Below are 144,179 nucleotides of genomic sequence, written 5' to 3'. Positions count from 1 at the left end.
CCATGCCCCGGAAATGGCAACTGCCCCTCTTCAACCAGCCTCCCACTAACTTGCTGAGGTCCCATGTGACCGGATGCATCCCACCATGTGTGTGTGTTGTATAGTAAAGTAAAGAAAAATGGAGTTTAGCCTGGTCTTTGAGACTCCATGCTGGTCCATGAAAGATTTATTTGAAATAAGATTTCTTTGCCTTGATGTAAACTCCTTTATGGGAAACTGTCCAAAACTGTTACCAACATATTATTGAAAAGATACTCAGCTAGGGTTTGGCTCTTTCCTTGCCTTGTTGACTTGCAATTGGCAACCATAATGGTGTAATTACATATTCACACTTGACTCCTCCTCCTCCTCCTTCCTCTTCTTCTTCTCTTCCTTCCTCCTTCTTCCTTCTTCCTTCTTCCTTCTTCCTTCTCCCCCTCCTTCATAAAACATCACAATCAAATTTCAACTCTGCAATGAACCTGGCTAAAGCCATCTTGCTCATTTTCGATTGCCACAAGATTGGGGGGGGGGAGGAATGGGACGTTCTGTGCAAGCCTAAAAATTCTCTGTCCCGTGGGAACCAAGGTCGTTTCTGTTTCCTTTGGCTGAGGGTTGTGCTAAATGTTAGAAAGCCCATCAAACTATTTAATTAGGAAACGTAGTTGATTGCATAGGTTATCAGGTGGGAAGTTTAACTTAGTAATACTGTTACTTTCTGGATGGAATTTTAGTTTCAGTTTCACTTTTGACTATGCTGATACTTTGTAATCAATAAACATGTTTTTAGAGGAAAACTCAAGCCTTGGAGTTCTGCTTTAATTGGTCTCATCTATTGGAACCATGACATTAAACCAAGACTAAAGTTCCCTCCAGAATAATTGGTCTCATTTATTGGAACCATGACACAAACCCTATGAAAGCACTGGGAGTAGTTTAAACAGGATGTCTGTGTGAATATGTGAGTATGTGCAACACAAGTCAAAAGGGGGCAGGAAGTCAATCATTCCAACACAGCTGCCATCTTGACTTTTGTGACTGCATATCCTTCCTGCAGATTTTCTGCCTCATGGGGCATATACAGGCCATTCTAAATGGTTTGATCCTTAGGCCAAAATATGGTTCCTTCTTGCTTAGCCTCTTTTATCATCACACTTTGGTTTTTCTTCCAAATCTCATATGAGATTTTGCAATGTTATAATATTGTCAATCAAAATAACTAAGCTCTCTTGATGTTTCTTCTTACTGAAAAAGTAAGGAATCATTTGTAAAGAATTTCTTTTCAAAAAACATAGAATACTTTACCCCCAGAAACAAGAATGGATATGGACTCTATGTACCTTCACTTAATTTTTCCAACCATTATTACTATGGGAAGAGGAAGAAACAAATCAAACCAACTAGATCCTACACCTTCAAACAAGGTGCAGGTGCTTTGCTGTATTGCAATTATTAAACATCGCGCCCTTTTTGCCGCCTTGCCTGGCTGTTGGTTAGGTGTATACACACAATTCTTCGGGACTCTGAACAGGTGCCGTTTGCCCTTTCTTTTGAAAGCTTGTTCCTTAGTAATTCCGTTAACAAAGCCTCTAGAGTTGGTTGCTATTTATTTATTTTTACCTTGGCCTGCTTTGTTAATGCTGATCAAATGGGCAGGTGGCTTGTTCTTCTGATCATTTGTCAAAGGAGACGTTAGTTGTTTGCCTACCACATTTCAGATTGGTCTCATTGCATAATCAGGAGTCAAATGGAGCGTGCAAACTAATTTTTTCCTCTGTAGAATTTATTCCAATCTTATGATCTTAATGTCTTTAGTATGCTTGTCGTTAGCTTTAGTTTTACTACTTTTCTAATTTAATTTCTAAATTTCCTTGGCTTAATTCCAACAAAAGCAGAATTATTTTGTGATTTTTATGGAATCGCTTTTTGGGTGATCAAATTTAGTGATTTAATTTTTAACGCAACTTGTCAGAATTGAGCATTTCGGAAGATTGGTCATCACTATTCAGAATATGCCATCCAGTTTATACTATTCATTCCAAAGATCAATCAATTTACACAGGCAGATATTTTGGTTTTTGGTTTTTCTTTCCTTGATGGATCATTAGAATGAATTTGTATGATGTTCTTAAGATGGAATAATAAATCTTTAAGTGTAATATAAGTAGTCCTTTAGTTAATACTGTAATGAAGTCTGCCCACAATGTTCTTAATGATCATAAAACAATTTGGTCACATAACCAAAGTGATTTTACAGGGTATGTCTTTGGGTATGTCTAATTTAATGAAGAGAAGGATGAGGGGTGACATGATAGTAGTGTTCCAATATCTCAGGGGCTGCCACAAGGAAGAGGGAGTTAAGCTATTCTCCAAAGCACCTGAAGGCAGGACAAGAAGCAACGGATGGAAACTAATCAAGGAGAGAAGCAATCTGGAAATAAGGAGGAATTTCCTTACAGTTAGAACAATTAATCAGTGGAAAACATGCCTCCACAAGTGGGTGCTCCATCATTGCAGGTTTTTAATAAGAGATTGGACAACCTTTTGTCCAGAATAGGGACTCCTGCCTGATCAGGGGGTTGGACTAGAAGACCTCCATGGTTGCTTTCAACTCTGCTATTCTGTTAATTCTGTTGATTTTTTCCCTCTTTCCCTTTCTATGACTATATCTGAAGAATCCCCTTCTGTGATTTTTGCATCCTATGCTAACTTCAACTCATTTTGAACTTTTTCTGAGCTCGGAGCAATTCATACTGATAAGCTTCAAAATGTTTGAAGTGAGCTATAGATCAGGGTCCCCAACTCCCAGTCTATGTACCGGCACCAGACCACAGCATGGCAGAAACCGGGCCATGCAGAAAAGCGAAGCACCATCCATAGGATGCAGGCAACACATGCAACCACACCGCCTTCAGTCCATAGAAAAAACTCTCTCCAGGGAACCAGCTGGAGGCCTCTGCTATAGATAGTTTAGGACAGACATGTCAAACACAAGACCTGGGGGCTGGATGCAGCCCGCGAAGTGATTTCATGTGGCCCACAAAGCCATCCTGGAAACAGTGAGGGAACGACCCCCGCTGCCTTGGCCCTGGCAAAGACCAGCCGGGAGCCAATGTACAATTTTGTGGTGGGCGTCTTGGCACTTGCCCCGGTGGACCATGCCTTGGCACTTGCCCCGGTCCCACCCCCTTCTGCCAGAGACTCTCAGATCTGTCCCACTCCTGCTCAGGCCCCCACAGGCACCCTTGACGCGAATGATGTAGAACTGGCTACACCCACCCAGTAGGCCACACCCACTCTATCCATGCCCACCCAGTAGGCTGCACCCACTCTGACCACACCCACCTGGCCCCCAAGGGCAACCGCAATGCTGAATCGGCCCTCAGTGAAATCGAGTTTGACATCCCTGGTTTAGGAGACTCAGTTTTCTGAACTTTTAAATATGTTTTAGAGCAGGGGTGTCCTTCCTAAATTCCCTATGGCTGGCTGGGAATTCTGGAAAGTGAAATTCATAGGACTTAAAGTTGCCAAGGTTGGACAGCCCTGTTTTAGAACTTATTCTACAGTTGTGTGTGTTGCCTACCTTTGAATAATGGGATACAATGGCCTTGATATTTAGGAAACATATTAAGAAGGGATTGCATAGACCCGCACAGAAGGAATTCAAGGTCCACACAAGACTGTGGGACTGCACATCCCCTCTGCCATAGCAGAAAGTTGGGAATCAGCCTATCATCAAACCCCAAAGCAGTAGCAAGATTGTCAAGTTTTGCTTTCACTTCCTTGGGAAGCCTTGTAATCATAGATTTTTACTTTTACCTTCCTTGTAATATGGGGAAAAACCTGTCTGTACCCCATATTACAGGGCTGTGGGAATGATATAAGGCAGTTAGATCATGGCTAGCACTCCCAGTAATGGTATGGATAAGTATTCATGAAGATGAAGATTATACCTGAGCACATAGCAAGTGGTTTTTTAAGCATAATCAGTTGCACAAACACTAGGGCTTTAAAGGTGAAGGGTGTGTTCTTCAGCTCAGTTGCACCTGCCACTTCAGAACATTAAACCAGGATGAACTGTCTTGGCCTGCAGCCTATGAATTGCACCAAATCCTCTGGACACCCAATGATGGGCAGGAAGCCAATGCAAAACCACCTTGGTGCACAAACAGCCGAGAGGTCATGCATGTGGCTGAGAAAGAGGAAAGTTAAAGAAATGCCCTTTAGGAAAAGGATCATTTGGAGGGGGGGTCTCCAAAAAGAAAGAATCCCAGGACTGCCTGAGCAGGGTGTGGTGGAAGTGGGAAATTCCTTGACTGAAAGGAAATTGGAAAAGGCACTTAAACCACAGAAGCTTTAACTTTGCTTTGTTTTTTTGCCACTCCTTCAAGCTCCACTAATGCAGCTGTTTGTCTAGCAAATAGGCCTTTTCTCTGCCTCTCTGCTCACAAAGGCCAAGGCCATTCAGGCTATAACTTTCCTCGGCTGTTCTTTTGTCACCATGTGGCTGAGGCTTTAATTCATTATTGGACTGTTCCAATTGTGAGCTATGCTTCTCCTAGCAATTTGAGTTGTATCAGTGCATGTGTTGCAATCGAATACCATGTCCACTGGAAGAGAGTTGTGTGATGTGTATGATAGTTAGGTTGCTACACATTCTGCTGAGAGCCTGTGCTCAGCCGGCCGGGTGACTGTCTCCCCAACAAAGGGAATCCCCTGCCTTTTGACTATATATGGTCTGCAAGCAACTAACTCTACGGCTACCATGGAGTGTTTGCTATCCTTCATTCAGCATTGTTTAAAGAGGGTGTTTGGCATTGGGCATTGTGTGAGATTCTTGTTAAAAACCTGGCACCAGGCATTGTTTGACAGAGTTCGACATACCAAAGTCTTTACAAGAAGCACAGGGGTGGGATGATGGAGAGAAGAAGAGAAGGGATGGTGTGTGCGTTTTATGTCTGCTGCTTGCGTCGTCCCATTTGCTCGGGGAGACTGCGCAACATTTAAAAGGATAGGCGTCTTATTATGTAATCAGAAGATACTGTACTGAGCTGCAGCTTCAAATAATAGGGCAATTAAGCTGAAATGGACATGACAATTTCCTCCCTGTTAACCCTTGCCTTCATTTCCTGCTCCTATTTCAATTGCTTTTGTGGTGAGCAATTTTCTACTATAAAGCCCTAGGGGAATATTTGCTTTTTAGAAAATGTTGTATGCTCTTAGCAGAAGATGTATGAGAACCACCATAATAACAACAGTAATAGCAACAATAATTCCGGGACTGTATGTTTTGAGAATTCCAACCAAAATGGGAATGCTGGATAATGGATCCAGGAGGTGTCTTGATTGCTGGATGATGTGTTCTCCTAAAATTTCTGGCTAATATTTTCAAGGAAAGAGACCCATGATAAACATGCACTCTTTATTTTAGCTGTCTGCACCCAAATTTAATCTGATTATGAAGCAAGCCATTTTTCTTCATTTGCAGAATACACTGAACCATAATCTAACCAACTCAGCTGAAATCTCATAACAGAATAACCAAGCTTAGAATGTTGGGCAAATACAGACACTGCAACAGCCAGATTAAATGTATTGTGTGAACACAGCCACTGAGTCACCCTGTTTGTTTTTTTAACTTGGCACTGATCTGCTTCTGGGGAAAAACAATTATTTACTATTGTTCCTCACTTCTTTGCTTATAAAGAACTAAATATGGCTCTGCATCCATCACAAATCATATTTAGTATTTAGAATACCTCCCTATGAATTGCTTTTAAATACAGAATAGAGAACAGAATACAGAATAACAGAGTTGGAAGGGATCTTACAAGGAAAGAGTGGGTGGCAGAAGATCATTGAACCTGATAGGGCAGTGCTCCAATTTCCCAGGACAACCAGCCTCCAAATTTTCCAGGATCCTTCTCAGGACTGCAGTTGGTCCCTGCCTCCCTCTTTTCTTCAGCACCTTTGTGTCTCCCCATCCAAAGATCCATTTAAGTCTTCCCACTATTTTGCACACGTGCAAATATACATATCAGATCTCCAGCCCTCATCTTTCCAAACATCTGCTGATCTTCCCATCGGTCCACCCATCCTTTATCTTCCTGCCATTGCCTGATTCATCTTCTTAGGTCACTTCCTCTCTCCCATTAACCTGCCCACCCTTACCTATCTTCCCAGTTTTTCTTAATGCTATTTTTTCCTAAAGTTTTACCATTATATATTCTTCACATCCCCTTGAGGGATGTTTGCTCCCCATTTTGGGAAACCCTGCTCTGGGAGCTGCCAAAAAAAGGTCAGTCTCTCCCTACTCCCCATTCTCCTAGTTTCAACATATAATTGAATAAAAAAGGTGAGAAACCTTTTTTTTTTTTTAACAAAGTCATATGCATTTTGCTTAAGGAATGCAGAAATCTGCTTTATGACGGTTTGGACAGATGAAAATCTGTTTGAATCTTATCGAGTAGGACTTTTTAAGCTTCAGATAGCCATCTTTGAAAGCTGTACGCAGTGATGTCCATGTTCTCCTGGGATAAGGGATGTGATACTAATGCAATTTTGCTTTGTCTTCAGAAAACGATTCTTGATTTTTCTAAATCCCATGGATCATCTCGGTCTTTGGGTTATAAACAAAATGCAATTAGATTAATAGGGCCCAGGACAAAGAACTTCAGAGCAAACCCTCAAGAGTAATAGATCATTTCAAATTATGTAGCACTCACTTGTAAATCTTTCTACTGCAGAATTCTGCATCCCACTGCCCACTTCAAATCTACATTGCTGATGAACTTCAGCAATCAGTGATGTTCTTTATGGCACATTAGAAAGAATATATTATGTGGGCAAAGACCATCCAGGACTCTCAGATTTACTGTCTGCTTCTTCTCTTTCAGGCAAAAGGGCAACATCTTATCCTGAGAGAGGCAACTATAAAGGGTTCAACATTTCATTCTGATGTATTTCAAACCAGAGACCTGGCTTCCCATGAAGAGGTAGCCACTAGATCAAATCAAATAAGTTCAGTCTATCACTTAATCACTCTCCTTAAGATCCTAAGTAGTGATGTCAAAGGATAGTTTTTGAGTGCCAACTTACCTAATTCTGCATTTTCAAACCAATGCAAACTAAAACTTTGTTATCCATCAACATTTTTAGTTCTCTGGATCTTGCAATGCAACTTGCTAACAGCTTAAAAAAATATTAGCAAAACTGACTGCAGCTGGAATCCTTCTGGGAATTGAAGTCCATGAGTCATAAAAGAGCCAAGGTTGCCTACCCCTGAACTATACCATGTTATCAAATCCTTCCCTGTTCTTTCCTAAATGCTGCTTGTTCTCAAATTACTTTCAGGACTATAAGCAAGTTTGTCAACTTTTTTCTTTTTTTTTTAAATGTAACTTTTATTCAGATTATCATAGTATAAAGTACAAATAAAAATAAAGATAGATAGCAGGAAAATGTGGAAAGAAAAGAAAAGGGAAAGAGAGGTGTGGGATAAAGGGGAAGGGAGGAAAAAAGCATTGACTTCCATCACTTTTTCCATCCATTCTTCCATTGTGTGGATTAACATATCTTTCCTTTTCTGCACATGAAGGATTCTATCTGCAATCGATTGAAGTCCATGAGTCATAAAAGAGCCAGAGTTGCCTACCCCTGGTATAGTTTGTGTCCTAGTAAATAAATGACTGTGACTACCAGTAGCTATGCTCACTATGGTTTTCCTTTTGAGATGGACAACTGTTTTGTGAGAATAGGAAGCAGATGTTCTCTAAATAAAAATTTTGAAGCTTTTGTTAATACACCTTTGCTCTTAGTCACAACTATTTGACCACTAATGTCTCTAGTCAGCAGATCATTGACAGGTGTTTTCCCTGGTCTTACTCAGAGACCTCAAGAATTAAAGCTGGGACCTTTAGCATGTAACCATTGTGCTACTACACATCTGTAGATAACTTTGATACTATTGAAGGATTAGACGGTTCCTCCACATATGCACTGAGGAATACAACTATCTCTACCCATTGCCATTATACTTCATTCTTTAAAAAAAGAACCTGAATTTCAAAACTGCCTGGAAAACCCTCCAAATCTATTTAGATATTTTATAGCAACTAAAGTGGTTGTTTGAATATAGATTACATTTCTTTGGAAGCAAGACCTCATACATTAATTTACTAAAAAATCTACAGTTTTCTAATATATACAGCTCAAAGGCATTAAAATAAAATAACTCAAAAACCACTCTCGAATTTTAAGCTATGGTCAGATTCAAAAGCCATGTATTGGATGCAATCCAGAGCTTAGTTCCAGAAACTAATCCCAGGATATGGTGCATATTAATTATAAAGCAGCTTGGTGCTAAAAATACATCCTTGCTGAAGAAAAGACTTTGATTTGCTAATTACTACTGCTTGGGAAATATACAGGGTAATTTATTATTATACATATGATGGAAAAATCTTCAGCACCTGTTATTTTATCAATGCAAGACCAGGAGAATTTCAAACATATTGCAGAGTTCCATGGTGCTATTAAAGTTGACTTATAGCAAACTGAAGATGTTACTTCGTGCATCAAATACTGCAAAGATTGGCTCCAATCTCTGTGTACAAGTGTATCCAACACATGTTGATGAAACCTCTGAGCAGATCAACTAAAACAGGAATGCCATCAAGTAGGTGGATCTTTGCAAATGGCGCTAGAATTTGAGACCAGAAAGGGCCTGAAGAAATAAATGGTGAGAAATTATATTCCAACCTTCATACTTTGGTGTTCTACAGATATGCTGGACTTCAACTTCAGAATATGAGGCTAGCTGAGAGGGCTGAGGGCTGAAGTCCAACATCTCTGATGACTGTGGCTTTAGCTAAAACCTATATACCCCATTGCCAGCCTGAAGCCAAGTTAATTCAGATTTTAATCAAACCTGTCTATATGGAGATGGGGAAGGAGAGCCAGTTTAGACTAGTGCAGGGGCAGGCAACCTTGGCTCTTTTAAGACTCGTGGACTTCAACTCCCAGAATTCCTGTGCCAGCATAGCTATGCTGGCTCAGGAATTCTGGGAGTTGAAGTCCACGAGTCATAAAAGAGCCAAGGTTGCTTACCCCTGGTCTAGTGGTTAAGTATCCAGGCTAAAAACCAGTAGACAGTGAGTGCTGTCCAGCCCTAGGCATGAAAAATTGGCTGGGTGACCTTGAGCCAGTCACTCTCCCTCAGCCCAACTCACCTTGCAGGATTGTTGTTGAGGGAAAATAGGAGGAATGAGCATTAGATAATGTTCACCACCTTGAGTTATTTATAAAAATAAAAATGGTGGGATAAAAAAAATAATAAAAGCTCTGAAAAAAACTACTGGAAGGATACTGGTTTGTAGCTCTTGGGTTCTCCTTAGAATCTTAAAAAATAGGTTATTAAGAATTTCTACAGACATTATACATCCATACTACTAACAACTAGATAGAATCATCTATTTTTTTTTCTCGTGGAACAATGTGCTGGGTACAGCGTTGATCTCAACTGTAATCTGATTTACTCTGCCTTTCTATGGCTTTGAGTCTCTTTTTCTGCTCAGCCAAATAAAAGTTTTCAAACACATTGGATTAATTTGAGCTGACTCCTGATGTCTTCATACAAATGTCCCGATTGTTTTATTGTCAGCTACATCAATATGTGCGCCAGTGTTTTTTCCCAGGGAGTTTTTCCCCACAACCTTCCAGTCTCCTATATTCTCTGGAGAGCTTCCATCCAAATATCCGCTGGGTCCAGCTACTAAACAAATCTAACCCAGTTAAGCATTTGACAATCAAGCTCATACTAGGTCAACTACTGATACTGTATATGAATAATATACTGCAAGTTATTTATTCTCAATTCAATATCTGGAATATGCTAATTATTAGGTTGCCTTACAAAGTTGTAGCAAAGATTACTGTTAACATTTATGAAGAATTAGGACAGGATCACTGCTTACCCAATGCTTTTAAAATGTTGCCATTAATGCACATAACATTTATATCTGCTAATTTCTATCAGGCATGTTCAGAAATAAATTGCTATAATTATAACAGAAAGTCAGTGTATTCTGTCAAATGGGCAAGTTGGTGGATATTTGCTCCCTTTGCTGTTGATGGGCATTTTCAGACTTTTGGGATACTGGCTGTTTGCCCAGCTTGAAGTATAGAGAATGGGGCTCCCCTTTTTGTGATGTTTTTGTCTGCTTGGTTGTTGTGTTGCCATCCTGTAATTATTTTGTAGCTATTTTTTTTTTTTGCACTAGTTCTGGTTTTTTGTTTGTTTTTTGGAGAGGGGCCTTTTTAATGTTATGATATGGTTTTGAGCCTCCCAGATCTGTTTGGAGTAGGAAAGCATCCAACCTGAATCAAATAAAAAAAGTTCCTTATCTTTAAAATGAAATGCATTAATAGGCAGGCCTTTAAAGAAAAGACATCTGTGAAGGGGAATGAATCACCCCTATGGGCGGACATGAAGAACTACAGTACATAAATCCTGCATTTATTCTCTACTAATGATATTTTCAGGCCATTATTGTTATGGTTAGTTGCACAATCAGCCGTATTAAGACTAGATGTGGCATTTTTATCCAGCTATCAAGGTATCATTGCAGGATGTTATCCAGTTCCAAGTAAAGCTGCAATTTACAATTGATTAATGGCTATTTTATCAGTGATGATAGTGTTCAAGTGGTGCTCCAGATGTTTTGGGCTTGCACCCAAGGCACCTATTACGATTGGTACTACCTTCTATTATTATTGATACTACATCAATAGTTTTCGATACCATGGTTTAAAAATCCTGAAGCATTTTACAAGCCGAATAAAAATATGCAACAGAAACAAAATAGAAACAAGACAAAAACAATCAAAAAACAACAGCAGCCACACACGGTTATATATGATTTTCCCTTATTCCTATGCTTTATGAACTGAAACAGGCTCTGTGCTAAATTGAGAAGCTTGAGTTATTTGTTGGCCTTTTAAAAGAACCTAACAATACAATTTTATCCCAAGTCCTTGGGAAACACTCAATAGCTTTAATGGTTGATCTTGATTGTTTTTAGTATACATTTTAATGCCCTTTGAGTTTATGGGAATATAAATCACTTAGAAGCTTTGATATTTGGTGTCAAGCAAGTTGGATGGATAAATAAATAAATAAATAAATAAATGTATTTTAATGTTTATGTTTCTTTTTGTTACTGAAAATCATTAAAATACTAAAAAAAACCTTAGCTAATAAAGGGACAAATGAAAGAGGCTGAAATGCAAACTATTATTTCTAAAGGATACAATCAATTCTAATTCTTTTTGAAGCAATCATAGATTAAACCCAAATCAGGGACTGTAATTCAATCCAAATGCAAAAACATTCATCTCTCTCCCTGATAGATATATAAATACGAATAGATATATCCATTTGCAAAAGTTGTAAACACAAAGATGACAGCAGAATCAGATGAGTTCCATTGCACCATTTTTAAATTCTGGCACAAGCAATGTTCTTTTAATGCATGCTGGCTCTTAGAAGGAGTAGAAAATAAAGAACTTTCATTCCAGCATGACAAGTTTCGGTCTGAAACAAACCTTGCCTGCCATCTGACATTTTCTGACCTTTTTGCAGTGTTTCTCGGAACAACCTTCACTAATATAACCTGAATGTGAAGAACTCTTTAGTTTAAAGTAATAACAAAACAGGGAAACAGAGGTGGGAGGGCAAGAATTAAGAATGAAAGGGGCCTTTGAAATGGGGAAAAAAAGAAAAAGTAATTTTGGGGGAGAATGGATCTCTTACAGATTGTTGTTCCTAATGATGACATACACGGCAAGCCCCTGGAGGAAAAGAAAATTGTGAGAATGTGCAGATCCCTGAACAGAAGCTTCACAATTTTGATAAAGGAAGTAGTAGTAGTAGTAGTGAGTGGGCTTTTGTTGCTGCTGTCTGTTAATTGACCTCTTTCAACAAAATTGATAAAACAATCTCTTCATCTAGAATGGGGGGTATCCAAACTTGGCCACTTTAAGATCTGTGGACATACAACAGGGTGAAGAATGTAAAAATTTTTCCTAGGACATTGTCCGATCATAGTCCAGTTTGGATGGAACTGTTTGTAGAGAAGGAAGATAGGAGATCCTGGAGGGTGAATGAGAATTTATTTAAACAAGAAAAAAATGTTCATAAATTAAAGGAATGTTTAAAGGAATATTTTACTTTAAATATGAACAAGGGAACATCAATGTCAATGGTCTGGGATGCAAGTAAAGCTTTTATGCGTGGTATTTTGATAAAAATGAATAATTTGCATAGACAGAAACAGATTCAGAAACGGAAAGACTTGGAAGAGGAGATTAAATTAAAAGAGAAACTTTTAATTTCAAATCCCTTAGATGAAAAGATTAAAGGAGCTTTAAAATTGTTAAAAACACAATTTAACATGCTGATGGCTGATCAAGCTGCAACTAATTTGCTATTTATGAAACAAAATACATTTTGTAATGCTAATAAACCAGGGAGATGGTTGGCTTATCAGTTAAGAAAAAAACAGAAACAGAGGAATATAGATAAAATAAATTATAATGGTAAATTGGTTTATCAGAAAGAATTGATTAAGAAATCTTTTTTAGAATACTATCAAAAATTATATAAGGGTACCAATATTCAAATTACAGATATAAATAATTATTTAGGCAAAGTCAACTTTCCTAAATTAACAGAAGATCAGGAAAAAAAGATTAACGGTTTAATTACTAAGGAAGAAATTGTTACAGCTATTAAACAATTGAAATTGGGCAAAGCGCCGGGTACGGATGGGTTGACATCTATTTATTATAAAGCTTTAGTAGAAGAGATGATCCAACCGTTGTGTGAACTGTTTAATAATTTATTACAGGGGTTAGAGATCCCTCCATCCTGGCGTAATGCATTTATATCATTGATTCCAAAAGATAGTCAAGATCTTACTTTGCCTAAAAATTATAGGCCTATATCTCTTTTAAATGTGGATTATAAAATTTTTGCAAAAATTTTAGCTAACAGGCTTATGGGGATCTTGCAGCAGTTTATACATAGGGATCAATCGGGTTTTATAACTGGAAGGTATATGAAGAATAACGTTAGACAAATTATTAATTTATTAGAGTATTTAGAAAAGAATAACCAAGTCTCTGCAGGCTTGATATTTTTGGATGCTGAAAAAGCCTTTGATCAAGTGAATTGGCAGTTTATGCTGTGTTTAATCAAGGAGATGAATTTTGGACAAAATATATTACAAGTATTATCCAATATATATCAAAAACAGACTGCTCAAATTATTGTAAATGGGGGTTTGTCAGAGGCTTTTGTAATAGAAAAAGGAACAAGACAGGGATGCCCGTTGTCTCCGTTATTGTTTGTTTTAACACTGGAAATTTTGTTGATTAAAATTCGGGAGTCTCAAGAAATAAAAGGAATAGAAATTAATAAAAAAGAATATAAATTAAGAGCCTTTGCAGATGACTTGGTTGTTACTTTGTCTCAACCTGTTTCTTCGGTGGTGAAATTATTACAATTGATTCAACAATATGGACGTGTTTCTGGCTTTAAAATTAATAATAATAAGACCAAAATATTAGCTAAAAACATGACTAATGGTGATAAACAGGCTCTAGTTAACTTAACAGACTTTGAAATTGTTGATAAGGTAAAATATTTGGGGGTTACATTATCTGCTTCTAATGTAAAATTGTATAAAAATAATTATGAAAAGCTGTGGATGGAGGTACAGAAGGATTTAAAAAACTGGAATAATTTACAGTTATCCCTTATGGGCAGAATTGCAGTTATTAAAATGAATGTCCTGCCAAAGTTTATTTTTTTGTTCCAAATGTTACCTATCTTAAAGAACGAACGTAATTTAGATGAATGGCAAAAAGGTATTAATAAATTTGTTTGGGCAGGGAAAAAACCAAGGGTGAAACTTAAAATAATGCAAGATTTTCGTGAGAGAGGTGGACTCAAGGTACCAAATATGAAATTGTATTATGATGCTGTAGTATTGACATTGATTAGCGATTGGGTGAATTTAACAAATACAGAAATACTTCATTTGGAAGGCTGGGACCTATTTTTTGGATGGCATGCCTATTTAATATTTAATAAAAAAGTGGATTGGGTTTTTAAGTCTCATATTATAAGAAACTCTTTGCTAAGAGTGTGGAGAAAGTATTATAAAAGTGACTTCAAAATACCATTATGGGCTATACCTCGGCATGCCATAGAAGGTATAAGGAAAGGGGTAAATATGGACAAGGTCTCTTACGTACAGTTATTAAGATGGGATGGCCAAGACTGGCAGTTAAAATCTTTGGAAGAATTAACACATGAAAACTTAACTTATTCATGGTTCCAATATAGACAAATAGTGGATAGATGGAAGATGGATTGTAAAATGGGCTGGCTTAGAGAAGATGGAATTTTTTTAAAACAAGTAAGAGATCAAAGGCCAACCCATATTAAGAGAGTTTATGGGGTTTTAGTGGAATTAGATTCAGAACTTGAACTAGTTAAAGATTGTATGATTAAATGGGCACAGAATATTGGTGAAACGATTTCAATGGATACTTGGGAACTTATTTGGATAAGAAATGTTAAATTCACACAAGCGCAAAATTTAAGAGAGAATTTTTATAAGATGTTTTATAGATGGCACCTTGACCCAAAGAAAATGTCCATTATGTACCCTAATCTACAGCCGAAATGCTGGAGATGTGGATATTTGGATGCTACCTATTACCATATTTGGTGGACGTGTAAGCATATAAAAGCTTTTTGGATTAAGATATGGTGGAATATTCAAAGAATTTTTAAAAGGAGGGTAAAATTTACTCCGCAATTATTTTTACTAGGTATTGTTATTGACTGTGATGCTAAGGAGGTTATATTGATGTTAAATTTGATTACAGCCGCTAGGTTGTTAATAGGACAATATTGGAAGAAGGAATCTTTGCCTACTTTACAAGAATGGTTTCATAAAGTTTCGTATTTGGCAGAAATGGCAAAGATTTCGGCTTTCTTAAAGGAGCAATCTCAAGAAAAATTTTTTGCGGTATGGGAAAAATGGATAAATTTTATACAACATAATTTGGATATGGAAAAATATTATTTAGCCTTTTTATAATTTGTAATGATTGTTTTTTCTTTCTTTCTTTCTTCTTTTTCTTTTTTATATATATACATTTTTAATGTATTATTATTCATATATTTTTTTTTTTTTTATATATATATATGCTTTATTTTTCGTATACTTTCTTCTTTCTTCTTTCTCTCTCTCTCTTCTCTTTTTATTTTTTATTTTTTTTCTTTTTTAGTATATATTATTCATTTTAAAGTTTATGTTATGTATATTATTTCTATATATATTATTACTGTGATTTTTATTATTATTATTAATTATTTTATAAATTGCAAATGTTATTTTTAAAATATTTGTTAAATAATCCTATATTCAGTTCTGGGAAGTCGGGGGGGGGGGTGGGGTGGTTGGGGAGGGGGGGGTGGATTTTTATTTGTAAAACTTTTGAAAAATTTAAATAAAAAAAAAAAAAAAAAAAAGATCTGTGGACTTCAACTCCCAGAATTCCCCAGCTAGCCATGCTAACTATCATGCTGGCTGGGAGAATTCTGGGAGTTGAAGTCCACAAATCTTAAAGTGGCCAAGGTTGGAGAACTCTGATCTAAACCCTTTCAAAAGTGTTAACCTATGAATGCACAGTATTTCCAACTGCAGACAAACAGCTAAAGGAGGATGAAGGGATTGCTAACCCAACTGCATGGAACTGGACATGTAGACATCAAGAAGGCAGTGTCACCAGGAGGTTACTCTCAGGAATGTAGAAAGAAAAATCTTCATTATGGTCTGGTCCAAGCTGGGAATAATCAAAATGGAGACTGCTTTAGAAAGAAGGTTATAGTTTATTGAAGAGGATAGCCAGACAGAAAGATGGCTCTGGGAAAAACTGACCACATGTAGTAGGGAGTGGGTTTTTATACCTTCTTGGGCTTTTGTTTGGAGTTGTTCCTGTGGCATGAACTTTGACCTGAGTCTGAGTGTGCCTTTCTGGTATTTTGATGGTGGTGGGTTAATTCTATTATGTCCCAAAGGTCAGATCCTGCTTCCCTGTGGCTGTGGCTGATGAGTGTTGGATTTTTTTGGTGTGAGGGATTGTTGATTCTAGGGATCTTTCTTCCTAATCCCAGCTTCCTGGCTCCAATCTTTCTTACAAAATTATCACATCTGCATTTCTGCAGACCTGGTTTCTGTTTGGGGCAGAGAGACTTGGGGAGGGGGGTTTTCTGCCTTTAAGATCCTTTGGAGGAAATATAATATTCTACCTTTTAATATTCCCAAAAATATTTCTTTCTTGGTGGGGGGGCTGACTTCCCACAGGAATGAGACTAATAGTCTATTGCCAATACTGTTCTAGTTATGAATTATTTAGCAGAAAGTGGCAAAAGGCTTCCATCAGAAGTCCAATTGAGCAAGCTACAAATTTCTTCACCCCCACTCCTAGCCTTCTTCCTGATTCAGCCATCCTGTTTACCTCTGAGTGCAACAGTATGCAAATGCATATCCCTCCACAAGTTTGTACAAAAACATGTGGGGCTCTTGGGCCCTTAAGTCCGGGGAGTATAAAGATGTTGCTTACCCGTTTTAGCAGTTGTACTCAGAACATCCTTTTGAAACAGCCTGCTTTTGCATTCACTGTAGAATTGCAAAGCTGAGGAAGGAGAAACCAGCGATGTTCTCAGGTCAATTCAAAAACAGCACAGCTTAATGGTCTGGTTCCTCCACCTGCACAACTGTGCTCAATTCACAACAGTATTAGGTGACTGGATAAGCAACTGTGCAAAGCATTGTAGTGATGCAGTTGGGGGCTAGAGTGGAAGATTGTACAGGGAAATCTTGGTGCAAAACAGAACAATTAAGCTGAGCAGAATTCATCTGGAGATACCTTTTCCTGTCCCTTTATAGCTCTTCACTGGCCAGCAGTGAAATTTGTACAGTTCTTCAGAATGCATCCATAACTTATTACTTAAGTTTACTTCAGCTAAATTGCCATATAGGGTATCTCCAGACCAGCAATTCCTGAGGGCTATCAACCACAAGACATTGGTGGTCAATCTTTCCATTTGCTTGTCTTTCAGAGATTTTTATCCATCTATGGAAATCAAACAATAGCTGCAATTGGAAGATCAAGGGTTGTTTTTCTGGATTCTCCTGTTTATCCATAACTCCTGCTTTTCCACAATAGACTTCTATGGAAGCATCTTCACATGAACATTTTTGGATTTTGTGATATTTCATCCTGATTTTTCCTCTTTTCCTGCCCACTAAATCCATGCTTGTTTGCTCCAGTTATTATAATTATTATGGTTGATCAGATTGATGGAAGTTGGATCAATTGAGCAATGTCTCCCAACCAGGAAAACAATCCATGCATCAGGTGGCATGACAGATATGTATGCAAGCTTAGCCCAGAATTTAGAGAACTACTAATCAAACCTAACTTTGGTTTGCCTTTGTATAATATGTGCAAAGTAGAATATTTTAGGTAGAGTGCTGGAGGTCTCAATCTCAAAAATAGGAGAGCCTAATTTTAATTAAAATTGTGCAGTGATTATGACTGTTGCTTGTTGATCCATAATTTTCCCATAAATTTAGAAGTTGGTAGTATATACTTTAGCACAGAGGTCCCCAACCTTTTGGGCATCAGGGACCGGTTCCGTGGAGAAAGGTTTTTCCACGGACCGTAGACTATGTGGTTTTGTGTGCTGCCTGCATCCCACAGATGGGGCTTTGCTTGTTTGTGCGGACCGGTTGCTGGCATGCCACAGCCCGGTACTGGTCCACGGACCGGAGGTTGGGGACCCCCTCTTTAGCAGATCTTGAGCTGACCCATGTCTTTTGGAAGTCACATGTGGCTCTGGGAACTTCAATTGTGCACCTTTGGCTTGAGCATGCTACATATCATAGGAATCTGATTAATTTGCTGCCTATTTGGGGTCAGGAAGAAGATACCAAATCATTAAGGGAGTTTTGTAATATCTGGCTTACAATGGTGTATTTCCTACAACTTTATTCCTCAAGCAGTTGTGCTTGTCAAAAACCTAACTCTTGATTATAAGCTCTGGTTTACCTTTGTATTAATATGTACAAAGTGTGCTCATCAAAACCAGATAAATGGAGAGATGTCCTTCAACTTTAGGCAATTCTGAGCAAAAGATTAATTATCTCAATATGTCCTTTAAGTATTTTCCTTTCAGAATTGGGCCCACTACCAGCACTGAGGTCATATGTATACTGATCCACTGTTCTTTCAGTCTTGCTCAGGGCATGCTGCTGACTTGGGTAACAATTTGCAGTAATGAGGCACAGATAATAAACCCCAAAGCTAAGCTAATAAAATTAGCTTTGATGTTGCCTTCAAGGTAAATCTCTCTTCTGCTTTACAGATTGAGGAGGTTCTACTAAAAAGACATTGCCCTCATCAGGTGGCATTTGGAAGTTCAAGGATCCACTGTGAATAATTTTGTCTGTTCAAAGGTAGCCTTCCTGAGTTGAATAGAATTACATAGATGTGAATGGCTTGAAGTCTGCAGCCAGGCCAGTGAAATTGGTCTGATATTCTACAATTCATACATTTCAATATTAACAAAGTGAAGATGCTTATTACTTTGTTTACCCAACAAGATGATTAAGATCAAGGGATGAAATTTTGTAGCATATGTTTTATTGGCTGCTTTATATTGCATTACAAAAAATAGTGGTTTTTTTTTCTTTTCTTTTATTGGCAGGGAAAAAAAATATGCTCCCTTTCCTTATAAAAAAATTAAAACTTTAATGTGATTAAAATGTATTGAACCAATAAATCAAATTTATTGGAAATAAGAACCCTCATCGTAAAAGCAAATAGAAATAAGTTTGATAGCACGCAGACAAAAACATCAGCCATGGAACTTTGCCCATATCTTCTCAAAATTAAGTTCCTGTTAGTTCAGAGAAGGTTATTCTACCAGATTTGAGTTTCAAGAATCTAAATAAGGTAGCAGAGATGGGGGGGGGGAAATCTATTTTTTCCTGTCATGTATCTTGATTTTTACAGTCCAAATATATAATAGTCCTATTGTACTTCTACCATCCCAGCCAGTGGCAACCAACTGCATAACCTCCATATTCAGACAGCTTACCTCTGAGTCTATTCATGTGGATTCACCATTGGTTGATTAATTACCACACCAAGGAGAGTTTCTACTTACATATGGAAACTATGCACAGCACAGTGTTCCTTGGATTCCCCCAATGTTTACTGATATCAACTGATATCCTTCTGGACCTGCCTCCCTACCTGCCTCAGGTGGGAATAAAGCCACTGCAGGATGGTTTATCCAACTCTCAGTTATTGCATGGAACATACTATGGTTGAAGATACCAAATGCTGCTGAGAGGTATGATATGACACATGGTAGAATTCTTCAAATAGCTAAAGGAATCAGCAAGACCTGTTCTCTGAAGGCAGATTCATTCCAACTGACTATTAGGTAAAAGATTTCCTAAATACTGACCCAGAAAAGCAAGGGATGTGTTGAGGTAGAGACTAATTTAGGAATCTCTTGGAAAATTTGAATTCTTGCTCTGAGCAAAGGATTGGATCTGAGGGACTACTTGGTACCTTCCAATTCTAAAGGTCCTGCAGTGGACACTGGTGGGAATTCCAGTCCAAAATATCACCAAGCCTGAGGTAGTGATTGAAATAATGCTGGTAGGTAAAAGCCATTGAGAATTTTAAAGAAAGAAGATTTGATGCTAATTGGTCAATTTCATTTTATTGGCCAATTCCCCTCATGCAACTTTGCACATTAAAACAAGATGAACAGGAAATGCAGATGTATTCCAAATACAAAATGGCTCAAAGACAATGGAAACACAGGGCAGACTTGGGATGGGAGACAAAAAGGGCCTCAATAAAGATTATGGAAATAGTGGAGATACACAAAGGTAGACAGGGAGAACTTTTTTTATCCATCTTATGACACCTGACCATGACAGCATTCAAGGCAATGGAACAGACAGTCAGATGTTTTATGGGAAATACAGGTTTTTACATGTTCACTATAAAAGTATGTGCCTGAACAAATTCAGTTTCTGTAGTGCAGAAACTTTTTCTTTAGGCAGACTTTACTATAGTCTTATTAATTTTAGTTTAGTTTAGTCCAGTGGTTCGCAACCTGTGGGTCGGGACCCCATTTGGGGTCAAACGACCATTTCACGGGAGTCACCAAACAACGCAGTCCGCCATTTTTTTCCCCTTTTCTTTAGCTGTGCTACTCCCTTTTATTCTATTGGCTTTTGAAAGCCAATAGAATAGACTCTCTTGAATAGAGTCTAATTCTATTGGCTTTCAAAAGCCAATAGGAATTGTCCAGGCTGTCTCTGCCCTGCTGAGCCCGCCAAAAGTCCCATTCTGCAAATGGTACTGTACCAGTTGAGTAGTCCTCGACTTACGACCGGTTGAGTAGTTCTTGACTTATGACCGGTTGGGGGTCGCGGCATTAAAAAGGTTGAGAACCACTGGTTTAGTCTTATGATTTTAGTTATGACGAACTGCCCTGAACGATGTGAAAATACTATGAGAGAACAATCTGCCTAAATGCATATAGATAAATACATAAAGTTAGCTGTGTTAGCTATCAGCTTGGACAGCTTTGGGGCTAGAAAGGGAAACTAAGGGAAAAATCCCTGGGCTGCAGATTAAATTGGGGAATTAAAGATAGAAAACAAAAGCCATATTCTGTGCAATGAAACAATGTGGATTATATCCATGAAGTCACCAGAGTTGAATTCGATTCAGTGAAGACTATTCAGAAAATTCAAGTCTATTTGTGACTAATAGCTATAATGTTCTATGGAGTTCCAACACAGAATTGCAAAGGATGGACAACAGGAAGTGAATACCTTTGGAAGGCGTCTATCTTGGTGCCCATCAGTTGGCTACTGAGGAAAACAGAAAACCTTGTATAGGAAGTCTGGACTATGAGAACAGTTTGATGGCATTACTATTCTGGTGGTCTTACAAATTTAACAAAATTAATCTATAAAAATGCATTGAAAAGTAGATAGCACCCTAGTGGCACAGTGGTTAGGATGCAGTATTGCAGGCAAACTCTTCCTACAGCCCGGAGTTCAATTCTGAAGGGCTCAAGGTTGACCCATCCTTCCGTCCTTCTGAGACTGATAAAATGAGGACATATTGTTGGAAGCAATATTCAAATAATGCTTCAACACTGTAAACTGCCCAGAGAGTGTTGTAAAGCATTATGGGGTGGTATACAAGCTTAAATGCTATTGCTATTGCTAAAAATGGCTGAAACACACCATCTTCCTTCATCGTTAAGGAACCAAGGAATAAATCAATAAAATAAGTTCTAATCTTAATTTCGATATGAGTTAAAAACAAAAACCTGTAAAATATCTTTTACTTTACTAGGGCAAAATATTTTGATTTACTATACAGTATACTATAGGCCACTCTGGCCATTTCATATATTTTATAAGATGACCTCATATAAACTGAATTGCTCTTCTATTATTTTAGCCCCCCCCCCCAAAAAAGGAGTGGGGGGGGAGATACACAGACTTTGGACAAGTTGTACTGAAGTGGCATATTCTGCACTTTGAAACAATACACAAACTGTTGCCCCTTCAGCTCTGCCCAGTTCATGACAAAAAGACTTGCTGTTTATAACCCACTAACCCTGTGCACATATATAAGACATGTCCAAACATACCTGCAAATTAATAAAAAAACTATTGAAAGTTGCCACTTAATGCATATACAGGCAGTGTGTTGCCTTTGCGATATAGAGCAGAGCTATTCTCAGATTTCTTGGTTAGGATCCTTAACAATTCTGAACCTGCAGATTTTTATATTGGCCATCAAAGCAAGCAAGCAGGCAAGAGATTAGCGTGCAACCAATTTCTTAAAGGCAGTGTGTGATGCATATCCCAAAGAGAACCTTACAGTAATTTCCTGCAATTTGAAAGTTTTTATTTTTAAAACATCAGCTGCCAATCCCCCAGTCCCTCCCCCCCCATTTCATTTGACTTTCATACCGAATTTCAGCATCCCAATGCAGTAATTTATTAGGGATCATCCAACTCAACCGCTTATTAAAATGTCTTGGCGTTAAATACTACTCAGCTACTCGGGAGCTTTACTGTATCCTCCAGGTTCTCTCTCTATAATTAATGCTGCTTCTAGGGATATCATGCAGATTGCTTAAGCATGGACCATTTAACCCTTTGGGGACTGGGTGAGGGGTGCCATCTGGCTAGCAAAAGATAACATTTTGAATGAGTTTTTTGGTTGAAACTTCAAAAAGCTACAGGTAGTCCTCAACTTGTGTCCTCAGTTGAGCCAAACATTTCTGTTTGTAAGCAAAACATTTGTTCAGTGAATTTTGACCCAATTTATGACCTTTCTTGCCACAGTCGTTAAGTAAACCACTGCAGTTGTTAACTTAATAAAACAGCTGTTAAGTGAATCTGACTTCAGAAGGTCACAAAAGGTGATCACATGACCATGGGACACTGCCAACATCATAACTATGAGTCAGTTGCCAAGCAACTGAATTTTGATCATGTGACCATAGGGATACTGCAATGGTTGTGTGAAAAATGGTCTCCAAAGCACCTGAAGGCAGGACAAGAAGCAATGGATGGAAACTAACCAAAGAGAGAAGCAACCTGGAACTAAGAAGAAACTTCCTGACAGTTAGAATAATTAACCAGTGGAACAACCTGCCTTCAGAAGCAGTGAATGCTCCAACACTGGAAGTCTTTAACAAGAGACTGGACAGCCATTTGTCTGAAATGGTGTAGGGTTTCCTGCCTAAGCAGGGGGTTGGACTAGATGACCTCCAAGGTCCCTTACAACATTATTGATCATCGCACAGTCAGCCAGATGTTCAGACTGGATTTGGCATTTTGTCTACCTATCGAGTCCTTACCCAGGACCTGGGATAGGCAGATGTGGATGTTTGATGGTATTATAGGTATCGTCGCAGGATGGAAGCAGTTCCTAATAAGGCCGCATTTTGCAATTGACTAATAGCAAATTTGTCAATGCCAATGGTGTTCAAGTGGTGCTCCAGTTGTTTTGGGATTGCGCCCAAGGAGCCTATGACTATTGGTACTACCCTTGCTTGCTTTTGCCACAGTCTTTCTATTTATATTTGTAGGTCTTTGTATTTTGTTATCTTCTCCAGTTCTTTCTCTTCTATTCTGCTGTCTCCAGGCATTGCCACATCCACTATCCAGACTTTTTTGTCTTCTTATCGACAATTGTTAAGTCTGGGGTGTTATGTTGCAGGTGCTTGTCTGTTTGAATTCTGAAGTCCCAGAGCAGTTTAATTTTATCATTTTCTATGACTTTCTCTATTTTATAATCCCACCAGTTTTTGCTTACAGGCAAATGATATTTTTTGCAGATCTTCCAATGCACCATTGTTGCTACTTCGTCATGCCGCTGCTTGTAGTCAGTCTGTGCAATCTTCTTGCAACAGCTTACCAGGTGGTCCAAGATGGCTGTTGTTGTTGTTGTTGTTATTGTTGTTGTTATTATGCCCCTTTATTGTGCCATTATAACTTTGAACAGTCACTTCACAAACTGTTGTAAGTCAAAAACTAGCTTTATTTCCTCCAGTTGACAAGAATTTAAACATTAGTGATTGGACATACAAAGGACCCTTTCCAAAAACCCAGACTGATATGCCGATATGTCATGCTGTAACACACATTTGAATTAGCATTGGAAGATCCTTTCTTACTTCTCTAGATTGCCAGAAAAATCCATTTGTGGATGTTGTTGGAATATCACAGAAGGCTTTCATTGAATAGCAACTGCTGGAACATTCACTTACCCAGAGGCCTGGATTAACTATTATGAAAAAATATTAAAATTAGACTGAGTCTGTCTATGGAGATTCTCAGTCATCCAGGTCATGGTTGACCCAAAGGTGCTTTTTTTTCAGGCGGCAACTGGACTTTCTTTTTTTTCTTTGAAGACGTTTCGCTTCTCATCCAAGAAGCTTCTTCAGTGATGACTGGATGGTAAGGAATGGAAGGTCTGCAAGATGTATAAATCCTTCCATTCCCCACCATCCAGTCATCGCTGAAGAAGCTTCTTGGATGAGAAGCGAAACGTCTTCAAAGAAAAACAAGAAAGTCCAGTTGTCTCCTGAAAAAAGGATCTTTGGGATAGACTGAGTCTGCTTTCCTCAGCAGAAAATAAGACCAGACCTTTCCTAATGGGTACAGTATCATCTTGAAGGTTCTTGTCCCGCCAGCCAATCCTTGCTTCCTTTGCTATCTTTCAGACCAGGGCCCACCCTCCCCATTTATGCCTGATTGGGGAGGGACAATGTCCTATTTCCTTCTGAGTTCTAATCTATACATTGTGAGCAGAACTGCTCAGTTTATAGTTAAGGCATTTGATCCTGTTACATCAAACATACTGGGATAAGCTGTAAAGATTATGTATTTATCTGTTGATTCATATTTTCCACATTTGTATTTTATTGCTGTATTTTGTGGCAGTTAATCAGTCTTGGGAATGAAGTATGTTATTCAGTAGGAGCCCTACCTACTACTTCAAAATTGTTCGCATGGGTCCTTTTGAATATGGATTTTGCGCTCTTTAAAACAAAACAAAACCAAATCCTGAGTCCATTTAAATCTCTGCTAGTTAACAGACAGGCAGAGAACACTTTGGCTAAGCTATCTGTGAAGTGAACTTGGGACAATCTACAGGAAAAAAAAAATATCTGTGCTCTTTTTCAAAGCTACCGGTCTCTTTAGAAAACTGATTTCTGTGTTTAACAAACACATTGGTTGCCTAGTCACTCAAGTGTGTTTGCATTAGGAACGGTGAAAAAGTGGTTTTCTTAACCTTCGTGTCCTCAGCTGTCCCACCCTGCTTGTAAATCTTTCTGTATTGCTTTATCTGGAACTGCTTTGGTGCCCTAGTAGAAGTGCCAAATGCTCCCCACTGTCAATTGGGAAAGTTCTACTGCAATTGAAGGAAACTAAGCAAAGTGTCCAGTTGTGAACACCACGATACAAAAAAGATGTTGAGACTCTAGAAAGAGTGCAGAGAAGACCAACAAAAATGATCAGGGGACTGGGGACTAAATCATACAAAGGTTGCGGGAACTGGGTATGTCTACTCCAGGGGTAGGCAACCTCGGCTTTTTTATGACTCATGGACTTCAACTCCCAGAATTCCTGAGTCAGCTGACTCAGGAATTCTGGGAGTTGAAGTCCACGCGTCATAAAAGAGCCAAGGTTGCCTACCCCTGGTCTAGTCTAACAAAGAGAAGGACTAGGGGGTGACATGATAGCTGTCTTCTAATATTTGAGTGGCTGTCACAAAGAGGAGAGGTTAACCTATTCTCCAAAGCACTTGTGGGCAGAACAAGAAGTAATGGGGGAAACTTATCAAGGAGAGAGCCAATCTAGAATTTTCGTGTCAGTGAAAACAATTAATCATTGGAATAGCTTGCCTCCAGAAGTTATGGATGTTCCATCATTGGAGGTTTTTAAGAAGAGATTGGACGGACATTTGTCCTGCCTGGTATAGGGTCTCCTGCTTGAGCAGAGGGTTAGACTAAAAGACCCCTAAGGTCCCTTCCCATACTTGTGGTTCTGTAAAAAAATATTTATGCAATCTTTTGGAATTCCTAATATATTTGAGGTTATTTTTATGGAAAGGTAGTTTTCTTATGCTCCCGATGAAACTTCTCTGCAGTTTTCTTGACACTGGACAGAACTGTTGGTCAATGCCTTCTTCCACGATTTCCCCAATTTTAGCTATGGCCTTGGGATGTCCAAGCAATGTCCCACCCAAAAATTAAACAAACGTGACTCTGCTTGGCTTCTGGGCCTTACCAAGGTCATCCAACTCCTGAAATTATTTTTGAATGTAGTTGGCTTAGGTGTATCTTTTGCAGTATAAATTTGACCCTCAATCCCATAATAATGACCATCTAACAGGAAGAAAGCAAGAACCATGAAAAGCTATCCTGGGTGAATATTATTATCTGAAAAGATCTGGGAAGCCTCTGAGTTGGTAAAGGCTAAGATCTTTTGAGTTGTTATCTAATCCTTAAGAGCATGCTGGTGTTCCACTTCAAGGATGATCTCTGCTTTTATCTCCTGGATTTTTTGGACTCTTTCTAGTACAAGAAAACTAAATCCATGGTTGCTTATTACCTTAATTCTTGTTATCCTGTCTTCAAATTGCTCACAATCACAAGCCCCAAATTATATCATATAATCGACATAAACCAACCTTTAGCTGGAACCTAGATCCCATGCATTCAGTTTCGCTCGCCTGCTGCTCACCTCCAGCTGAGTGGCCCGGTTCCTAAGAGGTCACGGACCAGTACCAGTCTGTGGCCCATAGGTTGGGGACCCCTGGCCTAAAGTATGACTATTACTTGCATTGTGCCTTATCACAATCTGAATTCATATATTTTACTTGGGACAATAAATCCTAAAATAAAATAAATCCATACCAAGAAAAAGAAGAAAAACAAGACATTCACAGGGAATATTTGGGAAAGATTGCCTTATCACAATCTGAATTCATATTATCTTATTTGAGAAAATAAATCCTAAAATAAAATAAATCTGTACCAAGAATCAGAAGAAAAACAAGACATTCACAGGGAAGATTTGAGAAGAGAAAAATGCATCTTTTCAGCAATGTATTAATAAAAATGGCAAAGACAGAGAGGATTTTAAAGGGGATATAATTCAGCTGAGATTAGGATATGCCCCGTGTTTTTTCCATGCTGAAGCCAGATAAAATGAAATCAAACCATAGGAAGGGCCCAATTTCCATGAGCTCATGTAGAAATTGTGCAGCTGATCCAAACTGGAACCGGTAAGTAATAAAGGCTGGAAATAAATAAATAAAACAACTTTCAAAAGCATTGGTGGACTTGTAGAGATATTAAAGCTTTTTGAATTAAGATTTGGTGGAATATTCAAAAGATTTTTAAGAGAAAGATAAAGTTTACTCCGCAATTATTTTTGTTGGGTATTATTGTAGATTTTGATGTTAAAGAAACTAATTTGACGTTGAACAGCTGCAAGACTATTGGTGGGGCAATATTGGAAGAAAAACTTATTGCCTACTTTGGAAGAATGGATACTTAAAAGTTTCTAATTTAGCAGTTTTGGCAAAAATCTCCGCCTATTTGAAGGATCATTCACAAGAAAGATATATTATGGTTTGGAGAAGATGGATTGATTACATTCAGAAGAAATATGAGATTGAAAAGTATTATCTTGCTTTTGAGTAGATTTTAGATAATTATTAATAGTTTTAATTATCTTATTATTTTTGATTTGTTAATATTTGTTTGGAGAAGGAGTTAAAGTGTGTTATGGTTTTGATAGATAGTATAGTTAGTTTATGTTAGCTAGATTATGTTTGTTTATTTTATTTTTTATCCTCTAATCAGCTCTGGGACGTGGGGGAAGGGGTGGGGTGGGTTATATTGTAATAAATTTATAAAACTTTTAAATAAATAAAAAAAGCATTGCTACAAAGGACGGCACAGAGATGGGAAGAGGAAAGGAACATCCTAAAATGGTTCCCACCTTGCTTTAGATTTTCTCCAGGGGGGGGGAAGGAGGGGCTTGAAAGCATTTCTTCCTTGTATTCTGTGTGGCAGGTCACATCCGATCTTAGGCATGCAGCCATTGAAATCCAGTAGGATTTCCTGCTTTTGAGGAAAAGATGAGGCAGCTTATCTAAGTACACAAACGGAATTCTGCAAATCTCTCACTTGGCTTTGCACGGGAGAGGCAATTTTGAAAGGCAGGGGTGGAAGCCCGCTGCCAGAGCCGCTGCATTCATTGTCAGTGGGCTACAGCACAAGCCCATTGGAGATGGGTGCAGAATTCGCAGGATATAATTAGAGCAATTATCTGGACGGCTCTTCTCGTCAGTAATCTTGTCTTGCCCATCTACGCGCCTGTCATCTCTCATCATCTGGGCCTCTGAGCAGCCCATTGTTCCCAGGTGTTTGCCTGCTGTTCAGGGGAGGAAGTGCCAGTGGCAGGGCAGGCTGCCTGCAGACGGGGCCTCCCGGAGTGAGCAACCATCTGCCAGATGGGCTGGCTGGGGGCCCCAAGCATGGAGCAGTTCCTTGAAGCTGCTAGCTTGGGGGAGCCCAGCTGCACTTCTCCAAAGGGCAGTGCCAGGAACATGGAGGAGTTCAAAGCAGTTTCTGACTAAAAGCAGACTGCCTCTCTCCTCATGGTAAACAGATGTTCCTCTTTAGTGATAAAATGAGGGCTTGCATAAACAGAAAGGCAGAGTATAAATGTGATAGTAAGTAATAATAAAAAAAAACATTTTAAGCAACGGAGATAAAGACCAAGGAACCAGATAGGTTCAAAGGTTAACTTAGACACAAACTACCAAAAGTCATTTTGGGTGAATCGATTACTTGCAGGTAATTCTGGACCTGAATTTATGTTGCTCAGTAATGCGGTTGCTAATGTTAGATTTGCATTCTGAACAATGCAAAAATATTTATTGGTGAATCAACCAAGGTACATCTTCTCATTTTAAACAGCCTTTGATTTTTACACTTTCATGCTTAGAATGCAATAGAACGGAATCTCTCCAGGCCAAATGCCAAACCCAGAAAACCAGTTAATCAAGCTGGATGTAAAATCTGGATTGTATTGCAACTTTTACATCTTCTAAAGAAGGGATCTACAACTTTTTCTAGGCTGAAGACACAATTGATCTTTGATTGAAGTAAAACAAAAACTTCATTGTTTTATCCTTAATCTGCATATTTAACTTAAATCAAAATTTAATGTAGTAGCTATTCTCCTGTCAGGTATTTAATAGCTATGCCCTTTTGCCATATTAAAAATAGCCCTAACATCTTCTGGAAGACTCTTGAGAGCTGATCTTAAGAGGGTTGTATATAACTCTGGTGGTTTAACAGTCCCTCCTTAGCTTTGGAAAAGATATTCTTCACTGACAAGAATTACAAAGGAAAGTTTTCTCCCTTCTGTATACATTCCTAATCAGATTGAAATATGTTAAGCACTTGACTTGAATCAAATAAAACAAAGAAAAAATGCTTAAATATGGGGGAGGGGTTTCAAACTGGATTCCGGGAACTCTTGAATTCCATGTGAACTGGACAGGTTCCATGAAGGCTTAAGGATAGGGTGGGGGTCTCCAATGCATGCTGAACCCTCCTGGATCCCACCCCAGTATGGGATTCATTGTATCACACCAGCATTTCCTGTCACCAGTTTTGCAAACGGTCTGTGAATGATGCAGATGTACAAAAACCCAACTTTGCAGATGTACAAAAACCCAACTTTTGGCCTGACCCTAAACAATTCCAACAAACATTTCCCCAGGCACTCAAGTTTATTAATGGTGATTGAAAGCAGGAAGACATAGAAATCTAGCAGGTGTTGCTTAGCAGCACAACGGTCACTTCTCTTTCCAAGTAGCAGACTATAGTTGGGTGTATGCGTGAGTGTCCCAAAGAGGTCTGCTTAATCAATCCAAGTGCAATTCTGTGCACACCTAGTTAAGAAGTCCCAAGTCCCATTGACCTGTGCAGCAATAAAGACATTTAGAATTGTGTTATCCGATTGCCTCTAGAAATTGTAGGTGTCCCAACACTGGAGGATTTTAAGGAGATTGGACAACCATTTGTCTGAAATGTGTATAGGGTTTCCTGCTTGATCAGGAGGTCTGATAGAAAATCTCCAAAGTCCTTCCAACTCTGTTCTTCAGTTATTCTGCAGTGGAGAGCCAGTTTGGTCTAGACTAGAGCAGGGGTCCTCAACCTTGGCAAATTTAAGACTTGTGGACTCCAACTTTCAGAATTCCTCAGCCAGTTGAAATCCACAAGTCTTAAAGTTGCCAAGGTTGAGGACCTCTGCTCTAGAGATTTCCATCTCTGCTAAGTATATTGTGGCTTGATAATGGCTCAACATGTTGAATGAAGGCAATATTTATGGTTTATGCAATAAACCACAATTAAAGCAAACTTAGCTTAATGTGAAACTAGTCTCTGTGCTAACCTCAGTATGGCCATCCTTGAATAAAAGAATTACACATAAAATGCAGCAGAATACGAATCATAATTCATGAAGGAGAAAAACTGTCCCTTTAAGTTTATTAAGGCAAATAGCAGTCCCTGAATCATCTTTAATACTTGTCATTTTTTTTTTTACCTCAGTGTTTGCGGTCGCCACCCCTCCTTGACCATCCAGTGAGACTTTTATCAACTCCACCCCAACTCAGCTAACAAAAGCTGAATAACAAACGGTTATTCCATTTGTTCACTTTTGGATGGCCACAAGATCCTGCAAAACATTATACTCCTTCCTGAAAAGAGCAAAATCCTTAAAGCTTGTTATCTAATACTATAAACATGAAATTCTATCGCCACCTTGAGGAAAGTATTCATAGTGGACATCAAATTCAGATGGAGTAATAGTTACTTTTATGGAAGTTCTTGCTTCCATAACTGATTGCCTTTCAGAGGAAGATTATTTTCTTCCAGACGATTAACATATGGGATTTATGTGTAATAAATATAGCATAATTGAATGCATATAGTTTATGATTCAAACTGTTCCTGAGGATGGTTATCCTAACAAAATTTAAACTCCCCCTCATGTCCAAGGACTCTCTTTAGAATTCTGGGGTCATCAATACAACACCCATTAATGTTTTTTTTTCCCTTGAGAACAGTACAGAATTGACTTCCTAATGCCTTCTTCCCAGATTTGATTTCTCAGCCTAATCTATAGCATTGTAATGTCCTTGTAATCAAATGATTAGGAGGCTGGAAGTTAAAAGAACGGTTGCAGAAATTGGGGATGTCTAGTTTAGTGGCATGATAGCAGTGTTTCAATATTTGAGAAGCTGCCACAAAGAAGAAGGGATCAACTATTGTTGAAAGCACCAGAAGGCAAGAGAAGAAGCAATGGATGGAAACTAACCAAGGAGAGTTCCAACCTAGAACTAAGGAGAAATTTCCTGACAGTGAGAACAATAAATCCAGGGAATGGCTTGCCTTCAGAAGCTGTGGGTGCTCCAACACTGGAGGTTTTTAAGAAGAGACTGGACGGCCATTTGTCCAGAATGGTATAGGGTCTCCTGCTTGACTAAAAGACTTCCAAGATCTCTTCCAACTCTGTTATTCTGTCTCCCCCTGAAGGAGTAATTAAGCCTAGTAACTTCCTAGTCCAAAGGCCAGCCAGATGTATTCCTTCAAATGATAGCTTGTTCTGATTTCTCACTTTTCCCCCTAAGTTTCTCACCTGGCCCATAATTTTTATTCTCCTAGGCCAAGGTTTCTTAAACTTTTTTCTCCCAGGACCCCTTCCCATTTTTAAAAGGCTTTAGATAGAATTAGATTCCCAAGACAACAGGTAGAAACATCACCTTGAGCTGGAAAAGGCACAAAGAAGATCCTGAAATAATGAAGGAACTAAGAAATCCTAAGAGGGAAAGACTACAAGTTCTAGGGCTTTTGAGGGTGAAGTGAAAGTAGAAATTGAAAATATGAATAGAGTGTTTTCTGTCCCTCTCTCCCAGTACTTGAACATGTTTGGGAGCAATGGCAGGAAAGGATTGCTGTTTACTCTTGGTAGATGCCTGATTGGACCCTTACTACATGCATATGATGTTGTGATGCAAGTGCAAATGCAAGCTTGTATCATGCTCTCATATTTTATGTCTGTCTGATGTTGATGCGGTTAGGAACAGATATCTAAGTTTGCAATACATCATTGCAATACATCATTACAGATTTTATACATGGGCTTCCAAGTCCTAACCTTAAATGTCTGAATGTTCACACAGCAGAGTTCTTTAATTCTGGTTTTACCCAGGATAGTCAGACATCCAATGGTTTTAGAAAACAGCTGAATTAAACCAAACTGTACACAAAACTTTTATTAAACAAGAACCAAATATACTTTACTTTTCTGTGCCTAAATAACAAGAGCTCAGCAATTTTTCCCAGTTAGCCTTGAAACAGTCTGAAGGAAATAAAAGTTATTCTTTTATAAAATGTAACAATTATTATTTTTATGTTTTTCTCCAAAAACTTTGTTTTGTTAACCAGACTTATCTTCGTATTGTGAGTATAAAATTTTGGTTTTTTTAAATCTCACAAGTCCTAATGCTCTAATGAAATACAGGCAATGCATCAGTTAGTTTTAACAGTACTGCTGCTTTTTCTTGTCAAATAAGTAAACAATAAAAGACTACTGCACCATTACCATAAACAAATCTCAATTAGTCTGATCTCTATGAGATACCTACAACATATTTAAAAGAAAAAAGAAATAAGTGGGAGCATTTTGGTACAAGACTCTTTCTATAAACTTTCCTATTTAACTGATGGTTGGAGTACTTGAATGGCTCAGACTCAATTCTTATGATAACCCACTTTCATGAATTTGGATCACACATTGATAAAACCAAGATTTCCATTCAGTTCAATGGGATCTGTTTTGCAATATGAATTGAAGAAGCTTCGGGATGCCACTGGGAGCAAAAACGTAAAGACCCCTGGCCCTACACTAACATCTAAATCTGACCTGAAGATGCATTTGCCAGGGAAAAAAAACAGCGGAACATCCCCATCAAAGAATAAACTGGTATCACAGCTTAAGTCTAACTCTGGTTAATTAAAACTCTAGGGCTACAAACAATGGAAAGGATCATCACCACTGGAAAGGATTCCAAATATTTAACTTCGTGTAAAGAGTCCCCTCTCTACATAGTATTATCAGAATAAGACCAAAAGACAACGTGGCAAGCAAGATTTAACCCATGAATAATTATATGTAATTTTACAAAAAAAAATATAGGAGATCACCATCTGGGTTTTTATGCTCTTCTAGAATGGAAGCCATTGCTTTGTAAACAGGAAAAAAAGAAGGAAAATAACACTTTGTTATTTGTCCATCAAATTGAAGAGTATCTCACAAGTAATTCCTGCTTTACTGTCGTCCAGAGCAGTTTCTTTCTTCTCCCATGCTTCAAGAGAAACACTTTTCGGGGTGCATAAAGGAGTGTTTACACAAACAGATGCTTGAAGAGAAAAAAATAATCAAGGTGAAGATGAACATTGGCTAAGAGGGCTGTAGAGTGCTGTAATCAATGGACTGCCAAAAAATTAGTACTTCTCTTGCTTGGATTTTGGCATCCCTCTTTTTGTTCCTCCCAACAACCCCTTGCTATAAACTTTTCTTTTTTACAAGCCTATAATCTCTTAATTTGGGGTAGAGTTGGGGTGACTGGATATAGCTGAGTGTTTACTGGCCGGATGCCCTTCCTGATACCTATAGGGAGTTTGCAGCAGATATTTTTTCTTTGTGCCCTGAGAGAGAAACATTTGTTGCTATATAGAATTGAACTCTCAACCTTCTGAGTGGGAGGAGAATGTCTTCATCAGTAGACCATCAAGCTGCTTAAAACAAACCCCTTTCTATGTCCTGTTATTCAGGACCCCCATTCTCCCAACTACAAAAAGTCCTTGAATTGTGAACAGTTGCTTACAAACCACTTGAAATTAAAATGGATCCCAAAAGCTACTTAGGATCAGATTCTGGCAGCTGTGCCCCCTGCCCACAGTCACATGACTATACTGGGAGTGCTCAGCAACAGGCCCACATTGATGGCTGTTTGAAGTAGCCATGTCACTGCAATTTATGATGTTTTTGCTGGAAACTGGCATTTACTTCTGGTTTCCAGCAAAATCTGGCCCATAATCAAGAATGGGTTCACTTAATAACCAGGGGGCTTGCTTTACAACTGCTGCAAAAAAGGGGGTCAGTCACATGATGATCCACTTTACAACTGTCACAATGCATATTGTAATTCTCAAGCTCAGTTATGGTAATAAGCTGAAGACTCCCTGTAAGTTTTGTGGAGGGCTGTAGATGAAAGGATGTGGCAGGGAGCCCAGAATGTATGAAAAAAAAAATTGCAATGTGATGATAAGGGTCTCTAGGCTCATTATGTAGGCAGACAGAATACTTTTATACATGACTTCTGAAACTGAAAATACTCTGCATGTTTCAAACTGATTAATGATTATATTTTCCTTATCAACCCTGGCCCTAATTATACCAATAAAACTGTCATTGGGGAGGGTGGCAATGAATAATTCTGAATATTATGGGGAAGCAGAGAAGGCAAGTTCACCTGTCTCTGTAATGTCTGAAAGGAAGAAGATAAAAAGGGTGCTTCTAATGGGTAGCAGCTTATTGTGTGTGCAAGCAAAATTAGTATGTGCTAAAACATGGCTATTTGGCAAGGAAAAAAAGTTTAGAAGTATGTCCATCATACATAACAACAACGACAAATGTTGATTAAGAAAGACAAAGTCTGCATAATAGACATTGCAGTATCTAGAGATGCAGAAGAAAAGAGGAAAAAAACAGAGAAAAACACAAAATACAAGAACTGAGAGTGAAAGCAAAGACAGTCATTACTAAACAAAGTCAAACAAAGTCATTACTAAAAGCCAACATGGGTTTGTCAAAAATAGATCATGCCAGACAAATCTTATTGCATTCTTTGACCAAGTGACAAAATTAGTGGATCAGAGGAATGCTATGGACATAATTTACTTGGACTTCAGTAAGGCATTTGATAAAGTAGATCACAACATACTACTTGACAAGATAGAAAAATGTGGGGTAGACAGAACCACCACCAGATGGATCCGTAGCTGGCTGACCGGCCGTACTCAGCGAGTGGTCCTCAATGGAACTGCATCTATATGGAGGGAAGTGTATAGTGGGGTGCCCCAGGGCTCTGTTCTGGGCCCAGTACTCTTCAACATCTTCATCAACGATTTGGATGAAGGGATAGATGGGGAACTCATCAAATTTGCAGAGGACACCAAGCTGGCAGGAATAGCCAACACTCCAGAAGACAGGCTTCAGATACAGAAGGATCTGGACAGACTTGAACACTGGGCACTAAATAACAAAATGAAATTCAATGGTGAAAAAAGCAAGGTTCTACATTTAGGCAAGAAAAACCAAATGCACAAGTACAGCATAGGTGGCACCATGCTCAATAGTAGTAACTGTGAGAGGGACCTCGGAGTCCTAGTAGACAATCAGTTAAATATGAGCCAGCAGTGTGCGGCAGCTGCCCAAAAGGCCAACACAGTACTAGGCTGCATTAACAGAGGGATAGAATCAAGATCACGTGAAGTACTAATACCACTCTTCAATGCCTTGGTAAGGCCACACTTGGAATACTGCATCCAGTTTTGGTCACCACGATGTAAAAAAGATGTTGAGACTCTAGAAAGAGTACAGAGAAGAGCAACAAAGATGATTAGGGGACTGGAGGCTCAAACATATAAGGAACGGTTGCTAGAATTGGGTATGTCTAGTTTAACGAAGAGAAGGACAAGGGGGGACATGATAGCAGTATTCCAACATCTCAGGGGCTGCCATAAAGAAGAGGGAATTAAGCTATTTTCCAAAGCACCTGAAGGCAGGACAAGAAGCAACGGGTGGAAACTAATCAAGGAGAGAAGCAACCTAGAACTAAGGAGAAACTTCCTGACAGTGAGAACAATTAATCAGTGGAACAGCTTGCCTCCAGAAGCAGTAAATGCTCCAACACTGGAAGTTTTTAGGAAGAGACTGGACAGCCATTTGTCCGAAATGGTGTAGGGTTTCCTGCCCGAGCAGGGGGTTGGACTAGATGACCTCCAAGGTCCCTTCCAACTTTACTATTATTATTATTATCATAGTACCAAGTAATAACAGGCCCCTTGGATGCAATCCCAAAACATATGGAGCGCCACTTAAGCATCATTGGCATTGACAAAATTACCATCAGTCAATTGAAAAAGGCAACTCTACTTGGAACAGCTTACATCCTATGTGTTGACATCTGTAACACCATCAAGCAACATTTGCCTGTTCCAGATCCTTGGGAAGGGCTCGATAGGTGGATAAAAAAGCCAAATCCAGTCCAAACATCTGGCTGATTATGCATCCAGTAACAGTAATAGAGCCAGTGACAAGAAACTGTGATTTCTTGTCCCCCTTACACATGAATGCCAGTTGGGTGACTTTGGGCCAATCTCTCTCTCTCTCTCTCTCTCAGTCCAACCGTTTACCAGGTTGTTGTAGTGGAGGAAATAGGAGGAGGAAGGAGTATTAAGTATATCTGCTATCTTGAGTTACTTATAAAGTAATAAAGGTAGGATAAAAATCTAATAAATAAAATAATAATAAATGAACCAGTGGAAACAGCTAATGGACAGCTCATTATCAGCATGGGAAGCCAAAATGCATGCAGGAAGAGGCCAAAATGTCCGTCTGCAAAGGAACAGACTCTAATTTCCAATGAAACAGACTTTAATTTCCATAACTCTCCATTTAGCATGGCCAATGTTGAGAGTTCAAGTCTGTGTCTTGGGAGGAAAACCAGACCTGGACAAATCTGTATTAGCAGGGATGAGTTTTCTCAGTGCAGGGTCAAGTGATGAACTCAGTATTCGGGGACAATATTTTAGTAGAAAACTGGAGTGTCTTTTTTTTCCTTCACTTTTACTGAAACACATTTTAACATGCAGATGTATTGATGGCTTTTCTATTTTTGCAATTTTCAAAATGTAATTATATCTGTGCTGGAATTGTCAATGCTGCTAACATTGGATGTTCTTGCTTTGACAACATATGGAGATGCAGCCTTTTTCTTTCTTATGCTTTACTCTTAGAATTAGATGATACTGGGGGAGGAGCAGGAATGTGATGGGAGTTAGTTAGACATAATAATATTGTAATAGTGTGTGAATTCAGGACTTTTGAAATAAGAGATGATAAGAAATGGCTGGTTGGAGTAAAGGAGGGAAAGCCTGCATTTCAAACTAATTGGAGAATGTGATTTATAACTGTTAATTAGAGGAGGGAATTGTGTTTGATACTATGTGCTAAGGGGAGAGGAGTCCAGATTTTGGCTTCTGACTGTGTACGTGCTGAAGCTATGCCATTCAAATAAAGATTCTTTAAGGTAAACAATGCCTCGAAGTTCTTTGAAGAGTTTCATCTGTCGGAACCATGACACCTATTATAAAAAGGTAAATTAACTAATGCCTTATTTTTTTTTTTTAATGTGCAGATTGTAAACCTGGCCAGGAAAAAAACCATCCCTTCCTTGCCCTCCCCCTCACCCAAAGCTCTTCTTCTTGCTGCATTTTATTGTGATCATCGTATTTGTTACCTTCTTGTTTGGCCACAGGATGATGTCTTTCTTTTTTCTTCCTCTTGCTTGCTCTGCAGGATGGAGAGCTTTCAACAGCTCTGGCCTCCTTGCATTTTTCAGCGTGCTTACGCATGTTATTCTATGCAGAAAGAAAAGGCCAAAAGAGAATTTACCCAACCAGTTAAAAGCATGAATGAACAGGGTTTTAGGGAAGGGAGAAATCATGAAGTGCCCTTCCTTAGCCAGCATAACCAAGTCAGCAAAGCAGGATGGAATCAAGAGTTTCAGGCAGCAGGATTAGGAAGTTTGATATAGCAATGTTACTCCACTTATGACTAGTTGCTTAGCATTGGAGGTTAAGATGAACCCACAAAAAAGGTACTTATGACCCAATTTTGAAATCACGGCTGCTGCAGTCCCCCCACAGTCATGTGAACAAAACTTGGGTGCTTGGCAATCTTTCCAGCTTTCTGACTGACTGAAGGGACACTGCAATGTCATCCTTCCCGCCGGTTCCTACAGACCTTCCTTGTGAACACTTTCAAAATGTTGCTGCTTCTAGGCCAAAGTCACATGGCCTGCAGGGAGGCCAAGGGGCAGAGCAGACTGCTCCCCTTTTGCAACAGGATCTCTGGAAGCTTCCAGAAGATCTACAGCAGGTAGTGATCCACTGGTGATGGGAGATGGAGAGTATGGGACCCCACTTGGGTAGGAAGCAGGCCTAAGGCTTGCAGGGCCCTGTGGGCGTCTTGCTTAAGAAACATCATGGCTTGCAACCGTAATGGGCCGGCTCCATTATGTTTATAAGTCGAGGTCTACCTATGCAACTTCAAAATAATCTCTTGCCCACCTCTCCCCATCCCTGCCAGGGACAGCAGCCCAGAATCCTTGCTGCAAAGAACAGAACAGAACAGAATAGAGGTTTTTAAAGAAGAGACTCAGCAGAGTTCGCCAGAGTAGCAAGCATGTGGCATTTGGAAGTGACGGGGCAGGAGGTGAGCAAGCAAGCAGCGTTGGCCCCCTGGGGATGCCCCGGAGATGGTGAGGAACTGGTCCCCGCCCCCTGGTCCTGGCCCACCCACCCAGTCTGCCGTGACCACTGCAGCTATGACCACCACAGCTATGCCCACTCAGTGGCCATGCCCACCCAGTGGGCCACACACCCAGCTCCCCGAGAGCACCACAATGCTGATGCGGCCCTGGCACTTTGCAATAAATAAGTGGGTCTTGGGTTGCAGTTTGGGTACTTGGTCTCTAAAAGGTTCGCCATCACTGGAATAGAAGCTGGAAGGGATCTTGGAGGTCTTCTAGTCCAGCCCTCCTGCTCAAGCAGGAAAATCTACACCATCTCAGACAAGTGACTGTCTAGCCTCTTTTTAAAAATCTCCAGTGATGGAGAGCCCACGATTTCTATTCCACTGGTTAATTGTCCTCACTCTCAGGAAGTTTTTCCTTCATTCCAGGTTGCTTCTCTCTTTGATCAATTTCCAACCATTGTTTCTTGTCCTGCCCTCTGCTGCTTTGGTGAATAATTTGACCCCCTCTTTCTGGCAGCTCCTCAAATACTGGAATACTGCTATCATGTCTCCCCTATTTCTTTTTTTCTTTAGACTACTCAAACCCAAGTCCTGCAGCTGTTCTTTGTATGTTTCAGTCTTCAGGCCTTTGATTATCTTCTTTGCTCTTCTCTGAATTTTTTCCAAACTCTCAAATCTTTTTTGTGATATGGTGACCAAAATTTGCTGCAGTATTCCAGGTATGGTCTTACTAGGGTTTTATAAAGCGGTACTAATACCTCGCGTGATCTCTGTTTATACAATCCAAGATTGTATTAGCTTTTTTGGCTGCTGCTGCACACTGCTGGCTCATGGTTAAGTGACTGTCCTCTAGGACTCCAAGGTCCCTCTCACAGTTACTGTTTTTAAGCCAAGTCTTGCCCAATCTGTACTTGTACCTTTGATTTTTCCTGCCTAAATGTAAAACTTTGCTTTTCTCCACATTTAAACTCATTTTGTTGGATAGGGCCCATTGTTCAAGTTTGTCAAGATCTTTTTGGATCCTGAGTTTGTCTTCTGGGGTGTTGGCTACTCCTGCCAGTTTGGTGTCATCTGCAAATTTGATGAGTTCCCCTGCAATTCCATCATCTAAATCATTGATGAAGATATTGAAGAGTACTGGGCCTAAGATGGAACCTTGTGGAATTCCACTGCTTACTTCTCTCCATGTGGATGTAGTGCAATTGAGGACTACTCATTGAGTATGGTTTGCCAGACAGTTACAGATCCATCTGGTGGTGATGTTGTCTATTCCACCTTTTTCTAGCTTACCAAGGAATAGGTTATGGTCTACTTTATCAAATGAAGTCTAAGTATACTACGTCCACAGTATTTCGCTGGTCTATTAGTTTAGCTACTTTAAGAATGAAATAAGATTGGTTTTACATGATCTGTTTTTTAACAAACCTGTGCTGGCTACTGATTATAACTTTGTTTGCTTCTAGTTGTTCGCAGATCTGTTTTTTGATTATCTTTTCTAGGATCTTCCCAGGTATTGATGTTAAACTGATGTGGTCTGTAGTTTCCTGGGTCCATTTTTTCCCCTTTCTTGAAGATGGGAACCACATCAACCTTTTTCCAATCCTCAGGTTCTTCCCCGGTGCTCCAGGATTTATGAAAGATGTGGTGCAGTGGTTCTGAGATAACATCTGCCAGCTCCTTCAGAACTCTGGGATGTAATCTGTCAGGCCCCGGTGATTTATATTCATCAAGCTCGGATAGGTGTTCTCTTATTATTTTCTTGCTTATTTTAATTTTTGTTTCTGGTTTGTCTTTGGCAATGTTTTTTTTGGTATGTTGTGTGAAGACTGATGCAAAGTATAAGTTAAGCAGCTCTGCTTTCTTCCTGTTGCCTGTTATTTCCTTGCCATCTTCTCTCTTTAGTGGACCTACAATTTCCTTGATTTTGTTTTTGTTGTTAATATGTTGGAAGAAACTTTTTTTATTATCCATGACTTCTGTTCAAAGTCTTTGTTTGTTCTGTGCCTTTGCTTTCCTGACTTCATCTTTGCATGTTCTGGCTGTCTGCTGATAATCGGCCTTAGTTATGTGCCCCTCCAAATATCACAGTGGTTATCCCTTTTTTTATTTTTATTAGTACAAGACAAAAGGCCTCTCAACATTTTCCATCAGCTTCATGAGCAAAGAAATGGAGTGGAAGTTTTCTCTGGATTTCTCCAGGCTAAGGAGAAATTCTCCAATAAGTTCTAGACTTGGCTGCAGAAACATTCTACAATCAAAAGAGGAGATTTCTACAGACACCATCACTTGTCCATTTTGTCCTAGACAAACTCAAGTCTCTCATATTCCTTCCATAAAAGAATTCTCTAATTTTTCCTTCATTGAAAGGTGGTTCATCAAATGGCAAGAGAATGGGGGAGGGAGAACTACAGGAAAATTTAGCACTTTTCCTGTTCTTTTTGAGCGCTTGTGCAATCCATTCCTACACTCCTGGCCTCTTCCCATGTCCCAATTATATGCTTGTCCATGTCACTGGCATATGATGTTTTTGTCAGCCTTATTAGATAGACCAGGCAGGAAAAAAGCCAGATAAACTAATTCTACTTTATTGTAAAGCTACATTAATAGACTTGCAAGTCTGAAAATACAGTTCTCCTGCTGTTAATGTTACAGCCTGAAAACCTAGGAAGGTTTCTTTCTGCTCACAATTCACCTGTAGGCTCTGCTGTCTCTTATCTGACCATTCCTTACGAGGCATCTTTTCCCCCGTCTATCAAAGTCATTCCCACATACCATTAATTCATTTGCAGAAAATCAGGGTTGTAACAACTGCAGCTATCCATGGTTTCACTGGGAATGACCCAGGTGCATCCTCAGCAATTATGAGCCAATGGAAAATTTGATTTCCACAGTGGCTGAAAATTAAGTCCTGCCACCTATGTCACAGCAACTGATTTGGCACCTTCCAAGTACAATTATACTTCTTGTCACCCTGGACCAGTGGTTCTCAACCTTTTTAATGCCGCGCCCCCCCCACGGTCGTAAGTCGAGGACTACTCAACCGGTCGTAAGTCGAGGACTACTCAACTGGTGCAGCACCGTTTGCAGAATGGGACTTTTGGCGGGCTCAGCAGGGCAGAGACAGCCTGGACAATTCCTATTGGCTTTTGAAAGCCAATAGAATTAGACTCTATTCAAGAGAGTCTATTCTATGGCTTTCAAAAGCCAATAGAATAAAAGGGAGTAGCACAGCTAAGGAAAAGGGGGGAAAAAATGGCGGACTGCGTTGTTTGGCGACCCCCGTGAAATGGTCGTTCGACCCCAAATGGGGTCCCGACCCACAGGTTGAGAACCACTGCCCTGGACAATAAAGATCTTGCTTCCTGAACACCTTTGGGTGTATTTTATAGATTTTTGGCTGCTAATCACAAACATATCTATAACGCAATGTTTTGTAGAAATCTCTTTTTACAAAATGGCAGTGTATGTCATTCAATACCTGCTGGCTGAGTTGCAGATATGAAAGAAACATACGAAAATAAGGAATTGTTGTTGAAGCACATCCAATACACCAAGTACAACTGGGATATCTGTGGAGATCTAAAAGTAGTGGTTTTGTTGTTTGGCATGCAGCTTGGATATACCAAGTACTGTTGTTACACATGTGATTGGGACAGCCATGTAAGAGAGTTGTAACTGGTATCCATTAATGCTGGCAGACTACTGGACACTTCAGCAAATTGTATTGAATACTAAGTACAAACAAAGATCAGCAATAAAACACTTTGGGCTCTGTTTAATTCATGCAGCCTGCCAGCAACCTTATGCGATTAAATACATTATGGTCATTAAACATTAATTTCATATATCTCACAATTCCTACGTAATCTAGGGTTTCTGAAATTATATTTGGGTTCAGTTTGAAGGGATCTATCCTAATCACCAAAAGTTTTTCAAGAAGCAAAACTTTTGAAAATTTTTTTTTGCTGTCCAGTGATCATTAAGCAGCATGGGAATCAGAATTGAACACATCTAGATGGCAGGCTAAATCTGGGAGAGTGAAAACCTGTATTTTCACAGAACCCACTGAGTACAACTATTATTCTCCAGCTGTTGTATATGGTTACAGACCTCCCCAAAAAGGCAAACAAGTCATCTTACCCAACGTGAATAGGCCTTGCCACACTTGGGACATGCATAGACCTTTGGCTCAAAGCTGGAGTCATGGTATTTCTTGAAGTGAACGGTTAAGAGCTGTTTCTGCCGGAAGCCCTTGTTGCAGGAGAGGCAAACAAAGGGCTTCTCACCAGTGTGCGTCCGCTTGTGCACAATCATGTGGCGTTCCTGGGAGAAAGAAGACTTCATCAAAACAAAGCCAAGGATTTTGCTCCTTGGTTCCTAGGTTGGATCTTCCTTTGACAAGCTTCCACCCATTGCTTCTTGTTGTACCCGCAGGTGCTGTGATGCCCTCTTCCTAGTGACAGCCCTTCAAGTATTGGAAGATGTCTATCGTGTCACCCCTAAATCTTCTCTTTATTAGGCTAGACCAGGGGTAGGCAACCTCGGCTCTTTTATGACTCATGGACTTCAACTCCCAGAATTCCTGAGTCAGCATAGCATAGAAGTCTATGAGTCATAAAAGAGCCAAGGTTGCCTACCCCTGAGCTAGACTTACCTAGTTCCCTTAGCCATTTATCATATGGTTTATCCTCAAGACCTCTTATCATTTTTTAAATTTAATGCACTTCTACATAAGCTCCAAATGAGATATTCAGTTTATTTCAGTAACATCAAATATTCAGGCAAATGACAAACCATGATTGGGATAACTTAAGGGGCAAAGAAGAATCAAATTACATGCAACATTATTTCTCCATCCCATACCCCATTTACCTGCTAGAATGGCCATTTTTTTTTCTATCAGTTCTGAAGTTGGTATTTAAATAACCAGGATATGTGAGGGCAACCTGACTTTGAAATAAGACCATTTTCAGCAGAAAGAAAATTCAATTCCTTCTGAGGCAAACCATCTCAGAAAATAGTTCTGTCTTTTCTTGAAACCCAGAATTAATGGATAATGATCCAATCTCACCCAATACAATTTTGTTCATCTTCACTCTGGCCTTTCAAATGTTAATTGTGACATACTGTACAGATCAGTCAAGTGGCCTGGAAGAGAGCATATTGCTCTAAAGAGGAGGTCACAGACCCTATACCAGGGGTCTTCAAACTTGGCCCTTTTATGACTTGTGGACTTCAACTCCCAGAATTCCTCAGCCAGGCACACTAGCTGAGGAATTCTGGGAGTTGAAGTCCACAAGTCATAAAAGGGCCAAGTTTGAAGACCCCTGCCCTATAGCTTAGCAATAACTCCTCCCTTCTGCAACAATAAAGGCTGATATTCTAAAGGACAGGGGTGTCAAACTGGCGGCCCATGGACCGGATGCGTCACACACAGGCCATGCCTACCCCGGTTCTGCAAAGGCAAAAAACGTTGCGATAGTCACGTGACTAGTTTGATACCCGTGCTGTAGGAGTTTGTTATCAGGAAATAGTTACATGAAACGAAAGCCCATATATAACAGACTAACAGAGTTGAAAGAGATCTTGGAGGTCTTCTAACCCAACCTGTCTCCCTGCTCTATAAAACTGGACAGCTAGTCATGGAGATCCAAATTTAAGTCCATGCTCAGCCACGGAATCTCCCTGGGTGATTTTAGGATAGTCATTCTCCCTGCGCGGCCTACCTAACAGAGTGGCTGTTGTCAGAAAAAACTGGAGGAAGGGAACGCTGAGCTCCTACATAAAAGGAAGTCTATAAATCTGATAAACAGCAGCCAGAGCTGGGCCATTTCATAAATACCTGTTTGCACGTGTAGCTGCATTGATCACACTTGAATTTCTTTTCATCTCTGTGTATCTTCTTATGTTGTTGCAGAGCGTAACGCTCATGGAAGGCACTATCACAATAATTGCACTTGACCGGTATCTCAATGTAAGAATGCAGGTTTCGCAAGTGGATACCTGTAACAGGAGAAGTATGATTTTACATTTTTTTCCCCAAATACTTTTGAGCATTCATATGGATTTGCCCTAATAGGTCACAGTTGTTGAGTCTCAAGCAGGTGTTTTGAACAGACAAAAAAGACATTGGAACAAATTTTAAGGCTCACATAAATCCCATGTAGTGACTATTATATCCATAGGGGAAAAAAAAGTCCTGGTGGCACAGTAGTTAGAATGCAATACTGTAGTCTAACTCTGCCCACAGTCCAGAGTTTGATCCTGACCGGCTCAAGGTTGACTCAGTCTTCCATCTTTCCAAGATCGGTAAAATGAGGATCCAGATTTTTGGGGGAAATAGGCTGGTTCTCTAAAGCACTATGGGGCAGTATATAGGTCTAAGTGCTATTGCCACTGCTAAAAGGCAAAATCTTTCTGATTCACATTACTGTACATCAGATGACCCACACTACAGGTAATCTTCAACTCACAACCATTCCTTTAGTGACATAACAATGAGAAAATCTAGAAAAAAAATGGACGTGCCCAAGCCCCCATGAAAAAAGCAAAATAGTGCAATATTTAAGCAATCATGCAACCTAAATTGTACCTAAGGGGCTCGTGAATTGCAAATATTAGTTAAAAAGGTAATATGAAACAGACTAAATGACTTCAAGGGAGATGTACCAACTGAACTCTGATTAGGATTCAAATTTAGAGACTTCACAAGAAGAAGAATGAAAGGAGGGAGGGAGGGAGATAATTAAGAGGAACAACAATTCCTGCCCCCTTTTAAATGTACAAAAAGCAAAGGATTGGTTTACGGAGCATATTCAGTTCCCTCCAAGTAACCAAAAGGTGGTGCTATTTCGCTTTCTTACAAAATTAAGTCCTTGAATAGTCTCACTAAGACCTGAAAAAATGAAAATAATAAAAACTTGATTTTTGCAAAAGCATCTTCCCAAAAATGTACATACATACCACTGAAAGAGAAAACCCTAAAAATTACACATTTAGTAGTCTTCTTAGTACCCAATGTGATCCCTTAGCTAGGATTATATATAATGCCTTTTGGTCAAACTGGTTGGGAATTTGGTAAACTGTAATCTCAAAACAGCATGAAGTTGGAAAGGCTGTATTAGCCCTCAATTTCTTGCCATCAACTTTTTTTTATTCATCTGCAGTCTCCCTTTCAAGATTCCATGTTTTGGTTTGTTTACCTACAATTAAGAACCATTTACTTTTGTGTTCTAAAAATCTGGGCCTAAGGCAGAGGCATACAAAAAGAGTATTTAAAAAGTCACAACGGTGGCTGAAACCACGTGACTAAAGCTATATCTGTTTTTACATGTGTTTTACACATATAAAAAGGGGGTAGGCTTTTGATCTCACGATTGCATAGCTGTCTTGGTTTTATTTATTTTTTTGTCTCTACTGTGGATGTCCCTGACCTACTGCGTGCTCATCATTCACACAAAGACTTCTTCTTGCAGCTATTTCTGAATTCATGGAAGTCAACTAAGCAAATATCTTGTCATCTTCTTCTAACAATCTCCAGGATAAGGACGCCTCAAGTGCAGGTTTTTAATTGCTTCGCATACATCAATGGGGTAGATCACAAAATGAAGCAATTCTGAAATGAAACCTATTCACCTCAAACTCTGGGAATAAACCCGTCAAAGATGGCATTGGTGTACTGAGTGTTTTTCTCTCCAAGTTTTCAAAGCCACACTGCCTTCTCCTATTTCATGCAGGTTAAAGACCAACTTAAACAAAGATGATCAGGGGACTGAAGGCTAAAACATATAAAGAACGGTTGCTGGAATTGGGTATGTCTAGTTTAATGAAGAGACAAGGGGAGACATGATAGCAGTGTTCCAATATCTCAGGGGCTGCCACAAAGAGGAGGGAGTCACGCTATTCTCCAAAGCGCCTGAAGGCAAGACAACAGTGGATGGGAACTAATCAAATAGAGAAGCAACCTAAAACTAAGGAGAAACTTCCTGACAGTTAGAACAATTATCAGTGGAACAACCTGCCTCCAGAAGTTGTGAATGCTCCAACACTGGAAGCGTTTAAGAAGAGACTGGATAACCATTTGTCTAAAATGGTATAGGGCAGAGGTCACCAACTTTTGTCAGTTGGCGGACCGGAGGAAAAGGGAGGGGGAAGCATTTTACATGCTGCAAATGGGGTGGAGCTAGCGCCCATGTGATACTCACTAGCTCAGCCCCATTCTTGCGTGGCACAGTGCCTTGTTTCTAAGTTCCATGGCACGGCAGTGTCCATTTTTGCACCCTGCAGCATGGCAGTGGCGTTTTTGCACCCCGTGGTGTGGCTATGCCCATTTTCGCACCCCGCAGTGCGGCGGTGTCCCACTTTTGCATCCTGAGGTGCAGTGGCAGCCCATTTTTGTGCCCTGTGGCACAGCGTTGTTTTTGCACCCCGTGGGCTAGTACAAGTGAGGGGTGTGCGCACAAATTGGCCAGCTTGTCCCACGGCCCGGTGACCAGTAGGCCATGGCCCACTACCAGGCCACGGCCCCCAGATTAGAGACCCCTGATATAGCATTTCCTGCCTGAGCAGGGAGTTGAACTAGATGACCTCCAAGGTCCCTTCCAACTTTTATTATTATTGATCATCGCAGTCAGCCAGATGTTCAGACGGGATTTGGCATTTTGTCTACCTATCGAGTCCTTGCCCAGGACCTGGGATAGGCAGATGTGGATGTTTGATGGTATTACAGATATCGTTGCAGGATGGAAGCAGTTCTTTGTAAGGCCGCCTTTTGCAATTGACTAATGGCGAATTTGTCAATGCCAATGGTGTTCAAGTGGTGCTCCAGTTGTTTTGGGATTGCACCCAAGGCGCTTATTACTATTGGTACTACCCTTGCTTACCTTTGCCACAGTCTTTCTATTTCTATTTGTAGGTCTTTGTATTTTGTTATCTTCTCCAATTCTTTCTCGTCTATTCTGTGTCTCCAGGCACTGCCACGTCCACTATCCAAACTTTTTTGTCTTTCTTATTGACAATTACTATTACTACTACTACTACTACTACTACTACTACTACTACTACTATATCTTAGATTTTCCTAATACTTTTTCTCAGGAGATATACCTTGTCTACCTTGCAGTTTGATCAGAAGACTTTATAAAATTAATACATGGCTTCTTTTGATGGTCTCACCTGCTTTTTCCCTGTACGATTTTAAAATGTATATTCATACTCATGCTCAGAACTTAAATCAAATGATACACTACAGATACAATGGCACTTTTTTGCGCTGTACTTATATTTGTACTTATATCTGTGTGCAAGTATAGTAGGGCACACTTGCAATGGGCCAAGAAGGACTGGAAAACATAATGAGAAGAATTCAGGGCAATCTAAGAAAAAAAAAATAACTGAAAATTAAAAAAAAAAAAGAACAGAGTGCTAAGACATTGGTGACTTTCCCAATTAAAACACAGGAACTTAGAACCTAAAAAACTCAGGAAAAACTGTGTGTGAAAATGTAGGAACATGCTAAGTCCAAATGATTGATATTAGATATAGAAACAATGTTCACTGGTCATATCTTTGAGTGAGAAATCAGAGTTTATTTACTGCAAAAAGACAAGAGCTTGCTTTGGAAATTAACGATCCAGAGCACGATACTTTGCGGATAGATTTATGAAGTCAAGCTGGATACTGACAGTGACCTTCATTCTTTATGTGTTTTTATAGAAAGGTTTTGGGGGGGGGGAAGTTATGAAACTTACTTAAATCGCCTTTCCGGGCAACGGATCTGGCACATTGCGGACACTGGTATTTTGGTACATTTTCCCCATGTTTATGCAAAACATGGAACTTCAAAGTCCCAGCCTGTGTGAATCTGGCTTTACAAATCACACATTCAAAGGGTTTTTCTCCTAGAGGGAAACACATACTTTTTTTTTTTTTATTAAAAAGTTTTATAAGTTTTACAAAAAAACAAAACAATACAAAAACAAAAAACAACATATACAAAGAAAAAACTAAACATTACACAACAAAACCCCCCTTCCCCAACCCCCACCCAAAGACCCCCCCTCCCCCCCTGAGCTTTCCAGAGCAGAATATAGGCTTAATTAAAAAACAATTAAAAATTATGTTTATAAAAAAAGAAAAATATAACATTAAGATATATATGTATATATATAAAAATAAAGATTATGAAAAGGCTATATGATATTTTTTTATATCCAGTTTAAATTGTATAAATTTTATCCACTTATCCCAAACAGCAAGAAATTTCTCTTGCGTTTGTTCCTTTAAAAAAGCCGAAATCTTTGCCATTTCCGCCAAATAAGACACTTTAAGAAACCACTCTTGCAAGTAGGCAAAGATTCCTTCTTCCAATATTGCCCTACTAACAGCCTTGCGGCTGTAATCAAATTTAACATCAATATAACCTCCTTTGTATCACAATCAGTAACTATACCCAACAAAAATAATTGCGGAGTAAATTTTACCCTCCTTCTAAAAATTCTCTGGATATTCCACCATATCTTAATCCAAAATGCTTTTATCTCTCTGCACGACCACCAAATATGATAATAAGTAGCGTCCATACAACCACATCTCCAACATTTAGGTTGTAAGTCAGGGTACATAAGAGACATTTTTTGTGGATCAAGGTGCCATCTATAAAACATTTTATAAAAATTCTCCCTTAAGTTCTGTGCTTGTGTAAATTTGACATTTCTCACGCAGATAGTTTCCCAGGTATCCAATGGAACTGGCTCACCAAAATTCTGCGCCCATCTGATCATACAATCTTTAATTAGTTCCGTTTCTGAATCAACACATACTTGTAATAACTGGTAAACTAGAGAGCAAAATGCCACAGCTGAAAACGGTAGCATATTTTCCAGATCCTACTTTTTCCATCCTCACCCTGAACTGGAACGGATGCTGCATCCAGGCCCCCATGGGAACTCTTGCCCATCTGCCCTCCTAGAGATCTATCTTGGTTCTCCCACTTCCTTGCCACCATTTCATTGATCTCCATTTAAGCAGATTTACAGTGCAATTCCTCCCCATTTCATCAGGCTTAGCTTGGAAAGAGAGTTGGCTTAGTTAAAGCATTAATTCTTTAATTATAATTTATTTTTTAATTTATTAGTTGAATGGAGCATTGGTCAACTGCTGGAGAATTTTGTATGTTGTAAAAATGGCAAGAGCAAAGCCAAACACAGGGCGATACAAAAGTGTCCTTGAGTTTGTGAGATGAAGTTGGTGACCACAGAGACCTGTCTCCATCTCTTCCTCCTTGTCTCCCTCCCTTCATTCCCTCCATCTTCTACTCATGGATTTACTGCTAAGAGCACATCAGTTTCGTTCATCTTTCCTGGCAGACAATTATATTGAGATTTATTTTGGCCAGCATGCAAAAAATATATTCCTTAACCCTGTTCAAAATAGTGTCTTTATCCCGTCTTTGCCATTTCAATAGACCAAGGAGGAAGCAGGCTGATAATATAACAGCGCAGTGAAAGCTCAATGTTGCCATATGTCCTTGTTTCTTCATAGCATGTCTCCTAGCTTGATTTCCTATTCTCCCAACCACTGAATCATAGAATTATGAACCTGAAAGGAACCACAGGGATCATTTAATACCATTCCCTACAATGTGCAAATAAACCAAGCAAACTGTTTAAGACAGGTAGCTGCCCAGCCTTTTTTCTTTCCAAAAATGGAGAACCTGCAATCTCAATAGATACAATGTCCTACCTTTATAGCAACAGCACTTAGACTTATATATCGCTTCATAGAGCTTTACAGCACTCTCTAAATGGTTTACAGAGTCAGCATATTGACCCCAACAATCTAGGTCCTCATTTTACCAACCTTGGAAGGAAGGAAGGCTGAGTCAACCTTGAGCCCCATCAGGATTAAACTGCTGGCAGTTGGCAGAATTAGCCTGTGCAATACAGAATGCTAATCACTGTGCCATCACGGCTCTTCAGGTATTAGCATCAGGACATTTCCCCTTCTATTTAAATAAAATCTTGCTAGTTACAGTTTATATCCCTCATTCTGGTTCTAGTTTTTGTGGCCAAGGGAAGCAGTTCTTGGAGGTCATTCTTCTTATGACTTTCCTTTACATACCTGAACATATCTACCAGCTCTTCCTTGAGTCTTCTTTACTTCAGATCTAACATGCCCTCAAGTCTTTAGAAGCCAACTCTTCTTCCAAATAATTTTCTCTTGTTTTGTCTCCAAATCCACTGACTTTGCTATTCTATAGTACCATTTGCTTCCAACTGTTCTGCTTTGCTTTTGCTCACTTGCCTATCTTTCTTCCTTTAGTGGCTCAGCATCTCATAGCCCCACAGGACCAAGCATTAGCATTACTCTGCTTTAATGGCAGCCATTATAGTTTTAATACATACCTGAGTGAGTTACCATATGTCTTTTCAATTTGTAAGTGTCCCTACTAGCATAGGAGCACACCGTACAACTGTAAGGGCGCTCTCCTGTATGTGAGCGAATGTGACGCTTCAATTTGCTGGCCTACAATTATGAAAGAAGATTCTGAATTACAAATGCATCGAGAGTGCTGCTGAAACAATTCACCATTAAAAAGAAGTTGACTTTTTAGAAATGCTATTAAGTGGCACTGCTTGTCGCTAGTGGTGGGATTCGGCCGGTTTGCACCAGTTCACCATAACTGGTAGCTAATTTTTTGTTGTCCAGGCCCAGAATGAACATCCGGAAGCGGCATCCACACAGAGAACCGGTTGTTCACATATTTGAATTCCACCACCAGATAGGCTGTTGCATTTCTAAAGCAGGGGTTTCCAAATTTCACAACTTTTAAGACTTGTGGGCTTCAACTCCCAGAATTCTAGGAGTTGAAATCCATAAATCTTCAAGTTGCCAAGTTTGGAGAGCTCTATTCTAAAGTGCTGCCTTCCAAACTGCTGTATTTTCCGGCGTATAAGACGACTTTCTAAAGCGCGGAAATCGGCGCCGAAGTCGGGGGTCGTCTTATACGCCGGAAATTACGGTAGTTTCCGGCGGAGAAGATGACTTTTTAGGCATGGAAATCGGCGCCGAAGTCAGGGGTCGTCTTATACGCCGGGTCGCCTTATACGCCGGAAAATACGATAGGTCTCCTGTTTCTCTGTGTTAATCCTAACCATGAAAGGAAAAATATTAAAGGTCCAATTCTGCAAAATTGTTTTTTTTTTTACAAGACTACATTTAGTCCTTGACTTAAAAACATTTATTTTAGCAACCATTTGAAGTTCGACAGCACTGAAAAAAGTGTTGTATGATCAATACTCACACTTATAATCGTCTCCATAGTTACATGATCAAAATTCAGGCATGCAAGTTGTCATTTGCAGTCTTCCCATCCAGCTTCCAATAAGCAAAGTCAATGAGGGAAGCTAGGTTTGCTTAACGACTGTCTAATTCACTTAACAACTGCAGTGTTTGCTTAATAACAGGCCAAAAATGTCATAAATAATTTGCATAGCAAACCTGAGCAACTGGCGTTTTTATGAGTATATGCAGCAATGATAAACAAGAGATACACACAGATCCTCACATCCTTTGTATTACTCTCCTTTTATTTAATATTGTTTCTCCAAGTTTATATGTTGTTTCCAACCAGAAAAATGAAAAAAAGAAAGAAAATATTGTTTAAAGAAGTCTGTAATCTGCTCTCCCTTGGCTGACATTTTATTAGTTTCTAAAAATCAATGCTAAAGGCTGCTACTTTATCCATGGAACATTCATAAGAATATTTTAATGCTGATTAGAAACAAACCACTATTTTCAGAAGAATTGAAAGGGGTTTAAGCTTCTTGTCTTTCTTTCATCCGGCAAGGCAAACAGATTTCTGAACATGATAAAAAAATCTATTTACTAGAAGCAGGAATGAAGTGCAGGTATTAAGACAAGCCTCAAAAGCTATTCTCAAATCTTCCTGCGGTGGAGGATGACCTCAAATAGAGATTCCTTGCAGCCATTTTAGTTTTCATTCAGCATTAGATTAAACCTCTTATTTGCTTAGTATTTCTAGAATTCTCAGCACTGTATTTTGCTGGGATTTTGTTGTTCTTGCTTCAAAAAGTATCTCACAGAGGCTTTCCCCCCTCCATGTAAGGCATATTCCTTATAAAGAATTAGCGCCACTGTTTTAAAAAAGGACAATTTTTTAGCAAGTGTGAAAGGGATAAAGGTAAAGGGTCTATAAACCAAGTCCTATAGCTTAAAGATCTGAATATATTTAGCTTATAGAAAAGACAATTATAAGTAGCTGTTTAGCAAACACAACTTGGTTGTTAAACGAAAGGGATCACTCAGTGAACAGCAAATGTTCTTATGTTCTTACTTCATCTTTCTTTTGCTTTAGACTTGCAAAGATCGTAAATGGAAGGATTGGTAGTAAAGTTACTTTTTCATCATTGTCGCAACTATAAATGGTTATTAAACAAGACTATCTGTAAGGGAAGATATTAATAGCAGTCTTCAAGCAAATACAGGGTTTAATCTAACACTGAATGAAAACAAAGATGGCTGTAAACAATTCTGGTCAGAGGTCACCCTCCATATTTCAGGTGACTGAAAAACTTTGAGGGATGTCTCAGTACGGTTTCCCACAAGGAAAGATATTCAGGCTAGATATCAGGAGAAACTTTCTGACTAAGCAACGTGTCAGCCAGTGGAACAGGGCCTCACAACACATGGCTAGGTCGCCTTTGCTTAGGGCAGGGGTAGGCAACCTTGGCTCTTTTATGACTGGTGGACTTCAACTCCCAGAATTCCTCAGGATTTCTGGGAGTTGAAGTCCACGTGTCATAAAAGAGCCAAGGTTGCCTGCCCCTGGCTTAGAGTCTTTAAGCAGAGGCTGGATCAGACCTGGGCATTTTACAGCCTCCAGGTCACATCTGGCCCTTTCAACGTGAGGTCAATTGGAAATTAGAAATCAAATGTAGTAAGTGTATGCCATGCACACAACACAATTGCATTGCTTTTATTTTGAAGGTACCTATTCCCCACCCCCAATTTATGTAATATATGCATGTGTGCTTACACACCTTCACAGCCCCATCAGTTCAGTCCTCCACAACTGTCCTAGTTTCTCATGTGGCCTTTTGGGAAAATTAACTGCCCACTGGGCAATGGTCATCTGACAGAGATACTTTAGTACAGCAGTCCCCAACCTTTCTGGCTTTGCGGACCAGCAGTGGCCCAGGATAGTTCTGCATGCACGCGCAGCTCCATTTGCGTGAGCGTCAGGTTCACATCCCACTCATGCAAGTGGAGATGTGCACTCGCCCGCCACTTGTGTGGCCCAGTTCAAAATGGGCCACAGCCTGATACTAGTTGGGGACCCGTGCTTTAGATCTTACACTCAGGTTTGGTTAAGGAACTTAGGAACATAGAAAAATATGGTTGGAAGAGACTTTGAAGGTCTTCTAGTCCAGAGGTCCCCAACCTTTTGGACATCAGGGACCGGTTCCATGGAGAGAGGTTTTTCTGTGGACCGAAGGGGGCGTAGTTTTGTATGCTGCCTGCACCCATGGATGAGGCTTTGCTTGTTTGTGCGGACTGATTGCTGACATGCCGTGGCCCGGTAGTGCTCCACGGACAGGGGGTTGGGAACCCCTGTTCTAGTCCAATCCCCTGCTCAAGCAGGAGACCCTACACCATTCCAGACAAATGGCTGTCCAATCTCTTCTTGAAAACCTCCAGTGATGGAGCACCCACAACTTTTGGAGGCAGATCGTTCCACTGTTTAATTGTTCCCAGTGTCAGGAAGTTTCTTAGTTCTAGGTTGCATCTTGACCGTACTCTAGCATCATGCTAGCCTAAAAGTCCCATCCACCCATCTCTACTAATTGCAACGTGCGCTGTTAAATGTCTGTGTGTGGGGAGGAATTTTACTTGCTTTTACTTCTAAATTCCCTACCAACTACGATTCTAACTAAAATGCACATACCGTGAATGGCTGTGCCTCTTTCAAAGGAAACCTCATCTTTCCCTACTCAGTCAAGGGAGGACTTTGCAAAAGGATTCTGCAGAGAATAATCCTTCTTACCTCCACACTGCAGTAGTTACAGATGGAGCATTTAAAGGGCTTCTCCAGAGTATGTTTATATCGCTTGTGGCGGGAAAGTTCCCCCACTGTCACAAAGGCCATATCACATTCATTACACTTGTGTGGCTTGGTCCCTGCAAAAGAGAAGCAGACTTTCAAAATGTATTCAACTGAAACATTTAAATCCAAATCTACCTGGAATACTGAGAAATTTGTTGTGATACAGGGCTGTTAGTTTTACATCTACCTAGGCATGGAATCCAATAAGGAGGAAAATGACTCATTAAACACTTCAAAGCAACCTAGAAATGCTGTTAATTTTGTGCATAGGATTAGCATTTTTTTAAAAAGGTAAAATAGCAAGTGGCAGAGATGAGAAAAAGCAGCATCAGGTGTACAGGGAGAAACAGTAGTCCTGACGAAGCAGCAATGATTTTCTGTACTTTTTAAATTCTTTTTATTGTTTATTTTTATCCCTCCTTTATTATTTTTAAAAACAACTCAAGGCAGAGAACATATCTAATAATCCTTCCTCTTGCTGTTTTCCTCAGAACAACAAACCTGTGAGGTGAACTCGCCTGAGAAAGAGTGGCTGGCCCAAAGTTACCAGCTGGGTTTCATGGTTAAGGTGGGACTATATTTCACAGTCTCCTGGTTTCTACACTGGTGCCTTAACCACTTGCCAAACTAGCTCGCTATACTCCATATCTAATACTGATCTGGCTGCCAAAGATAGCTATCTAAAGAAAAGGAAGAGGAATTATTTGAAAAAAAATGGGGTTTTTTTTCTAAACAGCATGAGAAAAAATATCGCAACTTTTTTTTTTTCAAAATGACTTCTGAAAAAAAAATGCAATAGATCTGATCCAACTCAGTAGGAAGCAATTAATAAACAACTTGATCTGCTTTTTGCCATAATAGTAAACTTAATTAAACAAACTAATTAAAGAAGTGAAACTACAATGAGAAAAGGGCTGCAGGAAAGAAAATGCAAGTCTTGTATTAAAAGAGAATGAACTGAGAAAAATGTGTTGGATATGTTCATCGCTTTGAGTTATTGGCAAAAATAATAAAATGTGGCATATAAATAAATAATAAATAAAATGTATCTGAGAATAAACTGGAAATGAACGGAAGAAGGGAAACCTACTTGGAACGAAATGTTTGGAATGAAAAATAAAATTAATGAAATGGTCTTGGATAAAACTGAAGAAAGAGAACAATGAAAAGCATGTTTAGGGGTCTGTATGGGAAGGTCAGAAATTAGCCAAGAGTGGAGCCAATATGAATGTAATAAAACATTAAATGTCCAAGAGAAAAAGGGGACGAAAATTAAAACCATGAGATTGTTGGAAATCTCATGCAAATGTAAAATGATGTTAACTGAGAGCTAGCTTGGTGTAATGGTTAAGGTACTAGGTTAGAAAGAGACCCTGAGTTCAAGTCCCACCTTAGCCATGAAAGCTAGCTGGGTGACCTTGGGCCAGTCACTCTCTCTTAGCCCAACCTTTCACTGCCTTGAATTATTTTTTTAAAATAATAAAGGAATAAAATATAATTAATAAATAAAATAATTAAGTTGAGAAATATTAATGAATGGATGTGATTTACTTATTGAATGTGATTTGTTTCGAAGTATGAGGATGGCATTCATGCCTGGCAACTGAAAGAACACAAAGGGAAAAAAAGAAAGACTGAATGAAAAACTATAAGGAATTGGTCTGTTAAATATGTCTGGGAAGGAATTTGATTCAAAGGGAATGAGAGGGTACAATGAACAAAACTGTGTAGAAATCTGATAAATAATAAACAAAGATAAAAGTGTAGAAGTATGATAATTAAATAATAGATAAAGGTAAATAAATAAAAGTGTAGACATTTGATAAATAAATTAATGAATTAAATAGAATCTGGAATAACACTATGGCTTTATGCCAGACAGGTTATGTAAACTGGAGTTTTGCTCTTAACAGATAACTGAGAAATTTATGAATATGAGGAGAAAAGGTTATGATTTTCTTTTTGATTTAGAGAAAGCACATATCATAAATAAGCTTGAATTACAGAATGTTTTGAGAGCTGCAAGTTGGTTGCAACTGAAGCAATGAAAGCAAAGCATATATAACAAAGAATGGAATGCTAAGTAAATTGAGGAAGGACTAATAGTGAGACTTTTGATAAATCCTTGCTTGTTTATTGTACTTAAGGGTAAATGTATACAGCATATATTTATTTAAGAAAATCTATATGGCTGCCCAGCTCACTCTCATTGACTCCTGGGATTTACAAAGATAAGAATTTTTGCAGTGATGTTGTTAGGGATGGGAACGTGCACTTTAATATGCAAATATGTCATGCTGTTGGTGGGGAACCTGAATGAATTGCAACAATTCATAGACAGGAATATAATCAAAAATTCACATTTCAAAGTTCAGGGTAGAGTAAAATTTCAATTTAGCAGACAGATGTATTATTCAGATTGTATTTATGTGTATGGACTGCAACTACCAGAATTCTCCAGCCAGCCATGTTGGCTGGGGGATTCTAGAAATTAAAATCCATACATCTTAAAGTTGCCAAGATTGAGAAATACTGTGTTATACCAAATATATGTGAAATCAATGTACATTATTTGGATGAATTTATGGTGAAATGTGCATCACTTGCATCGATTTATATAATAACACAAATTAGATTTAATAACATAAATTGATGAAAATAATGGTCACTTATATGAACTGTCCAGATTACAATGGGAGATTGCACTCTGACCATTATTCTGTGGTGACATTGGGATAACAAGTTGTCCTTTATTAGACAACCTGTTGGCTCATCATTTCAGAGATGTTTCCTTACCAGATTCCTCTATGTCTTCAACAAGGGCAGAACTTCTAAAGTACTTAAAAAAATTTTAAAAAATCAAGGAGATATTCAGAGTTGTATCTGCCCTGCAAGTAGCCTAGGTTGAACTGTATAGCATAGTCAAAAATCAGAAATTTTATAGCAAAGTCAAAAGTCACAAACTGATCCCAGGAAATGCTTGTGTTATATGGCATAAATTGCCTTATGATACATTTTATGTCACAAAATGTTTTTTAAAAATTTGCCAAATTTCAGTTCCACAGGAGTTACGGGGTCCCAGATTTTGGACACATTCTGCAAATTGGCTCATTTGAGCTACTTGGTTGAAACAGTTTTGCCCTATGTCAAAAGTTAATTAGTAGACTTCAGATTATATTACTAAAATTCTCATATCTTTAATTGGGCAAAATGATGCCCGATGATGCATTATTTTCCCCAGTTAAAGATATGAGAATTTTAGTAATATAATCTGAAGTCTATTAAACTGCAGCTTGTTAAACGAAAGGTTCATTCTAGTGGCAACAGCTGCAATGGACTGAAATATTACAAATGATACATAAATGGTGAAAAAGTGGAGAAAGCAGATGAAATTGTATACCTCAAGAACGTTTCTTAAAGATGTAGAACATGCATTAAGACTGTTAAGTGCCTATAGAAAGAGATGAGTGGCTTGTGGCCTACTAGAAATGAATGTTGAAAAAAACAAATACGGTTGTGTTTTGGCCTAATCTATGATATATAATTGACAGCTGAGTATACCAGGAGAAACATAAAAGCAAGCTGAATGCGGTAGAAATGGAATATGTAAGAAGTGTGCATAGTAAAACAAGAAAAAAATAGGGTAAAAATGAATGGATGCCGAATGAATCTCGACTTGAATGTTCAGTATTGTAATATGTTGAAGGAGTTTGCTCTATAGAAAGAATGAATGAGATTCAAACTGCAGATCAAATATATCTGTATCAAGAATATATGAGTCAAGAGGATCTAAGAAAGTTACAGACGAATGAATCTGAAAATATCCTCAAACAGAAAGGGGTGAAATCCTTAAAGAATAGGAAGCAATGTCTGAAGTAACATACAGGTAGTCCTCAGCTTACACCTACAATTGAGCCCAAAATTTTTTTGTTGCTAAAATAGACATCTGTTAATTGAATTTTGCCTCATTTTATGACTTTCCTTGTCACAGTTGCTAAGTGAATCACTGCAGTAGTTAATTACACAGTTGTTAAGTGAATCTGGCTTCCCCATTGACTTTGCTTATCAGAAGGTTGCAAAAGATGATCACATGACTCCAGGACACTGAATCGTCATAAATATGAGTCAAGCATTTAAATTTTGATCTGTGACCATGGGGATGCTGCAATGGTCATGCCGTTGTAACTTTGAATGGTCACTAAATGAACTGTTATAAGCTGAGGACTACCCGTACAATTGCAAGAAAGCAACGCTAGCCTGCAATGACAAAAAGATATGGTGAAGCATACTAAATGGTGTTGATATGAAATAGATTTAGGCAGTGCTTTTTTTGTAAAAAAAAAAAAAAGGTGCCAGGACTCACACATGTCATACAACCCGCCTTGCCTACCCTACAAGGTTCCATCCCAAAAAGGTGCTGGAACTCTGTTCTGGGCATTCTATGAGAAAAAAAAGCCCTGGTTTTAGGTATATTTCTTTTCCTTTTTTATCTTTCCTCTTTATTTTTTTTGCTTATCACTTTGTAACTCTTTTTCTTTTACTGCACTTTGCGTTATGCTATTTACCCTGAAAGGGAATAAGAGTACATGGGTATGTACATATATAAATTGTTTTTAAATGAATCCACCCTGTTCACTCTGCCCAATGGCAGGGCCGGCTCTGAAATGGCAAAACATACCAGTGCTCCAGTCTCTGCAAATCCCGTACCAAGAAAGTTGGTGGAGAACTTTGTCTGGACAAACTAGTTCAGTGGTTCTCAACCTTTTTAATGCCGCGACCCCCAACCGGTCGTAAGTCAAGGACTACTCAACCGGTCGTAAGTCGAGGACTACTCAACTGGTGCAGCACCGTTTGCAGAATGGGACTTTTGGCGGGCTCAGCAAGGCAGAGACAGCCTGGACAATTCCTATTGGCTTTTGAAAGCCAATAGAATTAGACTCTATTCAAGAGAGTCTATTCTATTGGCTTTCAAAAGCCAATAGAATAAAAGGGAGTAGCACAGCTAAGGAAAAGGGGAAAAAATGGCGGACTGCGTTGTTTGGCGACCCCCGTGAAATGGTCGTTTGACCCCAAATGGGGTCCCGACCCACAGGTTGAGAACCAGTGAACTAGTTCTTTAGAGACCATAATTTTGGGCTTGGCTAATCAGGTTAAGCAAACACTGTAGCTTTCCATAATCATCAATTGATTAAAAATAAACAAAAAACAGCCGTTGCAAATATTCCCAAACAGAAAGCTAAGAGATGACTATTTTATGTGAGATGTATATTCCTATGTTTAGTCATTAAAAACAGTGGAACAAACTGTAGAGACAGTTTGAGGAGTTCAATTTACATGGGAGGCAGACATACCTGTATGGGTGTTCACGTGGTTACGCAACAGAGAAAGCGTACGGAAAGCTTTAAGACAGATGTGGCACTGATGTGGCTTTTCATGGGAATGTTTCTTCATATGGTGTTTAAAGTCAGACAGACTGAATGTGGCAAACAGACACAGATTGCAGTGTTGTTGAATGCTTCCTGAAAAAAAATTGCTGCTAGGTTAAATAAGTTATCAAAAGCCACCTCTCCTTTAATTAAAACACTAGTGTTCATTTCTTGCCTGTCACACCCAAATGGTAACATTTATTTACGTATTTGGTAAATTTACATAGCTGCCTATTTCACTATGACTCTGAATTATGTATGCAGTTAAAAACATAAGACAATAAAATAAAATAACAAAAATCAATATGAAAACAAAACAAAAAATGAAAAAAAAACCCTAATCTGGGAGAGAACATTCTCAATTTTTCTAGCAAGACAGCTTCTTTGCAGGTTCCATATCCATGTTAACAAACTAAAAATTGTAAATTCCCAGATCCAGGTGGCCTCAACCCAGATAGATGATATAGTCATGTCTTCAGACTCTTCCAGAAGAACAATGGGTTTGGAGCTGATCTGACTTTAGGGTAAATGATGTTCTAGAGCAGGGATGTCCAACCTTGGCAACTTTGACCTCTGGACTTCAATTCCCAGAATTCCCCAGCCAGCCATGCCTCACCTAGCAGAGTGGAGAAAGTACCGAATCCTGTGGCCATCCACAACTTAGGGGCCAAGAGAGAGACTTCCCATTCCTGATCAACACCAACTGGAACTGGCCATGAAGAAAGAACCAGTATAAAATAACGTCGCCACCCTCAACCCTTGCAGCTGGTCCCCACCTGCTATCTTCCACAGATATTTTGGGACTGCCCTCCCAGATTCACCAAACCCTGACTAAATGGTGATTCCACAAACGCAGTCCCATGCCATCTGGAAAACACCATGTTAGAAGGATTGAGATATTCTATAGCTCAGCCATGCGATGTGGTTATTGTTATCTTTTTAGACAGTTTTTTTTTAAAAAGACTAGATGGTTTTAAAAGAAGACTAGACATATTCTTTGAGAAATCACCTTAAATCCCAGCTATTATCATCAATCAGCCTGCAACACTAGCTTTGGCTTGGTGACTTGTGACAAACTGCTGGACCAGAAGGATTCGAACTCTTATTTCATGCAATTTAAGATGGAAAGAAGGCAATTAGTGGCCTTCAAATGCACCACTGGCCATTTCCTGCTTATCTACATTGCAAGAATCTTGGACCAGAATCAAATTTTACAGATCTTTTTTCTGACTTTGGTGTAGGCAATCTATGTAACACACTACAGTGACAAGTCTGGTTGCTGGAGCTCTTCTGAGTAGTTTTTAAAAGCTTAAAAAGTTTGGGTTGGGCAAATTAAACGACTGCCTCTGCTTATAGCTACCTGACAGAATTTTACATGTTTCAGGAGAAGCGCTATTACCTATCTGTTTTTGAGCAATTGATATGAACTCTAGCAAATCAATGGCACAGAAATTCAAAAAATATTAATTATATCTTCTAATGATCTTAAGGTGAGATTAATCCAATAAAAGCATCTTTTGTATGTCTACTGAAATCAGAGATTGCACAAGGGATGATTATCAACACAGTTAATATGGGGTGGGGAAATACTAGTCCTCATGATTATAATGAAGCTAGCCCATTATGGTAATAAGTTGTGACAGTTGTAAAGTGAATCTATTGTTTAAGAAGGCTTGGGAGAAGTGTGACAATTTTGTATCCAGAAAGTTGATCTAAACAGATTTCTCATAAGTAAATAATTCCATAAATATAATCCCTGCCTTCTTATATTACGTATATTTGTGAGCAGTTTGCATTACTCAAAATTGTAAGATGGATGGCTATATAAATTGTTATGACAAGTCAAAGGCAGATGGATTATGTTTTAGATGGATTTTCATCTTATTAAGACAAGCACCATCTTGATTTTCTGAATCCCCCACAGATGTTCCTGGATTTAGTGATGTTGTGTGTTGTATCTGAAATATAAACCATTTCACAGCTGCATTCTTTAACAGCCCTTTGTTAAATGTCCTCCTAAGTGACACTAGATTTTTTATTTGTAAAACTGAATCACTTATACCTTTTACTTATGCACGTTGAAGTACTTTAAAAGGAGTACTTCAAAATAACAATTCAGGTATGAGTTTGGTAAAGACTTCTGACATGTTTTAGGCTGATGCGGTAAGTAATCACCAAAAATTTCTCCACAATTTTATTTCTTCAGTATTTTTTCATTCATTTTCCAATAAACTATTTCTGCAGCATGCCTTTTCTTTAAGCCTGTATACTTAAAAACAATTCTGAATGTATTTTCTCCTTTGTCTGTACAAAACTCATCAAGTGAGTTCACTCATTTTTCATACTTATCTGCTACACCTTTGGCCTGTTTTAACACAATCTAAACAATCTCCTCTTTCTGCACAGATCTGAATACCAGGCTTGGAGCTGGGGAGATCCAAGTTCATATTTATATTTAGCATCTTATTTTGAGATAAATGCATCTAAAAATTTTCCCCTACTGTCTAGCTGTGCTGCCCACCAAACCTTGAATTGGCAAGATACTATTTTGGCAAGAAAAATGCTGTCTCATCACTGAGCCTTATCTTGCCTCTCCTGCCTGTCCCAAGTTACTCTGGGGCAGCGTTTCTCAACCTTGGCAAGGTTAAAATGTGTTGACTTCAACTCCCAGAATTCCTCTCAGCTGAGAGTTGAAATCTGTACAACTAAAAGTTGCTGCAGTTGAGAAACACCGCTCTAGGACTCGGGCTACCTTTGCAAGTGAATGGGTGACAAAGTAAAGGTATTTTATAAAACTTGAGGCTCCCTCGTACAGAACTGGAAGCAGAGGATAAATTAAAAGCAGCATTGTGGGAACATGACAGAGAAAAGACGTTGGCAGGCTATGTTTGTAATACTGTAATGAAGAAAGATTCACAGTTTTAACTACATCATAAAGTAATTACAACAAGAGAGGAAGAGAACTAGTTTCGGCTAAGGCATCAGACTGAAAATCAGGAGACTGGGAGTTCTAGTTTTGTCTTAGGCATGAAAGCCAATTGGGTAACTTTGGGCCAATCATTAGAAGACTGTGAATTCTAGTCCCGTCTTAGGCACAAAAGCTGGTGATTTGGGGCCCATAATTGGGAGACGTTGAGATCTAGTCCCAGTTCAGGCCTGGCTGGGTGATTTTGGAATAATGGCTGGGTGATTTTGGAATAATCACCAGGATATGGTGAGTTCTAGTCTTGTTAGGTATGAAGGCCAGCTGGATGACTTTTTTCAGCCCATTTTACCTCACAGGATTGTGGTTGTGGGAAAAATAGGAGAAGGAAGGAGCATTAGGTATGTTCCACCACCCTGAAGTTATTTATAAAAAATAATAAAGGCAAGCTAAAAAAAATCTAAAATAAAAACAAAAGAAAGAAATGAACCATACGTATAGTCTTTTGCTTTTTAGAGGAAGAGTGGCACCCATACATAACAAATTAAAAAATATCAAGGCTTGGGGAAAAATAACGAGAACTGCCCTAGAAGAGAGCCCTACCTTAAGTAGATGGATCAAGATTTCTATTCAAGGCAATAAACTAAATAATTAACCTAATATAATCCCGAAAGGTTGTTCATTGTTTGAGTTTCTTATGCCTTCAGTAAGAAACAAATGAAACATTCTATAGTGTGGATTCTCCTACACATCTGCTCAAATAATTCATATTTCTATAGTTTTATTGAGTAGTCAATTGACCGTATTATGAACACTCTTAACAGTAAAAACATGAGTTCAGGCTGAGTTACCTACACAGAGATAATTATAGGTAAATGAATTAAAAGGCAACAAGTCAAGAAAAAGGAAGAGGAGGAGGAGCAAACATTGTTAAGAGCTTTTCTGCTGATTGGAGTGAAAGTCCACCCACTTTCCCAATAACAGCTCAGAGCCTGCTGCTGATGTCAATGTTCCTCAAGGAACTGGAAGTCCTTCCCTTTACAACCATAGGTATCTAAAAATAAAACTATGCAAGTGATTTTATACCTTTCCCTTGCTGAACTATGTCCTCCTGGATTTCTAAAGAAACGTCACGGCTTATTGCAACAGGAGGTTGGGATATACTGTCCTTGCTTTGGGCTTTACTTTCAGAATTGTGCAACAGCGTGGCTTTATTTCCTCCATTTGCAATATCTGTTGCTTCAGAGTCAGGCTGAGAAGCAATTCTTCCCTCTTCGGCTACAAGGAGCTGCCAGTCCCTGCCTCCATCTCCAGCTCTATTTTCTTCTCTATCAACCTGTGTTTAAAGGAGAAATATATACAATATACATGAAGCCAATCCGATTTCAATGGGGACAGCATCCACAGCCAGAAAGATAATTCCTTACACCAGGGGTCTTCAAACTTGGCAACTTTAAGACTGTGGACTTCAACTCTCAGAATTGAAGACCCCTATCTTACACCATATCATTTAGAAGTCATTACAGATAGTCCTTGACTTATGACCACAACTGAGCCCAGAATTTATGTTGCTAAGTGAGATATTTGTTAAGTGAGCTTTGACCCATTTTACGGCTTTCCTTGCCACATTTGTTAAGTGAATCACTGCAGTTGCTAATTTAGGACAACAGGCTGGCTTCCCCATTAACTTTGCTTGTCAGAAGGTTGCAAAAGATGATCACATGACCCGAGGACACTGAACCGTCATAAATATGAGTCAAGCGTCTAAATTTTGATCACTTGACTGTGGAGATGCTGCAACGATCATGTGAAAAATGGTCATAAGTAATTTTTTTTCAGTGCCGCTGTAACTTCGAATGGCCAATAAATGAACTATTGTAAGTTGAGGACTAACTGTACAATATTTTTTGCTATATTTGTTTAATATAACACAACAAAGGGAAGAAAAACAGAGAAAATAATAAAAAAAAGAAAAAAGGAAGAAAAAAAGCTACACAACAAATTATGTAAATGAAAGACTCATATCCCTCTCTCTTAGTATACTTATGACTTAATTTATGACTGTTTACTTAGCCACTATTTAAAGTTACAACAGACCCCCGAAAAAGGACTTTATCATCTGGTTTTGAAATTCTGACATCTCCCCCCCCCCACAATCATGATATTTTAGGTTCTTGGCAATAGGGCCATAATTATGACTGTTTGAGGCACCTTGAGGTCACATGACCAAATTTACTAGCATGTTTTTGCCTGCAGATTGTTGTAAAAATCTTTGTATGGTATATTTCCAATGAGCAAAGACTGATCTTAAAGTATGCCTTGCATTCCAAAACAGTAGCAGGGTGTTCCCCCCACCCAATAACGTTTCTCCCCAAATATCCCATTGGTCATCCACCCCTCCTTTGAAGTTTTCAGAGGAATTAGTTCTGTTTTGGTGATGTATTTTAAAATTTATACACTTGGTTCAGTTGTTTGACCCATGGAAATTTTTAGCAGATATGGATTTCAGATCTTTTGATGAAAACCTGGTGACTGTATAGTATAAACAGAAACTTATTTAGAATATATATCTGCTGAATTTTTTTACTGCTGAGACGTTTATTCCTGGATGCAATCAGGAGACAAAGCTTTTGCAATAATTCTTCGACCTTATGTGTTCCATCAGTAATGCAGAAAAGGAGTGTCTGTTTGCTGGTGGGTGGCATCACTTTCAGAAACATTTCACATCTGTTCCACTGCTTGCAAGACATCGGCCTTGGATTTATAGACTCCATGCTCTTTTAGGAAAATGTCAGAGCAATTTGTATTAAGAATCCTCATGCTGGGTTCACTGGACATCTATGTCAAGGGCTGTGCAGTGATCTGATTCAGAAGGGAAAGTGGTATTTGGAGAACCCAAGAGGGCTCACATTACGCTTGCTGGCATCTCCTCTTTAAACCAAATCTGTCTTTTGTTGGGACAGAATCCCAAGATTTCAGGAGCAGCTTCTGTAATGACTTGCTGATGGATGTCATGTGAATATCCTTGTGTGTACTGAATTTCCTTTCCCCCTTCAAATCTGTATTGTTGCTCCTCTTGCGGTTTCTTTATGCAAGTTGTTTTATTTGTATCACCCTACTGCATAGCAAAACCAATCAGAGTATCCCATTCTTCGCACCTTAAGGACGAAGCTCAGATATTCAGATCTGTAATTTTCCAGAATGGCCGTCATAGGGTTTTTTTTCAGAATACATTAAAGTTTAATGCATTTGTGAACTTCAGCTCACTTCATCAGATGCGTAGTGTCTACTATCATACTAATACAGTTTTTTCTCTCTAACTTCAATATGACAAAAAAAAATCAGTATAAATCCCTGCACTTCCTTGCTCAACAATGGAAATTCTGGTCCCTATTATGGACTTTGGTGCTCTCTGAGCTTGGTTGTTTTCTTGCAGACGTTTCATTACCCAAACTACGTAACATCATCAGTGCTAGTAAGGAGTGGCGTTTGCTCTCAGTTTATGTTCTAATGGTTTACCCTGTAAATGTTGGTGGTCTCAGAGGTTCTTTAGTTGGGCTGTTTACTGTTGGTTTGTCTGGCAGTCCCTTGATTGGAGTATTGTTTACTTGATTGTTGGTCTGATGATAATCGAGTTAATCTATGCTCATCTGGATGCTGACTGCTGGTAGGGAGGTGTTTTGGTCTTTTTGGCTTGTTGATTGTCTCTTTTGTATAGTACAGGGGTAGGCAACCTTGGCTCTTTTATGACTCGTGGACTTCAACTCCCAGAATTCCTGAGCCAGCTGTGTCATAAAAAAGCCAAGGTTGCCTATCCCTGGTATAGTACGTAGATATTGTTTATGTCTATGTGTCTATTGTCAGAGTGCCAGGCTTCCCTAGCATTTTTAGATTTGGCTTGGTCTAGGATGGTCAGTTTCCTAATTGAAATTATGCTTAAATCTATCCATATGTTATGAAGCTATAAACTGAGAGCACACCCCACTCCTTACTAGCACTGATAATGCTACCTAGTCTGGGTAATGAAATGTCTGCAAGAAAACAACCAAGTTTAGAAAGCACCAAGGACCCCTCATTACAACCCTGAGCTACAAACTTTCTCCTTTGTTGGTACCAATTGTGGTCATAAATTGAGGTCTACTTGTAATGAATAATCAAGAACAAAAGTTACCTGAGGAATATATGGATCCTTCTCAATTGACCATCTCTCTTCCTGAAATCCTGGTTTGCCTTTTGAACCACTGATCACTTCCATCTCATGAAGTGCATAAATGCTTTCTGCCAAACTTATTGTCTGGACTTTCCCTGGGTTCTCCTGAATCTCTATGCTATCGGGCATTCCCTCCAACGAGCGGATGAAATCTGTCTCTCTTTGCAACATAGTATGCAGCTCCACTGGGTGATCAATTAAACAAGGCCCCTGGATATTATCTTTCTCTGTTTTCAAATGCACGGTCTTCAACAAAATGAAGTTCTTCTCTCCTTCTGAAGATGATGGGGGCAGCTTATCAACTTCTTCCAGCACTTTCTTGAACAAGATGGAATGGACATCTTCAATCTTTTCTGGATAGTTACAGCTACCCTCTTGCGTTTTGTCCTGGACACGTTCCTCAGTTTTGATTTTAGTGAAATGCTCATCAGGTTCTGTGTCCTCCTGGTGATCCATTGTGATCTTAATGTACTGAAAAAAAGAACTGGAAGAACCACAAAGGAAAGTGTTAGGGGGAGGTAATATTTTCCTAGAAGTACAGTACCACCTTTCCTGCCCCACTTAGTTTTAGTTTTCTTTTAAGAATAAAAATAACAAATAAATGGGAAGCTGGAGCCTCTAACATTCTCCTTATTTGCATGGATGGATCTGAGTCCCATATACACTGAAAAGAAATTATTAGAAAATAAAATTAAGTGGCTGTAGCACAATGCTTTGCTCACAAATCAATCCTGAGAAGATGGGCAAAAGTAAGCTAAAATAGTCAAGAACACAGCAAGAGTTGAGAGAGTAAAGGAGCAGGTAACCTTCCGATAAATGAGCTGCTGATTATCATGCTGATTACACTAATTATCATAGCCGTGTTATGAACCAACATGCCATCCATATGACCACCATTACATATCTGCCAGATCTGAATTGCAACTTTCCAGTCAAACCAGGCAAAGAATTATAGTTTTCTATCTTTACTTCTATCTTTATTTCAATTCTGTCCCCAGAGTTGGTAAACTTTAGAGCAGTGATTCTCAACCTGTGGGTCGGGACCCCATTTGGGGTCGAACGACCATTTCACGGGGGTCGCCAAACAAGGCTGTCTGCCATTTTTTCCCCCTTTTCTTTGGCCACGCCCCTGGCACCCAGTGATGTATAAGTGGTTGGGGGTCACCACAACATGGGGAACTGTATTATGGGGTCGCGGCATTAGAAAGGTTGAGAACCACTGCTTTAGAGGGACCAGTAAGAGCAATATCAATAGCCTACTACAGTCATGTCAAACTCACAACATCCTGTGATGTCATGCAACGTATCATGACTTTTCCCCCATTGCTAGCAACGGGGTGGGCGCGGTTTCGTGGTGATGCATCCGGCCTGTAGGCCGGCAGTTTGACATACCTGGCCTACTAGGACTGGGCCATTTTTCAACACTTACTCACTGGTGGCGCAGTGTTAGAATGCAGTATTGCAGGCTGACTCTGCGCACTGCCCACTGCCCAGAGTTCGATTCTCACTGGCTCAAGGTTGACTCAGTCTTTCATCATTCCGAGGTCGGTAAAATGAGAAACCAGATTGTTGAGGGTAATATGCTGACTCTGTAAACCGCTTAGAGAGGGCTGTAAATCACTATGAAGCAGTGTATAAGTCTAAGTGCTATTGCTATCATCTGGTTCTAACCCTGGGTCAGGACCATATTAGAGTTTGTTTTTTTTTAATCCTTTTGAGCTTTTAAAAGGAAATGGTAAACAATGAAATCATATCTCCCTGCTTTTTGTCCTGCTTTGGCAACTTTCCAAACCAAATGAAAGTTCTTGGCTATAAAAGTGCACTTTCTATTTTAACCTGAGGGCAAACACTTTACAAGGCATAATTCATGTGCTATACAGTAACATTAAAAATCTTCCTCATCCACCCAAAGCAGTGATCTACAAAAACTCAAAAGCATAACATTACTTGTCCTAATTTGCAAGCAAGACTCAAACATGCTTGCAAGACTCAAACATCATGGTTAAATATTAAGATTTTGATCTTTTTTTAAAGAGGCCCAATGCCTAATATTTTACTGTCTAGCACACTTACACTTTAATTCCGTCTCATACTTTAGAAAAGTTAAATTAGGTTCTCAGTATTAATTGATCTCACATGCTGGCAACACATACATTTTTTCAACTCTGGATTATCTCTCAAGTGGTACAAGTCCTTGTGATTCTTTCTCTTTCTAATCCTCTTTTTTCAATTATGCTCTTTTAATCGTTTTGGTTGCCTATGGCAAATTAAAGAAAAAGATCTCCAGAGGTGAGCAGATTCTTTTAAAAAAATATACATTTCATTTGATTAAGATTTTACTGTGCCATAAATGACTGACATAACCTGCTTGGGTATTTATGTACATAATATTTTATAGCAAAGCAAACTCCCCTCATTAGATTATCCCAATTCCTCCACCAATCTTAGACCAGAACCGTTTTTTTCAGTTTCTCAAATTCAGTTATATATTTTGATTTCTCTATTTTATTTATATCCAATTTCCACGTTATTTTCAATCTTCCTGATCCCAGCGCCATTACTTGAGCAGTTTTCTTCAGAAGCATTGCTTTCCATCTTGCACCATTAAAAAAAAATTGCAGGGACTCATGTTATAATTGCACGCGCGTGGGTGTGTTTCCCCATCCCCATAATTTTTACATCTTGCTTTTCGATTAATTCCTAATCCCTAACGTGCGAATGTGATTTGAATGAACCCAGGCTGAAGCAATTGATTTCACCGCATTTTAAAAATGCCTTCAAGACGCCTTACAATTCATTTTCTAATGAAATTGGCCGAACTTTCGAAATAAGTAGCCCTTACATTTAGACATCCGTGGGAAATCCCTATTTAACTCGGTTCCTGAATGACCGCAGTATTTCCGAGTATTTACTCGGAAGAAATACCTATCGGATTACGCCTTTCAATCCCCATGAACGTTTACTGTGGAAAAATACTGAGATTTACTTCCAAACAAACAAGCATAGGAAACTCCCCACCTCAAATCTTCTGCCCGGGGACCCTTCTGCCTGAATCCTTTATTTCCTGTTTTTTCTTACAATTTCCAGATTTCTCCCTCTCCCTCCAAGGCCATAAATTAACTTCGCATAGAACTGGTTTCCCCCACCCCCACCCATTTTTATTCTCATCACTTCCCACCCCTAGTCTGAAAACCCTCTTTGGATGCCTGCGGAGCCCCCTCCAACCTGAAAGCACACACACAAAAAACACCCATAATTTCTCGCCTTCTTCCAACAGGGCGAATTGTCTCTCTGCAGAAACCGGAGGCTTCTTCCTACCCTCCTAAACGTTGCAAGCAAATGTTGCAACATGGTTTGTTCGGAACGTAGTCCTGTTGCACGTTTCTTGGCAAATAGGTCCCTCCAATCCCGGGGGGAGGGAACGGGGGGGGGGGAAGACTTTTCTCAAAGCAAAATACGATGCTGAAAGATAATGAGGTTTAAGTATGTTCACTAACCTCGCTTTGGTGTGTAAATAGGAATCAGGCATTACTTCCTGTGCAGAGTTTCAGTTCTGTGGAGGAAACTACTCACAAGTAAGCAATTGGCATTGTCCAGCTAAAATCCTAAACTAGTATCAGTCATGGGTTCATTCAGAATTTTATTAGGAAGTACCTTCTAAGCTAGTGGGATAATTCCCAAAAAAGCAAAAGGCTTATTTTGGGGGCAAATGATTTTGATGCCATGCGATGGTGAGGATTTGTGTCTTTTTTCATCATTGAAATTTCATTTCAAGGTGTACAGAATTGTTTCTTGCTGCAGAGTGTTTAATGGGAAGTGCAATTAAATTCACTATGGATCCAGGGATAATTTTTCTCTTCAAAGCTCAGGGCAAACCCTGATCACTCTGGACAACTCTGTGTTGATTTTCAGGCAAGTCAATGGAAAGGTGTACTCCACATGGCTGAAGCTTGTGGCAATCCTATGGGGCCGAGATGCTTCAAAACAAGACTGAAAATTGCACATCTTCTGGATAGTAAATGAGTGGGTGCTACCTTGGTTATAGGTAGATCATTTTATAATATCCTTCCTGCTTTGTAAATACGGCTACTTAAACCTTGCCCCGAATGGTGACAACAGGAAGATAGAATAATATTGTATTCCTGACCAGGATCATCTCAGTGTGTGTTCTGGGACAGAAGTCAAGGCTGTGGCACACCCTGGATTCTGTGGGAAATTGCAGTGGTTTTTGTGAAAGACTAACAAGGGGAAAAAAAAATCACTTGAGCAGAGCCAATTTTTAGTCACTATAACTTTGTGCTTTGAATCATAACTTCTGGGATTTTTTTGTAACTAACAGGTTCTGCAGCCTGGAAAAGTTTGAGCACATTTAAAATCTCAATCCTACCTAGCCACTTGTTAGAAAGCTGCCCTGCCCTGCTTAACCCAGCAATTATAGATCATTTGCTCTGAGACCAAGTTACTGAAATACCTAGGAATATTGCAAAAATTGTAGATATAGAAATGGCGGTGGGGCATGTCCTACAAAACTGAGCACAGTTTTCACCATTATTAAGCAATCTAATATCCTGTATTATTCCTCCTCTGGATTGCATCCAATTGCATCTGCTTGTCAAGGCAATGGATTTCTTCTCTTCTAGCATTGTCCTTTGTCCTCCAGTGTTCTGGCCTGAAGATCCAATGGATCTTCTGGAGAACATTTGGACATGTGTGGTGAAGACTGCTAAGAGAAGGAGGACAAGCTGCAACATGAGCAGAAGGCTGATCATCCATAAAGCATGTTGCTTTGTCCTATGTGCTGGGACTGCAAATTTTAATATGTGAAGTATAGTGCAACACTTCAATGGGTGAGCACCAAATTGGGGATGTCTGATTCTTTGAACTGGTAATAGCTCTCTAGCTTTCAAAAGAGACATTTGTCAGTATATTTGAAGAGTGCTGCAGGGAGACTAATGTACTTTCTTGCAGCTTGATGCATTTTTTTTTCATAATGAATGAAATGGGACAAATGTAATTCTAAATTGATATTCATATTTTGTTGTGGCCCCTTAACCCAGCATTAATGTTTCCAGGCATGTTTGGGATGTGATCCAAATTCTAGGCTGCAAAATTGAAGCCCTGCTTCCCCCCATGGCCCCCTCCTCACCAGCAGCCCCCCGCAGGAGAGTTGCCCCCAGGTGTGGCCCACACACTGCAGCTCAGCCAAGGACATGGCAGTGGGGATAAGACTCCACCCTCGCATGCAGATGATACTGCAGGGCGCGGGTGGAGGGTGTGGCCGCCATGGCGCTGCTGGACCACTGAGTGATCTGCGGCGGGCTGTGGAGGTGGTGGGTGGCCCTGCGGACGGGCGATGCGGGAGTGGGGGCAGACGGGATGGGGTGGATTTTGGGCACTCGGTCTCTACAAGGTTCGCCATCACTGTTTTAGGGCAATGTTGGCTGAGGATTTCTGGGAATTGAAGTGCACACATCTTAAACTTGCCAAGCTTGAGAAACATTGTAATTGGTATAACTGTACCCACTGAACAACTATGGTTAGCCCCAATATCATTTTTTTAACAGTATTTCGGCAGCATTCTTAGCCTATGAGTTATCTAGTATTTGTGAAAGCATATAGAGTGCAGTAGTTATTTTCCATTAGTCCATGTTCTAGGGCAGGGATTCCCAACCAGGGGTACAAGACGATATTCCAGGGGATGTGAAAACTTGGGTTTTCAAAATTATAGTGTATATGCATAATTCGTTGCCGTTATTTTGAACTTTTGTAAAGGGTGTGAGAATATATCAGAAGCATTCTAGGGGTATAGAAAAGGTTGGGATCCGTTGTTCTAGAGGCAGCAGTTACAAAACTGACACCATTTGTAAAACCCTTGCCTCTATTTCTAAGTGGTTCCACTTCAAGCTGTTTCTGTTCTTCTTGCTGAAACTTCATTGACATTTTATATATTTTCCACAAAGCCTTCACTGTCCCAAAGGTATTTTTTCACAAGGCAACTAGACTTTCTTGTTTTTCTTTGAAGACGTTTTGCTTCTCATCCAAGAAGCTTCTTCAGCTCTGATTGGATGATGGGGAATGGAAAGATTTATACTCCTTGCAGACAGCTGGTAATTTGCATTCTTTTATAGAATTGTTGAGGCCACCTAGAGGTTTATCTGTATCTTCACTGAGTAGTGCAAATGGGTGTGGAGCCTTCTTGGAACTGCTGGAAGGACTGTATTGTATACTGGAGATAGACAAGAAAGTCCAGTTGCCTTGTGAAAAAGTACCTTTGGGATAACTATGACCTGGATGAGAGAATCTCCATAGACACTTTTGTTCACTGATACTGATGATCACAGCTAAATTAATCAGAGACCAACTTAACTATAGAAATGGGCCAGTTGGGTAAACCAAATTGCCTCCAATTTTTTAACAGACCAAAGAACCTCTTCTGAATAAGATTGACCAAAATCAATTATGTAGTTTCCTGTCCTTTTGAGGTAGATCCCAACCAGCACTGTTCATTTTCACTGTACATCTTTCCTTGGATATAGTCATATAAAGTAATCCTCATTAACCTATAGTTCATTGACCCTATCATCTGCCTGGCACTTCATTTTATGTATATTCTCCTTGACTTTTAATCCTGGTTATTTGTTTATCTTTTCAGATTTTGTTGGCTAGGAGTACCAAAGCAATTATCTATAGTATAGGAGAAAGAGGATAGATATCTTTGCCTTGTACCTTTACATATTGAAAAATGTGTAGAAAAGGTTACATTTATTATAGTATTTGTCTTTTATTGTAGATATATATAACTTCTGTCCCAGGTTTTAAATTCTTCTCTGGGATTCATTTTATTTAGAGCCTCTGAAAAAAAATAACTATCCTAAGTTGTCAAAAGCTTTTTCTGCATCTAAAAATATTGCTGCTGCCTTCTTTGTCTTAGTCTAGATCAGTGGTTCTCAACCTTTTTAATGCCGCGACCCCCCAACCGGTCGTAATTCGAGGACTACTCAACCGGTCGTAATTCGAGGACTACTCATCTGGTGCAGCACTGTTTGCAGAATGGGACTTTTGGTGGGCTCAGCAGGGCAGAGACAGCCTGGACAATTCCTATTGGCTTTTGAAAGTCAATAGAATTAGACTCTATTCAAGAGAGTCTATTCTATTGGCTTTCAAAAGCCAATAGAATAAAAGGGAGTAGCACAGCTAAGGAAAAGGGGAAAAAAATGGCGGACTGCGTTGTTTGGCGACCCCCGTGAAATAGTCGTTCGACTCCAAATGGGGTCCCGACCCACAGGTTGAGAACCACTGGTCTAGATATATTCTGATGCATTTATGATAAATCTATTGTCTAACACCGTGGTGGCGAACCTATGGCACCGGTGCCAGAGGCAGCACTTAGAGCCCTCTGTGGGCATGCGTGCCGTCGCCCCAGTTCTAGGCCTTCAGCTGGGTTTTATAAAACCTTTTCACTTTAGACCTCTGTCACCATGTGCAAAAAAAAAAGATTCAATCAGTCAATTTGAACTTCTCGCGGGAAAAATAAGATCTTGCAAAGTTGGAATGGATTGATTGAACTTTTTAGTCCCACCCAGTGTGCCTTTACCACTGCAGCCACGCCCACCCAATGGGCCACACCCACCCAATGGGCCACACCCACCCAATGGGCCACACCCAGCCACTGGGCCACACCCACCCGGGCATCCGACGATGCATAAGTGGGCTTTGGGTTGCAGTTTGGGCACTCGTCTGTAAAAGGTTCGCCATCACTGATCTAACATCTTCCTCTCTGGAATATAGCCTGTCTGATATCCTTAGGTCAATCCAGGAATGCATTTCCCTATACATTTAGTCAATAAGTAGTAAATATCCTGTAATCAACATTTAGTAGAGAAATTATTCAGTCCGTCATTCCTTTCTTCTATAATCTTTTTAAGATTATATATGCTTCTCCTCACATCCTGGGCATTGTTTCATTCATTATCTTTACTAGCCATTCCATCAATTTGTCTTCTAACTTTTTTAATATTGGGACTTTGGCCCATCTGAGCGTATAGCTAAAGCGATAGCTATTGAATATCAAAAAAGGTACAGTGTTTTTCTATGTAATAAGCAAAGTCTTTCTCAATCCATTAGCAACTGGTGATCACATTGGTAATCAGGAAGAAAACATTTCAGCAAGTAGGAGATAGTATCCCCCTGCCCTCCAGCTGTTACAAGCCCATCTTTAAATGTTAAAAAATCTTTTTTTAAAGTTTATTTAAATTTTCAATATATATAATACTTTCCATACATTATATATAAAACTAAAAAAAAGAAAAAAAATACCTTCAAAATAAGACCTTAGGTGTTGCTCGTCTATCTCCCCTCGACTGCTTCCGCCCTCTCAGCCTTCCTTCCTTACTTCCCTACTCCCTCTCTCCTCTCCTCTCCCCTCATCCCTTCCTCCCATCCAACTTCCTTCCTTCCCTCCTCCTCCCCTCTTATCCCTCTTCAGATACAGTTCAGGGGAAACACCCGAGCGGCATCTCCCTCTAAATTACTCCATTTATTTCATACTTTAATATTTCTATATATACTTAATCCCACCCCTCCCCTCCCCCTACCCCCCCCCCCACTTCCCAGAGCAAAATACAGGGTTATTATAAACAAAACAAACACAATCTATAACTTAAAAAAAAAATTCTATACAATAAACAAATTCATACATTACCCTTAACTCTCTCTAAACTTAAAAAAAATAATAATATAAACAAATCTACTATAAATCAAATATTATAAGAATCTATAAATAGTAATTATAACCTCAAGAAAAAATAATCATAAAATAAATGGAACTTTAAAGTTCCATATTTATTCTGAATATAATCCACCTTCTCCACACTATAATAAATTTTTCTTGTGTATGGTCCTTTAAATAAGCAGAAATTTTTGCCATTTCCACTAAAGTAGAAACCTTAAGTATCCATTCTTCTAAAGTAGGCAGCGAATCCTTCTTCCAGTATAAACCTAGTTGTTAAAAATTTAAGACATCTTCAAACCTTTTGCTGCCTTTAAACTGTCTCCACATTTTCTCAAGCATTGACATGGTAGCCCTAAACTTAACATAAGGTAAGGGCTTAACACAAGGTTACCATTAAAGATAAGATATATACTATGAAATCACAGTTTATTGTAACTATCCATGAAAGAGAGCTTTGAGTAAAGCTAGAAAATGCAGTCCTATCAGCTCAGTGTGGAGAATGAATGAATGAATGAGGGGAAAAAAATCCCCTAAAAATAAAATGGCTGATACCTTCACTTTTGATGTTCTTAAGGGCAAATAAGACAATTGAATTTCTTTTCAGGCAGATGTAAAGCAATTTCACATTTTCTACAGTAAATGTAAATATATATGTAGTTTGATTTGAACTGAAGCTACATTTTTTTTCCTCCCGCTTTGACCACAGCTTTGGATCAACCTGTGGGAAATATAAAGGTGGTGGACATATTTGAAATGTTGCAAGAATGTTGTGGGAACTCTCCAGAAATTGCTGCCCTTGTAGGTATAACAAATGACTTGTATCAACCAACCAACAATTCCACAACGTTGCTCTCGAGCCTTTCCTGGTTGCTGGCTTCCACAACAGCTTGCAACTGCTGTTGGTTTTGTTTTTTTGTTTTTGTTTTTATCTAGACTGTTAAACACAATTTTCTAAGAAAGTGCAATGTTGTAGTTACCCATACTTTTTTATATTTTCTAAATTGCCGATAATCTCTTAAAATGACGCCAGAGACTGATGCTTTGCTTGGCAGCATACCAAAGGAAAATCTCCAGCAAAACAAGATTGTTGAACATTTTAATTCTTTAATATAGAATTAATTTATATAAATGCTTGTTTTAGAATTGAAAATTGCAAGCTTTTATTGATATTTTTTCCCTCACAAGGAGAAGTATCTTTTCCTTCCTTCCTTCCTTCCTTCCTTCCTTCCTTCCTTCCTTCCTTCCTTCCTTCCCTCCCTCCCTCCCTCCCTCCCTCCCTCCCTTCCTTCCCTCCCTCCCTCCCTCCCTCCCTCCCTCCCTCCCTTGTATATATTTCTCTCCACTCAGAAAGTTAACATATTTATCTGCCAGTCTGAAAGGAAGGGGAAAGAGCTCTTCAAAATTTTTTTTACTACTACTACTACTACTAAAGTTGGAAGGGACCTTGGACGTCATCGAGTCCAACCCCCAGCTCAGGCAGGAAACCCTACACCATTTCAGACAAATGGCTGTCCAGTCTCTTCTTTAAAACTTCCAGTGTTGGAACATTCACCGCTTCTGGAGGCAGGTTGTTCCATTGGTTAATTTGGTTGTTCCATTGGTTGCACATAATACCGCAAACATTTGGAACTATGTTCTGTGCTCATGTTTATTTTGCATGTAAGTTCAAAATGTGGGAATTCTGGTGCTCTAATTTTTTTTTTTTGACCTTTCCTCAAAGCAAATAACCCTTTTAGTGCAACCTGCAATTTCTTTTATCCTTCCTTGCTTTTTACGGCTTACATTTTATCAAATATGTTTGGCCTTGGTGTCATCAAAGAAACGCCACGTTGCTTCACTGTTTTCATCCTTAGGTTTGGAAAATATAACAAAAGACTAGAAGGTGGTCATGAAAACACTTTTGAGATTCATCAGTCATTGATCTTTGGTTAAAAAATGATCAAGAATTTTAAACTGCCCAGCAACATGCATGAGGCTAGAATTTTATTATTATTTGCAGCAATCTAATAGATTTATTCAGCACAGTAATATAGCAATTTAAATTCTAACAAAAGAAGCCTTTGTATGTAGGTCAATGCTAGGGTGCCTGCTTTGCATGCAAAAAAGCCAACATCATCAAATAGGGCTGAAAAAAATCACCAGTTCCAAAGAGATCCCGCTAATTGTTGTTGAAAGTACTGTGCCAGATGGATCAATGGACGAACTCAAGAGAAGACAGTGTCTTAAGCTTCTGAGAAACAAATTTGTTTTTCATATAAATTGGGATTGGGGGAACCCTAGTTTCAGTTCTTCCACCAAGCTTTATTAATCAAACATTTAATGATTTAACCCTTTCAGAACCTTGCCAGAGTAGTTCTGTAGATTTTATGTACGTGTATATGTGTATGTGTGTGTATGTGTGTGTGTATATGTATATGCAAGTCTTGGCGTATTCAGTTCTTTTCCCGTATAAGATTGAGAGTGTCTTGATGATGTTTTGATGAGGTCCCACATGTCATCTTCAGGTTGGAGTCTTCGGCTTCATGCTTGTGCGAGCAAAGTGTGATCGGAGCTGCCATCTCTCTATAAATATTGGTGGGGGTGTGTAGAGTGCTGGCTTAGTTGCTGTAGGAGGATTGGTTGGCTGTGTTGGAGTTATTGTTTGTGGATTGTTCGGCTGTTTCGTAACATCCTGAGTAGCTGAGGTGCTGGCTGTGTGCCCATTAGTCTTTTGTGTTGTAATGACCTGGGTAATGGGTTGTTTGATGACATCCTGAGATCTAGTGTAGTGATATCCTGAGTTCTGTGTTGCATCATCCTGGGTAGTAGGCTGTGTTGTGACATCCTGAGCTTTAGCACTGTAATCTCCTAAGTTCTGTGGTGTGGTGTCCAGGGCAGAAGGCTGTGAAGTAACATACCGGGCTTTGGTTTGGTTCCGAGTTTACGCTCTAGCTCTGTGTTCATGGCGTATGTCCGTTTGCTTTGTGTGGGGGTTGGAGGGAGGTGCAGCAGCAGGTCGTTACAACACAAAAGACTAATGGGCACACAGCAGCACCTCAGCTACTCAGGATGTTACGAAACAGCCGAACAATCCACAAACAATAACTCCAACACAGCCAACCAACCCTCCTATAGCAACTAAGCCAGCACTCTACACACCCCCACCAATATTTATAGGGAGATGGCAGCTCCGATCACACTTTGCTCGCACAAGCATGAAGCTGAAGACCCCAGCCTGAAGATGACAAGTGGGACCTTGTCGAAATGTCGCCAAGACACTCTCAATCTTACACGGGAAAAGACCCGAATACGCCAAGACCTGCATACCTATACCCGTGAAAATCTACGAATATATATACCCGAACAACCAAAGACCTACATACAAACACCCGTGAAAACCTCAGAAAACACACACACACACACACACATATATATATTCAATGATGCAATCTTCAATCTCCGGGAAGAGTATACTCCAGTTATTTATTGTTAAAACAACATTTAAAAACAATAAAAACAGTTATATACAAGGTTAAAACAATTTAGCTTTCGCTGGTCCTCTGCCAGCGTCCTCAGAGTGGGGCTTAGGGGGTGGGAAAGTTCTTTGTATCCCCTTGCTGATCCAACTGCCTACTCATTGCCCTCGTGACAGGGCCACTCTTCCTGATTGACTGTAACTGCCTTAACTGTTCCGCCCTCTCTTTTTTGCACTCTAATATTGTGTTTTTCTGCTCTGTCATCCTTGTGCCGTCTCCCCCTCCCTGCGCTGTTATTACCAACACACTCCTCAATCCCTCCTCTCTTTGCGTTCCATTGCCAGTTCCTATCTCATCTTCCTCCTCCAACTCCCCTCCTCTCCTAACCTGCCGATTCATACGCCCTAATAACTGTTTTTATTGTTTTTAAATGTTGTTTTAACAATAAATAACTGGAGTATACTCTTGAAGATTGCATCATTGAACAAATATGCCCGGGATTCGTATTTTTACAACCATTAACCATATATATATACACACACACATATATATGTATGTATGTATGTATGTATGTATGTATGTATGTATGTATGTATATATATATGTAGGTCTTTGGTTATCAGCCTGCAGATGACGAATGAGACTTCATCGAAACGTCGCCAAGACACTTCCAATTTTACATGGGAGAAAACCCGAATAATCAAAGACCTACATACCTACACACAAACACCCGCGAAAACCTCAGAAAACACACACACGCACACACACACACACACACACATATATATATTGACATCATCCCAAACATTTAGAATTAATTTTAGCATACCGTATCATACAGCAATGATACTTTTAATGTTTGTTATATTACTGAAATATTTTGCAGGAAAGTGAGCTGATTCCACAATAAGAAAGGTTGGATTTTGCAGCTTCTTAATTTATGCACCAAAGAGCAATTTTTCATGCTTTATAGTAAATGGGACCATTGATTTTTTGAGTAGCTTCAGTTTTGGCTACTTTGGCTAGTATCTACTCCAAGATTTGAGGGAAATATCCTTTGAACACTTTTTCTTAGTATTTTTTAACTTGAATGGGAAAAAATTCTAATATGGACTTTAATTTTCCCATTCCTGCCTTTGGAAATAAAACTGCTAACTTCTGTAGGTTTAGGTTTAACCACACAATTCTGCCTCACACTTTGGTTAGTTATGAGGTTTACACAAAGTTCTTTCAAGGATAAACATCACCAATTTCTGGCTTCATTGCAGCTTTAACTATTTATTTCCTGCATCAGTTGTGTCAGCAGGGGAGATTTTTTTTAAAAAATCTTTGATGGTCTTAGTAGGCACCCCTAATCTATGGGCCATACAGATTAGAAGGTTTCCATTACACTTAAACATTCACACACATGAACCTGCATATGTACCCACATAGTAACATCTGTTATAGAACTTTAGTGGCCAACATTTGTCCCTAGGGACATCCAGGCAGGCATGCAAAGAACAGGTCTTTCCATTTTCACTCTAGCAGCAATGGAGAAATAGCTACCCATTCCTCAACTCAACTAGTGACTACATCAAGAACCATAAATGTTTAGATCTGGTGTATCTCTTAATATGACATAACAATCCTCTGATCATCTTTGGGCCAAAGAAATAGGTAATCCTCAACTTATGACCACAATGTAGCCCAAAATTTCTATTGCTAAGCAAGATAGTTGTGAAGTGATTTTTTCCTCATTTTATGACCTTTCTTGCCACAGTTGTTAAATGAATCACTGCAGCTGTTCAGTGAATCTGGTTTCCCCATTGCTTGTCAGAAGATCACAAAAGGTGATCACATGTCCCTGGGACACTGCAACAGTCATAAGTACATGCCAGATGCCAATTTTGACCACATGGCCATGGAGGACACTGAAATTGTCCTAAGTGTGAAAACCAATCATAAATCACTTTTTTCAATACCGTTGTAATTTCAAACAGTCACTAAGCAAATGGTTGTAAGCTGAGAAGTATCTGTAGTAATAAGGACTGGGTTTTTTTATCACTTCAGTGATGGCTGAGTGATGGTTTGAAGATGCTATACAGTAAGTCTCTTGGGGAAATGGCCGCCATCTTTCCAGTGCCAATGAAACGGTAGCAATATCTCCTGATTTCTGAAAACCTCTCACCTTAAACTTTTAATATATGGGACATAATATCTTTTGTTGTCCATGGGGATCATTGAAGGTCTGTTTTGAACAGTATACTGTGTCTCAACCAGCAACTAGCCAAGTTCGTTTGGGAACCATGAATGTGCTTTTTGCCTACCCCTGCCGTTCAGTATTCATATGGAATTGAGCATATGTTGTTTATCAACACAATTACTTGTTCAACTGTTGGTTACTGAGTTATTGACAGAGCATAAAAGAACCTGAGGAGATCAGGTTAAAGCTGCTTTAGTCCAGCTTCTGTTATTGTTCAGCAAGGGATGTACTCAGAGTTATGCTGCTTCTGATCCTAGAGATCATCATATCTAGCAGATGCTGATAACCTGTTTCCATGAATTAATGCAGTCTCTTCTAAAGTCATCTTAGTGGCCTTCACCCCATTTCTTGTTGGAAGTTCTTTGGTTTAGCTTTGCACCGTGTTAGTCAAATTCTGTACTTTAACTTTGACTGTGAATTGTCCACAAGTTCAAACTCATTGGACAAATTCTAATATATAAGAAGAAAGGGGGGGGAAGTGTGAGCATTTTGTATTATTAGATCTATTTCTGTCACTTCTCTCTTTATTAGCGTCCCTACTTTAAAAAGCCTCAACTATAGTCATCTTTCTATACGGGGTGAGATAATCCCACCCCTTTACCATTTATATTCATTTTTCTTGCTCCATGATTGCATTTAATTCTTTTTAAGAAGGAGAATTCTTTTAAGAATAATCCAAATACCAGGCTTGAGGCACTCAGTTATGCAATTCTGCTGAGGCAGTGACACAATTATCTTTCCATTCATTCTGCACTTGCTGAACTTCTATACTTTGGCCTGTCTTTGGGGGAAAATTGCTGCAAGTAAAACATTTTCAACAGAGTTAAGACAGGCCCACATTTCTACCTTTATCATCGGCTTTGCTAATATTATAATGAAATCTTTGGTACAAATTTCAGTACGATGTGTACTATATTACATTTTCTTCCCCTGTAAAAAAGGTTTTTCCTTGTGCATCCAGCCCTGTGTATGGAGCTTCTCTTTTTCCCCCATTTATTTTCAAGATACTTTTGGCATTGGAAAGGGATGGTCAAAAAAGGCAGGATGAGGTATACATAAAAAGAAAAGCACAGCTTTAATTGCACAGCCACTGCCATTATCTTGCAGATGTTGATCGTTATTATGAATGCTATGCTGCTGCACACCAACTATAGGACACAGGATATATCTGATTGATGTTGCTGAGAAAAAAGTTATCCAGATTATGGGCTTCAGTTGAGCGCATCTGATCACTTCTCCATTAGATTCTGTTTCCTGAGTTTCTTTCATCCACCCACATTCTTTTTTGATCCCAATTTTTCTCCAGCCTTCCATGAAGATAGAGAGAAGGAAACAAAATTTCACCATGTCAGTTGGGAAGCACAGATTGATTTATGTTTATTTGCCCATTTTCTAAGAGCAGTGATTGCCCGCTTTCAGTTCTCCTGTTCCACAGCATTTAGATGGTCATATAGATCTTTCCTCTGAGGTTGATTTCAGCCCTGGGATATTCACAGGAGATGATCAAAGCACCACCCATGCAATCCATATAAAAAAAAAACCCGATGGTGCTCCAGGCACACCATTTTGGCTGCCATCTTGACTATTTGACCACAGCTAACAGGTTTATTTATTTGATGTAGTTTTAAACTTAAAATATTAAGCCATCCCTGACAAAGGCTCTCCAGTCCTTGTTTGGGGGACTTGGGGACTTGGATCCCTACCTTTCTAGTAATTGGTTCCCCAATCAAACTGCTAGGAATTTTTTTTCCTGTCATTTGACTGAAATCTGCCTTGCTGTAGCATAAAGCCATACAGATAGTCCTTGCCCTACAACCACAATTGAACCCAAAATTTATGTTGCTAAGTGAAACATTTGTTAAGTGAGCTTGGTCCCCTTTTACTTCTTGCTACAGTTGTTAAGTTAGTCACACGTTGTTAAGTGAATCTTGCTTCCCCATTGACTTTGCTGATCAGAAGTTGCAAAAGGTCATCACAATCACCCTGGGACATTGCAACCATCATAAATACATGCCAGTTGCCAAGCTTCTAAATTCTGATCACGTGACTATGAAGATGCTGCAAAGACCATGTGAAAAACAATCATGCCAACTTTTTTCAGTGCTGTTGTAATTTCGAACAGTCACTAAATGAATGGTTGTAAGTCAAGGACTACCTGTATTCCTTATCCTCTCTAGAACTCTTGATAAAGAGTACATCTTGATCTTCTATGTGATCTGCTTACTCCTCCTTTCCATCTTGTCTCAGAGACCACCTGCTGTTTGTGCCTGCTCAACATATCCCCTTCAGGGCAAGGGATAATTCTGTCCACCATCCATGTTGAAGAAGGACACAGCTAAGAGTCCACTTGACTTTCGCACATGAATGGGAAAAGGATAGCAGCTTGATTTACAGCTCAGGTAGGAAAATATTTGGGGCCATTTTTCCCGGAAATGAATGATTCTCTCTACTTTTGGAAAAACAGGAAAGGAAGGAAATGGTTGAATCTACTGAGATCTAGACTGGAAGATGAGAGATCAACTTGGAAGAAGTATCCAAAGCAATGCACCTCTGACCTTTCTTCCAAGCCAAATTAAAATGTTTCCGTTCATCCAGAATATGGGAACCATGAGATGTGAACAGAATGCAAACATAGCCTTGGCTGCTCTTGAATTGCTATTTAGTCCTTCTCCTTTCTTCCTCTCTTAGGGGGAATCCAAAGGGTAGAAAACACACCCAGGGCAAGCCTCCAGTTCGCAGCCAACAGGCCGTTACTGTGACGACAAAACCTGCTTTTCTAAATACTACACAGAAGTGCCCTTGGTCTCAGCTGCTGCAACCATCTGCTGTGTGTGCTCAGCCTTTCACTTCTACTGAGAAATGATGACAGGTTCCCCCCCCCCTCTCTCCAATCAGGGCTAGAACTGGGCCAAAGGTTGGTCAAGCCAAGGCATTTCGTAAAAGGGACTTAAAAAAAAAAAATACTGAGAAGACAAGAGGTCTGAAGAGCATCTACTTCAAACACTCATTAATTGAGCCTGGTAAATGATAACCCCTTTGTGACTACTGTTTGTCGGATGTTTCTGCAGATATCCATCCTTGGCAAGATGTCAGAAGAACCTTTCCCTGGGGTGATTGAAGAGACAAGCCCCCTTTACCTTGAGAGGTGGGAGGGACTAAGCAAGACAGAGTATTTAAGGAAGAAAAACCAGAAGTCCCAGGAAGAATTTTAATAAGCAGCATCATGTTCTCTGAAAGGACCAACTAAATCTTCTCCAAAGCTAAGAACTGAAACTACTCTGGTAAAGTAAGTATTTACATATATAACCCCTGCATGCATTTTGATATTTTGATTTAAAAAAACGATTTACATTTTTTTGTGAATTGTGAATTGATTTGTGATGACTTGTATTGCTTAGTCTGAAAAAAATTGCTTCTTTTTTTGAGAAAAGTTATAAATTGGTGATAGAACATATTCATACCATGCAAAAAAAATCTGGTGTTTCTCTTCCTGGCATCTATCCTTGATGTTTTGAGTTTGGGATACTGCTAGTATTTTTTTTCAGATTTGTTGGATTCCAGAACCTATCAGTTCTAACTCAGCCAATGACCAAGGATTGGTAGAGATAGTTTCAAAACTTCTAGTGAGTAACAGGTTGTTCACCCCTTGCTGTAGATAGCACATCCATTTGTTTGGTTTAGTTCAGTTGAAGGCAGTATCCATTCTTATCTTCTTAAATGTTTTTTTGCTAAACAGTTATAAATTTTAATGAATTAAAGGAAACACACTATCTTTTTCCTCTCTATAATTTGCAATTTATCTCATAGGCTAAATATTCTCTTTATCATCATCACTTGTAAAAAAAACAAGCAATGCCACCCCAAGTGCAAACACGAATGAATGCCACTCCAAAAGTGGTCCAAGGGGACTTGAAGAGCTTGGCACCCAACGTGAGAAACTTCATTGAAAGCAATGCCAAGCTGTGCCAACCAAAGGCCATCCATATCTGTGACGGATCAGAGGATGAGAACAAAAAGATCTTGGAGCTGATGGTGGAACAAGGCATGATCAAGAAGCTTAAGAAATATGAAAATTGGTAAGGGACCAGTATTATGTGATGTGCGAAGCCAAATACAATGTTCCTTTCCTTAGGGCTTTCCCCAGTTTGTACTTAGTGGTGTTATATGGGTTTGAAGTAACTTTCCTTTCCTCTGTGTTTCATCCCTTATTCCAGCATTGTCCAAAAGCATCCTGAAACTCTGTTCAAAGGGACATCTAGAAGTGACCAGGAAGAGAGGCAATAGAGACAAGATAGGGATCCACTATGGGGCAGCATATTTCATGCCAGACTACGTCAACAAAGAATGGAGAATAGATCAGCTCAGCAATAGGGATCTGTTCATAAGTAGCTAGTGTGTTAATGCCGTTAATTTAATTTTCTTCCTGGATAGTTCAATGTAGGGAAGAATAAAAACCAAAGTTCCCTTTCTTTTTTCTACATTTTTCCAATACACAACTGCCACTCTTTAATGGATGTGCCATATTTTTAGTGGCTACGTAGCTATCAAAATATCAATAGGTAAAGATTTTCTCATTATTGAATGTCTTTGCCCGAGAAAACTTCAGATAGCAATATTTCTCAAAATCATTAGTTTTGTTCTACAAATTTCACCTTTCTTTGCTACTTTACAGTAATTCTATTTTTAATTGTTGGGATCTGTCTTCTTTGTGCAGAAAAGATGAAATAAAATCAAGTAATACATTCAATCTTTGTAAACACAGAATAAATGTAACGTGTGGGGTTGGAAGTAAATTTCTGGTCTGGGTAAGCAACTATAAAACAAATTTCTAGAAACTGGTATCTGGAGTGCAGACCAGCTCTCCCCTTTTCCAAACTTTAGGGAGAAATTTTATAAGTTTATTTCTTCAACTGCTTGAAAGAATAATTACACATGCAGTACATTAAGAACACAAAATAAAACAGACAATTTAGCTGGAACCTAGAAGAATAAGCTAAGAAGATCTCCTCTTTAGTTTCCTGGTTCATTGAAACTTAGATTTTCTAGGACTTGATACCACAGATTTCTCATGCCACAGATCAAATTCCATTGCAATTTATGCCAATTCAACAATAACACCAGTTTGTGATTAGCACAAATTATGCAATCATACCCATATAGTAATATAATTGACCCAAGTATCATAGTTTGCATCTTTGGCTCTATTGCCATGATGGACTTTTTGATTTACCAGACTTTAACAAATAATAGAACCCTCTTCCCTACAATTAGAGGTTAAATAAATTAATTGGAGGTTAGTTTAAATGAGTTTTCATTGTGTGTCTCATTTATACAGGAGGTCCTAAAAGTCTTAATGAAGATTTAAAAAAAAAATCTACTGAAGCTTGGCCACATTGTTCTTAAACTATATGCAACCCTAAAATGCTTCATAAAATTTTGTTTTATTGCTTTAGGAGTTAATATTGAGACTAGCATAGGAAGGAGATACGTTAATGCTTCCTAATAAACAAGCGGCAACTCCTGAAAATCAGGAAGAAAACAGGAAGGAATAGAGACAGAGACAGAGATATGCACATACATACACAGACACACATGCACACATATGTATATATTGCAGGTATGTATGTATAAACGTATATATGTATGTAAAAATATTTGTATCCCACCTGCATTATATTTTACCTATAACTCAAGGCAGCAAACATATCCAATACACCTTCCTTCTACTATTTTTTCTAGAACAACACCCTGTGAAGTGGGTTGGGCTGAGAGAAACTGACTGGCTCAAAGTCAGCCTGTTGACTTTCATGGCTAAAGTGAGACTAGAACTCATAGTCTCCCGCTTTTTAGCCTCATGCCTTAACCACTAGACCAGTGGTTCTCAACCTTCCTAATGCTGCGACCCTTTAATACAGTTCCTCATGTTGTGGTGACCCCCAACCCCCCATCCACCTGGCCGGGGGGTATCAAAAACGTCACCAAAAAAAAAGGAAAAATGGGAAAATATAGGTAGTCCTAGACTTACAACAATTCGCTTAGTGACTGTTTGAAGTTACAACAGCACTGAAAAAGCGAATTATGTTCATTTTTCACACTTATGATTGTTGCAGCATCCCCAGGGTCATGTGATTTACATTCGGATGCTTGACAACTGATTCATACTTATGGCGTTCACAGTGTCCCAGGGTCATGTGATCAATGGCCAGGGGGCGTGGCCAGCTGATCACTCAGGTTGCAGAATGCCTGTGGGGGGGAATCTGTGGGTCTCTGGGATGGGACTGGGGTGGGTGCCTGCCTTCCTTCCCTCCCTTCTCTCCCCTTGTCCCTTCCTTCCTTCTTTTCTTCCTTTCCTTCACCTCCCTTAGTCTCTTCTACCTTCCCTCCCTCTTTCCCATTGTCCCTTCCTTCTTTCCTTCCTTTCCTTCACCTCCTTCTTAGTCTCTTCCTCCTTCCCTCCCTCTCTCCCATTGTCCCTTCCTTCCTTCTTTCCTTCCTTTCTTTAACTTCCCTTAGTCTCTTCCTCCTTCCCTCCCTCTCTCCCATTGTCCCTTCCTTCTTTCCTTCCTTTCCTTCACCTCCTTTAGTCTCTTCCTCCTTCCCTCCCTCTTTCCCATTGTCCCTTCCTTCCTTCCTTCCTTCCTTCCTTCCTTCCTTCCTTCCTTCCTTCCTTCCTTCCTTCCTTCCTTCCTTCCTTCCTTTCTTCCTTCCCTCTTTGTCCCTTCCTTCCTTCCCTTCCTTCCATTGTTCCTTCCTTCCTTCCCTCTCTCATTGTCCCTTACTTCCCTCCCTCTTCATCCCTTCCTCCCCCCCTCTGTGCCCAGGAAGGGGCAAGGGGAGGGGGACAGGCTGCCAGAGGCAGAGGAGAGCTCCACCCAGCTCACTTGCTCAGCTTTGCCAGAAAACAAGCCACTTGCTAAGTTAGCAGAAGCCCCAGGATCAATGCCGGGCTACAGCTGATTCACACTTCTGCTAAATTAGCAAGCGGCATGTTTTCTAGCAAAGCTTGAGCAAGGTTGCTGGGCAGGAGCCAAGGAGAGCTGTTAAAGCTGACTCGCTTCTTGGCTACTCTGCAAAAGCGCGGATCAGCTGTAGAGGTTCGCCCCGATCCTGGACAAGAGGGAAGGAAGGAAGGATGGAAGGGACAAGGGGAAAGAGGGAGGGAAGGAGGGACAAAGAGGGAGGCGAAGGGAAGGAAGGAAGGGACAATGGGAGAGGGAGGTAAGGAGGAAGAGATCAAGAGGGAGGGAAGGAAAGGAAGTTCCAGCCAGCAGAGGCTTGGCAGCCTGGCTGCCGAGAAACAGAAGAGTGGAAAGCCAAGGAGAAGAAGGTGGCAGTTTCCTCCCAAAGGGGGCTCCTTTTCTCCACCCCTTCCCTGGGTTTGTGAGGAATTTCTCGTCACCAACCCTGACAGGTGCTGCTTCGAGCCCGCCGTGAGCTTTCTCGCCCCCTTTGCTTCACCACCCTCCCCCACTTTCATGAAGATTGTGGCGCCCTTGGGAAGCCGATCGTGCTTTGAAGCTTAGGAGAGGAGGTGGAGCCCCTTCTCTCCCTCTCTCCCCGGCGGGCTCGACATGAACGGGCAGAGGAGGAGTCGAGGATGGGCGGGGTGGCAAAGGAGACTGGCAGCCGTCACCAGACCTCCCGGCTGACAAGTGCAAGTTCGGGGGTCGCCAACTGACAGGCGCAGGAGTTGGGTGCTGCGGCGGCCTCCCCTTCACTGACCTGCGTGCATGAGAAGAAGTCAATCCGGTTGCTGCACAATGAGTCCCTGTGGAGGGCGGGGCCTTGCTTTGTGCTTGCGCTCTTCATGCGCCCCCTGCAGGGCACATTTAGTAGAGTTCGTGCAGACTGCCGCCAAGCAGCATATTTTCCACAAACAAGTGAGGTGGAGCAGGGGGGGAGGGAGAGAAGGCGGTTGACAAGCCCTGCCTAAGACCATCGGAAATATGTGTTTTCCGATGGTCTTAGGCAACCCCTGTGAAAGGCTTGTGCGACCCCCAAAAGGGTTGCGACCCACAGGTTGAGAACTGCTGCACTAGACCAAACTGGTTTTACATACATACATACAGTACATACAGTACATACATATTTGTGTGTGTGTGTGTGTGTGTGTGTGTGTGTGGTTCCACCTTCAAGGAAATGCAGCTCTATTTCTCATTTCTTTTCATTATTATCTCTAAGATGAGGCAGCAGCTTCAGATAACTTATGGGTAGCATTCTGCACAGAGACATTCTCTATGTACAGTGTTATACCTCTTGTTCTTTGAAGTTTAGTAATCTAAAAGGCAGTAGTCCTAAGCATATTGCTAAACAAATAAATGATTTAGGTTTGTTCTTAAGATGTAGATAACTTCACAGGGATGTGGCAGAGAAAAGGTACTGGGAAAAGATCAAGAAACAGGCACAGAGATTGTGGCATAAATAGTCATAGTTAAGGGCTCCATATGAATTGAGTACATACCATGAAAACTTGATCTTTCTCCTTTCACTAAAATCTTCAGTAAAGCATTAAGGTTAATTTGTCTCTCTAATGAGTAGCACTGCTAAAAAATGTTGCAAAGATTTATCTTTTTTCAAAAGTCGCAAAGTATGCCCTATCTTAAATTTGCACTGGAATTTTTTGATCAGTTAATTTTTTGTAGAATAAAAAAAAAACAGAATAACAAGTTTTTTTTTTTTTGCCGAGGAGATTTGGTAGAAGTTTCCTAAACGACCATGAATATTTAGGCAACATTTGGATATTGCTTTTAAGCATTTGGCATAGAAGAGTCTTGAGAGAGGTGGTCACCCCAAACTCTCCAATTGTAGAGTTTTTGATTCATCTGTATGTGTATATGGACTTGTGTAGAGAAAAAACATATTTGGGACAGTTTTGGAATAAAACAGAAAGAGAATACTGACTGTGGTGGGTGAGGGATTTCAGAAAGTCAAGATGGCAATTATGGTTGCACAATGAAAGCCTTAATCCTGTTTTTAGATTCTTGCACATGCAAAATACATAAAAAGCAGATACGACTTCATACAGTCATGTTTACCATTGTGGCTTTTTCCATGCTCTAAAGATTTCTCCTGGACTGAAAGTATCTTGAGATCTCCTGTCTAATATTCCAATGTTGGAGTCTGAATATTCCATTCTAGAAACTCTAGAAGTTTTAATGTTTGGAAATAAATATAAAGCGTCTGGAAGTTTTAATGTTGGGAAATAAATATAAAGCTTCTGGAAGTTTTAATGTATGGAAATAAATATAAAGCATCTGGAAGTTTTAATGTTTGGAAATAAATATAACAAGGCATTTCCATTATTTTTCATTCCAATTAGTAATGGGGAATGCACCACACTATTTTAGATAATGAGGTGGTTATTGCTTATTTTATCTCAGTTTTGCTTCTCCTCCCTAAAAGTAGTTTTAAAAAGCTAGTTGAGAACCTAGCAGGAGTTGGGCTCCATTTGTGAAATGTCTCTGTCAAGAATAAAGTCATTTTCATTAGCAAAACATCACTAGGAGCAAATGGTTTGACTGCACTTAAATAAATAATATTCCTTTCACGATCCAGCATTGTGTGATGCTAGACTGTCTTGAGATAAGGAGAAATTGAATTGGATTTCTGTCATTTTTATTGCTCACATGACAAGTGTAAATGTTCAGCTTCTCATCTCCGCAGCTGGTTAGCTTGCACAGATCCAAGGGACGTGGCCAGAATTGAAAGCAAAACTGTAATTGTGACTCCAGAGCAGCGAGACACCATCCCGATCCCCAAAAGTGGAGTGAGCCAGCTGGGACGATGGATGTCGGAGGAAGACTTTGAGAAAGCCTTCAGAATCAGATTCCCTGGGTGCATGGAAGGTAGAGACCCCAAAAAGAATTTTATAGTTAGAATTAAAATACAGCAGCTCCTATCCATGGTGAGATAGAAGAACAATGCTTCAAAGATGTTCACAAAACATTTTTTTTTTATTTGTTCCATGGCTAAGCAATCCTTGTAAGCCCAACAAAAAGAGCAAATTCTGTTAATAATGAAGTGAGTGTGAACACCACAGCCAATGATGCCTTTATTATAATTATTTTTACCTCTGGAAAACCAGTAGAATGATGATTTACCTATAGTTATGTTTGGGTCGGCCTGTAATACCAGTTATTTAATACTAGCTGTCACATGTTCCGACTAATGAAGCACTTCAAAGAACTTTCAGGCTTTCCTAAAGTCTTTATTTGCAGAGCTACAATTTATGCCGGTCACCATTGGACTAATTGATGCCAGAATCTGAACCTCCGGTCGCTGGCATCAAGCTTTCCTTGCTCAACCCCTCCCTTCTCATGCAGTCACAGGTCACATTATCCAACCAGCGAGAAGGTCAAACGTTTACTTCCTCTTTCTTTCCCGGGCTTTTTTCCCCCGCCCAGTCTAAGCTAAGTATTAACCCAATAAATGCCAGACAGCTCTGCACATTGTCAAAGCAAGAATATACAGTATTTGCAGCATTGACACTAGCTCTCTTTAGGTTTGCTAGACTGATCAAGTACCATGGATTTGGACGGACAGCAGTATATAACTCTTCAACTACTGTTTTGGAATCCAATCATCTACCTCTTCAAATGTATTTTATGAAGGATTAGAATGGCCTAGAGTCCAGGGGTAGACAACCTTGGCGCCTTTATAACTCGTGGACTTCAACTCCTAGAATTCCTGAGCCACCATAGCTGGCTCAGGAATTCTGGGAGTTGAAGTCCACAAGTCATAAAAGCACCAAGGTTTTCTACCCCTGGCCTAGACTCAACAAAAAAACGTTGCAGTTATTCGGCTACTCTGTTTCCTTCCCTGAGAGCTGCCATCCCCCTTATTTTTTTCAAACATCTTCCCTTGGAGATGTCCCAGAACTTCTGCAAAACTTAAAGGTTTCCCAATATAATTGATATGTCCTCTTTGATGATCAAGTTGTCATGTCTGCCCTTTGAACCTCCTTAGTGAGACCACAAATTCCACAAAGATAGAATGAGTCTGCAGTCTACTCTTATCCTCTAAACTTAAACTTGGAACAGCTTAATGACACATTGCTGGAGTTTGGCATAAATTTGCAGTAAAACATGGGGCTAAAGAGTAGTAATCAATAAATCCAACTCCCATTAACTGGCAGAATGTTTGCTTAATTCTTTTGAATTTGGAATCTAGCCCTTACATGCTGATTTTGCCAGATGTTAACCTAGTATTAAAATGATTTGTACCTAAGTTCTGTAAACAAAACAAAACCTTTACCCATAAATGTGCATTTTATTGGAGAAACAGGAAAAGAGTATCGAATAGGGAGCAGCCTTTGTTAACCTGGTTATAATAATAATAGTAGTAAAGTTGGAAGGGACCTTGGAGGTCATCTGGTCCAACCCCCTGCTCGGGCAGGAAACCCTACACCATTTCGGACAAATGGCTGTCCAGTCTCTTCTTAAAAACTTCCAGTGTTGGAGCATTTACTGCTTCTGGAGGCAAGCTGTTCCACTGATTAATTGTTCTAACTGTCAGGAAGTTTCTCCTTAGTTCTAGGTTGCTTCTCTCCTGGATTAGTTTCCACCCGTTGCTTCTTGTCCTGCCTTCAGGTGCTTTGGAAAATAGCTTAATTCCCTCTTCTTTATGGCAGCCCCTGAGATATTGGAATACTGCTATCATGTCCCCCCTTGTCCTTCTCTTCGTTAAACTAGACATACCCAATTCTAGCAACCGCTCCTTATATGTTTTAGCCTCCAGTCCCCTAATCATCTTTGTTGCTCTTCTCTGTACTCTTTCTAGAGTCTTAACATCTTTTTTACATCGTGGTGACCAAAACTGGATGCAGTATTCCAAGTGTGGCTCACAATGATGGGAGTCTAGTTCAACTGCAGGCTGTCTGAATGGGGAGAATAACAGAGCTGGAAGGGACATTGGAGGTTTTCTAGTCCAACCATCTCCTCAAGCAGAAGACACTATACCATTTTGGACAAACAGCTGTCCAATCTTTTCTTAAGACTACTATATAACTTAGTAGAGAATTATAATTTTGTTTAGGATTCTATCCTCTCATTCTCTTTTGCAGGTCACACCATGTATGTCATTCCATTCAGCATGGGACCGATTGGTTCTCCTTTATCCAAGTTTGCGATTGAGCTGACTGATTCGCCTTATGTGGTGGCCAGTATGAAAATTATGACTCGTATGGGAACATCTGTCCTAGAGGCTCTGGGTGATGGAGAATTTGTAAAATGCCTCCATTCGGTTGGGTGCCCTTTACCCTTAAAAAGTAAGCCATTCTTAAGCTAAAATGTACTTTGTTCATTCTCTTTCCCAAACGATCATTGTCATCGTTAATTTATTTATCAAGCAGAATATTTAGAGTGCTGTAGTTATGGAGTTGCCAAGTATCTCTTCGAATAAGAGATGCTAAGTTGGGACTGGTTGGTCATTAAATGCAACAAACCAGAAATTATTCATCAAAGAAAGAACCAACAAAGCATTCGTAAATATTTTGGGGTTCTTCCAAATGACTCAATTGTAGCTTGGATGAGAAAATTAAGTGCGATCTGGTCCACTGTTTCCCATCACTTCCTTTTCTCAAAGCACCCAGGAAGAATTAGTGTTTTTCAAAGAACGTGGTCTACTGCGAGCCACTGTATCACTGCTAGATGAGCAAATAATTCTGCACTGTATTATGACTCAATTTTTATTTACCAAACAGAAGATAAAGGAATACAGATGGCCCTTGCCTTATGACCACAGTTGAGCCCAAAATTTCTGTTTGCTAAGTGAGATATTTGTTAAGTGAATTTTACCCCATTTTACAATCTTTGTTGCTACATTTATTAAGTGAATTACTGTAGTTGTTAAGTTAGTAACATGGCAGTTAAATGACTTTGCTGGTCGGAAGATCACAAAAGGTGATCAGAGGACCCCAGGGGACTACAACTATCGTAAATACCTACCAGTTGCCAAGCGTCTGAATTTTGATCTCCTGACCCTGGGATGCTGCAACAGTCATGTGAAAATAATAATAATAATAATAATAATAATAATAATAATAATAATAATAATAATAATAATGATGATGATGATGATGATGTCATAATATTATAATAATATAATATTATAATAATATAATATAATTATTATAATAATAAAAAGTCATAGAAAATGATAAAATTAAACTGCTCTGGGACTTCAGAATTCAAATAGACAAGCACCTGCAACATAACACCCCAGACTTAACAATTGTCGATAAGAAAGACAAAAAAGTCTGGATAGTGGACGTGGCAGTGCCTGGAGACAGCAGAATAGACGAGAAAGAACTGGAGAAGATAACAAAATACAAAGACTACAAATAGAAATAGAAAGACTGTGGCAAAAGCAAGCAAGGGTAGTACCAATAGTAATAGGCTCCTTGGGTGCAATCCCAAAACAACTGGAGCACCACTTGAACACCATTGGCATTGACAAATTCGCTATTAGTCAATTGCAAAAGACGGCCTTACTAGGAACTGCTTCCATCCTGCGACGATAGCTGTAATACCATCAAACATCCACATCTGCCTATCCCAGGTCCTGGGTAAGGACTCGATAGGTAGACAAAATGCCAAATCCAGTCTGAACATCTGGCTGACTGTGCAATGATCAATATTAATAATAATAATGATGATAATAATAATAATAATAAATAAATAAATAAATAAATAAAGTTGGAAGGGACTTGGGAGGTCATCTAGTCCAACCCCCTACTCAGGCAGGAAACCCTATACCATTTCGGACAAATTGCTGTCCAGTCTCTTCTTAAAAACTTCCAGTATTGGAGCATTCACTGCTTCTGGAGGCAAGTTGTTCCACTGGTTAATTATTCTAACTGTCAGGAAGTTTCTCCTTAGTTCTAGGTTGCTTCTCTCCTTGATTAGTTTCCATCCGTTGCTTCTTGTCCTGCCTTCAAGTGCTTTGGAGAATAGCTTGACTCCAATATCTTCTTGTTGGCAGCCCCTGAGATATTGGAACACTGCTATAATGTCCCCCCTCTTCCTTTTCTTTGTTAAATTAGACATACCCAATTCCAGCAACCGTTGTTGTTCTAACTTTGAGCAGTCACTAAATGAACTGTTGTAAGCTGAGGACTACCTGTCTATCCATGCTGTATTGTTTCGAAAGGGTACATGGTAAAAATACAAAAAAAATGGATGTAACTTTTATTCAGGTGATCAGCTGGAAGTTAACAAGTTCTGTTTTGCTTCTTGTAGAGCCTCTAGTGAATAACTGGCCATGCAATCCAGATATGACGTTGATTGCTCACATCCCTGATCACAGGGAGATCATTTCATTTGGAAGTGGCTACGGTGGAAACTCCCTTCTAGGAAAGAAGTGCTTTGCTCTCAGGATTGCCAGCAGGATTGCCAAGGAAGAAGGTTGGCTTGCAGAGCACATGCTGGTGAGAAAGGTTTTAATGACTAGATTATTTTCAATTCCAGTCCACAGACTAAGACGTCAATCCAGGGCCAGCATGGCTATAGACCCATGTATGAAAGTTCATGATTGCTTAATTCCTCCTAGAACCCATCTCTGGACTCGTGTATGAGTATTTAAAAAATGGAGAAGGGTTTCCACTAAATTCTGTAAGGATGCTTTGATAGATAGGCATCCACTGAAAAAGTATATTTAAGAGTTTGAATCAGCATGTCTTTCTGACTTGAGTAATAGAAAAAAAAATGTCATGGAGAATGGGGGCCCAAGTAGAATATTGATAATGAAGACTATAAGCTCTCAGGTCAGTTCTATTCTCAGTATGTTGTATTCCCACACCTGGCTCAGAATGCCCAATTTTGGAATACTATTAAATTAAAGCATATAACATCTACAAGTCCAAAAATTATGCAGAGATGTTCTGCTCCCAGTTAAACCAAAGTAATTTCTCCACTCTCAACCTAGGTCAGGGGTAGGCAACCTTGGCTCTTTGATGACTCATGGACTTCAACTCCCAGAATTCCTGAGCCAGCCATGCTGAGGGGAAAGGGAGAGGTTTCCAAGCTGAGCCATGCTGGCTCAGGAATTCTGGGAGTTGAAGTCCACGAATCATCAAAGAGCCAAGGTTGCCTACCCCTGACCTAGGGTATTTTCCAGAATCATTCGACTAGAGGTAATCCTTGACCGATGACCACAATTGAGCCTAAAATTTCCGCTGCTAAGCGAGACAGTTGTTAAGTGAATTTTGTCCCATTTCACGATCTTTCTTGCCACAGTTGTTAAGCGAATCACTCCAGTTGTTAAGTTAGAAATATGGCTGTTGAGCGAATTCGGCTTTCCCTTTGATTTTGCTTGTCAGAAGGTCACAAAAGGGGATCACGTGATCCTGGGCTACTGCAACCCTCATAAATATGAGTCAATTGCCAAGTGGCTGAATAGTGATCACGTGACCCTGGGGATGCTGCAACGGTCCTACGTGTGAAAAACGTCATAAGTCACATTTTTCAGTGCTGTTGTAACTTTGAACGGTCGCTAAATGAACTTTAAGTCAAGAGTTACCTGTATTGTGCCAAAATAATAATGAGGACAGGCTTCATCCCAACGGCTGAGGGATGCTTTGAAGAAGCTGTAAGTTACAGTTTCCATCAAAAAATGGGTTAGACAAGGAGCAAAATACTTAAATATGGAAAATTCATGCATAGCAACCAGAAGAATGGATTAGGCACTATGAGATAAAAGTTATGCCTGTCTTATTTTTCATGAGATGCCTATTTTGATGTTAAAGCAGTAGTCCCTGAATGCTTTGAGTAGGATTAAAAATAAAACTTTAAAAGGGTATGTTTATTTGTGAGTCAGCCAGAGTCATTCATTCAGGGTTAGGCAGCAGATGTGTATTTATTTATTTATAACGTTTATATTCTGCTTCTCATCTCGGAGTGGGATTTTCTCAAACAGAGAAAAGTATAGGCACTCTGAAGAAAATGTACAAACATCTATACAATTTTAGCATAGTGTAAACTAGGGGTGTCCAACCTTGGTAATTTTAAGACTTCAACTTCATGATGGCTGGGGAATTCTGGGAGTTGAAGTTCACAAGTCTTAAAGTTGCCAAGGTTGGACACTCCTGGTGTAAACTACAATCTTACATTGCCTAAACTATATTTCACCTGCAACAAGCCTAGTTGAAGTCACATACAATTTCAGAATAATGACAAGTTTGAACATTTCATACATCTTAATGTTTTTGCTTGTGCTGCATGGTGAGGTTTGGGGAAAAAAAAAAGACATTGCTTGTGTTTTTAAAACAGATTTTAGGAATCACAAATCCAAAAGGTGAAAAAAAATACTTTGCAGCAGCTTTTCCTAGCGCATGTGGAAAAACCAACCTGGCTATGATGAATCCATCTTTGCCAGGGTGGAAAGTGGAATGTATTGGAGACGATATTGCTTGGATGAAATTCGATGACAAAGGTAATTGACTTAGAATTCAGCTGGGAGTTGATAGTCCAAAAACCCTGCTTCAGTTAGGTAGGAAACTATACTCATCTATATATTTTCCCTCTTACCAGTTGTGTTGTGGTTCCAAGAAAGGAAAAGGTAATGATTAATTTGTAGACATTTGAGACAGTCATCTGTGTGCACTATTTATTTATTGAATTTATACCCTCAGGCAGTCAAAATTGACTTTGCAGTTTGCATGATATATAAGGCAACAGTAAAATATCCATAGCATAAATTAAAAACTTCTAAAGCAAAATTATTTCATAAGATACACCCACTTACCAGTAAAAATAAATTGATGGCAAAATCCAAGCTAGAATGCTTTACAAAATAATTCAGTTTTAAGTGTCTTCCCTGGAGCCTTCAGGAAGGGGGGGGGGCAGTTCAATTTCAACTGTGAGATTATTCCAGAGATCTGGCACTGCTACTGAGCTTCCTAGAAGTAGGGCCAATAAACAGTTTTTGCTGCAATTACCTTATAAGTCATACCAGTTGTAGTTGGAGTCAAGGGTTCTGCAGATGCCAAACCCTGGGCATTAGAACGATTGTTCTCCAAGGGCTTTCTCTAGCATTCTGGATTGCTTTATAGAATGAGAGGTGGTGAAGGATGTGGCAAGAAGTGAAGAAGTGGCGAGCCCTTGAAGTATATGAGACTGAGTTGCTTACAAAAATGGGAGAATATTCCAACATTCCCAGGAGAGAATATAGTGGCAATTAGAGGGGCGGGCTGGGAAATTGCACATTTTGTGAATGCAGCTGATTAAGTGAAGGAGGGGAAGAATCCTAAATGATCATTTAAGAGGCTCAGGATATTTCAACTTTGGTCATTTCACAGTTAGGGTAACCTGCCCCCACGCTGTCACTATCCTTCCACGCCAGCTTAAATTTTGGGAGTAGTAATCCCACTTCGATCAGAGAGTACCAGATGGAATTAAGGAATACAAAAATAATAGTAATAGTAATAAAGTTGGAAGGAACCTTGTAGGTCATGTAGTCCAACCCCCTGCTCAGGCAGGAAACCCTATACCATTTCAGACAAATGGCTGTCCAGTCTCTTCTTAAAAACTTCCAGTGTTGGAGCATTCACAGCCTCCAGAGGCAGATCATTCCACTAATTAATTGTAACCGTCAGGAAGTTTCTCCTTAGTTCTAAGTTGCTTCTCCCCTTGATTAGATTCCATCCATTGCTTCTTGATCCTACCTTAGGGCACTTTGGAGAATAGCTTGACTCCCTCTTCTTTGTGGCAGCCCCTGAGATATTGGAACACTGCTATCATGTCCCCCCTCGTCCTTCTCTTCATTAAACTAGACCTACCCAATTCCAGCAGCCGTTCCTTATATGTTTTAGCCTCCAGTCCCCTAATTACCCCCTAGAGGTGAAAGAAAGGAAAGATTACAGCAGAGTTGGGTAAAGACTGCGTTGATGAATGTTCAGAGGTAAGTCCCAAAGGTGCTTTTTTTCAAAGACAACTGGACTTTCTTTGTTTTTGCTTGAAGATGTTTCGTTTCTCATCCAAAAGCGAAACGTCTTCAAGCAAAAGCAAAGAAAATCCAGTTGCCTTTTGAAAAAAAAAAAAGCACCTTTGGAACAACCATGACTTGGGATGACTGAGAATCTCTGTAGAGGGAAGAGAATAAGCAGTGATGAATGGGCAGAAAGAGGAGCAGATGACGATAATAGAAAAGATCCTGCTGCCTCTCCGGCATCTTAACCACCTGGTGAATGATATCTGAAAGTAGCATCTTACCTAATGTTTCCTAGGTAATTTAAGAGCCATCAATCCAGAGAATGGCTTTTTTGGAGTTGCTCCTGGAACCTCTATGAAAACCAACCCCAATGCTATGAAGACAATAAAAAAGAATACCATCTTCACCAATGTAGGAGAAACTACTGATGGAGGCATATATTGGGAAGGTATTGATCAGGAGCTTCCATCAGGAGTCACACTCTTATCTTGGAAAAAGAAAAAATGGACTGCCGAGAATGGTATGAAGGAGACCTATCCTTCCATTTCTCTATTATTTGGGTTGCATTTTTGGTTAGTGCAATGATGAAAATGTGACCTATATTTGTCTGAATATATTTGAACAGAGGAGCCTTGTGCTCATCCCAATTCCCGATTCTGCTGTCCGGCTAGCCAGTGTCCTATCATTGATCCTGCCTGGGAAAATCCAGAAGGAGTCCCAATTGAAGGCATCATATTTGGAGGACGGAGACCTGAAGGTAAGAACTGCAAACTAAGATAATGGTTCCTTTGGCTTAAAACAGCATTGAAAACAATTTGGAGTCATTTGTGTAAATTAGGATGTCTGAAAAATTAGCTTTGATAAATATTGGGGTCAAATTACATTAAGGAAAAGAAAAGAGGGGAAAAACAACAACAGAAGTGTCAGGTAGAAGAAGACCAACCCATCTTTTCTGTGTCTGAGATACTAGATGAAAAGTTAATTGTCTTAAATTATAAGAAGTCAGATTTCAGTTAAATATTACAAATTCACACTAAGAGTGGCTTGATACTAGACTAGTGACAGTCCATTTCCTCATCTTCATAGCACCACTCAATACCTATTGAAATGATATGAAGCCTATCATTACTGCTATTTTACTTTGATGACTAGAAGATGTACAGGAAAATGACCGGAGAGAGAAGACAGGTCCCCCTTTTCTGGTTATCTTTATGCAGAGCTAGACACTCGTCTCCCAGAGATGCCTTAATTTTAATTCCTTCTTTGAACAGAGAAGTTGAATTCAATGGCCTCTTCTGAGCCATGATTTTAGGCCATCTGCAATTTTTTAAAGTCAGCTAGGCTGCTGCAGAAAAGGATTTCTTAGCAGAATAACTGATATGGTTTTTTAATTTAATTTAATTTAATGTGGAGAAAAGCAAGGTTTTACACCTAAGCCGGAAAAACCAAAGGTTTAAGTACAGATTAGGTGAAACCCGACTCAAAAACAGTAACTGTGAGAGGGACCTTGGAGTTCTAGTGGACGGTCATTTGACCATGAGCCAGCAGTGTGCGGCAGCAGCCCCAAAAGCTAACACAATCCTTGGTTGTATAAACAGAGACATAGAATCAAAATCACGTGAAGTATTAGTTCTGCTTTATAAAGCCTTATAAAGCTTTATAGACCACACCTGGAATACTGCATCCAGTTTTGGTCACCACATTACAAAAAAGATGTAGAGACTTTGGAAAAAGTGCAAAGAAGAGCAACTAAAATGATTAAGGGCCTGGAGACAATAACATGTGAAGAAGGGTTGCAGGATTTGGGTATGGCCAGTCTAGAGTAGGGATGTCAAACTCACAACGTCACGTGACATGTTGCGATGTATCGTGACTTTTTTCCCGATTGCCGGCAATGGGGTGGGCGCGGTTTCGGCATGACGCATCCGGCCCATAGACCGGCAGTTTGACACCCGTGTTCTAGAGAAAAGAAGGCCTAGGGGTGACATGATAGCAGTATTCCAGTATTTGAGAGGCTGCCACAAAGAAGATGGGGTCAACTGATTTTCCAAAGCACCAGAGGGCAGGACAAGAAACAATAGATGGAAACTAATGAAGGAGAGAAGCAACCTGGAATTAAGGAGAAACTTCCTAACAGTGAGGACGATTAACCGATGAAACAGCTTGCCTTCAGAAGTTATGAGTGCTTCATCATTGGAAGTTTTTAAGAAAACACTGGACAGCTACCTGTCTGAAATAGTATAGGACCTTCTGCTTGAGCAGAGGGTTGGACTACAAGACCTTCAAGATCCCATCCAGCTCTATTTTGATTGATTGATTGGTTGCAGTCCCAATGTTTCTATAGGGCACCAGATTGACGGAATTGGCGTATAATGTCTAGCTGTAGTTAATTTGCAAGCCATCAGAGCTTTCATGGTACATATAGAATAGTTCTTAGATAGCCTTTGATCAGAGAAAGTCACATTTTCCTGCCATTCACAATACTGAACTCTCTTCCCACCACAAGTACTACTCAGCAGTACCTTTGCAGAGGCAAAGGGGCCATAGCTAACATAAACCTCCTTCCCTGACTCTTTGTACCTTAAGACAGATAGAACTGTTTACGTTCTAAATAGATTAGATAAGCCACTGGGAGGATGGCTATGCAGTGATCCCAAATTTGCAAATGCTGGTGAACATATGCCAGCTGCCTGCAGTGATCTAAAGCAGCAAACTCAATTAGGTGCAGCACCACTAACCTTTAAATATTCCAACCATTCTGTTTTCTCCAGGTGTGCCTCTAGTTTATGAGGCTTTTAACTGGCAGCACGGAGTATTCATTGGTGCAACAATGAGATCAGAAGCAACAGCCGCTGCTGAATATAAAGGTAAGCCAATGTGAAGTAATGCCTTGGCATTTAAGCGGTGTGACTCATTATTTTCACCTAGAAATTCTGAACACTTGAAGGAACCTTCCTTCCTTCCTTCCTTCCTTCCTTCCTTCCTTCCTTCCTTCCTTCCTTCCTTCCTTCCTTCCTTCCTTCCTCCCTCCCTCCCTCCCTCCCTCCCTCCCTCACTCACTCACTTACTTACTTAAATAATTGTCGCCCCATATGGGGCATGCAATTGGGTCATTGTATAAATAAAAAAAATAGTTAGATTTTATGCATGAGGCTCTATTCTACTCTAGTCTACCTTAGATCAGGGGTCCCCAATCCCCAGTCCGTGGACTGGTACTGGTACGCGGCGTGCCAGAAACCGGTCTGCACATACCAGTGAAGCCCTATCTGTGGGATGCCAGCAACATGCAAACCTACAACCCCTCCGGTCTGTGTAAAAAACATTTCTCCATGGAACTGGTCCATGGTGCCCAAAAGGCTGGGGAACTCTGCCTTAGATAATTATTATGTGTCCTCCACATTCAGAACCAAGACATGGATCTGGGAAGCATGATGGATGTAGGATTCAATTTCCTGGTAGTAGAGATAAATTTGGAGAAAAAAATGAGGAAAGATATCCACCCAGCTTTGTGCCTAGTTAGGCAAGACTGCCTGTACTCGTGTGTGTGCGTGTATGTGTGTATTTTGCAAGCTTGGTTCCAACAGATTTACCTTCTGCACCTTCCTGTTGCAATCCACACAACAGTTCCCTGAAATTAAAGAGATGTGATTTTTTTTATCACATTGTCTGTTTTAATATAGCAAGAGAGAGAAGGAGATAGATCACGGGGTTGAATAATTAGTGGAACAGGAGGGACAGTCCAGATCTGACAGATGACATGGGAGAATGGAGCTTTAATGCTTGCCCCAGTTTTGATTGCGACTCTGTTTCTAGCCCAGAGTACCTTTGCCTGCAGTGGGAGGATCCTGCTCAGCTACAGGTTAAAGAAAAAATAATCATAATAACCCTTGAATACTGTGAGTCCTAAACTAAGAAGCCTAGATTAAAAGTTCCTTGATTTTGACTACTACAAGTAGTCCTCGACTTAACAACAGTTCATGACCAAAGTTACAACAGCACTGAAAAGAGGGACTTGTGACCATTTTTCACGCTCATGATCTCTACCGCATCCCCGGGGTCATGTGATCAAAATTCACACACCTGGCAACTGACTCATATTTAGGATGGTTCCACTGTCAAGTGTTCCCCTTTTGGGACCTTCTGACAGTGGGAAAATCAGATTCATTTAACAACCGTGTTACTAATTTAACAACGGCAGTGATTCACTTAACAACTATGGCAAGAATGGATGTAAAATGGGGCAAAACTCACTTAATAAATGTCTCACTTAGCAACGTTGGGCTCAATTGTCATAATTCAAAGACTACCTGAGTCAGATATCCAGGCTGCATGATTTCAAGTGAGTAAATGTGGACCAAGTGATCGTAAAAATAATGGTGGTCTAATTATGAGGCCTCCCATGCTTTTTTCCCCCCCCAGGAAAGATCATCATGCATGATCCTTTTGCCATGAGACCTTTCTTCGGGTACAACTTTGGCCAATATCTTTCCCACTGGCTCAGCATGGCACATCGGCCTACAGCAAAACTTCCAAAGATCTTCCATGTCAACTGGTTCCGGAAAGATGAGCAAGGGAGATTCCTTTGGCCTGGCTTCGGTGAGAACGCTCGGGTGCTGGAATGGATGTTTAACCGCATCCAGGGAGAAGACTGCGCACAGCTGACAGCCATTGGCTATGTCCCCAACGACACAGGATTGAATTTGAAAGGCTTGGAAAGGGTCAGCCTCCAGAAACTGTGTGACATTTCCAAGGAGTTTTGGGAAAAGGAGGTAGAAGAAATCAAGAAATATTTTGCAGAGCAAGTGAATGCCGATCTCCCGTATGAGATGGAAAGAGAAGTTATTGCATTAGAGCAGAGAATTAAGCAACTGTAACCTTAACTGGACACCGTAGATGGTACTTTGGAAAGAAATGTCCAGCTTTTCTAGACACTAGGCCTAGAAGTGCAGTAAAATAGTAGCAATCACAGTTATGGCCAGAAGTATCACTTGTGCAGTTTGATTGGAGAAGACCTCTTCAGGTCATTGAAATAGTTGAAGCTGCTTAATTACCTGAAAAGCATTTGAAGCAATGATTGTAGAGCTGATCAAGCCTTATTGCTTCATAAAATAAATGAAATAATCAGAGCTATTGCTTGATAAGCTAATCTGCTTCCACTGCTAAGTGTTGCACTCACACGTCAAGTAAGCTATTCCAGAATAGCTGTGGTTGTCCTATAACTCTTCCCTGTGTGAATTCCTCTCATCCTCTGTCACTATTCATTGTAGGATGTAGAGTTTCTGTACTTCAGTAAGCAGGAGGCGAAAGTCTAAAAGCCACTCAGCCCAGCAGCTGTCGTTCAAATTTGCAACAGCACTAAGGTGGTGATAATGATATAATCCATAATATAATGATGATATCTTCACTCACTTACTTGTCTTCTGGTACCATATTAAAGTGACCTTGAAGAGAGCCAACTGTTCCTCGTCATAATGACATTCTTTGTTGTATATGTAGTTAATAATACTGAATAAAGACTTGTAGACGACTGCATTGTTGGAGCAACAGATGAGGGACCATCAGAAGAAATAATTAGCAACTAGGGTATTTTGAAAAAATAAATACATTCAAGAAATTACTGCTCCATTGTGTCACACAGAAAAGCTGTTTGTATGCAAAATAATATTTTCTATGTGCCTTCAGTTTTGTATTGTAATTCTGTCCTGTATAGAGGATCCTGTTATAACTCCAGAATAATAATAAAAAATAAGCTTTTGTATTTTGGCTTCTTTGAATCCCACTACAGACATTTCTGCATTGTTGTGTTGCCCCATGTGTCAGCACAAAAAATGGTGTCATGTTACTGGCTGTTCCATTGTTGCTGCATATTGTGTCTCTGTAAAGTTTGTTGGGCTTGCAGGACAAATTACTTTAACCATGTTTTCCACTGCATCATGTATTTCAGAATGGTAATTGTTTTTCATTTCTGAGCTTTCTTTGCTTTAAGCCATTTGCTTCCAACATCCCATGTTGCAGCTCTGTAAGATATGGGAAATACAGTTGAATTCAGTGCATACTCTGATACCATTATATCAATATGCCTCTTTTTGGACAAACAAAATAGAATGATGAACTGGGATTTGTAGATTGTCCACTCAACACAGTTGTAAAGTAAATGGCTTAAAGCAAAGTTGTTTTCAAAAAGATAGCAGGGAGACAGTGAAGGGTATCATAAAGTTCTCTTGAGTTACTGCTGATATTATTTTCTATTAGACATTTTCTTATCTCTTTACTTATTCTTGACTAACCACAACTAGAGACCAAAGAGGCTGGGAAATAAAAAGATGTTTGTTCAGTGGAAGATCCACACTACATTCTTGGCCCCCATGTAACAACATCTCCCCCTAAAAAAAGTGTAAAAATATACTCCACCCCTTTCCTCTCCTCCCATCCCGTCCCATCCTGTCTTGTCCCCTCGCCTCTGTGATGGGCATAGTGGGTAAATAACTACGTATGTAACAGCGAAATAAATAGCAATGCTGGACTGAAAATTGACTTCTCCTTCTACTTCAAGGAGGACTTAAACCTATGTTTGCCATTGTCTGGACTAAATTTACAATAATGAAAAACTTTATGGAGCAACTTTCCCTCCATAATGTCCTATAAGACAAGTGCTTCCAACAAATTTTGTGTAAATGTAGGTAGGTGTCTTGAGAGCTTAACCAGAACCAAGTCCACTGCATTTCCAGATTTAATTCTTTGCAATTAATTGAGTGTAGTTTGATCTGTTGGGTCAGTAGCTGGGTCATTTGGTCAACTTTGATGAAAGAGTGAGGTAGTATCCACAGTTTTACAATTTAAACTCATTTAAACCATAACACTATCATAATGGGTAGATCAGGGAGATGAGACAAGAAACCCAATCAGATGAACTAATTCTACTTTATTATAAGCCTGCATTAACAGAATCTTGCAGGTCTGAAAGTACAAATCTGGCACCGTCTCATTTACAACCTGAGAACCAGAGGACGGGTCCCTTCCGAGTCTCTTTCTCCACCCATTATGCAGCTGTGGACTGTGACCTCTCTTATCTGACTGTTCCATACGCAGCACTTTTTTCACCCCATATTTCAAGATCTTTTTCACATACTATTACAGTAATAGCATGAATAAAACAGTTGGTTTGGGTTTTGGTTGGCCTGATAGAAGCAAACAATTGGGAACAGATATTCATATTTGTTGTGTACATATATAACCCCCATATACATTGTGTATGTTTATGCATTTATTTATTTACCATATTTCTATCTATTTGCAATCCAGAGACTTAGCAATGTTATAAACACACATACCCTACACACACATCACACACAGACACATTTGCAGACTTCGTGACTGCTTCGATAAGTCCCTTGCATTTTCTTAGCAAGCCTTTCAGAAGTCTTGCATTTCCTTAACTAGTCTGGTGAGTGGTGTTGTCCTTGGTGTTTCAATGCAGGACAAATTGAAAAGTGTTTGTGGATTGATGGAGCATCACTTGTTGTGGAGAAAACAAGTGGCTCTCCTTGAACTGTGGTGGGGAAGATCTGATTGAGTGTAGGTGAGATCTTGGAGCTGCCTGTTTAGTTGCCTGTCAGGTTACTCAGAGACTGTCCCAAAGTCAGCCCATGACTTTCCATGTCTGAAGGTGTACATGAATGTGACTCTTCTCAGTATAGTCCAATACTTTCACCACTACACGAGTATACTTTATTGTGAGCTTCATTTAGCTGACCACATGATGGGCAAAAGGGAGTTGATTGGACAGGCCTTAATTTTATCCAGCCATGTAGATTTCTGTGCCCAGTTGAAAGCTGGAGAAGACTTTCAATTGAAATTCTTGGAGGACCTCTTCTTCTCATTCCAGATCACTAGTGATCATCTTCATGAAACAAAATTGCTCTCTTCATTAGGGAAGGTGCTTTGTTGAGCAGGTGGCCATCCAAATCCAATTCCAATTCATGCAACGAGCAAGATGGCTGCAGCCAGGTTTGTAGAGTTGACACCATAAGCATCTACAACCAAGAAGAAGAATTAATTCCCAGGACATACCCCCTCCAGGCTGAAATTAAAATGTCCTTTCAAGGAAAGCATGACGGGTGCAGACATAGCACGGTTTGCCCCCTTAGTAAAAGAAATGCTTATTTCTTCAAACAGTTTATTGATTTCCCAAGATTTCATTGGTTGAATAGTTTTCTTCTGATCATCTCTCAGTTTTATTACCTATAATGTTTGATGCATGCCTCACTTTTACTGTGATATGAATTGATGTTTTGTGTAGACTGCCCATCCTGCTTTCCATCTTTCAGGGTAAGGGCGTGGAATTAGAAATTTCTAAAACAAATCAATATTGAGTTGAAATTACAGTTCTCTGATGCTCTGACAGCTCATTCGTATATTTGATGGCATATGGGGAGGTTTTTATCCAGAAGAATCCAAAAATATTAAACATTACCTCCCTCTCTCTTTTTTTGTGGTCTGCTTCCTTTTGTATTTCTTCTTCCACTCAAAATGAAATAAATGTAGTTCTCAGCTTACCACCACAACTGAGCCCCAAATTTGTGTTGCTAAATGAGACATTTGTTAAGTGAGCCTTGCCCCATTTTACGACCTTTCTTGCCACTGTTGTTAAATGAATTACTGCAGTTGTTAAGTTACTAACATGGTTATTAAGTGAATCTGGCTTCCCCATTGATTTTGCTGGTTAGAAGGTTGCAAAATAAGATCACATGATCCCGGGACACTGCAACCATCATAAATATGAATCACTTGCCAAACATCTGAATTTTGACCACGTGACCATGGGGATGCTGCAAGGGGCATAAGTGTGAAAAGTGGTCATATGTCACTTTTTTCAGTGCTGTTGTAACTTTGAACAGTCACTAAGTAAACTGTTGTAAGTTGAGGACTACCTGTACAGGTAGTCCTCAGCTTATAACCACAATTGACCCCAAAATTTTCATTGCTAAGCTGAACAGTTGTTAAATGAGTTGTACACCATTTTATGACCCTTCCCCCCACAGTTGTTAAGCAAACCACTGCGATTGTTAAGCAAATCTGATTTCCTCCATTGACCTTGCTTGTCGGAAACCAGCTGGGAAGGCCACAAATGATGATCCCATGATCCCAATCGTAAATGTGTGCCAGTTACCAAATGCTTGTATTATGATCACGTTACAACAGTCAAATCAAGAATGAAATTTTGGCAACTATGTGCCTCTTCTTTTCAACTTGCCATTAGAGTAAGGGGGGGGGGGAAGTGTTACTTTAGAATGGGTTAGATGGAGAAATGAAACCTCTACGATTCCGCTGAACATTGTGAGAGCCTGAAACCTTTTGAAGGACACTGCAGCAGGTGTGGAGAAGAAGCAGACAGTTCCCATAATAAAGTGAAATTGTTTACATGGTCTACGTGACAGAGTGGGGGTTGGGCCGGAGAAATTATTGTTTAATTCTATGAACTGATGTCTGGGAACCTCAGAGTTAGTCTTGCTTCAACATTACCATGCTGTGTATTCAATAAACAGTAAGATTTTCGGAAATGGAATGAACCTAGATTTTACTTTTGGGGGGATCCTCAAGCTGGATGTTGACAGGTCCTAAGTGTGAAAACTGGTCATAAGACTTTTTTTTCAGTGCCATTGCAACTTTGAACAGTCACTAAATGAACAGTTGTAAGTCAAGGACTACCTGTAATGAAAATTAAGGAAGGCACTGGATAGCACTGTACTGTAAAAAACCCCAAAACCCCTCCTATGATTAGTCAAGAGTACTGTATATTTCATCTATTTACTTTATTTCTAATCTGAGATCTTGGGAAGTAACACCAGTAAAAAAGAAGATAAAGAAACAACAGACTAATATGACACCATTAAAACTTGTGGAGTGGGTGGAACCAGGCAATGAACTGAAATAAAAAGAAAACATTAGAAAACAGTGTTGTAGTAAAATGCCCTGCTAATTTAGCATCACCAGTGATGCACAGGATCTACAGCCTAAATTTCCATCTCTAATTAATTTTTATGGGCTGCTTTTTATGGAAAATCCATCCTTCTTATTTTTATATCTGCATTGGTTTTACTCCCAGTTTTCTCCTGCATCACATCTTTTTGTTGTCTTGGGAGAAAGGCTGGACAGAATCCAGCTAACTTAAAACACTTTTAAAGCTGGGCTATCTTAATGGAAGGGAGTTTAAGTAGCAATCTGACTATTAGCATCCAGCAAATGGAAAGAGTTCCTTAGAGAAAGAATGTGACCTTTGCATGAGCCTTTGTGAAGACGTTATGCTGACTTGAGATTAAATACATGTTGGCAATTTACCTTTCCATCTATAGAATTGAACTGGAATGGGACTAGTGACATAAATCCTCTCTGCAATAGGATAGATGCACAATGTCTCTGCCATGTTCAGTATATGAAGAATTGCATTCCAAACACATCTGCACAAATAATTCAAAATAGAGCTGGAAGGGACCTTGGAGGTCTTCTAGTTCAACCCCCTGCTTAAGCAGGTGACCCTATACTATTTCAGACAAGTGGCTGTCCAGTCTCTTCTTAAAAAAACTCCAGTAACAAAGCATCTACAACTTCTGAAGGCAAGTTGTTCCACTGTTGATTGTTCTGTCTGTAAGGAAGTTTCTCCTTAATTCCAAGTTGCTTCTCTCCTTGATTAGTTTCTATCCATTGTTTCTTGTCCTGCCCTCTGGTGCTTTGGAAAATAAGCTGACCCATTCTTATTTGAACACTGCTATCATGTCACCTCTGATCTTTCTTTTCTCTAGACTAGCCATACCCAAATCCTGCAACTGTCCTTCTTGGAATACTAGAATACTCTAGGAATGCAACATCAGTCCTGATTTTGCACATTCATTTGCAATTTTCCTAAGTAAACAGAATACTGGGCTCATCTACTCCAATACTGTATTCCAATTAATAGCAATATGCCAATTAATAGCAGCTCTTTACCATCTGTCACAAACATCCCAAGACCCTTTTGATGGAGAATCTGGGGACTGAATCTGGGCACTTATACTTGCAATGCAATACATGCATTTATTGCTGATCTAGGCTGTTGCACAGATCAGTTTGCTAACTAACTCTTTTCTAATCACCCGGATCCTTCAGAACAAATTTGGAAACTTCTCCTTTCCCCCACCTTTCTCATCCCATTGTTTCCCTTTCGAGAACACTGCTTGTATGCAGTAAAGAATGAATGAGAACAGCAGGGCTCTAATTAAGAAGGAATGAATTCCCCCCTTATTATGGTAAATAAAAAATTGGAATTACTGCCTCTGCTCTGTCAACAAAATTCTGCAAGCATGGCTGCATGCATAAACAAGTATGTAACTGTTCCTGCTAAATATTTATAACAGAAAAATGCCCAGAGGATCAAATCAAGGTTGTGAAGTTCTGTACAAAATACAAATTCATAGAATGGGGTAGGGGTAGTTCAGTTGTTGATATAAATACATATAAAGCAAAGGATGGCATTGATTAATTAATTGGGGTTTAATAAAGTGCAGGAGGGCAAAGGCAGAATCTTTTACTTAAGAAGTCTCAACTGGAGATAAAAACCCCTAAGAGCACAGTTTGGTGTAGTGGTTAAGGTGCTGGCCTAAAAACCAGGAGCCTGTGAGTTCTAGTCCTGCTTTAGTCCAGGTCAATCACCAGGAGACTGAGAGTTATAGTCCTGCCATAGCATGAAACCTGGCTGAGTGATTTTGGTCCAGTCACTCTCTCTCAGTGTTTGTTTTAATGGGAAAAAATGAAGGAGGAAGGAACATTAGGAATGTTTGCCACATTGAATTACTTATATAGTAATAAAGGTGGGATAGAAATCTAATAAGATAAAATAAATATCAATAAGTTTCATTTTAGATATGTACTTGAGTGTGTAATTAAAATGTTGGGCTTATTCAGTGTTAGCATGTGCTCTGGAGGTTGACAATGAGATAAAAAAAATCATGATATGAACATAACTTTATCCATTTTGATGAATATCCCATGCTTCAGCATGTGGTCACATCAGTCATCTTGTATTTTTACCCTTCTTGGATGCCTCTGGGTGAAAGGAATTCATTTGTTTTAGAACCTGCATGGCCAGGGGTCTCCAAAGGGAGTGTGTGTATGTGTTAAAAACTCAGGTTGGCTACCACAACAATGCAGTCAAAGCCTTACCCTGTTTTACATGTGGTGTGATCTCCATCTCTCTTGGCTTGAGACCAGGTTATCTGAGGGACCATCTTTAATCAGTCACATCCACCTGACCCACCACAGCAGGGAGGCAAGGAATGTTGCAGGTCCCGTCCCCTAAGGAGGTACATCTGACAGGACCCAGAAGAAGGACCTTCTCCATGGTGGCTCCCTTCCTTTAGAACATTATCCCTTCAGAAATTAGACTGTCCCCATTCTGATACTTTTTGGGAAGGCCCTGAAGATGAGGCTTTGCCAGCAGGCCTGGGGAACCCAGAGTGGGATGGAATCCATTAAATGGCTGCTTTGAGTGAGTGTTGTCGCCGAGGGGTGGGTGGGTGGGGGTCATTATTTTATTATATTGTGTTTTTATTGTCTTTAAACCGCTTAGAGTCACTGTGAGCAAGTAGGTGGCTATATAAATTTTCATAAACAAACAAACAAATAAATAAGGATAGGACTTCTATCACTTTATTGTGGATGCTGTCTTGAATTTTTTGATCCTGCTCTGCAGAAACCTTTATGCACAGTATGGCAAAAAGCTATGTTGTGTTTTTGGGGTGAAAAGTGTATAAAGTAGGAACTAGCAATGGGATCAGTTTCAACATATTTCAACTTATTTCAACAGAGTCCCACATAGCTACACAACCAAACTATAAAACAGTGTCAACCTGGTCATGTTGATGGATGACTGAAATGTCTTTCTGATTTACAAAAGCCCTCTCCAAGCTAAGTACAGACCCAGTCTAATTATCTTTATCGTAGTTTCATCTTTTTAAAGTATTCATTTCAGATAAATGTCAATTGCCCTTCATTAAAAGGTAGCAATTAATTAGGAACCCTTTGACCCCAAAGTCAGACTAGCAAAATACTTTTTTTTTAAACAGAGGAACAAAAGCAAAATTCAGAATTAGTGAACGCCATTGGATTTTCATTGTAAATTAGAATAATTTCTGCTCTGTTTTATTTTCGTTACGAATTCTAGTTTCCAACATTCTCATTTTTTTTTAAAAAAGACAAATTTTCATATATATTTTTCTTTTATAAAAAGCACTCCTATTTTATGTTCTGCTCCAATGAATGTTAAATCTGCAGCCTTCAAACATCTGGAGAAGTTCCTGCAACATAATTCTCTATCATGGCTCCCTTTCCTAACCCTGTAGAATGGCTGTGTTTCTCTAAATGTATTGCAAGCTTTTAAAGTTTTCTGATAACCTTCTTCCACCTTCAGCACTGAAAACATGCTGACTGGGCACCCGTGGATGCAAATTCAAATCAATAGCTACCATCAATTAAGAAACAAACAAACCTTGAACTCTCGTCAATGATATTGCAGAATTCAAAAGGTCCCTTTTGCTAGACTGAACTGGTGGGCTGCAGCTGTTTTCCACTGGGGAAAAGAGAGGTGTGCTTGTAAACAGACATGTTTGTACAAAGTCAACTATAACAGAGTCTTTGATGTGCTAATTAAGATGTTCCACTTGTCATGGTGTGCATCTTAAAAAAAAAAAAAAAAAAAGCATGAACATTTTTTGCCTGAAGAACAGCTCAGTGAAGTTCAATATTGTACTTTGTTCTCATGAACAAATTAGTCTGGTAAAAGATATATATTTAAAATATGTCAGTCCTCCACTATATTTATGGTAAATTCTTATGTATGTTCACTGGCTATTTCCAAGTAAGTCTGCAGGTACTGAAATGTAAATTGGATCAGATTTTTCAGTCAAATTTCTGAACAAAGGGGTACCCAGAGTATGGTCAAAAAAGGCAAGATGGTGGCACAATGGTGTCATCAAAGCTTGTGTCACATTTGGGTCAAAGGTCACCAAATGTGGGGTGCTCCATCACTGGAGATTTTTAAGAAGAGACTAGACAGTCACTTGTCTGAAATGGTATAGGTTCTCCTGCTTGAGCAGGGGGCTGGACTAGAAGACGTCCCAGGTCCCTTCCATCTCCTATTCTGTTCTGTTCTCCATGAAACAGTTTGATCTCATTGAGATTTGACAGTAATTAAAATTAAATATAGTTAATAATAATTATATATTTAATAATGTTTTCCTTTAACATTTAGTATTACTGGGTGCTGGGTCCACACATTCTCCTCAAATTTTTGGTCTTATGAAAGCATTCCATGAATGCCAAGACAATAAAGAATAACTCTGTGGAGGAATCATTGCTATTGCTTTCAATTGGATTTCTTCTTGAATAGTGGAGAAAGTTTTCTAAGTATTGTTTTTGCTTATTCTCCATTACATAGTAGATTGCTAATAAAAGCCAGTGGCTGAATACAGACATTGCATTAAGCCCTAATGCAGCCTGTTGGGTTGGCGTTAAACTTTAAGCAAAGATTGCAATATATAAACCATTATTTGTGGTTTAAGCTGATGTGTGAAGCCAACTGACTAGAGCTTAATCAATAAAGCTTGGTTAAAACCAACCATAGCTTAGAAAAATAATTTTGTTAATGCTTTCTTGCAGCAAGCACAGGGCCAATGTTCTACTGAGATACTGTTCTACTTCAATGTGCTTCCATTTAATCCACTCAACAGAATGACATTTCCACATGCAAAAAAAATGAACCCAGAAATTTGGTTCTCTCACAACAATGAAGCTTCTTCCACCTAAAAGCAATGCCATGGCCTTCAGATATATTAAAGGTCAACCTCCAGCTCAGAAGTTGAAGAGCCAGCACACTGGAGGAGGGCACCAGCTTGGGAAAGGTGTCATGGGAAGTAGCTTGTCTCCTCCCGCTCCCACTGAAGGGTAAATAAACAGATGAAAGTTAACAAGATTTTTATGAGCTGAGTTCAGCCTCTGAAACTTGCCATCCATTTCACATGATCCATGTATCAAATTGTTATGCCCTGAAAACCTAGATAATGTGATATGCTATTTAGCTCTAAGTAATTTGCTAACCGAAATTAATTTGTCAATTTGATTACCTCAGCATTCACTTCAAATAGTTATTGGCAATGTTTTCGTTTTTCATTTGCCATGTTATGTGTCCCCAGGTTCTTGTATACTGAAAAAAAAATTCACAGAGCTGGCTACCTCCAGCCATAGATCACAAACCTTGATTAAACTTTGCAATCAAATTCAAATCTAAACTTTGCAACTAGTGATATAGTGTCCCCATTAGGATAAAGTTTAATAAGCAATGCAGTGTTGTACATGACTTTTAGAATAACTGCTGCCTTGATCAGAATATAAACTTCCTGTGGTGATATACTGTGTATTCCACCTTTGTCCCAATAAAGCAACGAGGAAGTATTTATAACTAGAAGGATGTCTAAGAAAACATGAATAAAATGCTATCCCAAAATGCAGAGTAACACATTGAATAAGGAGAAGCCTGAAGCTTAGCAGTCCTACAGTCTTCAAGAATTTATAGGGGTAAATTCAAATCCTGCACATTAATTTTAAATTAGAATAATTTGCAGGAATCTATTAGCTCTCATCTGTATAGGTTGAACCAACTAAAAAGCCTATTAGCATAACATTTGAATAGAATCAACACAGGGGAAAGAGGATAAGTTTCTCAGCTCCCACTTTTGGCACAGACTGAATTCTCCTAAGTGGTCTTCACAGTTGTGTTGGGATTCTGGTTGGGTTAACTCTTGATTGCATATTATTTGTACGAATTGGTTGGATGTGGAGAGAATAGGAGAACAGACAAATCCCAGCAAATGTATACATAATATAAAATAGGTATAGAATAGATGGTATCTGGCTCAACAGTAGCAACTATGAGAGGGGTCTAGGTGTCCGAGTAGGGTCTAGGTCTAGGACAAGTCGGTGGGGCCAGCTTGATGCCACTAGCTTACCACTGCCAGCTTGCCACCACCAAGTCATTGCAGGGAAACTCAACATGGCCAATTTGCCTTGGGGACAACTTGCGGGTGGCTGGAGGGAGAGCCGACTGGGAGGGTGAGCGAGTGGGTGGGCAGAGCACAGCTCAGTGATGGTGATGACCAGGGACTTCCCATTTTCACATGCCCTTCCTGCCATTGCCACTGCCGCCATGCTGAACCCTATTCAGAGCTTGGGCTGTTTGTCAGTGGCGGCAATATTCAGGTGGGTGGCAGAGACATGGCAGCGGTCGGGCACATCCCATTTTCATACCCCCTCTGCTGTCAAACAGCCTGAACACCACTGCCACTAAACAGTAAATATTATAAATAAAATAAGAAAGACAGCAGAATTGGAGTGCTATATAGGTCAATCTTCACACCAGCATAAAATAATAGTGTTGGAAAGGACCTTGGAAGTCTTTTACTCCAATTCCCTGCCCATGGCAGGAGACTCTGTACCATTCTGGACAAATGGCTGTCCAGTCTCTTCTTGAAAACTCCAATGATTGAAATCCAATGATGGAAAACATAGGAAATCTAAAGCTTGAGAGCATCCACAAATGGCCAACCAGCCATTGCTTGTAAATATTTAACAAGGAAGAGCCAGCCAGTTCTCTAGGGAATCATTTCCATTAACAACTGTTTTTACGAACAAGAATTTTCAGTTCATCTCCAACACAAATCTTTATTTTGGTCACTGACCAGCATTTTGTACGAGGGTTCCAGGACTCAAACGGAGATTATGTAGGTATTTTCTAAATGATTAATAGAAACAAAATGGCTCCAACTATAACACAGCGTAAGGACAATTAGCAGAATACTGAAAATTCTAAATACTTAAACTTAATTGACTAAATTATAAAATAACAATGTGAATAAAACATTAAAATGTTAAGTTATTAAATTATTGCATGAGTTTGTCTAAAGGCACACATATTAGTTTATTGGATGGCCATTAAAGACATAAACATAAAACCAAACAAAGCATAAGAACGTGTAGTGTATTTATGAATTCCTAAAATCCTCCTATAATTTGGACCCATTAGGCTAAATTCATAAGAGGAAGATCAGAACATGATGTGTTCACATTTATATTTCAGTTCATTTGATAGTTTAAAGCAGAGGTCCCCAACCTTTTGAGCACCAGGGACCGGTTCCAGGGAGAGAGGTTTTTCTGCGGACTGGAAAGTGCGTGGTTTTGTGTGCTGCCTGCATCCCGCGGATGGGGCTTTGCTTGTTGGTGCAACCCAGATGCTGGCACGCTGTGGTCCGGTACTGGTTCATGGACTTGGGGTTGGGGACCCCTGGTTTAAAGTATAGACTACAATTGTTTGTGCCACATAGTAAATTACAAACTGTTGGCTGGGTTCACATACAGGTAGTCCTCAACTTACAACATTCAGTTAGCAGCTGCTTAGAGTTATGACAGCACTGAAAAAGTGATTTATGACTGGTCCTTGCACTTATGACCATTGCAACTTCACATGTGGTCACATGATCAAAATTCAGTCCCTTGGCAACTGACATGGAGTTAAGATGGTTATAGTATCCCATTTATGATCTTCCCAGTCAGCTTCCAACAAGCAAAGTCAATAGAGAAACTGGATTTGCTTAATGACCGTGAGCTTCACTTAATGACCATGGTGGTTCATGTAACAACCATGGCAAAAAGCCATAAAATTAGGCACGACTCACTTAGCAACCACCTCGCTTAGCATCCGAAATTCCAGTCCCAATCATGGTTGTATGGTTGGAAACTGATCAAAGAGAGAAGCAACCTGGAATTAAGGAGAAACTTCGTGACAGTGAGGACAATCAACCAGTGGAACAGCTTGCCTCCAGAAATTGTGGGCGCTCCATTGCTGGACGTTTTTAAAAAGCAGGTCCTCCTGCTTGAGCAGGGGGCTGGACTAGAAGACCTCCAAGGTCCCTTCCACCTCTATTCTATTCTATGTCTTAACAAGTTGTATGAGCCAGTCCAAATTTTCCCTTTTTTTGTGGCAGTCTTCCACAAAACTGAATAAGGTATTACTCTTCCTGCTTTTATTTATTTAATTCTTCTCATAGACCAGAGCTTCTTACACAAACACACACAAACACAGCACACACACACACCCCTCATAAAAAAGCATAATTATAGATAAAATGCAACATTATCAGCCTGTTATAGCCATAAAGGAAAATCCTGTTGCAAAATAACAACGCCCAAGTTTACATTTTAGCTTCAGTGTTATATTGCTCTCCTTTAACTTTTCAAACTACTACATGGAATCTAGCTCTTTTTATTCATAGCTTAATAAAGTGGTCCTTACAAGCATATGGTCTATATCTGTAGAACCACAAGGCCAAACTCTTTCACCCAAGGGAACTTTTCTATATTTACTACATACCATGGCAAAGGGTAAGGCACTGCATCTCGCTAATGAGTGTGCTTCCTGTGTGCAGGAGTTGTTAAATTGTAACGATACTTGGCTGGGTTAAGCAAGAAATTTATTCTACCCAGGTTCTTACGGCTTGCAACCAAGGAGACATCTATTTGGTGTTCCGTATCATTAACTCTTGCTTTAATGCTCATTTTAGCACGATCAAGCCCCGAAGCCAAGAGAGATGCCCATGGAGACCTCTAGGAGCAGAGTTTAACCTTTGAATGGCAGCAGCATGGAGATGGGTAGGAATCATCCAATATTAAAGAATCAAGTCTGGAAGCAGATTCAAGTCTGACTGCGGATTAAATTTTTGATTAAATCTACAGGCAGTCCTCAACTTTTGACTACAACTGAGTTCGGAATTTCTGTTGCTAAGTGAGTCTGTTATTAAGTGAGCTTTGCCTCATTTTGCAAACTTTCTTGCCACAAAAGCTGTGAAACGAATCACTGCAGTTGTTAAGTTCGTAACACGGCTGCTTAAGTGAACCTGGCTTCCCCATTGACTTTTCTCGTCAGAAGGTCACAAAAGGTCATCCCATGACCCCAGGACGCTAAACCGTTGTAAGTATGAATCAGTTGTCAAGTTGTCTGAATTTTTGATCGTGTGAACCTGGGGATGCTGCAACGGTTGTGTGAAAAATCGTCATAAGTCATTTTTTTCCAGTTCTGTTGTAACTTTGAATGGTTACTAAATGAATGGGTTGTAAGTGGAGGACTAATTGCAGATTTAATCAAAAATTAAATCAGCAGCTCAAATCCTCACCATAGCCTTTAATGGGATAGCCTTAAGACTTAAATATGTGTTTAAGCTGCAGGAATATACTAGGTAGGGATGTCTGCCTAGGTCCCATAGCTGGCTGAGGAATTCTGGGAGCTGAAGTCCACGAGTCTTAAAGTTGTCAAGATTGCAGACCTCTGCCCTAGGGAGTCAGTCAAGGCTGGGCCTACAGAGTTTTGAATGTGTGGTTACAGCCATTATCTTGGTGTTTTGCTCCCTTGTGCCCCCTACAGATACCCCTGATGAAAAAAAATGTTCCTGATGTATGTCCAGTTTTTGGTAATGGTTGACTGGGCATTTTAGGTCACAGGCTTGGTGTGTCCCCTGAAGACTCCAGCAAAACAACTCCCAATATCTGAAGCTTGCTCCGTTTATAAACCTCACCATTTATGGACCACAGACAGCTTTTAGGCTTCCCCCTCCCCCCCTCAAAGTGGTAATTTTGTTTTGTAATAATTAATCTCCAGCTGTCTTTCTTCTCTTTCCCATGCTAACCTCATAAATAAAATAAAGGCAGTTATAAATTGAAAGTGTTATTCTCCACCCATTTATCCTTTAACTCAGCGTAGCTGGAGCCAAACCAGAAATGTAATTTTTGCTTTAAAAACCCTTGTCCTCCTAGGGATGCTTTTGAAGACCTGCCTTCATCGTAACAATGGGGAATTCAGATTCTATTTTTGTTTGTGTGAGGATACTTATCAGATTCCTGCCTGAGGTTTACTGTATCACGTTCCTGGCTGTACTTTGGTCCTGAATAATTTCATTTAGAGCCATTAACTTATCTGCTATCGACTAAAGTAAATATTTTATGACCGCAAGGAACACACACACAAGCATTCTTAAACAAGCAAATGGAAAGCTTTTACTTTATTTGTCTTTTAGGCAGATCTACCCAGTTCGGGACAATTATCATTGTCGACCCTGTCATTAAATGACACATACAAAACATTCAGTGTTCAGCACTTATTTTACACAAAAAGAAAAATCTACTAAAGCAAAGATTCTTCACTCATACACTATGCAACTCAGGGTGGCTAATATCACAAAGAGCCACTAAGTCACTACCAAAAATTAAAATACATCATGTCTTGAGGCAGTTTATGTCTGCATAAATCTTTCCTCTAGAAATTTGTCTAATTTCTTGGCCCAATGCTTAAAGGCAAAATTTTCCAACTATATTTCTGACTTGTTCTGTCTAGTTCTGTGCTGAATTTCTTCTTTTCCTTTTAAAGAGCAGGGTATACCCCTTGCACAACAAGCCATTGCTTTCAGTTCATATCTTCCTCTGTCACTATGGCTACTGGGAAAGACCCAGTGGTGGGATTCAGCTGGTTTGCACCACTTTGGCAGAACTGGTAGCTAATTTTTTGTTACCCAGGCCCAGAATGGACTTCTGGAAGCAGCATCCACACAGAGAACCGGTTGTTCACATAATTGAATCCCACCATTGGAAAGACCTCCGAGTATTGGAATTCAAATATCCTGAGGGTACCAGACTGTGTTTTTTGTTTTCTGATTGGTTAAAAAATAGCAAAATTAATAAATAAGGGAGAAGTGGCACATTGACAATTGTTATAAGAAAAAGGACAGGAAGGCAGGGTATGTTGTGGATCCCATCTAAGATGGGATGTATGTCTGGTGGGACCATGAAAAAGGGCCTTCTCGGTGGTTGCCCCTTCTCTATTGAACATTATTTCCCCTGTGGTATGACTGGCCCCCTTTTCCGAAAGGTCCTAAAATATATGATTTTGACAGCAGTCCTAGGGATCACAAATGGAGATAAATTTGATTAATGGCTGATTTTATTGTGTTGTTCTGCCACAGGCGGTTAAATAGGTTATGGTTTTTTGGTTTTTATGTTCATGTTATGTTTTCAATGCACGCTGTCTGTGTGTAAGTTGGGCAGCCATATACATTTGTTTAATAAATTATTATTTAAATGGTTGTGGAATGGTTGTAGAAAACTCAGATGCTTTCCTTCTGCTTCTGAGACCCCAGTAGGCCTCCTGCATCAGGGACAACCAGCCTATGGTCCTCCAGGCCTTGTTGATGTTTAGCTTCCAACAACCCCGCTTGGGACATCCAAAATGAGGAGTGCTGGCAGCATAATTCAGCAACAGCTGGAGAGATGAGTTCCCCTCTCTAATTTGGAGGAGTTGATTAAATGCTCTGCCTTCCCTCGTTTCAGTCACATTGCTTATTCATTTGTGGCTCTAAGTCTTTTAAATTTTGAAAAATCCATTGATGTTGCCAACCTGAAAACAATTAAGTTACTTGGATCGCCATCTTGTGGTTACAGACAAAATCATTGCTCTGCCTTTGATTTGAAAGAATGGCCTGTTTTTTAGGGTTGTGGATTTTAAGTCAGAGGGGAATTAATTTTAATTTTATAAGCAAGTCTCAAAAACCTTTGGGCCCATGGGCATAACTGAAATTTTGGAAAGTTGTCCTATGCATCATAACTAATTGCCATGAGGATTTTTTTTTCTTTTTTCAAGAGTAAAGTCACAAATTGCAATCAATATTTCTAGCCCACTCCCACTCCCTACCCTTTAAAATGGCTGTAGATTCACATGGGTCCAAAAGACACAGGAAAATAAACAAGTGGACAATAATTATGTAGCAGAATTTTGCTCTGAAGTGGTGTTACACTGATGATGTTACCTAGTTTGGTCATGAAACATCTACAAGTAAACAACCAAGCTCAGAGAGCACCAAGGACCCCATAGTTCAACCCTGAACTACAAATATCAATATTTATTTATTTATTAGATTTTTATCCCACCTTTATTACTTTACAAATATCTCAAGGTAGTGAACATTTCTAATACTCTTTCCACCTCCTATTTTCCCCACAACAATAACCCTGTGAGGTGGGTTGGGCTGAAAGAGAGAGACAGGCAATGAGCCTAAATCAATGTATTCTAGGACAAATTCCTCTTAATTGAAGGTTATGGACCATAATCTGTCACATCAGGGTCTAGTACAAGTCGATAGATGTTTTTCAACTTACCAATCTAGGACCGAGGCAGAATGACAGGCCCCAAGGGAGGGCTAGAATTTGGATCTCCCTGCTTCTAGACTAGCACTTTGACCACTACACCAACTCCTAAAGCGGAAGAGAGACAGGCAGGTACATATGGGTTAGATCAGTGTTTCTCAACCTTGGCCACTGTAATACTTGTGGACTTCAAATCCCAGAATTCCCCCAGCCAACATGGTTGGCTGTGGAATTTTGGGAATTGAGGTCCACATAGCTTAAATTTACTGAGATTAAAAAACATTGGCATAGACTTGTGTTTCTCAACCATAACAACTCTCAAGATTGGACTTCAACTCCCAGAATTCCCCAGCCACTATAGATGGCTGGGGAATTCTGGGAGTTGAAGTCCACACATTTTAAAGTGGCCAAGGGTTTGTCAAAAATAGATCATGCCAGACAAATCTTATTGCATTCTTGACCAAGTGACAAAATTAGTGGATCAGAGGAATGCTGTGGACATAATTTACTTGGACTTCAGTAAGGCATTTGATAAAGTAGATCACAACCTACTACTTGATAAGATAGAAAAATGTGGGGTAGACAGCATCACCACCAGATGGATCCATAGCTGGCTGACCGGCCGTACTCAGCGAGTGGTCCTCAATGGAACTGCATCTATATGGAGGGAAGTGTGTAGTGGGGTGCCCCAGGGCTCTGTTCTGGGCCCAGTACTCTTCAACATCTTCATCAACGATTTGGATGAAAGGATAGATGGGGAACTCATCAAATTTGCAGATGACACCAAGCTGGCAGGAATAGCCAACACTCCAAAAGACAGGCTTAAGATACAGAAGGATCTGGACAGACTTGAACACTGGGCACTAACTAACAAAATGAAATTCAATGGTGAAAAAAGCAAGGTTCTACATTTAGGCAAGAAAAACCAAATGCACAAGTACAGCATAGGTGGCACCATGCTCAATAGTAGTAACTGTGAGAGGGACCTCGGAGTCCTAGTAGACAATCACCTAAATATGAGCCAGCAGTGTGCTGCAGCTGCCAAAAAGGCCAACACAGTGCTAGGCTGCATTAACAGAGGGATAGAATCAAGATCACGTGAAGTATTAATACCACTCTTCAATGCCTTGGTAAGGCCACACTTGGAATACTGCATCCAGTTTTGGTCACCACGATGTAAAAAAGATGTTGAGACTCTAGAAAGAGTACAGAGAAGAGCAACAAAGATGATTAGGGGACTGGAGGCTAAAACATATAAGGAACGGTTGCTGGAATTGGGTATGTCTAGTTTAACGAAGAGAAGGACAAGGGGGGACATGATAGCAGTATTCCAATATCTCAGGGGCTGCCATAAAGAAGAGGGAATTAAGCTATTTTCCAAAGCACCTGAAGGCAGGACAAGAAGCAATGGGTGGAAACTAATCAAGGAGAGAAGCAACCTAGAACTAAGGAGAAACTTCCTGACAGTGAGAACAATTAATCAGTGGAACAGCCAGCCTCCAGAAGCAGTAAATGCTCCAACACTGGAAGTTTTTAAGAAGAGACTGGACAGCCATTTGTCCGAAATGGTGTAGGGTTTCCTGCCTGAGCAGGGGGTTGGACCAGATGACCTCCAAGGTCCCTTCCAACTTTACTACTATTACTTCTTGAGTTGTGTTCTCTACCTGCCTAGAAGACACAAGGTTGGGGAAAACTGAAATAAATATGGAGCTTAGTCTATTAGAGACTCCTTAATAATGCTGTGTCACAACAAGATTGATCGTTAGATGAACTGATTCCTCAACAGAACCTAGATCATTTGTGCCTAGCCTAATTCATGTAAGGTCCAGGTTTTCAAACTATTTCCCAATAATGCAAATTTTGCATTTTTTTCTGAATAGGTGAATTTTTGTATTAACATTTATTTTATCTACATTTGGTTCAGCTTGGCAAACTTTATTGCAAAATTTGAAAAAGTGGACATTTTAAATGATAGCTACATTTCCATTTGAGTATTGGCTCAAAAGAGTGATGTTAGCGAAGTTTCATGTGAATGAAGCAACTTTCTTCCCATTCCTGTCTAATTCCCACCTCGTCAAGCATTATTTGTTTCCTACTTCCAGGCTGAAGATTGCAAAAGTGACAGTGCTTCACCCTTCCTTCCATCTTGCTCCAGCTTCTCTTGTCTAGCCAGTCTAAATCATTATTATCAAAGACATCTGAATCTGCAAATCAAATGCTGACAGCACAGGAGTGGATGCTACAGGCTGATAAATTGCTGCGCATTCTGCAAATCCAGCTGTACCATATAATAATGGTGTTTTTGTACCACATTCTGAATTTTCTGCATCTGTAGGCTGCTGTCAATCCATCTCATGCCCTTTACTGAGGATTGTCATCACGGTAATAAAGAAATGGCAGCCTGCATTAACTGCTCTTCCCACAAGCTACTGCATGCAGGTGGAGTGACAATTAATGCCACAAACTGGAGGATTTGGAAACACAACCAAAGATTGTGTTTCGACAGGAGAACCAGGCAGATAAGCCTTCCAATAGTTTCCATTTTAATAATGCCTCCTCTTCCTCCTTCTCCTCCCCCCCCCAATCTTCATCCTCATCTTTTCCTTGGTTAGTTTGTCTATATGCTTGTAGATGTTTCATTACCTAACCAGGTAATATCATCCGTGCAAGTGACTGTGGGGTTTGTGGGCTTTGCTCCTTGTTTACATGCAGTGGCTTGTGCTGCCAGCAGCGTTGGGGATATGGTTTACTCATAGGTATGGGTATGCCCAGTCACTTAGTGACTATTTGAAATTACAACAGACCCACTCCAAGCTACTTATAACCCAGTTTCAAAGTTAGGACAGCTGTAACTCCCCATGGTCACATTATCACATTTTGGACACTTGCAACCGGCACCTTTAAGGTCATTTGCAGAGTCCCAGGGTTCATGACAAAAATTTTCAACATTTTTTGCTGGTTTTTCAACATTTACTTCTGGTTCCATTGTCTACAATGGGTATATATGTTCCAGAAACTGGAAGTAAATGGTAGTCTCTGGCCAAAAATATACCGTAAATCATGTGGGATGTTGCAAACAGTCGTAAATAGTTGCCAGTTTCTCAAAATAGTTGCCAGTTTCTTACATGACTGCGGAGGGTGGCTGTCAGAATTTCAAAGTGGCCCTAGGGTGGTCCATTGTAACGTTGAACAGTCACTAAGTGACCAGTCATAAGTCGAGATGAAAAAATCCAGATCATTTAAAGGCCAATTCAGAGTCTGGAAAGCTAGAATGAATGGCTCAGCTAAGGAGGCAAGCTACACACCAAAAGGACAAAAGGCTAAAACTGGAAAACACTTGAGGTACTATTTCCTGTTTACTCCAAGTGCTTCTTTATTCTAGGCCTGGTGTATTGACTCAGAAGCTATAAGTCTCATGACCGATGACAATATTTTTTTTTCACTTCTCTTGACCAAAGCAAAACAGAAAGAAAAGCTAATGGCCACTTATGGTCTCAGATGTAGTGGAGAGACACTGCCCTGTCTCTCAAACAGATGCCAAAAAGATACCTGTCAAAAATCTGCTGCACGTAGCAACTCTTGAAAAGAACTTGTTATCTGTGAAGAAGCTAACTAAAGAAGGAAATACGGTTATATTTAGAGGTGACAGCTGCATTATCACCAAAGGGAGTCACTTACTCACAAAAAAGAAAATCATGGATGAAATGTTTCTGCTAGGCTACAATGAAATGGTTAAGGCTGCTGAAGAGAAAAGACATAAACTGTATTCACACACGGCATCATCAGCTTGGGCACAGAAATCCTGAAGCAACAAAAAGACTAATGCAAGATCAGCATGCCAGGGGCATAAAAATTGACCCATGCAGTCAGATAACACAATGCACCAGTTGCATAAAAGGAAAATGACAAAGACACACTTTTGAAAACCCAACAACAGCAGAGCTCAACAGCCTTTGGACCTAATTCACATTGATGTATGGTGACCAGTGACAGCTCAGGCTCCAGGAATAGAAAGAGTAGATTAGAAAGAATAGAAACCATGGAACAGAAAGATACTTGATTTGAAACACGTTAAGAGTTTTGGAAGTAAAGCCTGTGGACATGTTTCTCAAAGAAACATACAGAGTGGGAAGCTTTTGATAAAAAAAAGACATCCTTGTTGGCTACAGTGAATCTCAAAACGTCTGCAGAATCTTGCACCAACAAAGTAGCCTTCAGTAGGAGTGTGTTTATTGATGAAACCTCTGACAGTCTGAAATGTCATGAGATGAGATCAACTGCCCATTTGGAAGAGGAGTCCCAACCAGTGCAACAAAGCACAGAGACTGAAATCAACACAAGTGATGAATCTGCTGAAAAAGAAGTAAGTAAATTATTTGCAATTTCAGTTAGAAAATTCAGTCAGAAAAAAAAAAACTGAACTGCAAGGAGATCAAACCAGTTAAGATTCATTAAGGACATCCCAGCCAGATGCTTGTCCTATATGGTCTTACAATATTAGAGCCTGAACCAGCATCAAGGGAGGAATAGAATAGAATAGAATAGAATAACTTTATTTGGCTGTGTGATTAGACACACAAGGAATTTGTCTCCAGTGCAGAAGCTCTCAGTATACATTCAAAACAACAACAACAACAACAACACCAATACCAATAAAAGAAGGTAGTAGAAAAGATGAGAAGGATAATAGTAATACAGCCATACTACATGGGTAAATATACTTAGACATAAGATAGTACTGTGGGAATTAGGTGTTCAGAGCGATGGCACAAGGGAAAAATTATCTTTGTGTCTATTTGTTTTTGGCATGCAATACCCTGTAATGGCGTCCCTACTTTCTCAGTCCTCCTTCTGACCCTTGCAGTACACAGGTCCTCAATGGAAGGCAGGCTGGTTACAATTGTTTTTTCTGCAGTCCTAACTATCTTTTGAAGTCTATATCTGTCCTGTCTGGTTGCTGTACCAAACCAGACTGTTATAGAAGTACAAATGACAGATTCAATTTATTTATTTAATTTATTTATTTAATTTTATTTATATGCCGCCCAATCCCAAGGGACTCAGGGCGGCGTACAAAATTAAAACAATAATCTAACAATAAAACAATAAAATAATACAATCATACAGCGTGTCCGATCATATCCCGCCCCCCCCCCCCCCGGGGACATCAGCCCCAGGCCTGCTGGAACAGGAGAGTTTTAACGGCTTTCTTAAAGGCCGGCAGGGTGGGAGTAGTTCGAATCTCGGGGGGAAGTTGATTCCACCAGGTCGGAGCCACCACAGAAAAGGCCCTTCCCCGAGGGCCCGCCAGCTGACATTGTCTGGCCGACGGGACCTGAAGGAGGCCCAATCTATGGGACCTCACCGGTCTCTGGGAACTGTGCGGCAGTATGCGGTCCTGTAAGTAACCTGGCCCTATGCCATGAAGGGCTTTAAAGGTGATAACCAACACCTTGAATTGCGTCCGGAGACCCACAGGAAGCCAGTGCAGCTCGGGGAGGATAGGTGACACGTGGGCGTACCTTGGCGTGCCCACAATCGCTCTCGCGGCTGCATTCTGAACCAACTGCAGCCTCTGAACACTCTTCAAGGGTAGCCCCATGTAGAGCGCATTACAGTAATCCAGTCTTGAGGTGACAAGGCCATGAGTGACCGTGAGTAAAGCCTCCCGGTCCAAATAAGGCCTCAACTGGTGCACCAGGCGAACCTGGGCAAAGGTCCACCTGGCCACAGCCGATAGATGTTGTTCCAAATTTAGCTGTGAGTCCAGGAGGACACCCAAGTTGCGTGCCTGCACTGAGGGAGGTAAATTTGCCCCCCCCCAGGACTAATGATGGACCATCCAGTTGACCTTTGGGAGGCAAGACCCAGAGCCACTCGGTCTTGTCAGGACTGAGTCTAAGCCTGTTCACCCCCATCCAGACCCTCACATCTTCCAGGCACCGGCACATCACGTCGACTGCTTCACTGAAAGGATACAATAATTCTGAATTCCTGTAGGAAATGCAGAAGTTCCTTGCACATAAAAACAGATATGGACAACAGTTGCAGATGCTATACCTTAAATTTGAAGCACTCCTTAAATTTGAAGCACTCAGAATAAAGTTAGGACCCAAGTGAGAAGTATTTGTTGTTAGGCAAATGTGTGTACACTGTCATATAAGCAACAAATAACATCTAACAATTCTACTGTTTTCTGTAGCATGTTGTATACAGAATAAAGTGTCAGCCATGTTTGAAGTCTCAATCTGAGTGGAAAGTGTCACTGATGGAAGCAGTGTCTCCAGATATCAAAACACGCTGCTAACAGTCTGCCAGCTATTCTTTTTGAAGCCGAAAATAATTGCTCAGCTCTGGCTCACATGTGTTAATCTGGGCTCTGCAAGGAGGGGAGACTGATAGCTAGCATTTTCCTACTGTCTCTGAATTGTACTGTACCTAACCAATATAGAAGCAACATAGGATGCAGCATGGATATGTCACTAACTATTCTAAGCATTGTCACAGTGCTTCCACTGGACTGGCAAGAGAAGAAAGGAGAAGACGGAAGATCCTAAGAGATCTCCCTAACTTCACTGGCCTTGGCTTATCTCCCACACAGCAGATCCAGTTCAAACAATGAGCATAAAGCAGTGCTTTATGCTGTGGTTATTGCAATATTGTCTGCTTGGGAAGCAAACTGCTTGTCTGATGCTCTTGCCAATGGCATCCAGATGAAGACAAATGGGAAACATGCCAAGGAACTGGCCCAGAAATTTCAGCTGGGCTCCGTGGTTCAGAGACTGCAGCAGCTCCCTCATGCTGCTGTTTGAATTTATATTGCACACAAATTAATGAAGTCCTCTGTTTCACCTTCACATGAGGCACAGAGAGAAAGCTGGGGAGATGCTGATAGCTGATTCCTGCTTTCTTTTCAACTGCACCTTGCTGGCTTGTCACATCCAACGTGTGTTTGGGGGGGGGAGGGGGCTGAGAGGTAGAAGAATCAATGCTACCTGATCAGCAAGTTAATTTTGCTATTTGTAGCTGATAAAAGAATGTGTCATTAAGCAGAAGGCTTATGGTGGCAAAGCATTTGGACCAAGGCTTTCTTCTCTGGCGATGCTATGAATAAGGCAATCTCCCAGCATATGTTTCTCGACAAAGATATGCTTTCAGCAGATCTTGCAAAGGAAGGCTGAGGAATAAACCAAGTACAAGTATTGCTCAATTTACAACCATTCATTTTACAATCGTTGAGGTTACACTGAAGAAAGCAACTTACAATCGGTCCTCACAATAGCAATAGCTCTTAGACTTATATACCACTTCAAAGTACTTTACAGCTCTCTCTAAGCGGCTAAAGGGCCAGCATCTTGCCCCCAACAATCTGGGTCCTCATTTTACTGACCTCAGAAGGATGGAAGGCTGAGTCAACCTTGAGCCAGTGAGACTCGAACTGCCAAACTGCTGGCAGCTGGCAGTCAGCAGAAGTAGCCTGCAGTACTGCATTCTAACCACTGCGCCACCACAGCTCTTAATCACTGGCACTTATAATCATTGTAGCCTCCCCATGGTCATATGATCAAAATTTAGGCATGTACAGGTTGTCCTTGACTTACAACCACAACTGAGCCCAAAATTTCTGTTGCTAAGTGAAACATTTGTTAAATGAATTTTGCCCCATTTTACAACCTTTCTTGCCAAAGTTGTTAAGTGAACCACTGCAATTGTGAAGTTAGTAACACAGTGGTTAAGTGAATCTGACTTTGCTTATTTGTTGTTGTTAGTTGCAAAATAGTGTCCGACCCATCGCGACCCCACGGACAACGTTTCTCCAGGCCTTCCAATCCTCTATCATCTTCTGGAGTCCATTTAAGCTCACGCCTACTGCTTCAGTGACTCCATCCAGCCACCTCCTTCTCTGTCGTCCCCTTCTTCTATTGCCCTCAATCTTTCCCAGCATTAGGCCCTTCTCCAGTGAGTCCTTCCTTCTCATTAGGTGGCCAAAGTATTTGAATTTCAACTTCAGGATCTGGCCTTCTAAAGAGCAGTTGGGGTTGATCTTTTCTAGGACTGACCGGTTTGAACGCCTTGCAGTCCAAGAGACTCACAGGAGTCTTCTCCAGCACCATAGTTCAAAGGCCTCAATTCTTTTTTATGGTCCAGCTTTCACAGCCATATACAAAAGTTGATCACATGACCCCGAGATACTGGAATCGTCATGAATATGAGCCAGTTGCCAAACATCCAAATTTTGATCATGTGACCATGAGGGATGCTGAAATAATCGTAAGTGTGAAAAATGACCATAACTAACTTTTTTCAATGCTGTTGTAACTTTGAATGGTCACTAAATGAACTGCTCTAAATTGAGGACTACCTTTTTTTTTTTTACAATAGTTGCGGTGACCTGGAGTTATGTGACTGCCATATGTGACCTTCCTAGCCAGCTTCCAACAAGCAAAGTCAATGGCTTGGATTGGATTCACTTAATGATCACATGCTTCACTTAATAACTGCAGTGATTTGCATAACAAAAACAAAAAAAAATCATAAAATTGGGTTCCTTTTACTTAGCAATCATCTTGCTTAGCAAGGGAAATTCTGGCCATAAATTGAGACCATTTTTTTCCTACCTGCATATAGGTCGTGTGGAGTTGTGTTTTTAAGGCATTTCAGAAGCATCTCTTTATGAGTTTGCTCAGCATGTGGTGGAAGAGAACATTATTGTATCTTCCATTGAGTCTTAAAAAAGTATGTCTTTCCCAGCAGGAGCGGTTGTCCAAATTACAGCAATTTAGCAGGAATCTGACCAGCTAGCCACGCCTCTGTAGGGGGAAGGGGTATGGAAAGAGACAGTAGTGACTGCACAATTGAAACCCCACACTTTTTAACATCAATCACATAGTTGCAGCCATTATTTTGCCTTTTTGAATCCTGCAGATGTTACCTGCCAGCTGAGTATCAGCACTTAGCCAATCTGGGCTGATCTTCAAAAGGTAAGCCAAGTTTTCTCAACCTTGGCAACTTGAAGATGTGTGGACTTCAACTCTCAGAATTGCTGGCCATGGAATCCTGGGAGTTAAAGGGCACCCATCTTAAAGTTGCCAAGGTTGAGAAACATTCAGCTAAACAGGCCAGGCTTGGTTGGTACTTGGGTGGGAGACTACCAGATAGTTCCAGTTCCTAATTGAGAGGTCAAGAAAACCCACTTAGAAGACAATAGCCAACCACTTCTTTGTTATTGCCCCCAAAACTAAAAGGGTGTGTTCGTGAAATCATCAGTAAGTAAGCTTCTTCCAAGAAAACTTGATTGGATTCTAACAGTTCTTCAGTTTTGCATAATGTGTGTGGTTCTCTAAGGCTGGCTCCATGCTATTCATATATAAGATCCTGAAATATTGAAATATTGCTGCACTGTTATGGAGGGAGTTAGAAGACCACAGATGGACAGTCAAAAAGGTTGCTTCAGACATTATACAAATTGTGCAGCCAAACTTCCTCTTAAACACAGAAAACATGAATGGTAAAAGTGTACAGCCAGCCCACCCATTACCTTTAATTTCCAGGAAGCAAAGCATTTCATCCAGATAATGATTTTGGCAAGAGACACGCGTGTGTGGGGAAGGGTGAGCATGAAAGGGAGTTATGGCAGAGGGTTTTAACCCCCTGACTTCTGCCATAGGACAGATAGGGACCTCCTTTGTGCTTGTAGTTTGTATAGAAAAAAAGAGTCTCATTCGAGACTAACAGCAGAAATGAAGGCTGCTTTTTTTCCAAATTGGCCACAACAAAGATATCCCAAAGCCTGAATCCTGATCCCTTCTTTATTTGGTGGGAAAGCTATGCACAGGCATGCATATTGCTTACAACCATGGGGAAGGCATATGGTGAGGAACTGAAGTCTATAGGAATGTGAGAGTTGCCTTCACCTCATCAACCTTTTTAGTGTTTATATTTAATTTATACAATGAATCACAACAAGTGAATGGAATCAAATCTAGTTCATTCTGATTAGGGTTGGCTTAAGAAATTGTATTGCCTAAGGCAGGGTACGCAACCTTGGCTTTTTTATGACTCAGCATGGCTGACTCAGGAATTCTGGGAGTTGAAGTCCACGAGTCATAAAAGAGCCAAGGTTGCCTACCCCTGGGCTAAGGCAAAGAATGAAATGGCACCCTTTTTCCAAGCTCTGTCTGAAATGGCAGTTGACTTGTAAGGCAGCAGGCTAATTTCATAGAATTCTAGGGCTAGAAGGTATCTTGGAGGTCTTCTAGTCCAATTTAGGAAGCTCAGATCTTTTCTTTTGGTAGGCAAGAATGTCTTTCTTTCTTTTTTTTAAATGTTTTTATTCATAATACAATTAAAACAACAATGGACAAACATGACATTCCAGAATGAATTTTCCTATCAGTTCCTATCATGGTACAAAAGTTTAATACATCGTTCTTAACCTCTATATAAGTCTCATCTTCTATATAATACAATTATATATACAATTATATGTACAGTTATATATATCTTTTAATTCTACCATTAACTTGAAGTCCGAGCAGTTCTCCTTAATTCATACCAACGGTAAAATTTGCCCCAGATTTTGAAGTATTCGTGAAGAATGTCTTTCTTTAGCAACCTGTTACCTATTAGATATCTTCCCCAACTTGGTGTCTTTCACCAAGGTTGTGACAAGGGCACTCCCAAATCCTAGCCTTTGTGGTTGAAATTTTAGGAGTTATACCACATTGAAGAAGATTATGTTGGAGAGTTCATGACAACTTCCATTGCTGTTCTCCAGAATCTCCACCCAAACCCTTTGTCTCATTCTTCCTAATGATAGGGCCAATCTTCAGGGTGGCTCCTATCATGATCTCTACTCCCGAGACCGACACTTGCCTAACTTCTTGTCTAAAGATACTGAAAGGATCCTCAATTGGTCTTCAGGGTGAGAAGATTTTCTTTCTTTGCTTGTATAAATCCAAAACCCACTGTAAAAATTGTTCACTTACTAGGCCAGAGGTCAGCTTACAGGTGAGAGGTAATTGAAAAATCAAATCCATGGCAAGACCCGTATTTTTGCTCAGAGGTTTAGCAACTACTTTTTATTGCCAGAAACCAAGTTGTCCACAGGTGTGCAGGATGTCTCTGGGACAGGATGCAATGATCTAACCACCTCTTTCTCTGCATCTCTGATGCACCTTATCACAACAACTTCCTTCAAAACAAAGGAAAGCATACTGATTGGTCCTCTGTCTTTGTGCTTCAAGCCAGGCTGCAAAAACTTCCCACCTTCCTTTGTTTTAAAATAACTTGTGAGTCCCCTGAATGAACTCTGTGAACTTCTTTGCTCTCCTTCCTCTATCCTCACCTACTTCCTATTTAGTCCAACCGTCTGATATTAACTCTTTTTTTTTTTCATTACAGTCAAAGCAGCAGAAAAGATTTGAATTCCAACCAGAGTTTGAGAAAATTAGAGAGAAGGAGAGAAAGCGAACGATCAATCAAAAGATCTTGGTGGTTTTAAATTTTGGAAAGGTTCTAGTTGATATATTATAAGCCAGTGGTTTTTATTGAATTAGCCTTAGGTTTTAGCAATTTCCAAGCTGCAAAAATATGCAGAGATGCACAATATTTATGGCATTTAAAGCAAAGTTTCTATGATGTACATCATGCCTTTAGTATTATTGTGAATATTATTTTGCAGTTAGCTTTAATTTTTTAATATCTGTACACGGGTTAGCATCTGTTTAGCCTGGGGTGGTAGATAAATCATCTGTTTATTTATTTATTTATCTATGTATCTTGCTATATAAGCAAAGAGAAAAATACTAGACTGTAAAAAGTCAGCTTATTATGATCAACATGTATTAAGTTATACATAAATAATGCCTGTCTCAGATGTGTTTAATCTCATGTGCTCCCATAGGATGAACATGCACCAAATCTTGGGTTCTGGAATATATAGTGTTACTGTTCCAGTATGCAGTGTTCCAATATTTGAGGGGCTGCTCCAAGGAAAAGGGGGTCAACCTATTCTCCAAGGTACCTGGAGGCAGAATAAGAAGCAATGAATGGAAACTAATCAAGGAGAGAAGCAACCTAGAACTAAGGAGAAACTTCCTAACAGAATAATTAATCAGGGAAATGACTTGCCTCCAGAACTTGTGTGTGCTCCAACACTGGAGATTTTAAAGAAGCTATTGGACAACCATTTCTCTGAAATGGTGTAGGGTTTCCTGCCTGAGCAAGGAGTTGGACCAGAAGACCTCCAAGAGTTATTCTGTGCACTGCTTGTCCTTTGGAGTAATCTTCTTACCCCAGGGTGCAAATGGCCCTGCCCCGAGCAACTCCAGTCAAGCTTGAAAAACATGGCTTTTCCCTTGAGAACTGGGCCACAATGATAGATGAGCCCATCTTCTGAAGATGGAATATATGATTGGTAAGCCTCATCTGTATGTGGTTTTATTCAGCAGTTTTTTTTTTCTTGACCTTGGTTTTATTGACATATTATTTTTGGGACTTTTATTTCGTGTCCACCTCCCAGAGTCACAACTGTAATTCTATGGCTGTATCAATCTTCTGAATAAATAAATAAATCTGAATCTAATGAGCTTTTGCCCATCTGAATGTCAGCTACGGCCAGTATTATCCATTTATTAGGCAAACATCCATCCATGGGAAAGCTTGTGTGTTTTGGGGAGTGCAACAAACACTCATGGCTACTCATAGTCAAGCAGCTGCCTCTGGTGTTTCTAATTGGCACTATCCTGCCAGGAGTCCTCACTGAATTGGTCAGTCTGTTTCCAAAGTTCTATGACTCCAAAATTTAATAGGGAACAGTCAAAGAAGAACGGGCAGTGGAACAGCTGGACCTCAACTTTCAGCCCTTGCAGACCATGGAGTAGGTCCACACGATCAACTAGCTGACATAGACATAATGCATTCTGTTAAATTGAGGCTCTTCACTAAAGCTTTTAGTGTCTGAGTTTATATTTCATTACCATTCTAAGGGTTGAGTGGAACTGTAGGTTATTGTGGGCTCACGATCTTGCATTGGCCTGGGTTGTTGACTCTTTAGGGAAGGGGTGAACCAACTTGGTAACTTGAAGATTTGTTGACTTCAACTCCAGAATTCTCCAGGCAGCCATGCTGGGGAATTCTGGAGCTGAAGTCTGCAAGTCTTCAAGTTACCAAGGTTGGACATTCCTTCTTTAGGACAAACATCTCTCTGGTAAGGCTGCCAAAGCAGCTGCTGCCCACAAGTGATTGCAATTGTCCTTGACTACTGTAGAAGAATTTCAGGGAATTGCTTGAGGATCCTGGACCGAACCTGGAGAACCCCTTTTCTAATGGCCTCAAATTTAATTAGACCCCACTTTCTAATGCAGTCAAGAGGACTGTGGTCTTCTAAGAGCATCTTCAATGCCCTCTATAGTTTGGGAACTGTTTGGGACCTGTCTGAAAAATTGCTTTTTCTCTTGTCGCTGTTTGATCTCTGAGGCCATCATTTCAAAATCTTCTACAACTGACCTCACTAAATAAGAGAAAAAATAATAATGGTGGCTACACTATCAAGAATAGCCCCCTTACCCCCATCCCCATTGGTGAATACCCTCCTATGTGTAATTTTAGCAGCAAGCAAAGACTTTCTAAAAGCATTTTCTCAGAACTTTTCTGTTGCACAACCCTAACCAACGATTCGATGGATTTTGGCCCTTTGCTCTCTTTCTCTATCTTGTATTATATTTTGGATTTACTAATCTGTTTTTCCAGTTACTTTCTGGTTTGTTTGAAGTCTTTTTTGTAATTCTGTTTTGTATAATTTTGTTTCACACAATAAGCTACCTACAAACTCTTGCTATAAATGATCTCTATCTAAAACACTCAACGCTGATGTGGCCATTAAATCCACTCTTTGCTTAGCTCCATTCTTCTGTAGTAAAAATTCAATTCATTCCATTCAAAGATTTCACATGATTGCAAAGCTGTACAAATCACATTTGGTCCTCTAAAAGCATTTTCTATCACCAGGTTATTCCCATCTCCTCTATTCTCCCCTAAAGACAGACTTTGTAAAAGAAATGAGGGAGGGTGGCGAGCAAGGGTCAAATCTGAAAGTGCAACTCATCCCTTACACAAAGAATAAAATGATCCAATTCATTTAAGCAACTCACTGCTTTGCCACTGTTCTTAAGAGTTGCTTTAAATGGACAAAACTTTGTTTCTTTTTATGTAGTTGAGAAGTGACTGGTTCTGTTTGCTGCAATTTTGGAACATTGCACTACGTGGAAAAACGTGGCCTTTTTGGAAATGGAAATAAATGTTAAATTATAAAATATCAATATGCTCTGAGGGAAAATCTGTCATCCCTGGCCAACCTCTGGCTATTGAGCACAAACTGTGTCCCATAGACACATAGGATGTTTTATCCCTGAAGCTGCTCTGTGTGATCCAGTAGATGGCAGGAAAGAGACTTCTGATTTTCTGTTGCTCTTAGTAAGAGGAAACCAAAAATCTAGTCTCTTGCAGAAAAAGTATTCTATGGGCTTTGGCTGCTGGTCAGATAATTGAATGGACCAACCAATATGCAAGATAACAAACCTAATGCTTCTTTCTTCCTCTTAGCACCTTGCTTATAGCTACTATGAAGGTAGATTTGAGTCTATGGAGATTCTCAGTCATCCAGGTCATCATTGTCCCATAGGTGCTTTTTCAAAGGCAAACTGGACTTTCCTTGAAGACATTTTGCTTCTCATCCAATAAGCTTCAGAACTGAAAAAGCTTCTTGGATGAGAAGCAAAATGTCTTCAAGGAAAACCATCTAATCAAGGAGAGAAGCAACCTAGAACTAAGGAGAAACTTCCTTACAGTGAGAACAATTAATCAGTGGAACAGCCTGCCTCCAGAAGTAGTAAATGCTGCAACACTGGAAGTTTTTAAGAAGAGACTGGACAGCCATTTGTCCGAAATGGTGTAGGGTTTCCTGCCTGAGCAGGGGGTTGGACTAGATGACCTCCAAGGTCCCTTCCAACTTTACTACTATTACTATTACTAAAAACAAAGAAAGTCCAGGTGCAAGGTAACGGGACAGCTACCTATGGGCCAAATCTACCAAAGAGACAAGGTAGATTTGACTATCCGATTGCATCCTAGCAATGTTCTTAAAAATGCTAGAATTAGATTGAAAATGCTACAAGAAATGAAAGAAAGTGGAGGATTTGGACTGCCGGACTGGATGTTATACTACCAAGCAACTATTTTAACATGACTTAAAGAATGGATAATGCTTAGAGACAAAAGACTATTGTACCTAGAGGGGCATGACCTACAAATTGATTGGCATGCCTTTCTGTAGTATGGGAAGAATAAAATACATAGATACTTTCAAAACCATTTTATAAGGAATGCACTTCTTTCAGAAAGGGAAAAAAATAAAAGAAAAAATTTACATTAAGATACTTGGATGGCTTTCAACAATGGAAGCTTTTGTTTACCCAAATTTAATTAACTACGATAAAGTTGTGAGTTATAAAGATATTTTGAACAATGAAGGAAAATGGAAAGACAGACAAGATTTACAAGAACAAGGTATTGATCTATCATGGTGGCCATATCTGCAAATTCAAACAAGATATGAAAAAGATGCTAAAACAATGGGATTTTATAAAGAACAGACAGAATTTGAATAAGATACTGTTAAAAACAGATGAAAAGTTGATTAAGAAACTCTATAGATTTCTGTTAAACTTAAAGATGGAGGAAGAACAAGTAAAAGAAACAATGATAACATGGGCAAAAAACTTTGGATATAATATAGAATTAGAAGACTGGCAAAAGTTATGGGAAAGAAATGTTAAATTAACTAAAGCAGTGGCATATAAAGAAAACTTATATAAAATGTTTTACAGATGGCACATGACACCAGTGAGATTAGCAAAAATGTTTTAAAATACTTCAAACAACTGTTGGAAATGCAAACAAAGACCAGGTACTTATTATCATATCTGGTGGAATAACCCCAACCCCAACCCTAATCCTAACCCTAACCCAAATCCCAACCCCAACCCCGACCCCACCTTATTCCTAGCCCTATAAAAACTAATAACATTTATACAAAAAAAAAATTGCTTATGTTCCCTTATGGGAATTGGTTGCTTCTCCCTCCACCCACTTTGTGACTGTTCCAGGCTGCTGGTTTCCTATTGCTCATGGGCCAACGAGGTTTCCAACATGTTGCCAGCTACTGCTCTGTAGAGATGTGTGTGCTGTGTGGATGGTCATGTTTGTCTGTGGGTTGAAAATGTTGCCCAAGTTTGGTTATGCTAAATGGCTTCACAAAATAATTCCTTTTGGCATATGGCAGGCAATGTGCTTAAAATGGCAATGTGAATAAGTGAAGTAGGCAAGTGGATAAAATCAAGCTCAAAATCTAGCAGTCAAAATACATAAATCATGTTTTGCACTAGAGACACACAAAGAAAACTGAACTTGAAAATAAGGAAGCTGATAATTGTGTTGCTGGTGGACTAGGATGACCTGACAAAAAACGGCTTTGTTGTTAGCTCTTGGCAAAGAGGGAAACTGTCTAGACAAAGTCTGGATGGATATGTTTTCCTTTCTTACTTTGATATCCCAATTGTTCTTATGGTTAGCTACCATAATAGTTTAACATCTGTCTCCTACCCTTGAATAGCATTACAATAGCTGCTTAAATGGCATGCAAAGATTATTTTTGGTTTAACTTTAATCAGATGCCTAGATTTTTTTACCCTATACCTAATTGCCTTTACACCCTAACCAGCCTAATCTTGCTGAGTCATTGACAAAGTCACAGGAAAAAAAAGGCAGATCTAAAAGAGGCAGCCAAGAAAAAATAAATAAAAGTATTCACATAATGAGCAGGGAAGGAATGCGTCATTGGAAGCTGTTAGCTGGTTGTCTCCTTACAGTGCTGTGTGGTCTCATGGTCAGTCCAGAAAGCGCTGTGGGAAAGACAGCATTTCAGCAAACAGACCCACAATGCTAAATTTTTATATATGGGAAGAAGGAAGGTGGCAAATGTTAAAGAAGCTTTAAAAAATACAAGGAAAAACAAAGATAAAGGTATTCTGGTTTCTTTAAATAAATCCAATTTAATCTTCACAACAAGGATTCCATTTTTGCAAACCTTCAGAGTTCTCCTCAGCTATAAAATTGGCGAGTGCACATTTTCTACCATTCTGAGGCAGGGAGCACCCAAAAACTGTAGTTTAAGTCTTAAAATAAGTTTAACATAGTATTAATAAAGTCATCAATATCGTTCTTGCCTCCCCCAAGAATGTTAAGAGTGCCTTCCAACTACAACATCTTGGAAATGTCTTAAAATAAAAGGCAGCATAAAGTCATATCTATATAAGGAAATATTTTTCAGATGTGCTGCTTTGGTAACTTGTTATGACTGCAAGTATTGTAATGCTTAACCTGGTTCCATGTTGAATGAGCAGGAAAGAAATATGTAAATAATTAAACATTTGCAAGGAGTCTAAAATCAGGCATGATCTTATCCTTTAAACTATACATTATAATTTGTATCATTTTTTTTTAAAAAAAATTGTTTATGCTCTGAGGAAGCTTAAGGAAGTGTCCCGGGCCCCAAATCAAGCAGGAGACTCTATTCTGGACAAATGGATGTCCAATCTCTTCTTAAAACTTTCCAGTGATGAAACACCCACAGCTTCTGGAGTCAAGCCATTCCCCAGATTAATTGTTCTCACTGATAAGAAGTTTCTCCTTAGTTCTAGGTTGCTTCTCTCCTTGATTAGTTTCCACCCATTGTTTCTTGTCCTGCCCTCAGGCACTTTGGAGAATAGCTTGACTCCCTCTTCTTTGTGGCAGCCCCTGAGATGTCACCCCTTGTCCTTCTCTTCAAGAAAATTAACCAGTGGAACAACCTGCCTTCAGAAGTGGTGAATGCTCCAACACTGGAAGTTTTCAAGAAGAGACTGGACAACCATTTATCCCAAATGGTGTAGGGTTACCTGCCTGAGCAGGGGGTTGGACTAGATAACCTCCAAAGTCCCTTCCAACTTTATTATTATTATTATTATTTGTTAGATTAAACATACTCTAATCCAGTGGTTCTCAATTATTTTCTGTCATGCCCCCCCTAGGAAGAAGAAAACATTTCGTGCCCCCCCGCGTGACTGTCTATCCAATCGGGTCCTTTGCGTGTGTCACGTGCGTCCAATATGACAGTATTTGCCGAGGTCAAACGAGCCCCCCTTTACGGAGCCTCGCACCCCCCCTGGGGGGCCCGCCCCACTATTTGAGAACCACTGCTCTAATCTAACAATTCCCACAACCATTTATCATATGGTTTGGCATCAGTTCCCTAATCATCTTTGTTGTTCTTCTCTGCATTCTTTCTATAGTTTCAACATCATTTTTGTATTGTGGTGATCCAAACTTGGCATAGTATTCCAAGTGTGGTCTTACCAGTGCGGTATAAAGCAATACTAACACTTTACATGGTCTTGATTCTCTCTCTCTGTTGATGCAAGTCTAGGATTGCATTGGCTTTTCTGGCAGCTGCAGCACACTGCTGGCTCATATTTAAGTAATTGTCCACTGGGACACTTATAGCCCTCTCACGGTTACTGCTATTGAAGCAGTTTCCACTTATTCTATACCTGGTTTGGTATACAATAAGTGGAAACATTTGGTTTTTCTTGACTAAGTGTAACTTAATCTTGACTTTTCTTGACTTTACTTTTCTCACAGTTGAACTGTGTTTTGTTCAGAAAGCTCCTTATCTGAGCAAGAATTTGAATTTCCCCAAACCAGTGGTGGGATTCAAATATGTGAACAACTGGTTCTCTGTGTGGATGCCACTTCTGGAAGTCTGTTCTGGGCCTGGGCAACCAAAAATTAGCTACCGGTTCTGCCAAACTGGTGCAAACTGGCTGAATCCCACCACTGATCCTAACTACACCACAGGGCCACAGTAGAGAGACTCAGATAGTTCCCTTGAATCTTGAAGAAGTCCATGGGAATGTTGGAACATCAGAAGGATTTAGCAACACAACATGTCCTTAAATATTTCCATCTGGAAGAAATCACCAGTTTCTTGGGAAAAATATGCATGTGTTATTGGAATGCATCTTTTTTGGCATGTTCTACACTTTGGCATGGCAAGAAGGACATTGGACTCAGCAAGGGTGGATATTCTCTATGTGTTCTGTAGGAAGCCCTCTACTCATTTCTCCAGCAGGTAAGAAGATGCAAGGGAACCCTTGAAATATTATGGAGGGGTAGCTTTCAAACTGACACACTTAGAATAACCTAACTTTTCTTTTAGACTTTTAAAGGGCCATGGTATTTTTTTTTTATGCTCTTTCTCTTTTTCCCCTTAAAGTGTATTCCCACCCACCCCCGAAAAAAGAAAGAAATTTCAAAAAGGTTCAATAATGCTCCCTGAATGTGACCTGAATATTCTTTCAGAAAGTGATTTTTTTGCCCTTGACTGCAAGTTCCTGGTGATTTCACTTCCAGAATATGTGTGAAATCCCTGGAGAGCTTCATTATTTTTTAACTTGCAAGGCAAGTTAAAAATGGGTTTAGTGAGAGCCAAAAGCTCTTGCTTCCGTCTCTCTGAAATTGTTAACAGGATTGCTGTATAGCTTTTGAGGCCATGCCAACATTAATATCTCTGTATACTTTCATCTATTTTATCAGCTCTCTTTCTGTATTGCCAGGAGCAGAAAGGATCCATCTAACAGAGGGAGTCTTAAACTAATTCACAGAGTTGTCAAGGTTTCTGTAAGATTTGCTGTAAACAACTGTGTTTCCTGTTCCATGATGCAGCCACATTGAGCGAGTGGAGAGGACAAATAAATAAATAAACCAAGGGCAGATCATTCTTGATAGCAAGTGGTGCTAAAATGTAAATTGCTTAGCTTGCACAAAAAGTGTGTCAGAACTTAACAATGAAGTTTTTAGTTTAACAGAATAACAGAATTGGAAAGGACCTTGGAGGTCATCTAGTCCAACCTCCCTGCTAGAAGAGACTCTATATCATTTCTGATAAGTGGCTGTCCAGTCTCTTCTTGAAAGCCTCCAAAGATGAGGCACCCGCAATTTCTCAAGACAATCTGTTGATTGTTCTCACTGTCAGAAAATTTCTCCTTAGTTCTAGGTTGCTTCTCTCCTTGATCAGTTTCCATCCATTGCTTCTTGTCCTGCATTTTCAGTGTCGCATGAGAAAAGCACATTTTTCTTCCCCTGTCCTTACCACTCTATAGAGGGGTGATCGAGAGCATCCTGTCATACAGCATTACAGTCTGGTTTGGAAGCATCACTGCTTCAGACAGGAAGGCGATGCAGAGAGTGGTGAGGATGGCAGAAAAGATTATTGGCAGTTCCTTCCCTTCCATCCAGGACATAGCACATAAGCACTGCTTGAGCAGGATCCGCAAGATTGTCTGGGATACTACACATCCTCTTCATGACCTGTTTTCCTTGTTATCTTCTGGGAGGAGGCTTTGTGGTATCTGAAGCAGAACATCCAGATTCAGTCACAGTTTTGTTCTATATAATATTAACTTGTGAACTCTAAAGCTTCCTCTTTCCACTATGTATTCAAGATGGACATTAATATTAATATTTGTATGTTATTTATATGTAAGGGTGTAGGTTTATTCATATGTTGTATATAGCATGTTTAAATGTGTGCTATGTATCTGTACACTTCTGAGAGCAAACAACAAAATTTCATTTTTAATGTGTGCCAGTATGCCCACAGTAAAAAAAGACAATAAAGGTTATTCTATTCTATTCTATTCTATTCTATTCTATTCTATTCTATTCTATTCTATTCTATTCTATTCCTTCCCTCGAGTGCTTTGGAAAATAAGCTGACCCCCCCTCCTCTCTGTGACAGCCCCTCAAATATTGCTGTCATGTCACCCATGGTCTTTCTCTTCTCTAGACTAGCCATGCCCAGTTCCTGTAACCATTCTTCGTATGTTTTAGCCTCCGCCAGGCCCCTAATCATCTTTGTTGCTCTCGTTTGCATTCTTTCCAAAGTTTCTACATCTTTTTTATAACGTGGTGTCCAAAACAGGATGCAGATTCCAGGTGTGATCTTACTAAGACTTTATAGAGTGGTATTATAATAGAATAACAGACTTGGAAGGGACCTTGGAGGTCATATAGTCCAACCCCCCAGCTCAGGCAGGAAACCCTATACTATTTCAGACAAATGGCTGTCCAGTCTCTTCTTTAAAACTTCCAGTGTTGAAGCATTCACAGCTTCTGGAGGCAGGTTGTTCCACTGATTAATTGTTCTAACTGTCAGGAAATTTCTCCTTAGTTCTAGGTTCCTTCTCCCCTTGGTTAGTTTCCATCCATTGCTTCTTGTCCTGCCTTCAGGTGCTTTGGAGAATAGCTTGACTCCCTCTTCTTTGTGGCAACCCCTGAGATATTGGAACACTGCTGTCATGTCACCCTAGTCCTTCTTTTCATTAAACTAGACCTACCCAGTTCCAGCGTTCTTTATATATTTTAGCCTCTAGTCTCTTAATCATCTTTGTTGCTCTTCTCTGCACTCTTTCTAGAGTCTCAACACCTTTTTTATATCGTGGCAACCAAAACTGGATGCATTATCCCAAGCGTGGCCTTACCAAGGCATTACAGAGTGATATTAATACTTCACATGATCTTGATTCTATCGTTCTGTTAATGCAGCCTAAAACTGTGTTGGCTTTTTTGGCAGCTGCAGCACACTGCCGGCTTACATTTAAGTGATTGTCTACGAGGGCTCCAAGATCCCTCTCACAGTTACTACTATTGAGCAAGGTACCACCTATACTGTACCTGTGCATTTATTCTCTATTAGCTTCCGAAAACCATATGTTTGAGCTGGACAGCCATATAAAATGAATGAATCAATGAATACAAGAAAGGCTGAGAAAACCTTCCTGCCCATTTTCAACTACATCATTTCTATCACTCTCTAACCCTAATTAAACTGTTTCCCCCTTAGGAAATTGGAAATGTTTTCCAGGAAAAAAAACAACAACAGAGAAGCAAAAGAGGGGAAAACTCTTTGCTATGTCGAATTGAAAAAAAATGTAAAATATAATTTAGGAAAGATAATAGATTCTATAATTTCATTTCCAATTCTGGTGCAGGTACCTTGGAAGGTCTCAATTAAAAATCTGGCATTTCCATTTAAAAGGATCATGTAACAGATGGAGGGAATCCTTGCATGATTAATGCTTGTTTTTAATCCTTGGCAATATGCACCTTTGTAACTCTCTGCTTCCAATAGCTGTAGCTATAACGGGGCAAGGCTTTAACAGTATCCCTCCATCTTAATTTCAGCTTGATTTTCTGGCTATAAGTGGCCATATGTGTCTTGTTGCAAGAAGGCAGAAAGGTTTTGTTCTGCATTGGACAGTTTTTAGGTTGCAAGGCTTCCATGAAGTTGTGGACTTAGTTGTTTTATAAGGGATTTCATACAAATTT

The 144,179-nt window shown here is 39.7% G+C and overlaps 2 protein-coding genes across 11 annotated transcripts; one reads left to right on the top strand and one right to left on the bottom strand.

Moving 5' to 3' along the window:
* Positions 1 to 32,040: 32,040 nt before the first annotated feature.
* CTCFL (CCCTC-binding factor like) lies at positions 32,041 to 70,658 on the bottom strand. Of its 7 annotated transcripts, none has more exons than XM_039343237.1 (11): positions 70,570 to 70,658; positions 67,034 to 67,556; positions 63,949 to 64,198; positions 59,865 to 60,032; positions 54,454 to 54,587; positions 50,792 to 50,912; positions 48,137 to 48,286; positions 44,230 to 44,390; positions 42,528 to 42,710; positions 37,369 to 37,489; positions 32,041 to 33,201 (listed from the first exon to the last, which is right to left on the bottom strand). In XM_039343237.1, exons 1-11 carry the CDS (start codon positions 70,599 to 70,601, stop codon positions 33,065 to 33,067), a joined length of 1,980 nt encoding a protein of 659 aa, XP_039199171.1. In that variant the 5' UTR covers positions 70,602 to 70,658; the 3' UTR covers positions 32,041 to 33,064. The 7 variants fall into 7 exon arrangements, with proteins under 7 accessions (XP_039199171.1, XP_039199173.1, XP_039199172.1 ...); XM_039343239.1 differs by lacking the exon at positions 70,570 to 70,658 and adding an exon at positions 70,337 to 70,466; XM_039343238.1 differs by lacking the exon at positions 70,570 to 70,658 and adding an exon at positions 70,298 to 70,400.
* On the top strand, positions 70,537 to 105,177 carry PCK1 (phosphoenolpyruvate carboxykinase 1). Of its 4 annotated transcripts, XM_039343245.1 has the most exons (12): positions 70,537 to 70,647; positions 83,751 to 83,902; positions 84,572 to 84,789; positions 85,311 to 85,579; positions 91,167 to 91,348; positions 93,565 to 93,768; positions 95,741 to 95,928; positions 97,769 to 97,931; positions 99,724 to 99,948; positions 100,054 to 100,185; positions 102,200 to 102,295; positions 103,848 to 104,302. In XM_039343245.1, the coding sequence occupies exons 4-12, from the start codon at positions 85,356 to 85,358 to the stop codon at positions 104,300 to 104,302; spliced, it is 1,869 nt and encodes a 622-aa protein (XP_039199179.1). In that variant the 5' UTR covers positions 70,537 to 70,647; positions 83,751 to 83,902; positions 84,572 to 84,789; positions 85,311 to 85,355. The 4 variants fall into 4 exon arrangements, with proteins under 4 accessions (XP_039199179.1, XP_039199181.1, XP_039199180.1 ...); XM_039343247.1 differs by lacking the exons at positions 70,537 to 70,647; positions 83,751 to 83,902 and adding an exon at positions 83,998 to 84,330; XM_039343246.1 differs by lacking the exons at positions 70,537 to 70,647; positions 83,751 to 83,902 and adding an exon at positions 84,356 to 84,481.
* The last annotated feature ends 39,002 nt before the right edge of the window (positions 105,178 to 144,179 follow it).

This window comes from Crotalus tigris, unplaced genomic scaffold, assembly GCF_016545835.1.
Source record: "Crotalus tigris isolate CLP2741 ecotype Arizona unplaced genomic scaffold, ASM1654583v1 scf7180000017834.3080900, whole genome shotgun sequence".
Classification (NCBI taxonomy): Eukaryota; Metazoa; Chordata; class Lepidosauria; order Squamata; family Viperidae; genus Crotalus; species Crotalus tigris.
Note: the sequence above shows the minus strand (reverse complement) of the source record. Positions and strands in the feature narration are given on the sequence as shown.

Excerpts from the sequence above, each read along its gene's own strand:
- CTCFL (XM_039343237.1), bottom strand. The coding sequence starts at position 70,601 with ATGCCTGATTCCTATTTACACACCAAAGCGAG. Across the intron at positions 44,391-48,136 it reads TGCCCGGAAAGGCGATTTAA|GTATCCACTTGCGAAACCTG; the intron begins GTAAGTTTCATA and ends CTCCTGTTACAG. Across the intron at positions 42,711-44,229 it reads GCAGCTACACGTGCAAACAG|GAACGCCACATGATTGTGCA; the intron begins GTATTTATGAAA and ends TCTTTCTCCCAG.
- PCK1 (XM_039343248.1), top strand. The coding sequence starts at position 85,356 with ATGCCACCCCAAGTGCAAACACGAATGAATGCCACTCCAAAAGTGGTC. Across the intron at positions 97,932-99,723 it reads GATGAAATTCGATGACAAAG|GTAATTTAAGAGCCATCAAT; the intron begins GTAATTGACTTA and ends AATGTTTCCTAG. Across the intron at positions 100,186-102,199 it reads TGGAGGACGGAGACCTGAAG|GTGTGCCTCTAGTTTATGAG; the intron begins GTAAGAACTGCA and ends TGTTTTCTCCAG.